Raw genomic sequence first — 144,179 nt, 5'->3', positions numbered from 1 at the left:
AATGGCACACCATCACAAACATGGCTATGTGCAATGTACTTCCTAGGAGGTAGGCCTTGGTTAGGACAGTTGGAAATCTCCAGATGCCTGTTTTCTAGGGCAGAAGGTGGGATTCTGTGTGTATGTGTTACATTAATGAGATAAGAGCGAGTGCCAAACTGAATCAGACAACAGATCCATCTAATCAAGTGTTTCCCAGACTGTGGGTTGGGTTCAACCAGTGAACTAACTTTTGGTGGGTTGCAAAAAGTTTTTGAAACCAACAAAAATCTTTGCAAGTACCCTTGCCCAATTTGCAGAAGAAAATCATTATCTCAAATGCTAACCTGTGGTTTGAGGTAATCTTCATATCCTTAAATTAAAATGAGGTAATTTTCATACCCCCAAATTAAAATGTCATATTTTCTGATTTTTCTTGAACTCCATTTCTAGGCAGTGTCTAGCAAATGACTACACCCAAATTCACTACTATATGCAAGATCTCTAGCAGACTTGCAAGCACAGGACCCTGATTATTAATTAACAATTTATTAATTATTTTTAATAAAATATTTATTTCTAGATTTCTATTTCGGTCTTGTTGGGTTGCAATAGATTGTTGTTTTATAAGTGACTCCTGGTGCTAAAAAGTATGGGAAACACTAATCTAATTCAAAAACTCTATCCAGTTGTTTCCCACTGTGGTTAACTGGACTTCTCCAGGAAGGCAAACTTATACTAGGCAAAAACCTCTCTCCCACTGATTCTTCCCCACAACTGGTATTCAGTGGCAAACTGCTTCTGAACATGGAGGTTCTATCGAACTGTCATGGCTAATAGTCAGTGCAAGTCCTCTTTAGGAAGAGATAATAGATTGGACCACAAATCTACCTTCTTTCTGACAGTGGCCAGCCAATTGACTCTGGAAATTCCACAAGCAAGGTGTGAAGACAACAGCCTTCCCCTGTTGTTTGCTCTCAGTGCTTGGCATTCACTGGTATACTGACTCTGAATAGGGAGGTTCAGTTTTGCCATCATGGTGAGTAGTTATGGATAGGCTTCTCCTCCCAAATGTATACAGTCTCACCCCTTTTCAAAGCCACCATCAACTCACATTGAAAATTTCAGGAATGTCAAAAATGTCAGATTAATTTTGTGTGTGTGCTACAGGGCTAAGGTGTTGGCAGCAGTCAGGGTGGAGACAGAAGCCTGAAACCAGGAGATCTCGTTAACCTTAACCTTAACCCTCGTTAAGGCAGAGTCATTTAAGCGATCAGACCCCCCCTGCAATGACAAAGGTGCTGCAGCTGCAGAGACAGAATACATGGGTAAAACTGTATACATATAGAAGGGTGGAGAAAGAAACAGGTGAGCAAGGTCACATTAGCAATATTGCTACTGGTTTCTAGTATGTGTGGTGGTTTTTAAAAACAGTTATGGCTATATTTCTCATAATGTGCCCTCTCCAAACACAGAGACAGTCATCTTGAGGCTGAACCAGCCACAACCTGAGCTGACCCTTGCTCCCTGACAAAGGCCAAGGTCACAGCTGCTAGGGTAGCAAAGGAGATAAAGTTGCATCTGCACTAAAATGTGTACCTGCTGCATGCCAGAGTGCAGTGGGGTCAGGGACTAACAATGGGGCTGAAAATGGGCTGGGTTCCATAGCAGCCAAACAAGGATCAAAAAGAGCAGAGGTGGAAGGCAAGGTAGTGAGCAGGGGAGGGAACAAGTGTAGTGTTTTTGGTTAAAAAAACAAAAAACTGCTGAAACTAGAGCAGGGGTCTCCAAACTTTTCGGCCAAAGGGCCACATCAAATATTTTGCACAGCCGGAAAAAAATAAATATAAAATTTAAATAAATACATTAGAGATGGAACTTAGATGAATGACTGGAATGAATGAATGAATGGGCTCAAACATCCAGGATTTCTCCAAGCACCAACACAGCCCAAGAAATAAAGCACACACACTTAAATGGACCCCCATTCCCCCACCCCACAAGGACAACTTGTGCACAACCATTTCTTGGAAATACAACTTGGTTGTGTTTGGTCAACAGGGCCAGAAGCTCTCAGGGGATCAGAGACTGGTTGCGGGTCAGATAGAGGCTCTCTGCGGGCCGCATCTGGCCCCCGGGCCGAGATTTGGAGACCCCTGGACTACAGGGTTAAGCCTAGAAGAGTTATCACAAAGTACTGGAAGGGTCCCTTTTGGCTCCCCAGGTGACCTGATTCCCTTGAGGCAATCTGGCTTGCAGTTTCACTTCCCATCACTTTCAGAGGGGAGGCACAGCAGTGTAGAGCAGCAAGGTTCAAGTTCAAGCCACTCCCCCACCCGCAAAAATTGTATGTTAGCTTGGGTTTTGGAGATGGGCCTTTCCTAAACAGTTGTTATATCTAGATATATACCAGGGACTGAAATTGGGATGTTCTGCAAATGCAAACTACGTGCTCTATTGCTGAACTTGGACCCTATTTCCATGCTTTGGTTATTTGCTCCATTTTATCTGCACCTCTTGCTTTGCCTCCTGCTCTGTTGAAAGTTAGATTGCAGACTCCTTGGGGCAAAGATTTCCCTAAAAGTCTTTTTTTCCCCAGTGTGTCAAATACACGACATGCATTATAAAACACCATGTACAGTAATAATAAGGACAAAGTGCAATATCACGGGTTGCTCCACTAGGAAGCAGTATAGGAACACCAAGATGGGCTGTGCTAGTTAACATATCTTGGCAGTTATGTCAGGGTGGTAGACCTTCCCGCTTCTCGCATATGAAAATAAGGGCATACCTATCATGCTTCACATACCAGAATCACTTTACAAGCTGCAGTGAAAGGCAGGAACTTGGCACCTAGCAAGCTGCACCTTGTGTCACTCATGGAATGATTGGGATTTAGACTCACACTGTAGATTGGATGCTGCCACCATCCAAGACTAGGGAAATCCTGGCAGAAGCAGGCCACCTTGAAGCAGAAGCAGGCCACCTGCCAGTTTGACTGAGAGTCCTTAGATCTGGGGGTCCCTTTAAAAGCAGACAGTAAGTGAAGGCAAGCAAGCTGGGAAGATAGGACAACCAGCTCCCTTCTAATTGCAACCAGGCAGGTATATTGAGGAATTTTACTTAAAGGGCTTGAAAATACACAAGAACCAAGGAAGGGGAAGAAAAAGCCTTGGCTTTTTTTACAAAGCAATTGTCAGAATAGACAGCTGCAGCAAGGTAGAAAGGTTTGGGGGGGGGGGAAATGGGCACACTGGTTAAAGGTGGATAAAACAAAAGGTTAATGAGTCTTGCTGAGTATGTTCCCTATCTTAAGTAATCACATTAGCCCAGGATCTTGGTCCTTACACCCACACCTAGCCCTGGTGAGAGATCAAGGTCAATGCAAAATGGAAGAGGTGCATGACCCTTCTTTTCAAAACCTATGGATATTAACCTAATTTCACTGCATGGGTTGGCTACTTGGGGTGACTTGAGCCCTTTGAATTTGCCACTCTTTGGAATTAGGAGAGTTTCATAGGCCAATGAGCTGGCTCAAGGTCAAGGCTTTTGTTACCCAGTGCTTAGGGAAAAAAGGACAAACAATCAACAACAACAGGGGCTACTGCACTGAGTGCCTCTGCAGCCCGTTCAAGATGCTGACCCTTTACAGCAGCTTCCTATGGTTATAGGAAGGTCCAAAACAGGTACAAAATAGGGCAGTGATTTTCATCCTTTTTAATCTCAGGGCACACTGACAAGACACTAAAACTGTCAAGGCGCACCATGTGGTTGGAGGGGACTCACATTCCTCGACAGCCTTACTAATAAATGACCCTCTCCCAGACACACAGCACACCTGCAGACTAATGTGCCATGGCACACCTGTTGAAAATCACTGAAATAGGGGGACATCAGGGATTTTCACCAAACAAGCTGTTCCCATCCCACTAACGCTTGCTATTAGAGGCTCTTCACTGGGAAGTGGCTGCAACTCAGAGGCAGGGCACCAGTTTTGCATGCAGCCCAGAGTTAATCCCAACCCTGGAGGTAAAGCTTGGAAAGGTCTGTGCCTAAAACCCTGGAGCCACTGCCAGCCAGTATAGACTAGAAACTTTCAAGCTTTGCAGTCTCCAGAGCCTTTTACATTCCTAAACAGAGCCTTAGGGAGCCCCACCAGCACATTTGTGGGGTCTCAAGGAGCCCCAGAGCGCTAGCGCATGTGCAGAGTGGCACAGCACCAAGCAGATGGGAGCCACTTTGTATTATTTGTTTATTCAATGCATATCCCACTTTTCTCCCCAAAGGCACTCAAGGCAGCTTACAAAACATAAAATAACTTTTAAAACAATAATTTACATATAAACACTAAAATTAACATCAAAACATTAAAAATCACAATAAAACACAGAACGAAATAACCAGCAGAAGCCGCTTAAGAGCAAAACTTGTAAAATCTAATCAGCATGAAAATAAAAGACCCAGATGTTCTGCATGACCCACAGCGGTACACATTTTGTTCCTGTTGCGTATATGCAACATTGGGCAGAAATGGCTTAAAAAACCATGCTCAGAAGGCTAATCAGAATAAAAACATCCTTAGGGCCCACTGGAAAACCTGTAAGGAGGGAGCAGTTTGTAAACTGAGAGGGAGGGAGTTCCATAAGGTGGTGCCACTACTGAGAAGGCCCTATTTCTTGCGACTACATCTCCCATCTCCACAGCCGGGCAACTGTAAAAGGGCCTTCTTTGATGATGAGAGGGGACAAGCCAGACTATACAATCAAAGGCAGTATCTCAAATACCCTGTCCCTAAGCTGTTAAAACCACACCTTGAATTGGGCCCAGAAATGAATTGACAGCCAGTGCAGCCTTTGGAGCAGTGGCGTAACAGAGTCGATCTATCTAGGGGATTGTTCCCCCAGTAGGGAATTCCATCATTGTGGCGCCACTACAGAGAAGGCTAGCCCCTGTACTGCCATCCTTCTAACTTGGGATAAAGGCAGCACTTGAAGGACAGTCCACTCAGATTACCATACCTAAGAGATCGGGCTGGAATGAATGGAAAATGGTAGTCCCTCAGATAACCTGGACTCAAACTGTGAAGGACTTTAAAGGTCAATACCAGCACCTTGAATTGGACACGGAAATGAATGGGCATCCAGTGCAGTCACTGAAGCACCTGTCCAATTGATTCAAACTGCCTAGCTCCAGTAACCACCCACGCCACTGCATTCTGCACTAACTGCAGTTCATTCTGCACTAATTGTTAGACCTCATCCAGGTTACAGCTGCCTCCAGGCAGTGCTTCAGAGCCCCAGCAGCCAGCCTAGAAACTAGTGGAGATATAGAGCTGAGTGTCATCAGCATACTGATGGTGCCCTATTCCAAATCTCTGGATGATCTCACCCAGCAGCTTCATGTAGATGTTAAATAGCATGGGGGACAGGATTCAGTCCTGCGGCACCCCACAACTCAAGGGCCAGGGTGTTGAACAGGTATCCCCCAGCATCACCATCTGGGACCTATCTGCCAAGTAGGAGAAGAACCACTGCAAAATAGTGCCCCCCACCCCCAACTTGGCCAAACAGCCCAGAAGGACACCATGATCTATGGTGTTGAAAGCCACTGAGAAGTCCAGGAGAACCAGTAGGGATGCACTCCCCCGTCCAGTCTCTTTTGTAGGTCATCCTCCAAGGCAACCAAGGCTGTTTTCATGGTGTGCTTATGGAGCCCCTGAAGGGGTCTCAAGGAGCTCCAGGCCACACTTTGAGAAACACTGGGGTAGACAATAGAGGGCTTGATTGAACAATTGAGGGCTAGAGGGCAGAAGGATATCCTGCTTCTGATATCCTTATCAGATGCAGGATAAGGAAGCTTCATATGTTCACTACCTGTCTTCATTTTATCAGCAGTAATCCTCCATTGTTTTAAAATCCAAGGGGCTTACTTGTTCTTTAGATACAAGATTAACTAACACCCTCACACATACACAAATGTTCCCAAATATGGTACCAACAATTCAAAATAGATCTCCTAACAGAACTATGTGACTCAGCTGGCTGCACACTGTATGGTACCTTACAGCTCATTAATGTGCATCTGCGCTAGAGTCAAGATGCCCCCACTCAGTGCTTTAACTTCTAGAGACTAGCAACTCATGCTAACAAAATTGTAACAGGGCATCTCCCTGTCACAGACAGAGCTAGGGACAGCAAATAAGAACTGGCCCTGGTAAATAGGGATGATGGGAGTGTTTACAGTGGATAAGAGAGGAAGGCAGCAAAGATTTTGGCAATTGGTGTGTTGGTACTTATATTTTAAACAACAGCAGTTCATTCTCACTTTAATGTTAGCCGTACTCCCTTCTGCATTTTTCAGAAGTTGGGTTAAACTACTGTAGTGAAAATCCCTGGAAACCCCCCCCCCCGCTTCATGTGTTTTGGAACTTTCTTGCTCCTCTTCTTTAGATGTTTTTGATGTCTCAGCATCTTGAGGGGATTCCTAAGTTCAGGTGTAAATCACCACAATCCTTTGACGTATTTTCTTTCCCAAGACATATTTCTTTGACATATTTTCTTTGCTTGATTGGTACCCAAAGAAACTTGGCCCTGCATCAGTGGACCGAAATGTCCACCTGATGTCTACGAGTGGGAAATCAAAAGACCCTCAAATTCCTCTAAGAAAGCAAGGTATATACCCACTGGTTATAAAACTTCCCCCTCCCCAGTACTGGAGCACTGGATATTCAGCGCAAATTGGGCCTGTTCCCTTTGCTGCCTTGAACTGGAAACCTGGGGAGCATAAATAGAGGCTGCATATAGCTATTTTATGTCAGGATGCCTTTATTTTCAGCTTGCTTTATAACCTCCTTGACATTAAACCTTCCTCTCTCTCTAAGATCTTTGCATGTTGCTAAGAGATTTGATATCAGGTGTGCTCCCTGGGGCATTTGGTGGGGCCACTGTGAGATACAGGAAGCTGGACTTGATGGGCCTATGGCCTGATCCAGTGGGGCTGTTCTTATGTTCTCATTTGTGTTTTTTTCCTTATCGTGGTTGGCAACCTTCAGTCTTGAAAGACTATGGTATAAGCCTACAGCACCCTTATCACCTGCAATTATCTCTCATCTGCTTCCAAAGTCTTGTAATCACCTTTTAATAAACTCTTTACATTATTGACTGCTTGTTCCTGCCTGGTAGCAGTTCAATCAGGATAGGCAGGTTGCTCTGCTTCGTCAGGCCGTCCCCGTTTTGCTGTTGTCTACTGTGGGGTTTTTAAGGGAAATCCCCAAGATTTTGGGACTCCCTGTCACTGGGGTGAAGAGCTCTTCCAAAGCAATCTTTGTCTCTCTGCCCTGACCCCCTAGTTTTCGATGGTGGCAGTTACTCACTACCTGTTTCCCCAGTTTGCTCAGTGAAGGGACGGAGGTGGAATGCAGGGGGCTGCATGTTTAGCACTGCCCACTAGGCATTATGCCTGACAGCCCTCTGGCTTTCCAATGACTGACTATCATTCTTCTCCATTTTGCCTGACCCTACTCACTTCAATCCAAGCAGACAAGTCGTAGGCCTAAACTCAGTGGGTGGCAAGCCAGTGTATATCTCTCAAAACCAAACAGTTGTGAACATGAGAATCTGAAGACGTGGTCACCCACTCCTTCTTGAGTGAAGTGAAACAAGGCAGCTGAAACCATAAAGAAGCAAAAAGTTTATTTAAAAGGTGGTACATTATCCAGACAAAGGAAGAGAAATTGCAGGAGTATAAGGCTGGGGTGATCTTACAAAAAGAGACAATAAAAAGGATGTGTGGGAAAGGTTGGGAATTATGCTAACAGGAAAGTGGAAAATAAAGAAACCCTGATATACCCACTCTATTTGCACAAGCAGTTCCAGGGTCCTGTTTCTAGTACCACACTTGCAGTGAGAGAATGAGCATCTTGTGACACATTTTGACCTGGGCCAAAGCACATGGGGGATGCATGACCTCACTTCTTATGACTTGTGGTTGTTAACCCAGACTCATTTATGGGATGCCAACTTTATTTGCAAAAACCGAATCCATTTTTGCAAATGAATGAATAAAATATTTCTTGTAAATAAATACATAAAAATATTATTTCTTTCTAGATCATTTTTAAAAGTGGGTCAAGAACCACTAAACATTTGAGAACCACTGCTCTAATATCACTGAGGGGCTTCTAGCTGCCATTAGCTAAACTGCTATATCACTGAAGGGATTATGGCTACCTTTGACTGAACCACCCAAATGCTGCAGAGGGGCTTAGGGGTTGCCATTGGCTGAACTTGCCTGATTTCACAGACAGGATTCTGGTTGAGATTAGTAGAGCTTCTCAGGTTGTAGAAAGGCAGATATGAAAAACTAGGGAAGGAGCGGGCAGGAGATTAAGAAGACAGAAGGCCCTGGGAACCACAGTGGAATCTTGTTTTGTTCTGATGTTTGACAGGACATGACGAAAAAAGTATGCAGTCTGTGAGCAATAATGGCTCTCCCTACATGCACAGCTGGCAAGCAATGATGGCTGTACTGCCCATTAACCCCATGGGGCTACCTTTTTTTTAATCATGCCAAGGCAGCTACTTGTGACTGGTGATCCATTTTTTGGCCTCTGCTGGAGTGTTCTGGAAACAGCCAGCCCACCTACTGGGAAGCACTACCTTTCAGGGGAAGCTGGTTCCCAGAAATGGGAAGGACAAGATCGATTGGGCATGGCCCAGAAAAAACCTGAGCAGCAGGGAGGGAGGGAGGCAAGGCATGGGTGTGAGACGGTTGCCTTGCATTGAAAGCGGCTCAATGGATGACTTGCAGCTAGCGCACGCACACACACACACACACGCACACACACACACACCACTCCTCCTGAGAGCCAGCCTGTCTGTCTCTTGCAAAAGGACATGTGTTCCTGTGAAATCTTGACAGGCAGTTGTCTCTGCAGAACTGAAGCCAGCCTGTAGCAAGTTCAAATGAGACTTTCCCAGGTCAAGGAAAAATACCTTGTGCTAAGGTAGCATTTACCAGGGGATCCCCCCCCCCCACAAGGATCAGGTTGGATGAACGATAACGCTAAAACAAGTGAAGATCTGTGAAGTTCATAGATGTGAGACTATTTTTGTGTGCATAATATCATCTCTGGGTCAATTTCGTCTCTCTCTCTCTGCCTCTGTGAGGGGGTCACCAGCGTTGCTAGGAGGGTGCAGGGGGTGTGGGCCGCACCAGGTAACGCGCTGGGGGGTGACGTGCCCTGGGGGAGGATGTGCTGACATCACGGGGTTAGGAGCTACCGCCTCATGCCATACACCGTTGAATGTGGAATGGCCGGCAGAGTACAGTGCAAAATACAGAATTGAAATCGCCCCTTTTGTTCATAACTTATGGCCAGAAAACCGGAAGGAAAAAATGCATGGATCCCTATGGAAAGTGAAAGTGAGCCGTATCACGCGTTTACTCGCAAGTAGGCGCACTTGCCATAGTCCGTCAGAAAGGGCAGGCTGAGAGGAATCCAACAACACCACAATGGTCCTGATCCAATGAATGCAGCCCCCCCAAAACACCCAAGAAGCTCCCCCCTCCCAGCTGCAAGTCTGAGCAGGAAACGAAGCCATGTGTCCGCATTTACTCGCGAGTAGGCAGACTTGCCTTAGTGAGGCAGGCTGAGAGGCTCCAAGGACATCAGAATGGTCCTCATCCAATGAGTGCAGCCCCAAAAAACACCAGAGAAGGAGGTTCCTCCCTCCCAGCTGCATCCCTCCCAGTCTATGGAGCCCTATGGAAAGCAAAGCAGCCTCACAGTCGCATTTACTTGCAAGTAGGCAGACGTGCCTTGGCTGGTGGTCAGGCCAGGCAAAGGGGAATGTGACGACACCAGAATGGTCCCGATCCGATGGAGCTGGAGTGCAACAGATGCTCCAGAAGGCAGCCTTTTCCCCCCACTGAAAAGGACAAAAAAAGAGGCTTGAACTGCTAAGGGGAATGTTTTCTATTTTGCACTTGTAAAGCCAGGTGGGTCTTTATCTTGATATGCCTGAAATAGAAGAACTTTAAACTGGGCACTGGGAGGGCTGAAGAGCTCACTGATTCTTTTTGGGGGGTTGTTATTACAGGCAGACTACAGGGTAAGCTCCATTGACCACTATGGGACTTACTTCAGAGTAGACATGCATAGGATTGGGCTCACAGGCTTCAAGCCTACCCACACTTTCCTGAGAGTAAGCCCCATTGATCACTATGGGACTTACTTCAGAGTAGACATGCATAGGATTGGGCTCACAGGCTGCAATCCTACCCACACTTTCCTGAGAGTAAGCCCCATTGACCACAATAGGACTTACTTCAGAGTAGATTCACTTGGTGGAACAGGACTGGCTCTCCCTTATTTAATTATTTTATTTTAATTTGGTTGGCAACCTTCAGTCTCGAAAGACTATGGTATAAGCCTACATCACCTGGTATTCCCAGGCGGTCTCCCATTCAAGTACTAACCAGGCCTGTATTTATAATTAAATAAGGCAGGAGGCAGGGCAGGAGGTCTGATCTAGAGGGTTGAGCCTCCATTTGCCTGAAGATAACATCTGAATGTCGCCAGTTCGAGGCCACCGGCACCGTGCGACCTTGAAGCAGCTGACAAGCTGAGCTGAGCTATTCCATCTGCTCTGAGCGTGGGAGGATGGAGGCCAGAATGTGCGACCAGATCAAGAAAGAAACATCTGAATGTTGTTGTTTCTTGAAAGATAGAAACCTTCTTTCAAATTGTAAAAATCCCTACGGGGATTTAAATTGCCTGCCTATGTAAACCGCCTTGAATAAAGTCTAAGGAGAAATCTGAGGACCAAGAAAGGCGGTATAGAAATACCTGTATTATTATGATTATTATGATTATGATTATGATTATTATTTTAATTTGCTTGATAATGTCACTTCTGGCCATGACATCACTTCCAATGGGTCCTGGACAGATTGTCATTCTAAAAAGTGGGTCCCAGTGCTAAAAGTTTGAGAACTGCTGCAATAAGGTGTTAGTAAGTTGACATGGGTGTGTGTGTGTGACTCTACAATTTTTCAAAATCACTAAAATCAGAATTTGGAGGAATAAGACCATCATGTTATATATCAATCAATGCGTACTTTCATGCAGAATGCAATGAAACAAACCACATTGAAATATCTGTGTTATAACAAAAGGTACAGCCAAAAAACCGGTGGGGGCGGGGCGATGGTACATCACCACACCCACCTGGAGCATTGCCCCGCCCACTACATGGGGTGATGCACAGGCCTCCCGCACCGGGTGACGCGAATCCTAGTGACGCCACTGGAGGGGGTTCCAGGCATAAGAGGAAGCTGAAACTCTATGGGGCTCTGGGAGGAAGTTCCAAGTTTAAGGAGGAGCAGGGAACAAAGGGCAGAGTCATTTCAGGGGACAAGTGATATTTAGATGACTGAAAATGGTGGCAGTGGAGGAGCAATGATAACAGGCTGGGATATGTCAGTATATACAGACTTGACTATTGTAATGCACTCTGCGTGGGACTGCCCTCGAGGACTGTCCAGAAACTGCACTTACGGTGCACAGTTTGGGAACTAGTGGATTAGGCTGTAGTTTTTAAGAGGAAAGGCAGCATATTCATCTTTTAAATAAATAAATAAAATATGAGGCCAAACGATGACAGTGGCACAAGGACTTTGGCGCAAGTGGACTTTGAAGGTACGAATGAAGACCTTGAGCTGGATCTGGGGACAGGAAGTCCATTCCTTCCTTTGTGTTTAGCAAAGTTCATTAACCCTTTGATGGGTCAGTTTCTTCATGTTTCAAAAGCTCCACTCTTTGTCTTGAGGCTATTTAGCTAATCATAGGCAAGGAGGCAAGAATGTGAGGGAACAAGTGTTTTGTATGCAGTCAAAGGTGCATCTATCTACCTACCTACCTATTTATTTTTTACTTTTTAAAATCACAGCTTCAGGTGTTTCAAAACTGAAGGGTGGCATTTGGAACTGGTTCCAGGGCTGAGGCTTGGCTCCGATCCAGGCCTTGCCTTTCACTACCCTAAGGAGATGCTTCCTCTCTACTCTTTTAATGTTTGGGAAGCAGCTGGCAAACCTCCTTCCTGAAACTGCCTCCTTGCTACCATTGCACTTAATTCATTGATTGACTGGAGCATATTTTTATCTCTTCTTCCCCAGCTGGCCCATGTCAAAGGTGCCCTTCAGGGTTGCTTCTGAAACTTTCCCTGACACTGTAAAGAATTTTCTTTACTGATGGTGGAAGGAGAGAGGGAAGATAAAGATAAAAACCTGCAGAACAGGTTATTGTAACTCTCAGCTTCAGAGCCCCCCACCCTTGTTCACCAGCCCCACAATTCTCCACAGTGACAGATGTCTGGGTAAGCAACCCATCCCTCTGTGTTAGCTGTGGTTCTTCCCCACTCCACCTGTCTGAAACAAGAATTAAATACGAAGCACCCAACATAAAGAGGAGGGATAGTAACTTGGTCTTAGGGCATGTCTTTTGCAAGGACCCAGGTTCAATTGGGGCAGCATTTCCAGGCAGGACAGAGAAAACGGTAACCCTGGAGAGCTGCTACAAGTCAGTGAAGACAATCCTTAGCTACATGGACGAATGGGCTGATTGAGGATAAGATGGCTTCTTAAGTTCATATGCTAATTGGTGTTTACATTTTTACTGCAAATGTGCTCAGGCTAAAGATAGAAATGTTGCAAACCAGCACTTGAGGCAATGCTGACATTCCGTGCCATCTTATTTCTTTTCTTGGAATGTGCACTAGTCCATATACGTCACATCCTCCCCAACTGTCACCTCCTCCACTGCTGATTTAGAATAAGTGGAGAGAGAGAGGTGACCACCACCAGGGCATGGGGGGGGGGGAGCCAGCCTCCTCCTGTGCCCCTTACTCCTCCAGCTCCACTGCCACAAACTTTGGCAGCAGCACTGAGACAGGAACCCCCCCCCATTCATCCACCCAGTGCCCCTTACCTTGTTCCTCTGTCCTCACTCTGCCCCTCTGTCTTGAGAAACAGAGCAGCAGAATAGGACCAGAACAAGGAAGATGGGAGAAAAACAGCTCCACTTTCAAAAGGAAGTTTTTCCTTTTGGAAACTGGAGCAGTGATTCTCTTGACTTGGCTTCCTTGTTCAGGCCCTGCTCTGTTGCTCTATTTCAAGACAGAGGGGCAGAGCAAGGACAGAGAAGGTACTCAGGGGGAAATGGGGGCCAGGCAAGGTAGCTGCAGAGGTGACCAATGGGTTGCAAGGTATTGCCTGTGTCCGCCTGCCACATGAGGCAACCATTTCACCTTGCCTCATGGATGGGCTGGCTCTGTATGTGTCAACAAGATTCCCTGCTGAGTCTACCAACTTCCCGTCTTCAGGACCAACCCAATGTGCAGAAATGTTTGCAAGAGAAGCTTTCCTTGGCTTGTGGGCAGAGAACACTTTGACAGGATTTTCTTATCTGTTCTATTTCTGTGGGTCAGGCTCCTCTTTAAGGCATAGATTCTGAGACGGTACAATCCTAACCAGGTCCACTCAGATGTAAGCCCTATTTTGTTCAATGGGGCTTACTCTCAGGAAAGTGTGGTTAGAATTGCAGCCACAGTTACAAAAGAGAAAAGTGGCAATCATATCTCATTGTGTTTCTGTCCATTTTCAGGTTGAAGTTTGTTATGTGACGGCGATGGCCGCAACATTTGCTTGACTAATCAGTTTGACCGATTCATTAAAATCTTTTCAGTCAATTAAAAAGCATCCCTGATTAGTGGGGAACCATGCTGTTTAAAACATTAACTGCTGGTAACAGAAATACTTACAGAAACAGCAGAGGTGAGGCACCATCTTAGAAGAGGCATTCCGCTATCGCTCTCAAAAGCAGGAGATGCCTCTTCTAAGATTCTGCTGGCTAGAAGGCGTTATATTTTCACTCTTATGCCGAAAAAATTGAGACCTGGTGTGGCGTAGTGGCTAAGGGTGCAATCCTGAAGCACCCACGGGCCAATGCAAGTCCCTTGCGCTGACCAGGAGGGTCGCAAACATGCCATAAGGCACATCTGCGCCTCCTCGGGAGGAAGCTGGGCCAGCGCTCAGAGGAGCACGGCATGCGGCGGCTTACACAAGCCTCCGCGCCGGGACTCCCAGCTGGGCCAACACAAGGCTTTGGGGTGGGTGAAAGGGAATTCCTGGGCAGGGGGTGGGCAGGGAGCAGGAGGCGGGGCTGGAATTTGGCAGTTATGCCAGATCCCAACCCCTGTTCCCAGGGAGATCAAAGTGGCTTCAAGCTGCTCCACTCTCCTCAGACTTGGGCCACAAGTCTGAGAAGAGCCATAGGGGAAAAAGCACCTTACCCAGGGATAAGGAGAAAAGTTTCCCCTTGCCTCTGGCTGAGCCGCCTTGAGCTCCTATCCTGTGCTGGATACAGTACAAGCTTCTTGGAGACTCGGGACTTTTAAGTTCACCTCTTCTGTGAATTCACTAGGCAAGTTGCTTCTTCTCAACCTCAGCTCTCTAGCTGCAATATGAGTATACTATTTATTTGCCTTACAGGATTGTTTTCAGGACAACATCAAGATAGTACTTGTGAGGTGTTTTGCACAATCTGAAAGCACTATAGGAATGAAGCATTACTCAGGATTAAGGTGCTTCCTGCTGTGATATATGCATCACCACCAAGCCAGTGGCATCAAAGAGGCATTCCCTTTTCTTTTTTGCACAGGTCTCCTGCCAAGGCATATAAATGCAGCATCTAAAAACGAAGGGAGTACACTTTTCGCAAAAAAAAAATCACTGCAGTCATATGTAAATGTGTGCAAATCCAATTGCTTATTTAATTAAAACCTGACCCCTGCTAATTGGGTAAGAGGCACTTTTTCAAGTGGGTGCTCCTTTTTTTTAGCAGGGGGAGAGTAACTGGCCCACCTCACCCCAGCACTGTCTGTTCTAGTGGCTGTCTGCTGGTATTCCTTGGCATCTTTTTAGATTGTGAGCCCTTTTGGGACAGGGAGCCTTTAGTTATTTGATTTTCTCTGTAAACCGCTTTGTGAACTTTTAGTTGAAAAGCGGTATATAAATACTGTTGATTGATTGATTGATTGTTTGTTATTCTTTTATTATTTACAGTATACAGTGCCATCAGTATACATAGTGCTTTACGCTGATTGAAGAGACCCCTAAGAGCTTACAACCTAGAGCAGGGGTGTCAAACATAAGGCCCAGGGGCTGGATACAGCCCTCAGAAGCTTTTTATCAGGCCCTCATGCTCTCAGCTGTTTAGCAGTGCTGAGGTGGCACTGCTGAAAGGGCAGCCCACATGAAAATTAGGCTCTCCCATGTCTTGAAATATGATCAAGATTTGTGTGTTTTCTCTTCTGTCATTTGCAGCTAATGAGTTCCTAAGTGAGAAAAAGTGCTTATTTTTGGTTATGACCTGTTTAATGACATCACTTCCTGCCTAATGGCATCACTTTTGGCCCTCAGCAGGCATCATGAATGCTATTCGGCCACCTCTGACCTAGAGATGTTGAAACAAGGGAGCGGGAGGCAACAGGGCAATTATGATTTCTATAGCCCTTGTTTTTATATGAACATTATTATATGAGCATCTTATATGAACATTAATACATTGCCATCAATCTGCATGTTACTTGAACAAGTACAGGGGAACAGGCCCCTGCCCCAAGGGACTTACAATCAACCCAGGAGGAACAACTGAGGGAGGGGAAGGAAATAACAGCTTGTTAATGTGGACATTACCAAAGAGCACCTGCTCCATCCCTTCTTGGGCTGCCTGTCTCCACCACAGAGAGAGTGATTGCTTCTTCTCTAGAAAGCAGAGTCTGGTAGAGAGGCTAAAAAAACAGGAAATGTACTCTTCTGTATAATGCAAACGAGGACAAATACAGCACACACCCTCCTAAATAGTTCCTATGCCATTGAACTTTGTTCATGCAAAGGAAGAATGCTCACCCTTGTCACTAGAATGGAAGCTAGAAGGTGTTACCAGGCATGCTTTAACTTATTCGTAACTTGTGCACACAGGAGACATCTATTGAATGCACAGGGTGAATGGCACAAAAAGCAGGAGGCGGCAGATTAAAGGTGCAACAAGAGGAAGCTAATTGGGGATAATAATACAACAACTGGGAAGGGGAATAAAAACACAATGCAATGCATACAGCTAGACCCTAAAATGTTAGTGGTTCCTAGGGAGGAAGACAGAGGGAACCTGTCCCAGGAAGAGGAGGCATGTAATGGCACAGAGTTGTGGGGAAACGGAGCTGGGCATAGGCAGATCTGGGGGGATAGGGGTTGAGGCTGCCACGCTCTCCCACCCCAATGCTGGCCTGCCTGGACCAGCACAAACATACTCTCTCCAGGCCTCCTCGCAATGGCCTGGCTGGCTCCAGAGTAGCTGCAAACATGCTTTATGGCATGTTTGCAACACCCTTGGGCCAGTGTAGGGGGTCTATGCTGGCCCAGCATCACTTTGGGATTGCGCTCCAAATGTCAGTTTGAAACACAGAAAACAGAAGTGGCTTGTCGGTCAGTGGCCTGTCAAAAGCGATCTGTCAAAAGCAAGGATTACTTATCCGTATCTGCTGAGGGGAGCTTGTAGTTTTGCAGAGATTATGTGGATGGGGAGGGGGCAAAGTATGATGATTTTCTGGCTCAAAGGTGGTGAGAAAGACAAAAAAGGGAAGCTGCCTGGGAAGGCAGCCCGCAAGGGCTAGGCAGTAGCCTTAGCTGGTTCCAGGCAAGGAAATAAGCCAAGGGAGCCGAGATGCTTTCCTGCAGGAAGGGGTTCTCAGAAGATGGCTCAGCAGGCACTGGAGTGGCAGTTTGTAAAAGGAAGGTGGCTCACTGGGTGCTTGAGCAGTGGCTTGTGGCAGTGCTTCAAGGAAAGGTACAGTAAAAGTTAGGAAGGCAAATACCTGTCCTGAGTGCCACCTTGCACTGCAGTTCTTGGGTAGCAGAGGGAATGGAAGTGCTTGATGCAACACTAGTTGGTCCAGGGATTTTCAACTGGTGTACTGTGACACACTGGTGTACCTCAGGAGTTTGGAGCACAGTGGCGGAAAATAGCTGAAAACTCTTCCAGGTTCTGCAGCTCTGTTTCTAGGGCAGCTGTTTGTAGTCACGGATTGTTTGCCCCCTTCCTCCACTGGCTCTAAAGCAGGGCTGTCCAAACTTTTTGGCAGAAGGGCCACATCATTTCTCTGACATTGTGTCGGGGGCCAGGGAAAAAAAAGAATTAATTTACATTTCAAATTTGAATAAACTTACATAAATGAATACATTAGAGATGGAACTTATATGAATGAACGAAGGTCTTGCAATAGCTCAAGGCCTATAAAAGGCCTTGCACAAAGCTAGGCCAACCTTTCCTTTGCTGCCACTGCTGCATCACAGATGTGAAACAGCAAGCAGTGGAGGAAGCCCTTATGCCATAGCTCATGTGAGAGGTCAAACAGTTGGCTGTCACACTGAGAGCAGTTGCATCAGGCCAGCACGGGCTCCAGCAAATCTCTGGAGGGCCAGAGGCTCATTGGAGACTAAAAGCTCCCTGAGGGCTGGATTGGGAGTCCTCGAGTACCGCATGTGGCCTCAGGGCAGGGGTTTGGGCACCCCTGCTACAAAGAGTCAGAAGAGTCTCCAGGAAACCGGAAGTGACAACAACACAAGAAGTGAAGGCCATAGAGAAGACCATAGAGGTCAGTGTGCCATGAGAAAAATGTTGAAAATCACTAAGTTGGTCACTGAGCAACACATTAGCAGCAACAGCAGGTGCAGCAAACAGCAAACAGTGCACACAAGGGGTCTGTGACCAATCTTTTTATAACCAAAGTTCCCATAAGGAAGCATAGAGGCTGTTGTGGGGTGAGCTCCTCATCGACCTTCCTTCTGTGTCTTGATGGCCCTTGATAGTCCATCCCCAGCTTGAGATGTGGGCGCCTCTGCTATTCTGCTCCCTGCTGAGAGTGCAGCTACTGGTTTCTGATTGCTCAGAAGCTACTGGTTTCTGATTGCTCAGAGGCTTGAGCTTCAATTAGCATGCAGCTCTTGATTGAATTTTGCCATGAAATTAGTGAGGGAAGATAAGACTGAAGGCACTTCTTTTGGGTTGTTAACAACATTGTTTACTCCAAAGCCAGGATATGGCTTCACTTACAGGTTGGGCTGTTGACCCAGTCTGTAAGTGAATCTAGACTATAAGGTAGGTTTGCCTGGTCATGGAATGCTCCCCCAAACAAAGGCAAGATTTTTCTGAAGCCAGCCAGCTCTGGGGGACGGTGGGATGTTCTGCAGAAGCAAAGTTTGGCTTCTCCCCCAAGGTCTGTGGAGTCTGATGACTTCCTTAGCCCAAGCAAATGACCTCAGGACTGGCCTGGGTCATGCTCTCCTGGCATGCAACCAGCATTATGTACATGCAGATATAAAACATATCAGTCAACAAAAGGGCACGGCAACCTGGGGCTGGCAGCTCCTCTGTTGGCCCACAAATCAGGGACTTTCCAGGAGTGAAGCAAAGCGAGGAAGTTGTTTCAAATGTGCTGACCCACCCACTCACCCTCCGCTGCAGGCACAGTTCCAGGACCTTCAGCCTAGTCTAGACAAAGCACATTGTGGGGTAAAACCAATCTGGATCTGCATAGCTTTCAGAGTTGGTTGCAGGAGAATTGACTTTTTCTGGAATGCAGAGGAGGGCAGAGCATACACCCCCAAACACTTCTAGGATGAAAATAGGGACATGCTTATAATGGATCCCTTGGCTCCTGAGGCAGAACACCAAATGCTGCCACTCCTTTGCCTAGTGCCATGCCTGGTGCTCCCCCTCCCCCTCTTTTGCTTTGGATTTGAAGAGGAAGAGGGGAAGAGAGAAGACAAAGAAGTGCAGGGAGTAGGAGGCTGGTGGGCCAGAGTGGAGGGAGGCAGAGAAGTAGGGGAGGTGGATGCTCCTCACCAATCTGCCATCTTGGACAACCATTCAGCCTCACAGATGCCCTGGTCTTGCCTCCCCATCACCATGAACCCATATTGCTGAAGGTTTTTTCATCTGTCTGCAGCTGTCCATTCATTACTGTGCAACAGCCTCTTCCACCAATTTAAAAGGGAGGTGGGTAATAAAGAAAGGCATCACTATCCTCCAATAAGGTATAAAAACAGAGAAAAATTCCTGTTTCCATCAACATGGCCTACAATACATAATCAGCAGTTCAAAAGCTTCATCTGCTGCAGGGTGGAAAAGGACCAGCTGGGCACTGCATGGCATCTTAATGTTCATGTGGATACACTGAGCAGCTGACAACTGACAGATCTCAAACCTCCATCTCTTTCTGTGGCAACATTCAGACTCTGAACCATTTTTTTCCAGACAAATGCTGCTTGGTCCTCCAAACAGAAGGGGTGTATCCAGTAGCTAGGAGCCACTGACTGTAAAAAGCTATCAGTGCTCACCTACTACACCTCTTAAGAACATAAGAACATAAGAACAGCCCCACTGGATCAGGCCATAGGCCCATCTAGTCCAGCTTCCTGTATCTCACAGCGGCCCACCAAATGCCCCAGGGAGCACACCAGATAACAAGAGACCTCATCCTGGTGCTCTCCCCTACATCTGGCATTCTGACTTAACCCATTCCTAAAATCAGGAGGTTGCGCATACACATCATGGCTTGTACCCCATAATGGATTTTTCCTCCAGAAACTCGTCCAATCCCCTTTTAAAGGCGTCTAGGCTAGACGCCAGCACCACATCCTGTGGCAAGGAGTTCCACAGACCGACCACGCGCTGAGTAAAGAAATATTTTCTTTTGTCTGTCCTAACCCGCCCAACACTCAATTTTAGTGGATGTCCCCTGGTTCTGGTATTATGTGAGAGTGTAAAGAGCATCTCCCTATCCACTCTGTCCATCCCCTGCATAATTTTGTATGTCTCAATCATGTCCCCCCTCAAGCGTCTCTTTTCTAGGCTGAAGAGGCCCAAACGCCGTAGCCTTTCCTCATAAGGAAGGTGCCCCAGCCCCGTAATCATCTTAGTCGCTCTCTTTTGCACCTTTTCCATTTCCACTATGTCTTTTTTGAGATGCGGCGACCAGAACTGGACACAATACTCCAGGTGTGGCCTTACCATCGATTTGTACAACGGCATTATAATACTAACCGTTTTGTTCTCAATACCCTTCCTAATGATCCCAAGCATAGAATTGGCCTTCTTCACTGCCACCGCACATTGGGTCGACACTTTCATCGACCTGTCCACCACCACCCCAAGATCTCTCTCCTGATCTGTCACAGACAGCTCAGAACCCATCAGCCTATATGTGAAGTTTTGATTTTTTGCCCCAATGTGCATGACTTTACACTTACTGACATTGAAGCGCATCTGCCATTTTGCTGCCCATTCTGCCAGTCTGGAGAGATCCTTCTGGAGCTCCTCACAATCACTTCTGGTCTTTACCACTCGGAAAAGTTTGGTGTCGTCTGCAAACTTAGCCACTTCACTGCTCAACCCTGTCTCCAGGTCATTTATGAAGAGGTTGAAAAGCACCGGTCCCAGGACAGATCCTTGGGGCACACCGCTTTTCACCTCTCTCCATTGTGAAAATTGCCCATTGACACCCACTCTCTGCTTCCTGGCCTCCAACCAGTTCTCAATCCACGAGAGGACCTGTCCTCTAATTCCCTGACTGTGGAGTTTTTTCAGTAGCCTTTGGTGAGGGACCGTGTCAAACGCCTTCTGAAAGTCCAGATATATAATGTCCACGGGTTCTCCCGCATCCACATGCCTGTTGACCTTTTCAAAGAATTCTATAAGGTTTGTGAGGCAAGACTTACCCTTACAGAAGCCATGCTGACTCTCCCTCAGCAAGGCCTGTTCGTCTATGTGTTTTGAGATCCTATCTTTGATGAGGCATTCCACCATCTTACCCGGTATGGATGTTAGGCTGACCGGCCTATAGTTTCCCGGGTCCCCCCTCTTTCCCTTTTTAAAAATAGGCGTGACATTTGCTATCCTCCAATCTTCTGGCACTGTGGCCGTTTTGAGGGACAAGTTGCATACCTTAGTCAAGAGATCTGCAACTTCATTCTTCAATTCCTTAATAACCCTTGGGTGGATGCCATCAGGGCCCGGTGACTTATTGATCTTTAATTTATCAATGAGGTCTGAAACATCTTCTCTTTTAACCTCTATCTGACTTAACTCCTCGGTTAGGAGGGGCCGTTCGGGTAGCGGTATCTGCCCGAGGTCTTCTGCCGTGAAGACAGATGCAAAGAACTCATTTAATTTCTCTGCCATCTCTAAGTCTCCTTTTATCTCCCCTTTCCCTCCCTCACCATCCAGAGGGCCAACCGTTTCTCTGGCGGGTTTCCTGCTTCTAACATATTTGAAGAAGCTTTTATTATTCCCCTTAATGTTGCTGGCCATGCGTTCCTCATAGTCTCGCTTGGCCTCCCCTATCACCTTCTTACATTTCTTTTGCCACAGTTTATGTTCCTTTTTATTCTCTTCATTAGGGCAAGACTTCCATTTACGGAAGGAAGCTTCCTTGCCCTTCACAGCCTCTCTAACTTGGCTGGTTAGCCATGCGGGCACCCTCCTGGATTTAGTGGAACCCTTCTTTCTTTGGGGTATACACCTCTGCTGGGCCTCTATTACTGTTGTTTTAAGCAGCCTCCATGCATTCTGGAGAGACTGGACTCTTTTTACCCTCCCTTTCAACCTCCTTCTAACCAGCCTCCTCATTTGAGGGAAGTCCGCCCGTCGGAAGTCAAGGGTTTTTGTTAGAGATTTGCCTGGTATTCTTCCCCCAACGTGCACGTCAAAACGTGTTTTATCAACTACCTGATAAAAGAGATTAAACCGCAAGAGAAGAGCCATCTCTTCACATTGGATAGATGTCATATGCCAGAAATTGGATAGCTGTCATATGCCTCTCACATAACACCAGAACCAGGAGACGTCCATGAAAGTTGAGTGTTGGGAGAGTTAGGACAGACAGAAGAAAATATTTCTTTACCCAGCGTGTAATTAGTTAGTGGAACTTTTTGCCACAGGAAGTAGTGATGGCATCTTGCCTGAATGCCTTTAAGAGGGGATTGGACAAATTTCTGGAGGAAAAGTTCATTATGGGTTACAAGTCATAGTAGGTATGTGCAAGCTCTTGGTTTTAGAGACGGGCTGCCTGATTGCCAGATGCAGGGGAGGGCACTGGGACACAGATTGTGTCTATTGTCTTGTGTGCTCCCTGGGACATTTGGTGGGCCACTGTGAGATACAGGAAGCTGGACTTTGGCCTGATCCAGTAGGGCTCTTCTTATGTTCTTATGACCATACAGCCTTTCTGGTGTTATGTGTTGTGTGCATGCCAGTGTCTGCACAAATGTAGAGTTTTGTGGCTTGTGTACACTGTGTGATATGTGCTTTCATTTTAAAAGTGACTCTAGGGACTGAAGCCCTCAATATATTAGGTGTACTACTGTACATACATTGAATAGAATGTGTGAATAACTGTTTGTGTTAGTTACACATACACTTAATTAGTATATAATAAATCAACACTCTTTGTCCACTGTACATGGATTCAGGACTGGCCCAATGCCTATCAGTACCTGAGGCAGCATGCCAAATGCTGACCTCCTCCTTTCTTGTGTTTCTTCCAGAAAAGGAAGAGGGGGGTGGAGCAGAAGAGGAAGTGTAGAGGAAAGTGGTGGGCTAGTGCATTAGAGACCACAGTTCCTCCTCACCTCCACCCCCTCTTCTTTTTCCAATCAAGGGAGTGGGAGAGTGAGAAGGAGCAATGTAGGTTGGTGGGCAGACAGGGTGGGCACCTTCTGCTAATCCACTGCCTGAGGCAACTGTCTCAGTTGGCCTTATGGATGGGCTAGCCTGCATGGACTTTGCACGCATGCACAGCATGAATTGACCTTATGGAGCTGGTGAGAATTTGGCACATGGCAGGCATTGCTGTGCTCAGGTGAGAGAAGAGGTACTGTACCTACTAAAAGCATCACCCTTCAAATATTCCAGTGATCTCTTAGAATAACAAAATCTGTCAGTTTCTGTTGGTATTTGCATGAACCATTGCTGTTGCTTTCAGGCTGAAAGTGAAACTCAGAAAGAAGAGGGGAGTGGTGGTGGTTAAACAAGGTTGAAACTAAGGAGAAAGAGAAAGAAAAAGCATCTGTCTGGGAGTCACTCAGCACTTGTTTACCTCTGGAGATTGAGAGGGGAGCAAGCAAATAAGCATTGGCAGCAGAAAGACAGAAAGGATTCGGGTTTACCAGGTAAAGCCTCAAAGCCTCTTGCCCCTTAAAATATCCTGATTCTGAATGGCCACATTGGGTCATATGTTCCACCCCCTTTATTCCTGTTCTGGGCAGCCTGTGGCTTGGCTTATGCACATGTAAACAATGTGGATTGATTTGCACTTCTTCTTGCCACAGCACTCTCTATCACATCCTTTGGTCTGTGTTAGGCAGGTAGGTGAAGGCAGTTCTGAGAGTAGAGGGCTGGAAAAATAAAACATGCTGGGGCCACTATGCCTAGTTGTTCCCATTAACTAAGCAGCAAGCCCTTTTGTGGGTTTGCCTTTGGTATAGTCAGTGACCTTGGGAGGAGACAGTATTGGAGACTTATGGGGTGGGGAGGGGTTGGGAAGCAAACAGCATGCAATCCTTAACTCTTCCACTGGCTACTTTTTTAGGTAGTACCAGAGCACCAGCGAATTGTGGGGGGTGGGGGTGGGGAGCTGGCAAGTACCCAAAGTATGTTTGCTAGTAAAAACAGCATCACCCCCCCCCCCCCCAAACAGTTTGCCTTGCTAGCTTGACCTTCAAAGCCCTATCCAGTTTGGGCCCTGGACTCCATAAGGTCTGTCTCCTACCACATAAATATTGAAGTCTTGAAGACAGGCCTGCCTCCAGCAAAGGGGTGGTTCTGCAACATGGGCATAAGTGACAGGGCATCTGTGATGGCATCCCATCCATCAAACTCCTTGCTGCATGAGATTCAGCAGACTTCTTTCCTGCGTGTTATGGATGTTATATAAAAACCATACTGATTAATTTTACGAGCTTGCTGTTATACTATTGCCATTTCTGTTGTTTGCCTGCTTCTTTGGGCATTCCTATTGTTTTCTTGGCTATATTGCTCAAATGGTTTTAATTGTGTTCCTCTTTGTAGATAAGCTGTTCTGGTTTGCTTGGCAGAAAAACTCGGTATAACTCTTTAAAATAATTTATAAATCAACAACAAGTATTACTTAGATGCATGTTTCTGTTGGTTAGAATAGTCAGATAGTTATTTGCTGACTAGTTAAAGCCATGGCTACTCATTTGAAAGAGATGTGTAGCAATTCAAAGATTAACAGGTTGATTTCAGCATAGGTTTTTGTGCCCTACAGTCCAGTTCATCAGATGTAAGTAACCCATAAACTTCTGATGAAATAAATTGGTTAGGCTTTAAGGTCCTACAAGACCCTGATGCTTTTACTGTAACTAACAATCATATCTATCTGGCTGGAAGTTGTTAATAGTAGAGCAGTCTCCCTGACAATCCTTTATAAATTTAAGTTTACAAAGTTTAAGTTTATTGAGGCAGTTAGCAATGGTTCTTAAAGCCTGAACTTGTGTAGAAAGGGATGAAATAGCCATGCAGTGTCAGAAAAGCAATGACCGGGTAGGGGAACTTTCTTACATGATGCCAAATGCACAAGATCTGATATCTTGTGCTAGCTAAACATTTTTAATTGCTTGATTGTTTTGTGTGGTTTGACTGTTTTTTATTATGATCACAAGCCATTGTGAAGAAACAGGATTCAGAGGGAACTTTTGTAAGTTGAATCTCAGGTAAAGACTAAAGCTGAGATGGTGGAAGCTGTGAGCAAATCAAAACATTGTATGGGCCTTCCTGCTGACACACAGTAGTGAGGGAGAGAGAAGGCAAGAGTTTTGTCTGTCACAGTGAAGGACATCAACTGTGCAGAGATGGATGAATTATGGAGGTTTTAGCCTTTTAGGACTATTGAAATTGGCCATAAAACATTGCAAATCTGCTGTTCTGACTGGTCAACTGGTGACCATTTCTAACTGGTTATTCCAGTGTTTCTCAAACTGTGAATCAGGTGCCTCGATGTGGGTTGTGAGCCAATTTCACGTGGATCCCCATTCATTTCAATATTTTATTTTTAGTATTTTAGACTTGATGCTACTATGGTATGGACTGCATTTGGAGAAATGTTAGAGAACTGTACTTTGAACAGGCTACTATGTATATGCTTTTAATGATGATAGTCAATTGGGCTTACTTTGGGGTAAGTATGGATAGGATTACAGACTTTGGGATGTTTGGGGAATTTTTTTTAAACAAATCAGAAACTAGTTGGGAGGGATCTTCTTTAAATAATTTTTTAAATTTATTGTAAACTTTTACTTACAGTGCAATCCAAACTTGCACTGGAACAGGCAGGCCATCTGGCCTGTACTGTATCCAGCACAAGTTTGGGGCTGGCTGTGGCTTGGCCTGAGGCAAGGGGAAATAATTCCCGTTATCCCAGGTAGAGCTGCAGCAACCCCAATGGGTCTACTCGGATCTGTGCCAGAGGTGGAGCAGATCTGAGCAGCCTGGAGCTACGCCTCACTGCCTGTGAACCGGACTAGAATTCAGCATAACTGCCAGGTCCTGGCTCCACCACCTTGCCACCTGCCCATTGGTCTGCCCTCTCCCTGCCCCAAAACGCCTCCTCCTCGCCTCCTGCCCACGCCCCTCGCCTCTCCACGCCCCTCCCAGACCCCCAAACCAGCCAAGCTCGGCCAGTGCGGACCTACCTGTTCCTCTTCGTGCAGAGGCTGGGTGCTGCCTCCGTGGGCTGGCGCATGTCCCTGCGCTGGACTAGCAACAGGTTAGGAGGTGTAAACATGCAGCAAGGAACTTGTGCCGGCCTGGATGCAGTTAGGATTGCGCCCTTAATTAATTTTGTTGTATGAGGGTGTTAAAAATTTTCCTACTTGATGATGTCACTTCCGGCCATGACATAACTTCTAGGTTAATGGCATAACTTCCAATGAGTCCCAACAGATTGTCATTCTAAAAAGTGAGTCCTGGTGCTAAAAAGTTTGAGAACCACTGGGTCATTCAAAATTCCCTCCAAGAGTTCCCATTGGCTCCTAACAATGGACCAATAGTCAGCTGTGTTGAAAAAGTGTGTGACATGATTGATCACAGAGGCTGAGCAGGACCAAAACAAAAGAGGCAGCAGGGTCTGTGAGAGACAGTGGTAGTTGTTGCTGAGCAAGGGTGAAGACCAGGGGCCGAATTTGCTGCTGATATACATTGAAAAAGTTAAGGGAGGAGAGCTTAAGAAAGCCATCTCAGAAGCTGCTTCTGAAAGAACTGTCTACTTGATGGTGTATTTGGGTGGTGATTCAGCAGGCACAAAGGCCTTGTGGCCTTTGGAGTAGAATTTCAGTGACATCACCTTGCTTTAGATCCAAATGGCACTGAAAGTCTTGGAAGCAAGCTTGGAGTATACAGAACTCTTTGTCAGGCATAGATACCTATCTAGAGACTGGCTGGTGGCAGGGGGAGGGAAAGTTGATATTCCATAGACAAGCTGTGTTGAAATGTTTGCTTCCTGGAAGGATGAAAGGGTAGTACCTGAAGAAAGAGTTTTGTGGGGCCTTTGAGGAAGACCTGAGGGAAGTCTTCAGGAAGGAGCTTCCAGATTCTTGAGTCTGCATGTGAAAGTGTGAAAACAAGCCTACTTTCTAGGAAATCCTTCAGTGTGACCAGGGCGGAGATAGGAAATCTTCTAAAGCTAGGTGGATCCCGATGGTGTGTAATTTTAAAAAGTGGGTGCCAGTGCTAAAAAGTGCCACTACTTTATTGGAAAGGGTTGTCAGTGGTGGACTTCTCCCTCCCTGCTCCTGGGGCAAAGGTCTGCAAAGCCGGCCCCTCCCCTGTGAGATGCTGCCCCCCCCGCACGAAACTGTCCCCCACCTCTGGAGCATGATGGAGCCTCGCCTGAGAGTAGGATCCACTGCAGAAGCCTTGAGAGGCTTCCTCGTGGTCTTCTGGAAATACAGTTCCCTCACTGAGGCTTCCTGCATGGTCCTAGAGGTGCGTGGACCCAACGCTCGGGGCATTTGCTCTTTTTGCCCAGCACTAGGTCCGCTGCTGCGGGTTGTTTGTCTTTTACGGACTTCTTCCTCCCTCCCCAGTGGAGTCTCATTTTCCTCTCCAAATCCCTCTGGGATCTGAATGGTGTTAAGAGGGAAGCTTTGAATCTCAATCCAGCCCAAACAAAAAACATGTTGTATTAAAGTTGATTTTGTCCCAGATCAAACCGAACTGGCTTAAATATAAGAAATATATAAACTGAACTAGGTACTGGGTAGGGTTGAAAATCTTACAGTTTGGGGGGGGGGAAGGTTGAGGTTTTTGCAGGCAGGCTACAATCGACTTGGTGGAACAGGGCTGGCTTCCCCATCTCATCTTCCCTTATTTAATTATTGTTTTACATTAATTATTTATAAATATTCATTTTAATTTAATTATTTATAGCCTGCTTATCTACAGAAAATGGCACAATTTTTCTGTTTGCCATGGGCAATTTCAGTGCTTGCTGCATTCTCAAGAAAGCACTTTCTACCTGATGATGTCACTTCCAGCCATGACATCACTTGTAGGTTAATGACAACACTTCTGGTGGGTCCCAGACAGATTATCATTCTAAAAAGTGGGCCCTGGTGCCAAAAGTTTGAGAACCACTGAACATGCATCCCTGTTTGGGTGAGGACTGTGTTCTGGAGCACTTGTGTTCAGGAGCACTTGGACATTTGTGTTGAGATATTTTGTTCCATTCAGGATAAAGTCCCAATGAAATGTCCATCCTTCTAGCATAGTGGTTCTCAATCTTTTTAACACTGAGACCCACTTTTTAGAATGACAATCTATCAAGACCCACTGGAAGTGATGTCATTAACCTGGAAGTGATGTCATGGCCAGAAGTGATATCATTAAACAGGAAAATGTTTAACACCCCCATATGACAAAATAAGAACTAAACCTCTCAAGCAACTGCTTATCTGCTTAAAATATCCCCAAACATCCCATAGGCTGCAATCCTATCCACATTTACCCAGAAGTAAGCCCCATTGACTATCATTATTAAAAGCATAGACCAGTGATTTTCAAACTTTTTCGTCCCATAACACACTGACAAGGTACTAAAATTGTCAAGGCACACCATCAGTTTTTGGACAATTGACAAGGCACACCAAGCTGCTGGTGGAGGGCTCATATCCTCCAATGGTCCTATTAATAAATTACCCTCCACCAAACTCCCACAGCACCTGGGGACCATTCACGGGACACCAGTGTGCCACGGCGCAGTGGTTGAAAATGGCTGGCATAGACATAGCAGTTTGATAAAAGATCAGATTCGTAATATTTCCCCAAATGCAGTAACATATCATGGTAGCATCAAGTCTAATACATTAAATAACAATACAATAAAATAACATTGAGATGAATGGGGACCCAGCAGAAATTGGCTTGAGACGCACCAAGTGGGTTCTGGCCCAGAGTCTGAGAAACACTGAGTAGAAACAAGCCACTAGATATCAAAACAGAGGAAGTTTAAGATTTCCCACTGATTTCTCAATGCTGTCACCCCTCCTTGAAATGTTGCCTTCTTCACACTCTCTGGATTTGAAGAGGGGAATGGAGCAGAAGAAGTACAGGTCCAGCCTATTTATACAGGATTTTTTATACATGGATTTGACTCAACAGGAATGGCCACTGCAAATGAGACGGAATGTGCTGATCCCTGGAGAAGGGAAAAAATGCATCCCTTTAAAATCAGTTTCAAAAACTGAACAGTCCTTTAACAATAGCCTCCTTAACGAGAGGGGGGGGGCAGCTGGCTGACAATTCATCAGTCCTTCTCTCTCCAGGCATCCCTCCCTTCCCCCTGAGCATGTGAAAGAAAGATACATGAAGGGAGGGGTCAGAGTGAAGCATTTCTAAGCACCTTGAGAGAGACTGATTGTTCTCTCAATGACTCTATCTTAACATCACAAAGGTCAGCAAGGCTGATGGAAGAGGGTGCCTCTGGCCAATCCACTACCAGAGGTGACTGCCTGGCCCTTCACCAAAAGCCATTAAAGAAACCTTCATTATATTAAGTCCTTAAGACAGTTATCTCTTCCTCACTCCACACCTCACAATAGCATTCCAGTGACATCACCTTTGTTCAGCCTAAAATGGCATTTAAAGTCTAGGAAGCAAGTGTTGGGACAGAACTCTTTCTCAAGCATAGATAAGTTATCTAGAGTGGCTGGAGGCACTGGAGAAAAAGTTGATGAACTGACATTTGTGTTCATCACAATCCTGCTTCCATTCAGGATAAAAGAGAAGGGTGTTAATACCTGAAGGAAGAGCTTTGTGCTACAGCAGCAAATGCTGGTTTGTAGTAAACCATCCTGAACAAAATATTTTGCTTTCTCTCAGCATGAAGGGCTTTTCTTGCTGATGCAGCACAGAATAAAATTGAAACTCACTTGCTACTCATGCACAGTTTCCAGTTTCTCATTCCAGACACCACCAGATGATGATGCTTGTTTTATTCATGGGCTCACTGTGCCATAGCAGGAGAAACTCATTTGACCTGGATAGTTCCAAAACCAAGCAGATAGTGGAGCTTCTGGGCTGTTAAAAGAATAACTTGTGAAATTAACAAAGAACAAAACTGAGAACAAAACGGCTAATATTATAATGCTGTTGTACAACTTGATGGTAAGGCCACACCTGGAGTATTGTGTCCAGTTCTGGTCGCCACATCTCAAAAAGGATATAGTGGGAAAAGGTGCAAAAGAGAGCGACTAAAATGATTACTGGGTGGGGGCACCTTCCTTATGAGGAAAGGCTAGAAAAGAGACGCCTGAGGGGGGCATGATTGAGACATACAAAATTATGCAGGGGAAGGATACAGTGGATAGAGAGATGCTCTTTACACTCTCACATAACACCAGAACCAGGGGATATCCACTAAAATTGAGTGTTGGGAGAGTTAGGACTGACAAAAGAAAATATTTCTTACTCAGCTTGTGGTCAGTCTGTGGAACGCCTTGCTGCAGGATGTGTCCATGCCTCGCTGCAATACAGAAGTGTACTCAAGACACAAGCTTTGTAGACCTGGATCTTGGTATGCTCCCTCAGCTTCTTGTTGGACCAGACCCTCTTTCTGAGTCTGGAAAACGTGGTAGCTGCTTTACCGATGTGTTTGTTTAGCTCGGTATGGAGAGAAAGAGTGTTGAAGATTGTTGAGCCAAGGTACACAAAGTCATGGACAACCTCCAGTTCATGCGCAGACATTGTAATGCAGGGAGGTGAGTCCACATCCTGAACCATGACCTGTGTTTATTATAACAATAAATAAAAATTAGCAATAATTATTATAATCAATAATTAAAATTAAGAACAGTTTATATAATCCATAATTATTAATTAACATAAATTATTATTTACAATTAGCAATTATTATAATCATTAATTAAAATGAGCAACAATTAATTATTATAATCAATAATTATTAATTAGCATTATTATTAAAATTAGCAACTTAATTATTATAATCATTAATTAAAATGAGCAACAGTTATTATAATCCATAATTATTAATTTGCATTAATTATTGCCACTGTGCATCTGTCACTCTGGAGGAGTCTGTCCCTCCCATCCCCCTCTCCAAGCCTCCCATCCCCTCTGTGGCCACGCCTCTTCTCCCTTTTGTTCCTCCCCTTGTCCCTCTCCCCGCTTCGTACGTCACTTCCTCCCCCCTTTGGAGGACGCGAGAAACTTAAGAGTTACAGTACACGCGGGCGGTAGGGTTGCGCTCCCACTTCCGGTTCCCGTTCGACCACGTGCGGGCAGCCGACAGCGTACCGGAAGTCCGCTTGCTGCGCGCCGCTGGAGTCACGTGTTCTCCTAATCATTCGGCTCCACCTCTCCTCCTCCCCTTCCACCCACCGAAAATTCAAGATGGCGGCGGCCAACCCGGAAGTGAGGAAAAGCCAGAGCCGCCACCGCCGCCGCCGCCGGGAGCCTTGAACCGGGCCGAGCCGGTCTTGGGCGCCGCTTCGGGTCTCTCCTGAGGGGCGGGAGAGCTAAGACAAGGTAAGGCCTCAGCTCCCCCAGTCCTGCTCTCCTCCCCCTCGCAGCGCCCCTCTGTGGGGCAGGGATGTGCGGTGGGTGGGGAGGCAGGTGAGGCAGGGCCTCCCCAATGGAGTCCTTTGAAACTTGCCACTGCCTTGTGAGGCAGCCATGTGCTTGCCATGGGTGAGGAGGCAGGTGAGGCAGAGACTCCGCACGGGGGTCCTTTGGAAAGCGTCGCCGCCGCAGAGCGCTTTTCAGAGGGTTGTGGGTGCCTCCCACGGCGGCGGCGGCGCTCTTCGAAGGACTCCGGTGGGGAGGCCCTGCCTCCCCACCCACCGCACATCCCTGTGGTGAGGTTAGTTCCCTTCTGCACTAACTCTCCTGCTCCCCCGCCCCCATTTCTATTGCTGGGAGATGGCAGCCAGTTCTTTTTTGTCCTACTTCCCCCCCATTGGGCACCCACAGTGAGAGGGGACTCCTGTGCTTTGTTTTCTGCCCCTGATCTGACTCAATTATGAAGCAGCTGCTTATGAAATTGAAAGCTGTGTATGTGAGGTTGAGAAATGCCTGCAGCTGATAGATAGCTCAGGAATGCTCTTTTTAGGTGGACAGAAAGAGTTTGTTTGGTCTCTTTGTCCTGCTTGGCACTTCTTGCTCTTGACCACTGAGGAGGAGTTGTGGGGCACAGGCTTGCTTTCTCCCTCTTCACTTTCGACTTCTGGGGTGTATGAAAATGAGAAGACAGAAGGACTTCCTCTTCTTTTTCAACCTCCCTCTTTCCCATTCTCTCTTCCTCTTTCCCCCTACTGGTCCCCATAGCATGTATGTGGCGGAGGTGTCTTCCATCACCCTTCAAGAGAGTATTGGAAGAATAAGTATCTGGTGGCTAGTGGGCAGTGAGAGTGACCATGTCTGCTCTCATTTCATTGTCCTCCCAGAGGTCAGAATAGAATCTTGTTCCAGTGTAAGGTAGTTTTTGCCACCTCTCTTCATCCCTCATTTGGGCAGGGGGGTAAGGTCTGTGGCAGGGGTGCCCAAACCACTTGCGGCCCTCGAGGCCTCTCAATGCGGCCCTCGGGGAGCCCCCAGTCTCTGGCCCTCTGGAGATTTGTTGGAGCCCACATTGGCCCGACGCAACTGCTCTCAGCGTGAGGGCAACTGTTTGACCTCTCGCTTGAGCTATGGGATGAGGGCTTCTTCCACTGCTTGTTGTTTCATGTTTGTGATGCAGTAGTAGCAGCAAAGGAAAGGCCAGCCTTGCTTTGTGCAAGGCCTTTTATAGGCCTTGAGCTATTGCAAGACCTTCATTCATTCATATAAGTTCATCTTTAATATATTCATTTCTGTAAATTTATGTAAGTTTATTCAAATTTTAAATGTAAATTAATTCTTTCCCCCCCCCCCGGCCCCAGACGCAGTGTCAGAGAGATGATGTGGCCCTCCTGCCAAAAACCAAAGTTTTCAACCTCCCTCTTTCCCATTCTCTCTTCCTCTTTCCCCCTTCTGGTCCCATAGCATGTATGTATCAAACACCCCTGGTCTATGGGTACAGGAGGGGGCATCCCCTCCCCTCAAAGACCTTCAATTCCCTTCCCTTTCTCCCTCATTCTTTCTCTAGGTCTCCTAATGTCCATGCCAAGGTGGGGGATGAATCCTATTTTTTTTCCTATTCCTTGTCTCTTAATGGGTTTCTTAAAGTGGGGAGATGTAGTGGTAATGATAGCTCTCATTTCTTTCCCTTTCATAATTCAACTCTTCCCCTTTCAGGTACACCCTTCTTCAAAGTCCTTCCCCCTCCCTTTTCCTTGTTCAGATCTTGATATTGGATGGGGGAGGGAATTCTGAGGATGATGGGAAGTTGTGTTTTCTTCTGGTTATCTGTGCTGAATATGATGATCTCTTTGTGGTGTCTGGTAATAAGTGTCTGATGAGCATGTGGGCAGCGAGAGCCCATGTCTGGGTATATCTGTATGGGTCACCCACTCTTCCCCCAAGAGGGTTTTCCTAGTTGAGTGACTTCTAAGAGAAAAAAAAAAAGCTTTTATGGGGAGCCTATTAGAGGAGGTGGTCAACTCAAAACTTTTTCTCTATTTCAAAGAACAGAGAACTTTCCACTGTTGGGGCAAGTCTTCTCCCCCAATATAACATGGCTCCCTTTCCTGAGGAATTCCTTTACAGACTGGTTCAGCTCATAGTTTGTACACCAAAGAGGGTGAGATGTCTGTGTTTCATCCAATGCAATCTTGAACGCTGTGTTAGAGAGGGAGAAGGATTTTCTTCCTTTCTGAAACCTGAGGGCAGAGGTCTTATTGAGATTTGTGGAGTCAAATAGGTGACATCAGTGCTCCTCTCATCACTGTGTCTTGTGGTAGTGAGTTCTGTAAATTCCGTATGCTCAGGCTGAGAAATACTGACTGGCCCAAGACCAGTCTGTGTGCATTTTCCCTCTGTGGTGATTTGAATCCAGATCTCCAAACACAAATCCCTACATCATCCCAGTTATATGGAAGTCTTCTTTATGCCACTCCCTATGTTTTCTTCTCCCTGGGCAGCTTGGATCATTACCTGAGGCCTCCAAAATCAGTTGGTATGCTTTAGTTGTGTTTTGGTGGTCTCATAGGCAGAGTGTCTCCCTCCTTCTCTCTGTGGCTTGATACAATCAGCTGTCTTCTCGCCCCCACATCTTCTCTCCTCACTAAGAAAATTAAGTATTTTTGTTGCTCTCCTCTAGGTATTAGTTCTTGTCAGTTTTTCTGTATGAAATCAGCTTTTCTTAATCTTCACAGAAGGAAGTTGTCATTTATCTAATCAGGCTCTTGGTCCATCTACTGTGGCGCTACTTATACTGGCTGGCAGCAGCAGCTTTCTAGGGTTTTAGACATAGAAGTGTATTTCCCAGTGTTGATCTGGAGGCACTCTCAGGGGCTGAAGCTGGGACCTTCATCTTCAGCACTCTGCCCCTTCCACCCTAATATAAAGTGAGGTATTTGTGCCAGTATTCTTAACTGGTTTAACATAGGGTGTCTTGTGTTTCAGATGTATCATTTGACTGCTTAAGGTATCGCCTTACCCACCTGCCCCTTTTGTGCTCCTTATCTATTCAGGAAGTCCTTGAAGGTTTAGGAGGATAGGAAAAGTTGCTCTATGCAGACCAAACCAGGTTAATGGAGGTTGGAGACAAACTGCTTTCAATGTACAGGTTCCTGAGCTTTGTCAGGCTTGAGTCAGTCTTGCTATCTAGGAGTCTATGCCCTGTTGGTGGGGGGAAGAAGTTTTCCATGCTCTCAGTTTCTCTGCTATCTTAGGTAGCTATTGTTTCATGTGTCCATGTCTCTCCTTCTCTCTGCTGTGTGCTCCTTTGTTCTTTCTTGGTTTCCCTCCCTTTCAAAGGTGTGTTGATTAATCATTGGAAATCTCTTGGGAATACCCGAACAGTGTAGCACCTTTGATTCACTTCCTGGAGCGCCATCTAAAAGGAGCCTGCATTAGTGCCTGGGGGCCAAGGGTGTGGTTCAGGTTCCTGGGCCAAGAGACTGAGTCTGGTATCGCACCTGCCTTAAAGGCAGTCCTCTCTGGGGTGTGGCGGGCCAGCTGTTTGAGTGAGAAGTGACGGCATTAGAGAGTAAGGCAAGGGGGAAGCGTACTCCAAACTGTTGACCTCTTCCCAGGCTGTTACGACATGCTTTGGCATGCGTTGCTTGGCTTTATATGCGATCAAAAGGAAGCAGCCAGTTTTCTCCAGGTTCTCCATCCACTCTGAAAAGTCTTGCCTCGTCAGCTATCTTTGCTCATATATAGGACTCACTGAAGAGCATCAGAGCTGCCCATGGGTTCACCCATTGGCTAGCCAGATGCTTCCTGAAGGTCCACAGACAGAACCTGAAGACAACAAGCCCTCACATGTATGTCTTTCAACACCTGATCCTCTGTGGTACGCTGCATTAGAACATGGAGGTTCCATTTGCATGTTAGTCACTGTTGTGCCTCTCCTTCATGAATTTGTTGAACCTCTTAAAAATAACAGTGCTAAAAGGGCACTGCTTATCAGGCTAAAGGTCCATCTAAGCCAGCATCCTTCTTTTTTACAGTGGCCAGTTGGATGCCTCTGGGAGCCCACAAGCTAGACATGAAGACAATAGCCCACTCTTGCTCTTTGTTCCAGCATCTTGTATTCAGTCTATACTGCCTTTGAACATGGGAGTTCCATGGAGCTAGCGTGTGTATCTGTCAGTTCAATTGCGGGAATTAAAAATTTGTGCAGTGATTTTTCTTCTCTTTCACAGATGCCTCACAAATGTGATATGAAGGTGATAGACTTCCTCTCTTAACTGTTTTGAAAATGTGTTTGTCAGAAAGTTTGCTTTTATGCCTGGACATTTTATGTAGCTATCTTGGTTAATAGTGGGTATCATCTTCCATGAATATGTCCTGCTTTTTTTGAAAAATATTCCACAGGAAGCATTGTCACTGCATCTTGGGGCAGTGAGTTCCATACTTATGTGTTGTCTGTCTCTGTGAAGTGTGGGCACTTGCCAGGCCTCAGCCATGGAATATTTAGAATATTTGTAATGATGAGAGGGCCTCTGAGTTACTTGAGAAATGCCGTTGCCTAGGCCCTAAGTAACGTCATCCAACCTCTACTGAGTAAGGAATTAAGTAGGGGAGTGCCTTGGTGTCAGTGTGGTTTCTAGGTAGGCTTGTACCGTTGTGCCTCATTTTAGAAATCAACTCCTTACCTTTTCTGCTGTCATACCCTTGCAGCAAGCGAAACCGGCGCATCTTGCTTTGTTTAGCCGTGGGGCAGGGCATGAAACGGTGGATTTCTCAGTAATCTTGGCAAGGATTATTTGCCTGGGGAGTTCTTCTCCACACTGCTTGGAATGACGTTTCTGTGAGATTGTTCTGAGCAATTAATCTGTACCGCACAGGAGAGGAATTTGGAGAGGAGGGAAGCTATGAATGAAGCACCCCTTAGAAGTGCACCTACAATGTTTTGTGGCAAAATTGGTGATGGGGTTGCTGAATGTTGACTCTGGCAGTAGGCACTTGGGGGGAAATTCTTACTTGCTTATAACAAGTGGAATTGATTGGCTGTGGGTTCAGAATGAGCGAAAGGGGAATGATTCTTCTTACTGGCTTGCAGAATTAATGGCTGCAGGATATTTGGATTTCCCAGTTCTGCGAAACTTCAAGCAGGGACACAAGAAAGCTGGTCAGCTGTGTGAGGGGCCATCTGCAAATTGACATGGCTGCTGACACAAATAGAATATCGATACCCTGCCTTCTTGGTCATGATTGGTGCCCTGAGCAGGTTCTAATTAAAATCCACAGAGAGGTACGCTTTATGATGTAGTTAGGGATTTGTTAGCACATGGCACTGGGATGGTGGAGGAGAGTCCCTTCTGTCCCCTAAGTAGTTGAACGATGGGAAGAGAGTCCAGGCTGCTTGGTCATTTCTCCATGACTTTTTGAGAAGAAAGTTGGATTTTTCCAGTTGCAGAACATGATGAGCCGCTGTTCCTGAATTCCAGGAATTTGGAAGCTGTTCCTATGCAATCTCTCAGTTAGAGCCCCATTTCCTTGACCTGTCTTGAGGCAGCAGTAAGAAGTTTGTTGTACATTGCATTTGTTTTAATGAATGCTTTGTAAGCTGCCTTGGGCATTTGTCTTGGCAAGGAAAATGCAGAGCAGACATTTTAAAAATAAATTCCTGAGTTGCAAGACCATTCATTCATTCATTCATTCATTCATTCATTCATTCATTTATCTGATACATTTGTACCCTACTTTTGCTCTCCTGGGGGTGCCCAGGGCAGTTTACATGAAATCACTTCTAAACCAGTTATAATAAACCAGTCTATTTATTTAATTACATTTATAACCTGCTTTTCCTTTTGGAACCTCAGAGCAATGTTTGTGGTTCTTTCCCACCACCATTTATCCTTGCAACAAACCTATGAGGGTGAAGAAATTGGACCAAGGTCTCCTAGAGGGATTTTGAACCCAGGTCTCCCCATTCCGACTTAGATGACTTTAGCCGTTCTGGTTCCAGAGTGCCATGGTAAATGTTGCCATACCTACCTAAGGTGGTTTAAAAAGTTATCTAAATAGCATTGGTCACCGCTCCCGATGAGCTTCCCCTGTAAAACGGACAATAAGAAAATGCCAAAGGAGGGAGAGGTGAAGATTAGGGGGTGGGGGAGAGAATGTGGGCAGATGCCATTACTTGTACTTGGTTATGGTGGCCATAAAGGAGACAGCACACCATCTGCACTCTGATGTAGATGCCTGAGGGTCCAGCTCAAAACACCTTGTGGATGTGGGTTGAGAAACTTTTCTTTGAGAATAGGTTGTGTTCCCTCCTCCTCTTTTGTCCCCTCCTTTAAGATCCCCAGGAGATCTTTATTGTGTCAGATTTTTTCCTTTTCATTTTCTATCTGCACCTTTCTCCTCCTACTGCCCCCTTGCACCTCATCCTCCAGTGTAGGCTGAAATGAATTGATGCATGCACCCCCCTCCCCTTTGCTTGCATTCTTTTTGATGAGCAGCTGTTGAGAGATGAGGCATTCCTTCTTTCTCCGGGCGGAACCCTCCACCCCTGAATCCACGGTCTATCTGTCCAGGTTTTGGAAGGAGGCAATAGTGGTCCCCCCCATCTTCTAGCCTGTGGCCTAGTATGCAGCATAGCAATCAAAAGGGTTCCCTCTGCCGAGCTGAAGGCTCAATTTTGGAAGAGGGGCTTTTCTGCCACTGTTGGGAACAGTTCATGGCTTAGCAGGTAGGGCACAAGTTTCATAGGCAAAAGAAAACCCCACTATCTCCACATTAAGGAATCACAGAGCCCAAATCCTTGGCGAACCATTTGATAGTTGAGATTCTCACAACTGGGCTGTTGATCAGGGTATGGTAGCTGCTGATATCTGCTGAGAGGGCTTTTCCTGTTCTCATGTTGGCATGCTCAGAATGTTCTAATTCAATCAGTGCAGTGTCCATCATTATGTTTGACAGGAAGCATGAGTGGGTGGGTTGTGTGTAGTGCTGTTCCCAGATGAGAGGATTTTACTGGGTGGTAAGCCACAGGTGGGAAGTAGGTTTTAGCAGCTTTCACCCATATGCTGCTTAAGTTCCAAGAATCAGTCCCTGCCCCTCCCCCATTTCAGAAGTTATCATATAAATGTAGAACTAATGGTATTGCATCTTGTTGGGCCCTTCATGCTTGTTGGTTTAACCCTATCTCCCCCATGCCTTTCAACTATTCCAGCTTATCTGACTCAGGGTGGAAAATGGCTGGATTCCTCCCCCCTTCTCTGTTAGCGTATAGGCAACGTGACCATCCTAATCATGTCAGTGAGCATGAGTTTGGAAGCGTGCAGCATAATCCAGCTTGATGTAATGGGGAGTACAAGGCAACAAATGGTGCATATGGGGGACATCACAGATCTGTTGGCTTGCTAAGCCCACTCAGTACTAGCAGAGCCGAGATCCAAGAGGGCTTTGCAAGTTCTGCTTTATTTCTCTTCATTTATATCCTTCTGCCCTTCCATCATGGAGATCAAAATGGTGAATGTCGGCTTCCAAAATGGTCTCCTTTCCTGGCACTGCCCAAATTTATATGTACTTGCCTTCAGCAAAGTGGCTGTATTATGTACCTTCAGACCATGTCCTGAGACCCAAACCTGCCATGACAGAAAAATTTAAAGGTTCCCTGTGACTGGCGTGGGCTCCATCCATAACCCCCACCTCACCCCCAGTATGCAACGATTGACAGCCAAATGTACCTTGACCCTGTCCAAAAGCTGGTCATTTTCGAACCTCATTTCTGAGCTATGCACCCTGAGCTTTGATGTGGGCAAACAATTTTAAATTTTTTTTGTTCAGTTGCAGCAGCTGTGCATACACAGAGGTGGTGACCTCTGTCTTAATTTTACTCTTTTGCTTTGTTATGAATGAGAATATTATTTCAAGGGAGCAGATTCAGTGCGCATGAAACAAACTATCAGGCTTGTCAACGCCCTTGTATAAATCTCTGGTGCACCCACAACTTGAAATACAGTGGTTCTGATTGTCCCCTTTCTAAAAGGATGTCATAGATCTGGAAGAGATGTGAAGAAGTAACCAAAATGTCCAGGAAGTTTGGTACCTTCTTTTTGAGGAAAGGCTAAAGCAGGGCTTTACAAATTTGCTTTGGATGTAGAAGCCAGCCTGAAAGTTTAGGAGCTAGAAAAATGTTTTTACTTTTAAAGGTTTAGGCTGTAATCCTAACCGCATTTTCCTGAGAGTAAGCTCCATTGAACAAAATAGAACTTACTTCTGAGTAGACCTGGTTAGGATTGTCCCCCTAATGTGTTAATCCTGGTCAGAAAAAATTCTCATGTGCCACCACTGAATGGTATACATTTAAATTTATTTGGGGAAAAACCCTGACCCTGCACTGTTTGTTCCTGCCCAATCACAACCTTTCTCCCTATTTTTATTTATTTGAACTAAAATCGCTGACCCTGCCTCCCCTTCAGTGCTCTTTTTCTTCACCCTCCTGCTTTCCTTCCTATCCAGGCATGGATTCCCTCCCCCCGTCCCTCTAATTTTTATTTAGGAAAAAAACCACAATTTTTAGGTCCCACAATGAGAACATCAGTTTTGTTGTAGCATTTGGGTCTTAGTTTAGAAGAGGTAATGGGGGGATGTGATGGTTGTTTAAGGAAATAGTCTTTATGGTGTGGAGAGAAACACTTATTGCCTTGTCATAATATTAGAACTCTGGTCTCAACTATTGAAGCATTGACAGGAGACTTATGAAGGACTAAGCTGGTGTGTCAAACTAGTTTCATACAGCAGGCCAAATAATATTACCTGCTGAGGGCTGGAAGTGACATCATTAAACAAGAAGCAATGCCATTCAGGGTTAATCTTAGGGCAATTTGGCCAAATTGGGCCCCATGCCTGGAGGGGCCCTACACTGGGGTGACAAGCAGAGCACCTGCAATTGCAGCTGGTGCTTCACTCTGTAGCTGACGCTCTGGCATAGATCTTCCATGCTGATGAGTGTGGCAAGGAGAGCATTGCTGCTGGGCAGGCCTGCCTTCCACTTGCCCCTGGGTCCTATTGGTGTGAAATCCCCGCCCCCCCCAAGTGGTTGGCTGTGATTCTGCTGCTGGGTGCCTCACCACTGCTGCTTATCCTGGTGTGTAGGGGGCCCCTGCAGGGGTGGCCCCCCTGCAAAAATGTTTTGCATTGAGCCCCGCAGTTCCTAAGGCAGGCCCTGATGCCATTAATCAGATGATGGCTAGAAATAAGCACTTCGTTCTCATGTAGGAATTCATTAGCTGCAAATGACAGAAGAAAAACTGCAAATTTTGATCATATTTTCAAGAAATGGGAGAACCCAATTATCATGTGGGTTACCTTTTCAGCAGTGCTGCTTCTGATGAGGTGTCACTTTGCAACTTGGCAGATGAGAAGTAGCCTGCAAAGTGACGCCTTGGGAGAAGTGGCGCAGCTGAAAGGATAGCTTGCATGATAACTGGGTTCTCTCTGAAGCTTCTTCCTCTCTCACCCTGTTTGATCTGTCGCTTTCCCCATAGTATTCCTTGCCTCCTTCTGTGTATGTGTGTGTGTGTCTCTCTCTCTCTTCCCCCCCCCCCCGAGTCTCAGCCAAAGGGGCACTGCTGAAAGGGCAATGCTGAACCCAAGTATCATGTGGACTGAATAAAGAGCTTCCACAGGGTGTATCTGGCTCACGGGCCTTATGTTTGACACCCCTGGACTAAAGGAAGGCGTTATTTGTGCACCACAGAATTGACTTAAGCAACCTAATGTCCCAGAGTTTCAAGTGCAGGACTTAAGCTGGGACCATCACACCTACTTTGCATGTAGAAACTTTAGACCCTGTCAGAAAGCCCCCTGGGGGCTGGGGATAAGAATAGTCCCTCAGTTTGGCTGTACTTGTAGTAAGAGTTGACTAACAGCCACCGGGTAGATTGGACTCGTTAGCCTGGGAAGGCAGCTCATCTAAGAGAAGGAAACTCTGACCTCAAACTCACTGCCTTGTGGCTATATCCAGTTATGGAAAAGACTACAGGAGTCAACCTCGAGGCAAAATCTGGAGCTGGAGTCTCTGAGGCAATTCATGACTGTATACAGTCATGCTCAGGCAATTCCTGCGATGCTGCTGGAACCAATCATATTGTCTTCTGCCTTTCCATTGGACCATTCCAGTGATGTGGAGAGGGGGGATTTGCTGCATGGGTAACATCCTATCTTCCATACCTACTTTACCCAGTCTTCACGCACTGGAGAGGACACTCCAACTTTGCCATACGGTGTCGGCACAACACGGGAAGCAGCAGTTTACCGGTTATAAGTCTTCACTTGATTGGCGTAGAGCGTGATGCCAGGGGCTGCTTCCAACGGTGGGAGAGATCATTGCATCTCATTGGGCAGCTACCGCCCGCCTTAAGCTGGGCAGTCCTGAGCCAGTAAGGTACTGCCACGCCACGGTCTGTTAACCTCACGGGGTGCATGGGGTTTAGCGTGAAAACCGACCAGCGGATCGACAACTCTGCTCCAGGCAACAGAAAACAGAAAACTCCTGCCCTAAAGCTGGGCATCTGGAACGTTAGGACAATGACACCTTACTTTTCTGACAACCCGCAAGAAATAGACAACGCACGCAAAACAGCTGTCATCGACATGGAGCTGAGCAGACTGCAGATGGACATTGTTGCCCTCCAAGAGATGAGGTTGCCAGATTCAGGATCTGTCAAGGAGAGAAATTTCTCATTTTTCTGGCAGGGAAAACCACCAAACGAGACCAGGGAACATGGCGTTGGCTTTGCGGTCAGAAATACGCTGCTGGAATCCATCATCCCACCTACTGTGGGAAGTGAAAGGATTTTGTCCCTGCAGCTCCAGTCATCAGCAGGACCTGTCACTCTCATCAGTGCATATGCACTGACTCTGTCATCTCCAGCAGAAGCTAAAGTCAAATGCTATGACGACCTGGCCACGCTATCAAGAAAATCCCTGGAAAAGAACCATTGTTCATCCTTGGCAATTTCAATGCTAGAGTTGGTGCTGATCACAGTTCGTGGCCCACTTGCTTAGGTCAGTTCGACACTGGGAGGATGAACAAAAATGGCCAATGCCTGCTTGAGTTTTGCTGTCATCAGTCTCTGCGTCAGCAACACGTTCTTCAATATGAAGCCCCAACATAGTCTCTTGGAGACACCCAAGATCAAAGCACTGGCACCAACTCGACCTGATTCTCACCAGACACTCCAGCCTTCCCAGCATCAAGATCACACGCAGTTATCAGGGCGCTGACTATGACACTGACGACTCCCTAGTGTGCAGCAGAGTAAAACTGCAAACAAAGCAACTGTATCACATGAAAAAGGAACACCTCACATTGATACCAGCAAGACCCGGGATCAGGGAAAAGTGGAGGAATTTGCATGAGCGCTTGAGGAAATTCTTCCAGGCCCAGCCGACTCAAATTCATCCAACAGATGGGAACATTTCAAGAATGCTGTTTACAACACCGCCTTGTCCATATTCGGCAAGAAGACCAACAAGATGGCAGACTAGTTTGAAGCCTACTCTGAGGAGTTGACACCAGTCATTGAGGAAAAGAGGAGAGCTCTAGGAGCATACAAAGTCTGTCCCAGTGAGTGCAACCTGCAGGTTCTCTGAGCTGCTCGCAGCAAAGTCCAGCAGATTGCCAGATGTGCTAATGACTACTGGCTCCAGCTTTGTTCCCAGATACAGCTAGCAGCTGACATGGCCAACATCAAGGGGATGTATGATGGTATCAAGCAGGCCCTAGGTCCAACACAGAAGAAAATTGCCCCTCTGAAGTCTACTGCAGGCGAGGTCATCCAAGATCGGACGCAGCAGATGGAACACTGGGTGCAGCACTACTCTGAGCTATATTCCAGAGAAAATGTAGTAACCAAAGAAGCGCTGAACAACATTGAGTGCCTGCCTGTGCTGGAGGAGCTTGACAGTGAACCAACCCTAGCAGAACTTAATGTGGCCCTGACAAGGCACCTTGTGCGTCTGGCAAGGCACCTGGGAAAGACAGCATCCCTGCTGAAGTCCTAAAGTGCTGCAAAGAGATCATTGCCACTGAGCTGCATGAAATCCTCTGTCTCTGCTGGAGAGAAGGTGGAGTACCACAGGACATGAGGGATGCAAACATTGTCACGCTGTACAAGAACAAAGGCGACAGGGGTAACTGCAATAACTACTGCAGCATCTCTCTCCTTAGTGTTGTAGGAAAGCTGTTTGCCTGAGTTGCACTAAAGAGGCCCCAGGTACTTGCAGAGAGCGTCTATCCAGAATTGCAGTGCGGATTCTGAGCCAACGGGCCCACCACTGATATGGTATTCTCCCTTAGACAGCTGCAGGAGAAATGCAGGGAACAACAACAGCCACTCTTTATAGCCTTCATAGATCTCATGAAGGCTTTCGACCTGGTCAGCAGGGACGGCCTCTTCAAGATTCTCCCCAAGATTGGATGTCCACCCAGGCTCTTCAGCATCATCAGGTCTTTCCACGAGGACATGAAGGGCACTGTAGCCTTTGATGGCTCCACATCAGACCACTTTGACATCCAAAGCGGAGTGAAGGAGACACCGACTTTGTTTGGGATCTTCCTCACTGTCCTGCTGAAGCATGCCTTTGGAACTGCAACAGAAGGCATCTATCTCCAAACTAGATCAGATGGAAAGCTCTTCAACCTCTCCAGAGCAAAGTCCAGAGTCCAGCTGAAATGTCTGCGTGACTTCCTCTTTGCCGATGATGCAGGTTTCACCGCCTACTCTGCTAAAGATCTCCAGCAGCTCATGAATTGCTTTAGCAAGGCCTGCCAAGACTTTGGACTGATGATCAGCCTGAAGAAAACACAGGTCATGGTTCAGGATGTGGACTCACTTCCCTGCATTGCAATCTCTGCGCATGAACTGGAGGTTGTCCATAACTTTGTGTACCTTGGCTCAATGATCTCCGACACTTTCTCTTGATACCGAGCTAAACAAACGCATCAGTAAAGCAGCTACCACATTTTCCAGGTTAACAAAGTATGGTCCAACAAGAAGCTGACGGAACATACCAAGATCCAGGTCTACCGAGCTTATGTCTTGAGTACACTTCTGTATTGCAGTAAGTCATGGACTCTTCGCTCACGACAGGAGAGGAAGCTGAAAACTTTCCACATGCGCTGCCTCCGACGCATTCTCGGTATCACCTGGCAGGACAAAGTTCCAAACAACGCAGTCCTGGAACGAGCAGGAATCCCTAGCATGTATGCACTGCTGAAACAGACGCCTGCACTGGCTTGGTAATGTCATGAGAATGGGCGATGGCTTTGTCCCAAAGGATCTCCTCTATGGAGAACTTGTGCAGGAAAAGTGCCCTATAGGTAGACCACAGCTGCAATACAAGGACATCTGCAAGAGGGATCTGAAGGCCTTAGGAATGGACCTCAACAGGTGGGAAACCTTTGCCTCTGAGTGTCCCACTTGGAGGCAGGCTGTGCAGCATGGCCTCTCCAAGTTTGAAGAGACACTTGGCCAACAGACTGAGGCAAAGAAGGAAGGCCCACAGCCAGGGAGACAGAGCAGGGATAGACTACACTTGCTCCCAGTGTGGAAGGGATTGTCACTCAAATTGGCCTTTTCAGTCACACTGGATGCTGTTCCAGAACCACCATTCAGAGCGCGATGCCATAGTCTCTCGAGACTGAAGGTTGCCAACAACAAAAAGTCAGAAAGGGCTGGGAAAGGCTTCCGCCAGAAGCCCTCAGGAGCTGCTGCCAACCAGTGTAGACAATATTGTGCTAGGTGTATCAATGGTCTGACTCAGTAGATGGCGTCTTTCTCTGTTCTAATATTCCTGGCTTCTTCTGGCACGAAAACACTATTTACCTTCCAAGGCTGACCCTTGCTGCTGAAAGCGGCCCGCAAACAGCCAAGCATGACTCCACTTGCCCTGCTTTCCACAGTGCCTCTGTTGGAAGAAACGAAACTTGAAACTGCCCAACTTTGTTGGATTGATTCTGCTGATGGAGGACTCAGGGAAGCGTGAAGCCGCTACTGTACGCACGACATGAAAAATGAGCTTGGAGTGAGAAGTTGCTGGCTAGTGATACAACTTGAGTGCCGTTGTCATGAATATGTACAGTTTAGGCCTTGGTTAGCATGTGAAGCCTGAACCAAACTAAGTCAGTAACAGAGAAGTGGCTAGCAATTCCTAGCTGCAAGAATGTGAGTAAACAAACAAAAAGATTGTTGTCTCTCCTTTGCTGGCCAGAAAGGACAGGCAACAAGAATTACAACCCACTGGAATGTTTAACACTTCAGTAGACTGAGGGGTGCCTGATCAAGCCTGATCAAGCAGAATGGAATGCAGCTATGGATCTCCAGTTGGGAGGGGTAAGAACTAGGAGGGCTAGCAACCAGACCCACTCCGAGAAGGTTCTGTCCTCAAATGTTTCTGATTGGACAGTCTAAGTATGAAGTCACCTCAGTACTATTAGCATAAGAAGCATACTAATGAGTGCCCCAAGGAGTGTGTCCGGTTCTTCTTGGGCAGAGTTTTGGGGGGCAAAATCCTGCACGCTGTGAGCTCCATTGTCCACCATGGGCATCTGGCCTCACAGGTAGCCTGGAGCTAAGAGATCTACAAGAGTAACTGACCCAGGTGAGAGGTAGGTATTAACAGAGATAGCTAGCTAGCTTTATTATTTTATTGTGGATGTGTTTTCTAGATGTTTATGCCTCTAGCATTTGCTGCCTTATGTAACCTTATGTACTTAATAAACTAAAATCTCTTTTACCAAGTTGTTTCATTGTCTGTTGGGGACAAAGGTTCAAAATCCTGCCTAGCCGTTCAGCAAGCTACCAAGTGTTCATTGAGGTCTAGTAACTTGAGAACTGAAGCTTTAATTGGAGAAAGAGCTCAGTGCCTGCAAGGGACAGAGTTAAGCCTAGAGGGTCTCGGTGTCCCTGGACTGAGGCACTGGCACATACAGGGTGGTGGCAGTACTACTGAATGGGGGGGCCTTGAGGGCTTTAGGGTTCCAGAACCAAGAACTCTGAGCACCCCAAACCCCCCTAAGTTTGTGACAGCCGTGTCTTCAAATAAAGCTGACCCTCCCTGGCTTTTAATGTCCAGTGTATTGGCATTTGCATTAAAAGGTGGAGAAGACCTTTTGGAGTTCTGTTGCTAACTAAAAGGTGGAATTTTTTGCAAGGCATGTTCACTTTTGTTGGGTGTGTGTGTGTGTGTGTGTGTGTGTCTACGCGCGCATGCGCACGTGCGCGCGCCTGTAACTCAGTAAAAAGCACCTATGGTGAATGTAGAAGAGCCCCGATTTGATCTCCAGATAAGGCTAGGAAAGATGCGCCCCCCCCCCCCAAACTCTGGAGAGCTTCTGCCAGTCAGGGTCTGACAGTATTGAATTAGATAGGCCAAGCAGGAAGGAGCTTCATAGGAGAGGTCATAACTTAGGAGTGAAGTGCATGCTGTGCAGGCAGGGGGTCTTGGACTCAGGTTCCAGAAATAGGATCTTGGGTTTCGCTGGAAATGACCTCCTTCTGCCTGAGACCTTGGAGAACATCTATAGAATAATAGGTAATGCTGGCCTTCAGGGCCCCAAGATCTCACTTGGAAGAAGGCAACTTCATGTGTCTACAATTATGCACCTGCTTTAACCAGAGGGTCTGTAGTATATCAGATGCTTTTCATGAAGGTGGTTTCAGGTTTCATCCCTGGCAGCATCTCCAGGTAAGGCTAGGAAAACCTCCTGTCTGAAGCCCTAGAGATCCACTATGCATCAGTGCAGACCAGGGGCATCAAATATGTTTCATATAATGGGCTGATTAGTTTTTGAGACACCTGCTGAGGGCTGGAAGTGATATCATTAAGCAGGAAGTGAAGTCATTAAGCAGTTGATGGCCAGAAAGAAAAGCTTTGTTCTCACACAAACTCACTAGCTGCAAATGAAAGTAGAGAAAATGTGCAAACTTGCATCGTATTTTCAAGATCTGGGACAGCCCTTTCAGCTGTGCTGCTTCTGCAAAGGATCTGGTGGTCTTCTAAGCGACACCTTGACAGAAGCAGCGCAGTTGAAAGGGTAACTAGCATGATGATTGGGCTCTCTCAGCAGCTCTCCCATCTCCCTCTCACCCCTCTTGGACTGCCCCTCCTGTACTGTTCCTTGCCTTTTGAGGCTACCTTCTGCCTCTCTATGCCAGAGCCTCGGCAGAAGCAGTGCTGTTGAAAAGATGTCTCTTGGACAGCCCAATTATCACAGGGGCCAGATAAAGAGCTTCTGGGAGGTGCATCCGTTCCATGGGCCTTATGCTTGACACCCCTGCCATACACAATACTTTATTTTGTAACTGGAGAAAGAAGTTCTCTTAGTATTGGGGTGAGCAAAAGACAGGTGTTTCCTTCTCTGTGCATGTGTGTGAACCAGCCCTCCCATGGATAGGGGAGAAAGCTAACCCTGAGGAAGACAGCATTGCTAAGGGGAAACAGAGATTGAGGTACGTGTAACTGACGCACTGGAACCCTTTCTTTTCCTCTTTTTCTCAAGCCTAGAATTGATGTTGGCCAAAGATTGGTTGTCTGGCAGGAACTTTCAGACACTAGAAACAGAATTCTATTTTGTGTGATGTTAGTGCATGAAATGCACTGCCACAGGATGTTGTGATGGCTGCTAGTTTCAATAGCAGGAGGAATGGGCAAATTCATGAAGTTCTATCAGTGTCTCTTAGCCAAGATTGTGAAATGGAACCTTCATCTTCAGTAAGGCAAAAGGGAGAAGAGAAATGGCAGGGTCTGGTACAAAGCCCACACCCCATTCTGCAATTTATAACAGTTCTAAAATGGCAGACAGGAGGCATTTGCATATCAGTGCAGACTCTAGGTGTAGACAGGATATCAGTTGACGTACACGGCTTCTGGGAAGATAGAAGCCCTACTTGTAGAATATCAAGTTAAGTATTATTATTATTAATTAACAGTATTTATATACCGCTTTTCAACTAAAAGTTCGCAAAGCGGTTTACAGAGAAAAATCAAACTAATGGCTCCCTGTCCCAAAAGGGCTCACAATCTAAAAAGATGCAAAAAGAACACCAGCAGACAGCCACTAGAAAAGACACTGCTGGGGTGAGGTGGGCCAGTTACTCTCCCCCTGCTAAAAAGAGGAGCACCCACTTGAAAAAGTGCCTCTTGCCCAATTAGCAGGGGTATTTTCTCTGTAGCTTCTCTGTTCCATCCCCAGCACTCCCCTTGTCAGGCAGAGAACAGAATTAAAAAAAGAAACATGGTAATCTTTATATTAACAAAACTGGAATTAATTTATGATGCACTAGATAGAAGGTCAAGAAAAAGCCAGATTGGTACTGATAAGGGGTCTGTGTCCAGCACTTAGTGAGGATACCAGACTAGGTGAACTTTTTGGTCAGATCTCTCAGGACTGTCCTTAAGGAGGTTTAGTCTTGGTTATTATGCTAAGCTGCTTTGTAAATGACTTTTTGTTGAAAAAGGTACATAAGTTTTCATAAATCTGCACAATAACAATAAAACCTCCATGCATAGGAGCAGTTTATTTTTAATGTCCCGGTACTAAATTCTGGGGACAAACTCATGGAGGAGGGCTACTGCCTTCATGCCTTAATTGTGTTCTTCCTGTTGGGGTGCTTAAAGAGGCAGTCACTTTGGTCCTGTTTAGCAGGACAAACCTTATCTTTTCCTGAAAATCACCTGGCTTTTCTCTTTGAATTTGGTAGGGTTCTGGGAGGGCAAGCAGTGGCTTTTGTCTTTTTTTTTCACGAAGTGGCTTTTCTTTGGAAAAACTGCATTCTGGTTTTGATGGCAATCATTAGCTCTGCTAAGAAGCTTTTAAAGAGTGTTTCCTCTTTATTTCTAGCACACCTGTGTCTACAGAAGGTGTGACTTACTGTGGTAGCTCTCTTGTCATGAGGCCAACGTTGAAAGGGAGCGAGGCTTCAGTATCAGGGCTTTTCTGACTCTGGTGGTGGCTGACTTCAAGATGTCAGCATGTCATGGGCAAGGATTTGAGTGTGTCTTGAACCTGGAGCAGAACAGGTGTGGAGACTGTCCAGGTTCTCTCTCAACCCTTGTCAGTATTGGTGCTGGGGTTACCCTTAACCACAGCTCTGGCTGTGTGTGGTGTGTGCCAATTGAACAAAGGCTCTTTGTCTTTGCACTTCCAGGCATTTCTTTGCCATGAGGGCCAGAAACTAACTCTGTTCTTTTTAATTTGAAAAAAGAACTTTTTTTCAAATTAAACCGTCTTTTCCCATGAAGCCTTTGGATAACCCCTTTGTTTGCATATGTACTGAACATAAGTACACATGTGAAATAGTTGTGTTTTCTTCCACAGTCTATCCAGCATCCTTCTCTTCCTTCCACCTTGTGGCAAACCTTTAATTGTATTCTTCTCAAGTCAGAGAACTGTTCTCTTGTATTTTGTAAAGCTCCATACCGATCGATACAAATAAGTAAAAATGGTTGGCACAGTAATAATAACAATATGCAGCCCTGGTCTTGGTTCACTAAAGGAAGGATTTTTCCCCCCCACATCAACCCTTGATTTGCAAACACCCAGGCTAGCTTTGCGCTTGCAGTGGACCGGTAGAAATGCATGAAGCAACTCAAGTAAATGTTGGCAAATAGTGTTTTGCCAGCCCTTGTCACCAGCAGCTAGGGTTTCCTTCTCCCTTCGCTGCTTGGCAAGCAGAAGTTTTAATGAGGAAGTCCAAAGGACACGGATGTGCTTGAAAATCAGTCACACCTCTAACTTTCTTGGACTTCCTTGGGGCCAGGTTCCAATTTCTGGGAGGTGTTTTGCCCTTCTTTCATCTAATTCTGCTGAAGTGCAGGTTGTTGTGTAAACTTGTGTTCCTCTCCTGCTAGTTTTAGAACACTGTCAAGTTGCACAGCCAGGCTGAAAAGGACCTGTACCACAGGTCACAGTGCTCAGGCTTTCAAACAGATTCCAAGTGCCAGCAACGTGCCACTTGCTGTCGCTGCGGTGCTGTCCTGCGACTCTGGAGAGCTGCTGCCATCCAGTATAGATGATACTGAGCTAGATGGACCAAGTGACATGTTTGTATAAGGTTGCAGTAGGAAGTGGGGTCAAAGGCAACCTGCTGCTGCATACTTGTCAAAGGGGAGCAGTGGTGGTAGTGGGGAGGGGTTGTTTTCTTCATGCCCTGCTTGTGGTCTTCCTGGTGCTTGACTAGATGGACCTTTGGTCTGATCCAGGAGGGCTGTTCTTATGTGGAGTATGAGATCTTCCAATAGCTATTGACTGGGAATAGCTAAATAGAGCCTCCTTGTGCAGGGGCATGCTACCTTCAGTCACCAAATGCTGGAGCAAGCAAGTTACCTGATATAGCTGCTCTCTGTGTGCGGGGAGTTACTGACAAATGGAAATACACGGATATGCATCACTCCCTGCACATAAAAAGCTAGCATATTAGGCAATCTGCAGATAGACAAAAAGAAAGCACCCACCCAATCTGTAGATTTCCTAATATACGAGGTTTCTGTATGCAAGGAGTAGGTTACTTTTCAGTACCCTAATGAGCAGAAGGAGGCTCTGCTAGACTATCATCTCCTTTGAACCTGTGAATAGGCTGTTACTGAGTTGGGAGTTGCTAATAGGAAGCATTAAAGCTTCCCCCAACCAAGTGGTGTAGTCATAGGAAGGGGGTGGTACTGCATGCTTTTCCAGCACACCATCTGAGCAGTTTTCCTCGGAGTTCTCGGTAGGAGCCTTGCTATCTCCATCTATCAGAGTCAGCCAGAAGCTTATCAATGCAGATAATTAAACACTGCCTCTTTAGAAGGGGCTCTTGTGCCCACTAAAGTGTGCATTGGGTAATTGGATACCCTCCCAGGGGAAGCATATTTCTGTGTCGGGTGTGGAAACCTTTTTATAAGGAAGTGATGGTTAGTGGTTAGAACGCTGTGCCAGCTGGGTTCTCTTTGTGGGTCAGCCAGCTTCATTCTGTGCTCTTGACTGAATGAGATCCTTCCCAGTCCCAGGCACCTGGGTTTTCAGGGCTTGACTCTTTCATGGAACTATTAAGGATGAGACTCCTAAACTGGAGGCTTGGTCTGCTAGATTCTTGATAATACTTAACATTTGCAGCTGTTCCAAAGTGTAAGTTGGAAGGAAGCTCTTTTCTGTTACTTGGCTGTCCTCATCCTACAGTTCAGAATTTTGTTAGCCAAGTTTAACACCTTGAGAAGTTTGGAGTTTGTGTGGAGTAGAAAAAAACCTATTCCTAGCCTTTGATGCTGGTCAAGAGCATCTGGGTATGAATCATCAGATGCCTTATTGCACGTGGATCCTGCTTGTTGATCTTGGGGCGAGAGTCTCACCTTTGGTGTGAGAGGTCCCGGTTAGGAACCCAGATCACTGGGCCACCCAGCCCAGTTTTATCAGCAGTGACGGGTAGCGAACAGGGTTTCAGGCTTGGGGTAATTCCCAGCCCTACCTGGGATTGAACATGGGACCTTCTGCATGCCAAGCAGGTGCTCTGCCATTGAGTGATGGGCCCTGGGTTCAGTTCCCATACAAGTCAGTGCATTGGGTGAAAGGGGGGGGTACAGTTTTAGGGGAAGTGCTTAGTGGTTGAACAGCTGCTTTGCATGCAGAAAACCTTGGGTCCAATCCCAGACTCACCAGCCTGAAACCTTGAAGAGTTTGCTGCCCATCAGTATAGAAAAACAATATGGATGGATCAAGTGGCTGATTCGGTATAAGGGAGCTTTACTTGTTCAAATATATATGGAGGACAGAGATGGTGTCTAAGCTGCATTAGACTTTTATTACCCCCCCCGTACCTAGTGTTACTATTATTTATTATTAGATTTATATTCCGCCTTTCTCCCTGAAGGGCACCCAAGATGGAAGAATTCAGTGGGAGAATTCCATATTACCATCATGGTTGGTCTCCATGGATAGACTCCTCCTCCACAAGCACATGACTCTATTAACTTCAGTAGACTTAATTAGAATAAATGGCACAAATGCCTACAGTTTGCAGAATCCAGCTTTCTTGAACACAATTTTGGTTGCATTCTTACAGATTTTTTTTAAATTTAGTTTTTAAACTTTCTAATTATTTCTTACTTTACAATCTTATCCTGCCAAGGAGCTCAGGACAGTGTATTTATTTATACAGTGCTGTGTACTTTATAATAGAAAAGACAAGCACCCATAGGTGCTCACAATCTAAAATGGACTCCAAGGAGACAAGAGAAGGTGAGGAGAGGGAGTGGTGCCAAGGTAAATGGGAGAAGAATAAGCAATTTATTTCATGTATGTGTCCTTGGGCTTGATTGCCATAGTCTAAAAGATCTTGGCACAGAGGTGCCAAGCTCACTTCCTACAGTGGGCTGAATAGTGTTCCTGACACCTTCTGAGAGCTGAAGTGATTTCAGTAAGCAGGATGTCATTAAACAGGTGGTGACCAAAAATAAGCATTTTTTTCTCACTTAGGAACTCTTTAGCTGCAAATGACAAAAGAAAAAATATGCAAATCTTGACCATATTTTCAAGATACGGGAGAGCCCAATAATCACATGGGCCAGATAAGGAGCTTCTGTTGACATCCCTGAACTAGGGGATATTGCCAAAGTCTTCAAAGAAAAGGAGGGGTTTGAGAAGAGAGTCAAAGGACATTACAGAGGGGGCATCCTGAACAAAACAAGAAGAAGCGGAGCACATTGTCTACCCCCATTTTATCCTCACTATGAGAATTGGTTTGGTCTGAGAGTCAGTGATTTTGTTCTCCTTGTGCCATTTTGTCCTTCCTGTCACCCTATTAGATTGAGAGAGAGCAAGTGGCCCATAGTGAATTTTAGGGTTGGGAGGGCTGATGTGTACAATGGTTTCCCTACTCCTCATCTGTTAGTTTGACCACTGTACCCACCTGCTACTCAGTATATACAGGACCAATTATTGCTAAACATAAACACCTGCAGTCTCTGCCCACCACTTGCCTCTTTTTCTTCCTCCCTAAGTTGAGCAGAGTTTATTTTTCTTAATCGAAGAAGAGTCTCTTCCATATCTCAAGGCACAAAATCGTAACAATTCCAGGAGCAGAGGCAACGAGATAATGCTGAATGGCAGTGGGGAAGTTCTTCTCTCTTTTGCTCTCTTGCTTTTTTTCTTTTGCTATTGATTTTATACCCTTCATAATAAGTTACCCTTCGTAAAACGTAAGTAAGGGAAGTGGTGCTTCTGCAGCTCTTACGGGAACTGCTGGCTCTAGATTTCCTATCAAAGGCTGTTGCAAAAGTTGGGAAGGGGATGGGCGCAGGGGATTAGTGCCCCTGATTAAAAAGCGGAGGCTGTGGGTTTTTATAAGATGCTAGTGAGGATTGAAGGATAAAAACTCTACAGGATCCCATCTTTTCTTCACCCAGCACTGACTTCTGGAAAATCCACAGGCAGAGTGTGAAGGCAGTAGCTTTCCCCTCCCCCCCTTGCTTGTTCCCACTGTGTTGAACTTAGGGTACACTGTGTTGAGCCCTTGTACACAGTTCACTCAAACTATTGCAGACCTATGCTTTCATCAGTGGACCAGTAATTGGCAATGAGAACATAGAGCCACACTAGATGAGACTAAAAGTTGCTCTAGTCTAGCACCCTGCTTCACCTAGTTGCAAATTGGTTGCCTCTGTGAAGTTCATAAGCAGGGCCTGGAAAACCTTTTCCTCCTATTACTCCCCAGTGACTGCTGGCTCACTGGTATGCTGCCTCTGAGTATGGAGGTTCCTCTGAACCACATAGGTCTTGACAGACCCATCTCTCATTAATTTCTCATATTTTTGTTTTGAGGCCTTTCAAAGCAGTGACTGGTTTTTGTTCTTGTTAGTCCTTGATTTACCTCCAGTTGATCTCACTGGATAACACCCCCTCCCAACATCACCAGCAGGTGGCCAGGGACCATTGTCTTACATAGGTTATGGTGCTTCCATTTGCAGGACAGTGGAATCCAGTACCCATCTGGGAGATGAAATACTGGAAGGGAAGTTCTGGACCAGTTCTATCTTGCTGGGAGTTGTAATGTTGACTTGCTCTAAATTCCCCTTCTAACATGGCCAAAGAACGTTTGTCCCATCCTAAGAATTTTGACCTTCACACAAGTTTCTAGCCCAGTGGTTCTCACACATTTAGCACCAGGACCCACTTTTTAGAATGAGAATCTTTCAGGACCCACTGGAACTGATGTCATCACCAGAAGTGACATCATCAAGCAGGAACATTTTAAAAAATCCTAGGTTTAATCCTACCCACACTTACCCAGGAGTAAGTTCCATTGACTATCATTGTTAAAATAATATACATAGTAGCTTGTTAAAAGTACAGGTCTAACATTTCCCTAAATGCAGTTGCATATCATGATAACATCAAGTCTAACGTATTAAAAATAAAACATTGAAATGAATGGGGACCCACCTGAAATTGACTCCCGACCCACAGTTTGAGAAACACTGTTCTAGCCCTTAAGCTACAAGGATAATGCCAGAAGCCTTAGACTCAAGGCATCACCAGATTCCTTTGCCCCTTCTGCTGCTCAGCTTTTGTTTCTGGCAGTTGCCTTGCTGTGGTTATGTGCTGTCAACAGTTGTCTGGTTCTGGCAGGCTGAGGGAATTCCTGCTTTGTCAAGCTCAGTCTGGAAGGGCTAAAAATGCCCCTCCCCTTGGAGAATATGGATTCAGTGCTGTTCTACCAGGAGGAGGCATTATCCCCAGTGTTAAAAAAAAAACACAGTTCTCTGTGTCTTGAGAATGGGCCTTTACAGTAATTGAGCACCTACTGTGCCTTCTGGACCACTGAGAAATAGATTTCTCTTTCTACTTTTGTAATCCGATTAAATGGTGCAGGCTGTTTGCATATGTATGGTGGCTTTGCATAATTTAGTCAGTGAGAGACTGATCTGTAGGGCACTCTACTGAGGGAACTCTGCTCTCTGGCCATTGGAAAATGCTGCCAAAACAAATAGCCTTAGACTTCTAAAGTATCTGCAGACCTGGCAGTTGAGCCAGTAAATGTTTGGGCTTGGTTCTGGTTCATCAGTAGTTTCCTTTTTTAACTCTCCAGTTTCAGGTGGTAATTTTATGAAGCGGTTTAGTAACCAATGCATATACTTTGAACTTGATTCGATGCACTTCATGTCAGTGGTGTAGCTAGATCATTTGACACTCTGGGGCCCATAAATTTTTGACACCCCCCATACAACAAAATTAATTCAAGTCCCCGTGAGGGCCCAGGTCTAACCATCCAGCAAACCTCAGCCATTAAGGCCGAAGTTTAACCATGAATGTTTAGAATCCACTTTAAAAGTAATCTAAGCCAGTGACCAACAACACCCACTTCCCACTAGTGTCATCACTAGGGTTAGTGTCACCCAGTCTTATAACTCATGGTGTCAACCTTATTTATTTATTTATTTATTTATTTATTTAACCATAGAGCACTATAGGTTACCCAACGAATCAGTAACCAGCCAAAAAACAATGGCCTACTTGATGACACTTATAGGACTGAATAGGAGTTTGAGTATTAGTTCTGATACATGGAAAAGGGAGCTGACTCATGATAACCTCTTATTGGTTCCAAGCTGTGTCATAATAACACCTTGTTAGCTCTCATAACACCCAGGTTCACTGGTCAGTTTTGAGTTAAGGAAATCCACTTTTTGTGACATTAGGGACAATGTAAGTCATGTCAAATAATCTTTTCTGGTTATTTGGCTCTAGCTTTTGATAGAACACAGGTATTTCAATGTGGTTTTTTTTCATTGCATTCTGCTGTAAACTACTTATTGAATGTTATCTAACATGATGGTAGTATTCCTAAAAACCACAGTTTCCACAGTTTTACTCACTAGTGATGCGCCCCTCCAAGGGTGTCACCTTATTAATACATTACTGATTCCATGCTGTATCATAAAAACATCTCATTGGCTCTTCGAATAATCAGTCTCATTGGTCCATTTTGAGTTAATGAAATCTACTTTTTGTTACATAAGACAGTTGTGTTTTTGTTTTCTGGTTTTTCGGCCATAACTTTTGTTAGAACGGAAATATTTCACTCTGGTTTGTTTAATTGAATTCTGCTGTAAATTACTCATAACATGATTGTATTATCAAATCAAATCTTTATTATGGTCTCAGACAAGCGAAGATGGTATTATTCTGAATAATTGTGATTTTAGCTATTTCGATCACTAGTGGTGTCACCCTCCTGCAGCTTGAAACCTGGGTCCCTCAGCCTCTCCATTGGTACGCCACTGCTTCAAGTGGAATAATATCAGATATTTTTCCCTTGCAATGTAACTCTTGAAAGTGAAATGCAGTTTCAGCTATTTTAACTGGAAGAGCCATTTAAAAAAAACAAAAAAACTTTGGCTGCAATCCTAGCCTCACTTTCCTTGGAGTAAGTCCCATTGAACACAGTAGGACTTCTGAGTAGACCTGGTTAGAATTGTGTCCTTTGTGATTTTTGATAAAGGGTTTTGACCCACAAAATATATACCATTCAGGAAAATAAAACATGCATCCTACCATGGAAAGTTGAATGCTGGATTCTGCAACTGCTTATTTGGGTTTGGGTTAAGGTTCAGTTCTGGTCTCATGCCCTTTCCCAGACGTTGCCTACATGTTATGGAACTGAGGCCTAGAAACTTGCACTTTGGTTTTAAAAACTGATATTCTTAAGATGCAGAATTCCTGTGCTTTCATAGTGCGACCACAGGAGACTTCCCCCCCCCCCGATGCTTGCTCCTGCTGAGCGTTGCAGATCGCGCTGGGAGTGTTTGTTCAGAATTGCTTTTCAGTGTGAAAAAGCAAAATAACTCATTGCAGAATGTTCCCAGCCTCTGAGAAGCCTGGCATCTCCAGAAGTGATGGGCTGCCACCTTTTAACACCTGGTATATTACCATTTTTATGGCATCATAAAAAGAGGCAACTCTGCTCGTAAAGATGAGCTGGTGTTGATTTGTTTGGGAAGACAGCCCAGCAGGAGATTTAAGGTTTACATCTCTTAAATGCTCCTGCGTTTAGGTAATATAGAACAAGTGTGTTTCAAGCTGTCTTTTAGGTAACTTTGTCAATGTAAGTCATGCCAATTGAACACAACTTTATACTGAGCCAGACAACTAGTCTGTCTGGCCAAATATTGTCTCCTTTGGCTGGCTGCAGCTTTCCAAGGGCTCAGGCAGAGACAGCAAGATCAAAAAGACTGTCTAGTTCAGCATCCTGGTTCGCACAGTGCAAGCTGGGTGCCTCTGGCGAATCCACCAGCAGGACATGAAGGCAGCAGCCCTCCCCAGCAAAGTGGCAATTCTGATAGTGCTGGTATGATGTAGTGGCTAAAAGATTGCGCTGTAAATCAGGCCTTGCTCAGTTCAGATCTCACCCCTGTCACATACTAACTAGGTGGCTGTAGGCAAGCCTGTCCCTCTCAGGCTCAGTGCTTTATTTGCTGATAACAATTCTTATTTGATGGGGTTTTTGTTGCAACTGCATAGCAGATGGGAAGTGTTTTAAACACCCAGCAAGCACGATACAACTGCTGAGTATTTGGAGTGCCTCTATACATGGAGGTTCCATCATGGTTAATAACCATTGATCAACTTGTCCATGGATCTTTCTGATCCCTTTTTAAAACAATTGATGCTAGAGGTTGCCCCCACTTTGGCCTGTGGCAACTGTACATTATGCTAAGAAGTTCTCCTTTTTCTGTCCTGAACCTCCTGCCCATCACTTCTAGTGGCTAGTCCACATTGACTAACTTCTTTAGTATATGCTCTGTTGATTGTAGTTGGCATATGGGTTCCTCCCAGACTGGAAAACTGGAGACAATTCTGGTAAGGATCACAGCAAACATGTGGGGTGGGGTGACCGAGATCATACCAGAAAAGGAATTTCCCAGCTTCCCAGATTTGTCTGGCTGGGCCCTTTCTTGAAAGCAGGCTGTTACTTTGAAATGTGGCTGTTTAAGAGAGGCTTTTTGACTAATCTTGTTGGTGCCATTCTCTTCTTCCCCTCCTCTGTTTTTATGTGTTTCTCATAGAGAAGAGGGGGGATTCTGAAGTTGGAGGGAAGTCTGGTTCAACAGTTTTCAAATTAGCTTAGTCACATCCCAAGACATGTCAAATATTTAAACTCCATACAAAGAGTGAAGTGGTGAGCTTGAGAATTGGTCCATCTCTGTGTATGGATCTTGGCTAAAGTTGGTAACATTGCTCCCCAGTCTTCTGGAGTTCCTGACATTTATCCGAATGATACCCACCTGTTCTCAGTGAGCTGGGGTAGGCTCAGTCTTGCCATTGCGTCTTTTACTGAAGCACTGCTTTCCTGTGAAAGACAATTATTCCTAGTTTAATAACGTCTGGACTAGATTGCTATAGTGCATGCTTTCTGGAGCTACCCTTGGAAGCTAGTTTAAAGTGCCACTTCCACATTCTTTGGGGCATATTATTCTGGATTTACTTCATCTCCATTAGTTAACTGCAGCTTCTAAATGGTTTGGAACCAAGAAACACCCTTCTCTTTTCTCAGCATGCCCCTTGGACAGATGCAATCTCATGATCTAGAATTGTTCCAAAGGGCATTGGGGAGGGGGATGGAGATCATTAGCTTCTGGCTGCTGGGATGGATCTGACTGCTGCAAAATAATTTGTATTTGTTACATTTAAGTCCCATGTGCCTTCAGGGAGCTCCGGCTAGTGTTCATGGTTCTCTTGTCCCGTTTAATCCTCAGCTAGAGCTGTAACTTAGGTTAGACTGAGAAATGGTTGCTGACTCAGGGCTTCAGGGCTGAGCAGGATTTTGAATCTTGGGCTCTCTGGTTCCTATCCAGTGCTCTCACCATCACACTGTACTGTCAGGACTTTCCCAGTGTGAATTTAGCTTTGAACTTGGGTGTTTTAGGCAAGCCATTCCCTCAGCCTCAGCTTATAATATAATGCCCATATACAAATATATTCTGTATAGTTGAGATAATGTGTACAGTTCTGATCACTGCACCTCAGGAAGGGATATTGCAGAATTCATAAAGGTGCATAGAAGGGCAACCAAAATGATCAGAGGGCTTCTTTATGAAGAAAGGTCAGAGTGTTTGGGGCTTTTACGCTGGGGGTGGGGGGGGGAAGAAAGCAATTAAGAGGAACATGGCTGAGATTTATAAAGTTGCGCACAATGGAAAGAGCTACTTTTCTCCTACCCACAATACCAGCGCCAGGCTTCATCCAATGAAACTGATGGGCAGGAGATTCAATGGGCAAAAAGAAGTAATACTTCACACAGTGCATAATTAGCTTGTGGAATTCATTGCCACAAGATGTGGTGATGGTTGCTAGCTTGGATGCCTTTCCAAGGGCAGTATAAACAGTGTTTTTGAGGGCAGGCAGAAATACCCCTTTGGATTGTCACAACTAACATCCACTCAACTAGGCTGGAGAGTGGCTTTTAGGCAAGCCTCAAACCCTGGCACATTTCAGTGTGCCAAGTTATTGGCTGATAGTAAGGGCTGTGGTGGTCTATCTCTTGTACACGTGGCTATGGGGGAAAAACTTTGGCGTGCATCTGGCACATGTGTTGGGACACTGAAACAGATCCTCAGTTGGTGGCTTGCTTTGCATTTTCTCCCCATGCTGTATCAGATTATAGTTGTCTCTGGTCTGGTTTAAACACACTGTAAGGATGAGAGTTCTGTAGCTCGTTGGTTGAATGCCCGCTTTGCATGCAGAAAGCCCCAGGTTCAATTCCTGGCATTTCTAGTTAAGGCTGGAAGGGACCCTTGTTTGAACCATGGAGAGCTGCTGCCAGCCAGTGTAGGCCATATATTGAGCCAGATGGCCCAAAGTTCTGACTCAGTAGAATGTGACTTCCTACTTTGCCCCCATCCACCTCTGACATCTCCTGAAATTGTCACAGGGGTGTAACCTTCAGATACAACTTACATGAGCATAGTTCAATGTGTGCTTGGCCCAATGAAATTTGGGAACCAGCCATGTGATTTGGATTTCATGTATGTAGGCTGTCATGGGATTCTGTGTCCTTGTGTGGATGTTGGAGATGTAGGGGAGAGAGCAGGGATGATCTTGGTGCCAGACTGGGTGCAGAGATCACCTGGTCCTGAGTTCTCTTGAAGAAGAAAAAGGGGGCAGAATATTAAAGAGTGAGTGAGTGAGAGAGTGAGTGAGAGCGAGCGAGCGAGCGAGTGAGCGCGCACTTACATAAGAACAGCCCGACTGGATCAGGCCATAGGCTCATCTAGTCCAGCTTCCTGTATCTCACAGCGGCCTACCAAATGCCCCAGGGAGCACACCAGATAACAAGAGACCTGCATCCTGGTGCCCTCCCTTGCATCTGACATAGCTCATTTCTAAAATCAGGAGGTTGCAGATACATAGCATGGCTTGTAACCCATAATGGATTTTTCCTCCAGAAACTTGTCCAACACCTTTTAAAGGCATCTAGGCGAGATGCCATCACTGCATCCCGTGGCAAGGAGTTCCACAGACCAACCACATGCTGAGTAAAAAAATATTTTCTTTTGTCTGTTCTAACTCTCCCAACACTCAATTTTAGTGGATACCCCCTGGTTCTGGTGTTATGTGAGAGTGTAAAGAGCATCTCTCTATCCACTTTATCCTTCCCCTGCATAATTTTGTATGTCTCAATCATGTCTCCCCTCAGGCGTCTCTTTTCTAGGCTGAAAAGGCCCAAATGCTGTAGCCTTTCCTCATAAGGAAGGTGCCCCCACCCAGTAATCATTTTAGTAGCTCTCTTTTGCACCTTTTCCATTTCCACTATGTCCTTTTTGAGATGTAGTGACCAGAACTGGACACAATACTCCAGGTGTGGCCTTACCATCGATTTGTACAACGGCATTTACAATATTAGCTGTTTTGTTCTCAATACCTTTTCTAATGATCCTAATGATCATTATTTTATTGATCATTTTATAGCTTATATAAACATAGCTTATTTTATTGTGTGTATTATAAATGTAGCTTATTTTATTGTGTGGTGAATTTTAACTTTGTAAGCAACTTTGAGCAGCATTTTAAGGCAAAAAGTGGGATGTAACATTTCTAAATATGAAAAGCTCAGATCCTGATGTGTCACCCCCCCAATGTGCCTCACCTTTCCATCGCTCTGCAAAGTAGCACCTGCATGAGTCTTTCTTAAGATTTGTTTCTGCTTTCTCTGCACCTGGCAGCACAAAGGAAGATCTGTAGCTCAGTGGTAGAATATCTGCCACTTCTGCATCGCATGCAGAAGGTCTCGGGTTCAGTCACTAGCCTCTCCAGGTACGGCAGCAAAGGACCCCCTCTCCAGATCATAGGAGAGCCATCGCCAGTCAGAGTAAGCCATGCTGGGCTTGATGGACCATGGTGCTGACTCAGTAGATAGTTGCTTATGTTCTGAAAGCAGCAAATTAATAATTGGTTAATAATAATCTTCTCTCCATTGTTCAAGGCATGTTGCAGACCAAAGGGTGCAGGTAAACTCCCCCGGAGGCCCTATCAGCCTCCAGGATCTCCTGCCAACCCCGGCTTCCTCCATGAAGCAACACGAAGCCTGATGCCCTCGTTGAACCACGCCATGGATGGGGGGAAGAGCTACCACCCACCGCGCACACACCAGCATTCAGGCAACATGCTTTATGGAATGCCCACCCTTCAGTCCCAGCTGAGTGGCATGTCCACCATGGAGGTTAGTGCACTTATCTGTCTAGGGTATCAAAAGCTGTTAAAAAGAATTGAAAAATGATGATCGGCGTAAGGTGGCAGCCTCACTGAAGTCCTGTGGTGGGAAGCGTGATAGTGGTGGGCTGGTTGCATGTGTTTGTGTTGTTGAAAGATGGGAATTGTGAGTGTGAATGGAGCCGAGATGGTGTGTCTTCTCATATTGTCCAATACTACTGGCTCAGCTAGGGCTGTTTGCCATTTGACTCCCCTCTCCCCAAACTGCCTCCATCAGGAGCTGTTCCTCCAGGCTGCATCATAGGTAGAGGCAAGACAGCAAGGCCCCCTCCATTGGTCAAGGGAGGTCCACATTTTAGTGGTAGGGCTCCTGCTTTGTTTGCAGTAGTGCCCAGTTGCTCTCTATGGTTGTTCTCAGCCCTGTGAACCAAGGCCTGCTCCACACAGAGTGCAGTGGGGGGTTTAACCTGAGACCTTTCACATGCAAAGGAGGTCCTTTTCCATCTGGTTTTTTAATCTGCAGCCTTTTTTCTTTCAGACTTCTGCACTGGCTTCTAGTTGTTGGAATTTGGACTCTTATTTGCCTCCTCCTTACCCAGCTTCACCTTTCCTGAGTGAAAACCAGTAAGTGCTACTTAGCTTTTGAATATTTCTCTGTTTTGTTTCTAGATCCCCCCCTGCTTCCCAAACCTCAGGGCAATTTGTGGTTCTGAACCTCACCCCTTGCACTTTTTGGCAAAACTGGGGGGGGGGGGGCTCTCAACCCAACTCTCTCTACTCAAAGTCCAGCTTTTTAACTACTACATCACACTGTTTCTCCCGAACTTGGAATTTATTTTTAAAAAACTAGTTCTATAAAAGTCAGACAAAAGACTCGTGGTTCAGGAGCCATAATTCTTCCCTATGAGATGGCCTAGATTTATGGGGGGAATGACATAACAGTAATGGTACCTTTTTTAAAAAAAAATTTTTTTTGGTTCAAGGAGATCAAAAAGAACTTCACATAATGCATGATTGACTTACAGCATCCACTGCCACAATATGTGATGGCAGCTGATAGCTTTTAATTCATGGAGAGTGAAGTCTATCAATGGTTGTTTGCCATAAACAGAGCCTGCTTGTTGAGAGGCAGTCTACTTCTGAATGCCAGTTCTTGGGAACAAAGCAACAGAGAAGGGTTGTTGCCTCTTCATGCCTTGCTTCTCCAAAGGCCTCTGGCCAACAACTCTCAATACAGGCTGCTGATGGACTTTTGCGTCTGATCCAGCTGGATTCATCAGTACATGCTCTTAACTGTATGTTTGCGACTGGCATGTATTTTTAAGATTATACTTGTCAAGTGTCTGAAGTTTTCCCAAATAATTCCAAAGTTGCACCAAAGTACTTGCCAGGCAAGGAACGCACACAGGCAAGTGATAGCTCACCTATTTGACCATTGGTTGTCTCCGGCACAGATTTAGTGGCAAAAGTGAGTCTTGCTTCCATAGTTCAGGTATACTAATTGAGTTCTAAAAAATTTTATCTTACCACTGGCTGTGTCAGCATATATTGTTCTTTTATGTAGCATTCTCCAGGCTGTTGGCCCCCAAGGGAGGCAAGCGGCTAATGGTTCCTGGTAGAGCGCTTTGAGGCTTGTAAGTCACCCTTGTTGAATTTAAGGCGGCGTTTCTAACTGGTGGTATAATGAGATTGAAATGGGTTTGGCCTTTTAAATGCTAGGTTCAAATGTGGGATGCTTTGAACCCTTAGCAAAAATGTCACCTGAATGCAAAGTAATGGTATTTAACAGAGGAGTTATCCTATGCCTCTAACGTATCAAAGAAGCAGACCAGTTTACGCCTAGTGGGAAAGGCAAGGTTTTCGTCAGTCTTACTTTGCCAGCCAATATGATTGGTGAGATTGGGATATCTTCTGAATCTTGGATGTTTTAGGGCCAGATCATGCCAAAAGTTCAACCAGCCAAGAGAAAATGGGCTCATAGGCCCACTCTAACAACCTGTGTTGACATCCTCCTTGTTCTGGTGGTTCCTGAATTATTTGTAAGAATAGCTGTTAGTGTAGCACTAGTCCATATGTGGAATGCTTTGCAACTTATAAGGGAAAAGACACTTGCCCTGAGGGGCTTACAGTTTATAGCTTATCATAGGAGAGATAACAGGGGCAAGGATAAACAGGAGGAGAATGTGTTTATTTCAGTGACACATACTGTACTGAGGTATAGTTATAATAGGATAGAGCAGGGGTGTCCAAAGTTTTTGGCAGGAGGGCCACATCGTCTCTCTGACACTGTGTTGGGGGCCGGGGAAAAAAAGAATTAACTTACATTTAAAATTTGAATAAATTTACATATGTTTACAGAAATGAATATATTAAAGATGAACTTATATGAATGAATGAAGGTCTTGCAATAGCTCAAGGCCTATAAAAGGCCTTGCACAAAGCAAGGCTGGCCTTTCCTTTTCTGCTACTACTGCATCACAGATGTGAAACAGCAAGCAGTGGAGGGAGCCCTCATCTCACAGCTCACGTGAGAGGTCAAACAGTTGCCCTCATGCTGAGAGCAGTTGCATCCGGCCATTGTGGGCTCCAACAAATCACCGGAGGGCCAGAGGCTCATTGGAGACTGGGAGCTCACTGAGGGCCACATTGAGAGACCTCGAGGGCCGCAAGTGGCCCCAGGGCCAGGGTTTGGGCACCCCTGGGATAGAGGATAGTAAGGTGTGTTGTGTTCCAAAGCCTTCACGGAAAAGATGGATTTTGAGGAGGAATTTGAAAGAAATGAGAAGTGTCATCAGGCAGGTGTCATGGCAAGCACTGCTGGGTGTCATCCTAAAGTCAGGCGTAGTTGGTCTGAATATATGACAATAGTGTTGGGAAAGAATTGTGAGAACAGGAGGATTGAGTAGGAGTAGCAAATGAGTCTGGGGAACAAATTAAACAATTGAGGGTGCAAAGAGGTGCTTATACTGAGTTAGACCAATGGCCCAAGCAGGTCAGTTCTGTTGTATCTACCTGCAGAAAGGATAGTTCCTTGCCACTGCTGCACCTGGGTTCCTTTGCTATAGAGTCATCGGGATTGAACCTGGGACCTTACTGCTTGCAAAAGAGAGGCATTTAGCCACTACACATAGCCTTTAAAGCCTAACTCTGACCTGCAAAAGGATTTTCTCTGCCAGTCCTGGAACTTGTCAGAGCTGATCTTGCATGGCTGCCTTGGCTCTCCTGCCTACCCCACTCTCAAGAAAACAATGTATTGAATGTGCAGTCCACTAGCTTAGGTGGCATTAGAAGGGGGCTGGTGCATTCATGGAGGGGAGGGTCCACCAGTGGATATTAGTCAAGATGGTATGGAGAACCTCCATGTTCAGAGAGAGCTAACCACTGAATATCAGTTGCTGGGGAGCAATTATAAGGGTGGTTTATTGCCTTCATATCCTGCATATGGTGTTCCAGGATGCCTCTGCTTAGCCCCTACAGAAGTGAGATGTTGAGCTAGACAGAGCATTGCTCCAGCCCAGTAGGGCTGCTTTTGTGTTGTTGCTAGGCATAGTGGGTATATGGAGCATTCATGATCAGAGGCAGTGTCTCTCTCTTTCTCTCTCTCTCAAGATCAGTTGCTGTGGGGAGTGTAGCAGGAGAGGATATTTGCCTTCAAGTCCATGGTTTCTTGGGAGCATTTGGCTAGCTGTTGTTGGAAAGAGGATGCCGGACCAGCTGGAGACCCCTGGTCTTGATACAGCAGAGCTTTTCTTATGTACGTATGCTGTGTTCTGAACTCAAGGTATGGGAAGCACTGCCAAGCCAGGGAGGCAGGAGAGAGGGGCGCTGTCTCCATGCTTGCAGACAATCTCTCCCAGCACCCCTTTTCAACAGGAGTTGGGAGCTGTCGAGCCAGCTGCCTCCTGTCCTATTGGACAGCTTCTCCTGCCTCTGCCACCGCCCATGCTTGGAAAAGCGTGCATGCTTTCTTTTTTCAAGGGTATTCCTGTAAATTCCACTTTCTGAATCCTCTTGGGAGGTGTTAACAGACGGTTTTTTTTTTCTTTTGCTGCATATTGAATTGCAGCAGATTGTAGATGGGGTTTATTGATCACAATCCTCCCTTCCCTCATGGCCATTCTTCTCACCCAACTTTGCCCGAACTCAGTAGTGGCTGCTAAATGTTATTGGGGTGGATTCACACCCCTGCCCTAAATGATCCAAGAATCCAAAGCTGTGACTTGTTGAGATGGAGCAGATAATGTGCTCATTTCTTAGAGCTTCTTTGCAGATAAGTACAGCAAAAGCAGAAGGTGAAAGAGAAATTGAAGCATAAGTACATAGGAACCCTTGGTGTATCTGGCTCAGTATTGTTGAAGCTGAGTGGCAGTGGCTCTCTAGGGTTTTAAGGAGGGAATCTTGCCCAGTCGTACTTGGAGATACTGCCAGGGATCGAAACTGGGGCCTTTCATGTGCAAAGCAAGTGCTGTTCTACTAAGCCACAGCCTGCCACATCCAGATCAGTGCTTTTATTCCTTCTAGAAATGTTTGCTTGGCTCACAATTCATATTGCTAGCTCCAGCTGCCAGAGAGCATAGTGGAGTGTGTACACAAGCACAGAGTGTGGTTATGGTTTTGCCACATTTCTACTGGCCTGGGTGCACGACCACTCACTGCAGATGTGCTGTTACTGTAGGCAGGAGTGTAAAAGTCTGGGGACCTGGGTTGCCAAAGGAGACTGAAGGCCGTTATTTTTCTCCTGCTTTCGTGTTCTGAACTTGTGAGTGGAACCCGACTGATATGACATCTCCTCCTTCCTTTCTTAGTCCCTATCTTCCAGAAGCAGTCACTCCTTCAGGGAGAGAGGCCCCTCTCTCACACGCTAGTTTTCAGGGTCAGTAGAGTTCCAGCACGTCTCAGTAACTGGTGCCTAGAATTAAGGTAGATGCTGTTGGAAACAGGATACTGAACTAAGTGAATCTTTTGTTTGATCCTGAGTCAGAATCCTTTTGTTTGATCCTGAGTCAGTCTGCCTCTAAATATCAGTTGCTGGGAGAAATGGGAGAGGGCCCTTGCCTGCTTGTAGGCAGTCCTGCAAGCATTTGCTTGACCACTGTAGATAGCAGAATTCTAGGACTGCTGGAACTTCTAGGTTTGCTGATAAAGAAATTGATGTAATCCATTCAAAGGCTGGTGAATCATTAACCCAGATTTCCTTGTCAGTTGGAAAGGTCTAGTTAGATAGCTTCTCCTTTGAGCATGACTCACTGGGCATCTATTTAGAAGATTTAAAACCCACCTTCCAACAGAATGATCCTTGATGCACCTTAGATTAGCTTGCATTTATATGTTTCTAAAAATGCACACACAATCCAGCTTGCCATAGTTGTCAGATGATAGTGGCTAGAGTATGCCAACCTGCAGTTCCTGGGTAGCTGATACTGGAGGCAGAAGTATTTCTGAACATCAGAATTTCTGGCAGGGAAAGGTGAGATTCTTGCAGCTGCTCCTTCCCTTGCCAGTGGAGAGACTAGGGTGGTCTTCCCCTTCCCGTTTCCTACCTTCCACAGTTTTGGTCACCATCCTCCCCAGGGCAAGTGGACGTGCACTCTAGCAAGGGTGGTGAGCAAATTTTGGCCATGAACCCTGGAGGCAGGCACCTTGGAAATCTTTGCTGGGTGTAGCCAAGCCCTATGCTTTCCTCCTCTACCCTAGAGAAGAGGGAAGTGTGCTGAGTAGGGTTGCGTCATTGGTTGTGCTCGGCCAGGGTGCCCAAGAGCATCTTTGCACCTCTGCTCCTTGCTTCCCTCTTTTGCTCTGAAGCAGGGAGAAAGAGGAAGTGGCCACTTGGAAGTGCCCTTATGGAAGTGACCACAGATGTGCCTTGGTGAGTAAACAGCTGTGGAACATGCTGAAGGTTGTTATATGCCATTTTTCAGCATAATCCATAAAATGGTTTTTGTAGGAAAATAAATGGAAAAATGTCCCAAAAGGGATAGCAGTCTGAAAAAGGCACCTGCTGATACCCATGGGAAAAAATACACAGTGCTGGGGTGAACAGGGGCAGTTGCTCTCCCCTGCTGAATAAAGTGAACCATCGATATAAAAGTATTTTTAGCCTAGTTAAAGTTTGTTCTTCCTAGGAGGCAGGTAGTATTGCTCCCTTGAGGCCCTTAGTTCCCTGGTTGATGGTAGATGCTAGAGGAGGATTTTCGATAGGTCTCCAGGCTTGAGAAAATGTCTTAAATGGACAGCTTGGCTTCCCCCAGCAAACTCACATGGACCCCTGTGTGTGTGATCTGGAACTCTCCTGCAGGTGGCCCTGTGAGCCACAGGATTCTTGAGAATGTCAGAGACTGGCTCCCCAGAGAGTCTGGTGGCTGAGTGTGTCACACGTTGATCCACAGACGCTCTTTCCTGGAAGGATGATGAGGCAAACTAGGAGGGAGGTTCCCTCACTGGTTTTGCTAGAAAAACGCAGCAGTAGTCAAACGAAAATCAGATTATGGAGAGCGGCATGTGGAGCTGATACTTCTCCCATGGAGGGGTGGGGGAAGAGGAAGTTGCTGTGTTTCATGATTTTGACCCACAGTTTCCAGAGTGCATATTGTTGGCAACAGCTGGCATTTATTTGTAACCTCCACCCCTGCCATTCGTTCTGGGTGAAAGAATTGCGTTTGTTGATGAGTCTCTTCTTCATTTTATAAACCACCCAACAAGAGACTGGCTCTTGTGGTTGCAGGGAAAAGTTTGCAAGTGTCGGGAGAGGAGGGGAGGACCAGTATTTTCTGAAGCTGGTTTGGGTGAACTTCACAATTGTTGGAACTTTGTGCCTCCCTTTTCCTTGTTATAACTTTGAGGTCTGCTCAGAGCCAGTTACAAAATAGTGACTTAGGGGCAAAAACTCAGTTTGAAAATTGAATTTACATGAATTAGACTCTGAGCACCTTCAGCCCAGGTTTTTTCCCCTTTGAGTTCATCAGAGCTGAGTTCCTGTTCCTTTCATACAAAAACTTATTCCTGGTGGTCTACTTCCGCCTCCAAATTCATTTCAGTGGCTTAATTTAGGAAAAATAATTATATTGTTGCCATCATGTTGAAAATCCTTACTGACTTTCTGCAAATTACTCAGATCTTCCAGTATTCTGCTTACCTTCTGTGCACTCCTGTTCTAAAGGCTGCTTTATACCCTATGCTTAAAGTTTTAAAAAGAAGAGAAAGGCAAACTGGAATGGGCGCACCTTTTGTTTCCTTCAGCAAGGCCATTCTTACAAGAACAAATTAATGATGAATTTGTTTGTTATTGGCTATGGCTAATTGTTAATAATGTCTAATAGAACTTCCATGTTCAAGGGCAGTCTACCTTGGCGCACTGCTTGCTGAGGCAAACAGGGAAGCACTTCATGCCCCATTTGTCAGCTTCTTTTAAGTATCCAGTTGACCATTGTTGAAAAGAAAATCTGGACTGAGTGTGAAGTAATCCTGAGGTTTATCTAGAGGAATTAAATAATATATATAATAATATAAATAATATATACTATATACATAATATATATTTGTTTTTTCATGTTGTATTGTACTTCAGAATAAATAATGTAAATAAAATCTGGTCCATCCATCTCAGGTGAGTGCATGATTGTGGTTTGAATATACTTGACACTTTACAAAGATTGAGAAGACAGGACCATGCCCCATGGAGCATTCATGGATATTGGCATCAGAGGAGGAGGAAAATGGAGGCGGGGGAAAAATATGTGATTATTTCATTTACATGTACTGTGGTGTGGTCTATACTTTTATATCTGAAAAATCAGTGAATGCAAATTCATTGTTCTCGTTTGCCTTTTACTTATAGGCAATATTTTAATACCACTTCTGATTTCTACACGAATTCCATCAGCAGGCCGTCATTCTCTGACAACAACTATGCACCTACAAACCTTCTTGATTTCTTACCCAAAAATGGCGATTTTCCTCAGGTAAGGATACGTTTTTGTAACCAGGGTCTTTGTTGAAATGGATTTGCCTCTGCAGCAGTCTGGTCCCTACCCCCCCCCCCAATGTTTTCTTCTTTTGATGATCCTGGCAAAGGATTGTGGGGAAGGTAGGCTGTATGTGGTGCAAAATACTGACTTGCAGTATGACTTATTAAGTAAGGTAGAGTTTGGTTGATGAAAAGAGAAGCTGTGTTTGCAGCCTGCAAGACACAATGATTAAATTCTTTGGAGATGAGAGTTTTTACTCTCAGTTTTTGAGAGAGAAGTCTGAATTCTTTAGCAAACTAGAAGTCCTGTGATTCGATTATTAGAAACATAGAGAGGGGGGTTTGCGACGGATGTGAGGACTGCATGGTGAGTTGCCTGCCTGGTGCGAAGGTTGCGGACATAACTTCTCGTCTAGATAGGCTAGTAGTGCTGGGGGAGAGGTAGCGGTTGTGGTGCATGTCGGCACCAACGACGTGGGCAAGTGTAGCTGGGAGGTCCTGGAGGCCAAATTTAGGCTTTTAGGCAGGAAGCTGAAAGCCAGGACCTCAAAGGTAGCATTCTCTGAAGTGTTACCTGTTCCACGCGCAGGGCCAGCTAGGCAGGCGGAGATCAGGGGTCTCAATGCGTAGATGAGACAGTGGTGTAGGGAGGAGGGGTTTAGATTCGTTAGGCACTGGGGAACGTTTTGGGACAAGCGGGGCCTGTACAAGAGGGACGGGCTCCACTTGAACCAGAATGGAACCAGACTGCTGGCGCATAACATTAAAAAGGTGGCAGAGCAGCTTTTAAACTGATCCCTGGGGGAAGGCCGACAGGAGCCGAGAGGCATCCGGTTCGGGACTCCTCATCCCTATGGGATGAGGATGGGGAGGTTAGAGAACAACAAGACAAAGGCAGAGTAGGAGAAGAAATTGGGAAAGGTAGCGTGATGGGATGTGATAGACGGTTTGGCACAATGAGAGGATGCGGGGACAAAGGAGCCAATAAGCAGCCCATCCTGGGGCATTCCGTGTACAAATGCTTTTATGCGAATGCCCGAAGTCTACGAGCAAAGGTGGGAGAACTGGAATGTCTGGTGACAAGGGAAAACACTGACATAGTGGGCATAACGGAAACCTGGTGGAATGTGGAGAATCAGTGGGATACCGCAATCCCGGGCTATAAACTCTACAGGAGGGACAGGCAGGGGTGTGTTGGAGGTGGGGTGGCCGTTTATGTTAAGGAAGGGATAGAATCCAGCAAAGTAGAGATTGAAGGTGGGTCCGACTCCACCGTAGAATCTCTGTGGGTTAAATTACCAGGCTTGTGCAGCGATGTAATACTGGGGGCATGCTATCGTCCTCCAGACCAGAAATCGGAAGGGGACCTTGAAATGAGGAAACAGATCAGGGAGGTGACAAGGAGGGACAGGGTTGTAATCATGGGGGACTTCAATTATCCTCATATTGACTGGGTCAGTTTGTGTTCTGGTCACGACAAGGAGACCGGATTTCTTGATGTGCTAAATGACTGTGGCTTAGAGCAGCTAGTCACTGAGCCCACCAGAGGGCAGGTGACTCTGGATTTAATATTGTGCACAGGTACACAGGACCTGGTTAGAGATGTAAATGTTACTGAGCCATTGGGGAACAGTGATCATGCTGTGATCCGTTTTGATATGCATGTTGGGGGAAGAATACCAGGCAAATCTCTAACAAAAACCCTTGACTTCCGACGGGCAGACTTCCCTCAAATGAGGAGGCTGGTTAGAAGGAGGTTGAAAGGGAGGGTAAAAAGAGTCCAATCTCTCCAGAGTGCATGGAGGCTGCTTAAAACAACAGTAATAGAGGCCCAGCAGAGGTGTATACCGCAAAGAAAGAAGGGTTCCACTAAATCCAGGAGGGTGCCCGCATGGCTAACCAGTCAAGTTAGAGAGGCTGTGAAGGGCAAGGAAGCTTCCTTCGGTAAATGGAAGTCTTGCCCTAATGAGGAGAATAAAAAGGAACATAAACTGTGGCAAAAGAAATGTAAGGTGATATGGGAGGCCAAGCGAGACTATGAGGAACGCATGGCCAGCAACATTAAGGGGAATAATAAAAGCTTCTTCAAATATGTTAGAAGCAGGAAACCTGCCAGAGAAGCGGTTGGCCCTCTGGATGGTGAGGGAGGGAAAGGGGAGATAAAAGGAGACTTAGAGATGGCAGAGAAATTAAATGAGTTCTTTGCATCTGTCTTCACGGCAGAAGACCTCGGGCAGATACCGCTGCCCGAACGGCCCCTCCTGACCGAGGAGTTAAGTCAGATAGAGGTTAAAAGAGAAGATGTTTCAGATCTCATTGATAAATTAAAGATCAATAAGTCACCGGGCCCTGATGGCATCCACCCAAGAGTTATTAAGGAATTGAAGAATGAAGTTGCAGACCTCTTGACTAAGGTATGCAACTTGTCCCTCAAAACGGCCACGGTGCCAGAAGATTGGAGGATAGCAAATGTCACGCCGATCTTTAAAAAGGGAAAGAGGGGGGACCCGGGAAACTATAGGCCGGTCAGCCTAACATCCATACCGGGTAAGATGGTGGAATGCCTCTTCAAAGATAGGATCTCAAAACACAGACGAACAGGCCTTGCTGAGGGAGAATCAGCATGGCTTCTGTAAGGGTAAGTCTTGCCTCCCGAACCGTATAGAATTCTTTGAAAAGGTCAACAGGCATGTGGATGTGGGAGAACCCGTGGGCATTATATATCTGGATTTTCAGAAGGCGTTTGACACGGTCCCTCACCAAAGGCTACTGAAAAAACTCTACAGTCAGGGAATTAGAGGACAGGTCATCTCATGGATTGAGAACTGGTTGGAGGCCAGGAAGCAGAGAGTGGATGTCAATGGGCAATTTTCACAATGGAGAGAAGTGAAAAGCGGTGTGCCCCAAGGATCTGTCCTGGGACCAGTGCTTTTCAACCTCTTCATAAATGACTTCGAGACAGGGTTGAGCAGTGAGGTTGCAAAGTTTGCAGACGACACCAAACTTCTCCGAGTGGTGAAGACCAGAAGTGATTGTGAGGAGCTCCAGAAGGATCTCTCCAGACTGGCAGAATGGGCAGCAAAATGGCAGATGCGCTTCAATGTCAGTAAGTGTAAAGTCATGCACATTGGGGCAAAAAATCAAAACTTTAGATATAGGCTGATGGGTTCTGAGCTGTCTGTGACAGATCAGGAGAGAGATCTTGGGGTGGTGGTGGACAGGTCGATGAAAGTGTCGACCCAATGTGCGGCGGCAGTGAAGAAGGCCAATTCTATGCTTGGGATCATTAGGAAGGGTATTGAGAACAAAACGGCTAATATTATAATGCCATTGTACAAATCTATGGTAAGGCCACACCTGGAGTATTGTGTCCAGTTCTGGTCGCCGCATCTCAAAAAAGACATAGTGGAAATGGAAAAGGTGCAAAAGAGAGCGACTAAGATGATTACGGGGCTGGGGCACCTTCCTTATGAGGAAAGGCTACGGCGTTTGGGCCTCTTCAGCCTAGGAAAGAGATACCTGAGGGGGGACATGATTGAGACATACAAAATTATGCAGGGGATGGACAGAGTGGATAGGGAGATGCTCTTTACACTCTCACATAATACCAGAACCAGGGGACATCCACTAAAATTGAGTGTTGGGCGGGTTAGGACAAACAAAAGAAAATATTTCTTTACTCAGTGTGTGGTTGGTCTGTGGAACTCCTTGCCGCAGGATGTGGTGCTGGCATCTAGCCTAGAAGCCTTTAAAAGGGTATTGGACAAGTTTCTGAAGGAAAAATCCATTACGGGGTACAAGCCATGATGTGTATGTGCAACCTCCTGATTTTAGAAATGGGTTATGTCAGAATGCCAGATGCAAGGGAGGGCACCAGGATGAGGTCTCTTGTTATCTGGTGTGCTCCCTGGGGCATTTGGTGGGCCGCTGTGAGATACAGGAAGCTGGACTAGATGGGCCTATGGCCTGATCCAGTGGGGCTATTCTTATGTTCTTATGTCCTGCCAGAGACTTACCGTTGGTGGCACTGAAATACTAAATGGACATTTAATGGACACTGTAGAATTATTGAGAAACTTGGGGAGTGATGATGATTCCCCTAGGTATTTATTGACTGAATTTGAACATATCAAAATGCACTCTCAAACACTTAACCCCAAATATAAAAATCATAGATTTCTGTGTTGCCCCATTAGCAAAAATCCAGAAGCCACGATGTTGTAATACCTTTAGCAGTATGACACACAGTCTTGATATCAGCCAAATATGGTTGGGACAAAATGACTTCCAGGTCTTGAGCAGCAAACTTTAAGTTCTGTAGAATTCTTCAAGCAGCTTACCAGTTAGGCAGAGCAAAACAGGAAGAGCAGAGGGAAACGAGGTATGTTGTAGAATCTCAAACACCTGCAGTTGAATAGTCTTGAGATGGGACACAACAGGAGTTTGGCAGACCAAGGCAATCCTATACACTTTCCTGGGAATAAATCCAATTGAATATACCGGGACTTCTGAATAGCCATACATAGGATTACACTGCTAATTAGACAAGCATTACAGACAGTGGTTTCAGGATTCTCCTTAGGCTTCTGGGGGGAACTAAGATCTTTGTTCACTTTCAGAAAATAGGAAATTTAGCAGTTATTCTACTGTCTTGAGCCCTATTTATTTAAAATATGTATATCCTGTCTTCCCGCATTGGGGTCCCCCAGTCAGAGCAGAAGAGAAAGAGAAACATGGTGATTGCCAAACTGAAGGTTAATTGCACAACCCTTGATGTGACTTCCAGTGAATCTCTTGGAAGAGCAGTAAGTGATATCACCAGATTTCACAATTCCAGGTTCAGATGAATTTGAGTCCCATGATACTTGCTTCAAATATGAGACTTTATGTCTTAGCCCTCCTATCTGCCACTTGACAGATGTGAGTGCATGGGTTGGGGCGGGGGGGGGGGGCTCAGCCCTGTTGTGCTGTCAGTGGGCATGTAACCAAGGTGGTATGAAAATAGGCTGAGTTTCCAAGGTTTGTGACAAGTATAACCACAGTGAGGGGTTTGCCCCATCTTTAAGAGCAATAACTTCTCCCCAAAACTAAAAATTCCTGTAGGGATCCCACTCCCATTACTAAGATTCTGTATGTATGGAAGGGGCTTTTTTCTTTTGTAGCTTGTCTAGGAGATCAACAATTGGGATCCAAGTCTATTTCACACATGAAATCTTTTTGCATCATTGTATTTAAATGAGAGCCTGCGGGCTGTGGAATTTACACTGTAAGATCCAAGTTTCTTTGACACTCAATGATTAGATGGGTGATGAAGGCATTTTTGATGGCCTGTCATCAATTAACTAGCAATATTGCCAATTACCTAGCCAGACTTGATTCACTTAAATTATGGCATGGGCACTGTTCCAAGAAAAATGAGTGCCTTATAGGTAAGGCTTATCCTCAAGCATTACAGATGCATTTGGTTCAGTTGCTAATTGTTGGGGCAGAAAGGGGAAAAAGCAACCCACTTTCTCTCACACCAAGTAGGCTAAAACATGCTCTTTGTGTGTCTTCAGAAGCACCTCATCCCACATCTGCAATCCCCATCCCCTGAGAGACTGAGCTGGCTTTTTCAAGAAGATTAAATCAGCAGGTTTTTCTGACAGGGCCTTTTAAATGGGACAACTCAATGTATTGAAAAAGCTCTGTTTAACTATTGCTGCCAGGAGGACTAATGTCCTGCCACTTTGATATGATTGCATAGATTATGTTGAGCATTCTGTTCTCTGAGATCAGCTCAAGAGCCTCTGCTCCATATAGGAGCATACGAAACTACCTTTCTTCTCCTGAGTCATGACATTGGTCTTACTAGCTCAATATTGTCTACACCAGTGGTTTCCAAACTCTCACAAGGGAGTTGGGAACCACCTAAGTAGGTGCTGCGGCAGGGCTAAGGCAGAGATGCAATCCCCAGGATTGTTCCACTGCTGGGAACAGAAGTGGGATTTACTTACCTCCTACAAGCAGCGCCAGCATCCAGAAAGTGCAGGGAGCCCCATGGATGCCTCCGCAGGGCTCCCCAAGTCTCAGAAACTGGGGGGGGGGGAGCAATTGGAACCCACTTTTGGTTTTTGATCATGACCTGAAAGTGGGTTCCCATCGCTTTTTTTAGTTTCTGAGGCTTGGGAAGCTCTGCAGAGGCATCCGTGGGGCTGGCCTGGATGCCAGCACTGCTTGTAGGAAGTAAGGAATCTCCTTCTGTTCCCTGCAGCAACCCAATCCTGGGGATTGTGTTGCTGCCTCCCCCCTTTTAGAGGGGTATTGGCTAGTACTTCCCAGGTTGATGGGTCTTTACCCACCAGTTTGGAAATTACTTCCCAGGTTGATGGGTCTTTACCCACCAGTTTGGAAATCATTGGTCTACACTCATTGGCAGCAACTCTCCAGGGTTTCATGTACGTTTCCTGCCCCCAGCCGCCAGATATTGAACCTGGGCTGTTCTGCAAGCAGTGTTGGTGCTCTACCCCAAGCATCTGCCTCATGAGTTACCTTCATTTATAGGGATAAAATTTGGAGGTTCTTGTGACAGGGCTTGTCCAGAAGGGGTACCATGGTGATTTAGAAAACACACTCTAGCCAATTATTACCGCCCCCAAGAACAAACCATTTGGGGCTCTGTTCCAATGCCATTGCATTGTCCCTTTCAAGGAACCCAGTGAAAATAGCAATAAACTGTTTATTGATCTGCTAGTGGAAAATTGGTTGCAAGTTATGTTAGCAATTATGGTTGCAATCATGAACTCTCTAAATGAGGTGGTGCTCCAAACAGAAAGTTACCAGCAATCAGTTGATTTTTGCTGACTGTGAGAGTGTGTGTGTGTGTGTGTGTGTGTGTGTGTGTGTGTGTGTGTGTGTGTGTGTGTGTGTGTGTGTGTTGGGGTTGATTTATAATATGTTTTGGTTTTCCTGGGAAGCTATGATTGGAGTTTTGGGGATTGACCAAAGCTTTGACTAATAAAGGGGGTGATACAAGTTTTAGGAAGGGATGTATTGGTAGTTTGTGACCTGAGAGGGAGAGCAGGGAGCAAGATTAAAAGATGGAAAGGATTGGCCTTGTTAGAAGGCAGAGCACTGGGGAGATGTTGACAGTGGCTTCTGTTGAAATTTTACACCTTCCTTGAGTGTCTGGTTTTATATGCAATACACCGGAAGTTGTTATAATCTGCCTTGAGCCTTTGGGATGCTTTAAATTGTAAGATCCTTGAGGATAGGAACCTTTGCTTAGGGAACTCAATGAAACTGCGTAAATACCAATGGAACTGTATAAAGAGGGCATAATAATCTTGTTTGTTGGTTTTTAGAGGGAGCCTACTTTTCTGGAAGCTTTTTTGGCTAGGAAAGCATCGCTTCTCAACCTTTTGGCTAAGATCAAGTGCAACATTCTCTATTAAATCAATCTCCCCAAATAGACAACTGCCAGCACATGTTCAAACAAACAAGATTAAAAACACCCTAGTTGTTTAGTTTACTCTCTGCTGAGCATCCTGTGCTTTTCTTGAACCAGGGCCAGCACCTCCATGTGGTAGCAACTCTGCCAAAATCTGATTTTTGGAAAGTGCCAGCGATGAGGCAGCATGGGCGTAGCGAAGGGGTTCGGGCACAGCATCTACTCTTGGTTGGCATTTTTTCATTGAATGACTGAACGGGGTACCCCACATGGAAGCCCGTCAGACTGGTTGTCCCAGCTATTCTTTCCCTTCACTCCTTTCTTAGCATTACTGAGCTGGTGGGAGCATTTACTAGAAATGCATGTTGTGCTTTTTTAAATTTACTACTGTGCCAGTTGTTGACACTGGGCCTGGTTCAAAGTGACCTGTACTGGGGCTGTTCTCTTCATTCATCAATGCTTTGGGCGTTGGGTCATCAGCTGATTGCTCTGTGTATGTATGTAGCTGATTATGGCAATTAACATAGTTGTATGGGTTGTCAAGTCAAAGCACTTCTGAGCATGTGCAAAGTGCCTTTCTCGCTACTGAGCTGATTCCTGGGGTCTTGTGACATGCTTACACCTCAGCACTCATTTCCTTAGCCGTTTTTGATATTTTTTTTATTTTAAAATATATTTTCTTTCTTATGTCACTTTTCCCCTCAAGCTGAAATGTCCTGAAAGTTTTCAAATTAGTTTGTGTAATGAAAGGAATGAGAGGATGATTCCCTATCCCAGAGGAGATTACATCCTTAAGAAGAAACTCAAGGAAGATGCCTGCAACAGCCCCTGGGAACGAAGCTGTGCTGGGATGAGCAGACAGTTGTTCTCTCCCTGCTATATTGGAAAGACATCACTTAGAAAGTGCGTCTTTGCTCAGTTAGCAGGGGCCTTGGAACAAGAAGGAATTCAGATGTCACCAGAAATCGGCAAGGAAAGGAGTAAATATAACCTCCTGAATTTGAGAGTCCCTCAGGTTGGGTGCTATAACGGAAAAAGCCCCTTTGCATGTTGTGTCTAGGACAGGGGTGTCAAACTTGTTTCATACTGAGGGCCAAACAGCATTCATGATGCCTGCTGAGGGCCAAAAGTGATGTAATTAGGCAGGAAGTGATGTCATTAAAGAGACATAATCAAAAAGAAGCACTTTTTCTCACTTAGAAACTCATTAGCTGCAAATGAGAGAAGAGAAAATACACAAATCTTGATCATATTTCAAGATATGGGTGAGCCCAATTTTCATGTGGGCTACCCTTACAGCAGTAACATCTCAGCACTGCTCAGCAGCTGAGATCCTGAAGGCCGAATAAAAAGCTTCTGCTGGCTGCATCCGGCCCCTGGGCCTTATGTTTTACATCCCTGGTCTAGAACGTGTACCCTGCGCATTGATGTGCTCTCAAAAGGCCACTATCAAAGAGTGTACTCTTTCTGGGCACATTCAGCTGCTTGTGGGTATTTTGTTCTAATCTTACCTGTTTTTAACCAAGGTTTATTTGGATCTAGACCTGACCTATGCCTGCTGCTGTATAAATGGAAGCAGCATGTGGTGCTTAACTTAGTGATTCAAAGAATTTTTTAGTTGGTTTAAAATGACGCCCTGAATAATCGGACAACATAAAGAGCAAAAACCAAAACATAACTAGGAGGCATTCCCCCTTCTCTAGGAGGGAATGCCTAGTCTATGACAGCTCCTTGCTGTAACATGTTGACTGCATGTCTCAGGTCAGGAAAAACCCTTCCTCTTCTCTTTCACGCAAGTGCAAACCTCTTGTTTGAGAATGCGCCTGCTTGCAGCACATACGTGGCGTTTGAAAACAAAGGGAGTATGTCTTTCCCTGCCAAGCTCCTGTTTGTCCTATGCAAATGTGGGCAGATTTAAGAGTGTTAATGGATTAAAACCCATTTACTTAATTGGCTAATATATTTAATTAGCTGTCAACCCCAGTGATAAAATCTGTGTCATCAGTGACTGGCGCATGGAACCAGGGAGTGATATCTGGTCCAAATGGCTCAGTGTGATCATACAAGGGTATGATTTGATGTGACTGGAACAGCCTGTGCGATTGAATCCTAAAACCATCTCTAAAGTTCAAGGACCTGAAACATTTAGTATCTGTTCAGGATCCCAGTGTATTCTGTTAGGTAACTACTAACATTTGATTTGGGTCAATGACGTCCCTGGCCGTGTGCAACTTTGGTCAAGTGGCTCTTACTCTGTTTCTTTTCATTAAATTGGGAAGAGCACTGATCAAACTTCACAAGCCAGCTATAAGCGATAATGCTAAGATCAGGAAAGTGCTTGGGGAAGGATCATAGTTCAGCAGTAGAGCACTTGCTTTGTATCCAGGAGGTCTCGGGTTCAATAACACCTGACAGCACTTCCAGGTAGGGCTGAGCAAAACACCCGCCTGAAATCTTGGAGAGCCAGTGGCAGACAGTGGAGACAATACTGTGCTAGATGGACCAAGGGTCTGACTCAATATAAGGTTTCTCTAAAGATCTCTAAACACTCTCTAAGGGTTTGGTGATCAGTTCCTTTTGTCTCAGGAACGGGCTCAATTCTGATTCACATGGGGGGAAAACACAATTCATGCAACACTGCTTGTTTGCGGAATCAGCAGGTTGAGCTGACACAACGTAGGGACAGCCATAAGTGAAAGAGAAACAACACTACAACATTCAGTATCAAATTAGAACACAGTTTTAATGTGTTGCTTAAGTCTGAAAGATCACATCAGCAACCCCTTAAGAGCAGCGAGCCTCAGTTGCCTGTTTTCTCCCTGCCTGAAGTACAGGAGAGGCAGAGTGGGAGTGGCTCTCCAGCTGTTGCTTTTAGATTATTGGGGAGCATGATTTGACTAGAGTTTTGGGGAGTGGGGCTTATGGATTCCGGTAAGAGTCCCCCATCTTCAAGTGCTGTAAAAGGAAGAGTTTGAACGCCTATACGAATGGGATTCTTGAGTGCTTGTGATTCATTCTGGTTGAGGCCAGGAAATGTGCCCCTTCGTCATTCTGAGTTTTGTTTTAGTCAAATCCTTATTTTGAGCTAGTAAGTTAACACTTTTTTAAAAAAAATTGATTTTAAGGGTTCTAGTAGGTGAGAGGAAGCAAGTTCAGATTTGGCCTCAGGTTTGGCTCATCCTCTTAGAAATATCAGCAACATGGTGGAAAATACGAGAAGTTCATTCTCATTTTGTTGCTTTTTCTCCACTGCTGCTTTTATTGGGATGTGTTGATTTTCATGGATTGTTTACATTTTAGGACGCTGTTTCAAATGCTTGTCATTTTCTGTCTTGTGTAAAGCGTGTGTGTGCATAGAAAGAAAGGTGGGATATACATTTTGAAAAGAAATAAAAAAAAATGCTTTTTGTGCTTGGAGAGCAGAGAAAATAAAGGAATCAACGGTAGTGGCTGTCAAGTGCTGTTTTATGGCAGTCCCTGAGAAGTCTAAATTTAGCTGCTGGGTTTGTTTCACAAGTTCTTAAAAAAAAATAGAAAGCAAAGTTTTTAAAAAAGGTATCCTGTTCTCCTCTTTTTGATTAAAGGCTGGATCTGGAGAAGAGAGAGAAGTTGTCCAGAACATTGGGCTGTCAGTCGGAGTGCAGCTCTCCAGCGCATATATGCTCTTTTTGTTTACAGTGGCTCTGTGGTTAAATTGCACCACATACAGTAATTCTGCTTTCACTGCCAGTAATTTCCCTGACTTACCAAGCAAGCTTCATTTCCTGAAAGTCAGGCGTCCGGACTTAGAGGAAGCAAGTGCCCTCCTCTCTGTGACTAAACCAATCGCTACAGGGCTTTATGGTAGAGGAGAGGGCTGTGTGTGGGACCGGCTTCTCCCAGCCCCCATCATTTGTTGCCCCCTCCCTTCTTTCTCCTCCTCCCCCTCCTCTTCAGTTTTTCACTCTCTCCCCTCTCTAATTTAGTGCCAATTTAAAAAAAAAATCTCCATGCCACTCTTTTGCCGGCTCCCGACACAGCTGCTGTCATGAGGCGCGCCTTTCTGCCGTTGGGTGCTGAAAAAGTCCGTGTTGCCTCTCTGCCACGCACTGGCTTCTCCTGCGACGCCTTGCATGTCAGCTTAATATGTCCCAGGTGCAGTTCTGGCTCAAGTTTGCATCACTTTTTAAGGTAACATTCCTGCTTTTCCATTTCTTTAAAGAAAATCCTTATCAACATTTTCACTACTCTCTTTTGTTTGCACTGCAAAGGGAACTTTAAAGAAAAGAGATCTTGGTTTTTATCTTGTCGTCGGCCAGAGGTCAGAAGATCCGGTGTCTGCTTTGTCATCTTGCATTTCTGGGGGACAAAAGGGTTGTTGAGCACAGGCGACCTGTTGGGTAATTGCAAACTTGTAAACACTTAGAGAAAGGAAGAGAGAGTTTTATTTTTCTGCCCTTTAAACTGTCATGGGACAAAAGGATCTTGCAGATAAACCCACTTGGTGGGTTAGCTAAGCAGGGTTGGGAGGAATGAGTCTCTGACTTGTTTGCCTAAGGATCTCTCAGTTAACACAGTGAGTTTATATGCCTTTCGGATGACTTCTTCTGCTTGTCGGAGTTGGGAAAAGTTTTTCTGATCCCTGAAGCAAAGTCCTTGAGAGAGGAAAACTGGTATTCTGTTTCTCATTCCACTTGGAGTCTACTCAGTTTTCAAAGCAAAACCAGCTGCAGTCAGCCAGACAGGCACCCACCTCTGTACCTGGTTGGTCTCTTTTTGGATGCCGTGATCCACACAGCTCCTCGAGTCCAACTGGTTTCACCAGCAGTGGCAGAGCACCTTTGCTGTGGTTTGTCATCTGTTACAGGGGTGGGGGGCCTAATCCAGAAATTGTGTGTGGTGTTAAGCTGTAAGGAGGGTTGAAAAGTTTTCAGCATAATTCCAAATTCCAAACTCAGTTTTTGTTTTAGCTGCTCGTCAAGGGTTGTCCTGTCCTTGTATCTATACATACACACCCATTTTAAAATCAGTTTCTAAATGTTGCCTGCCTTGTTGTCTATTTTTAGTGATCTGCTCCATTTCTCCCTGCTTTCATTCAAGGAGCTCATGGAGTCCTGTATGGGAGCAATTCCATTTTTATCATCATGTCTTTTCTGAGATCCTAACAGGTACTGGTAGACATCTATTGAACCTCCATGGTTAGAGGCAGTATACCACTGAATAATGGTTGCTGTAGAACAGCAGTGGGGGCTTCACAGAGGCATCTGGTCAGTTACTGTCGGAAACAGAATGCTTACCCAACTAAATCTGGTCTTGACTCATTAGGAGTCTTTAGCAGTTCTTGTGTGCTCTTATAGAGCTGGCCCTATCAATGTGTATTAATCAGGATAGCTCAATGGAACCTCTATGTAAGGGGCAGTCTAGCTTTGATTAAGAATTGCTGGAGATGAGCAACAGGGAAGATTGTTGCCTTCATGCCCATCTTGTGAACTTTCCAGATGTATCTGGTCATTCACTGGTAAAACGGTGCCAGACTAGCTATGGTTGCTCTGCTGGAGAGTGCTTGTCCGAGACTTTTCAGTGTTGATATCATGGCAATAAAATGCTGGTATCCACTGGACCCAATAATTCAAGTGCAGATTGGAGGGTCAGAATTGGACTAGGTTCAGGTTCCTGCTTAGATGCGAACCTTGGCTCCATTACCATCTCTCAGCCTAATTTTCCAAGGTGATCTAAGAAAACAAAGAAGTGGGGTGCAAAGCTGCTGAAGACCTTTGGTGTGCCTCTTTACATAAATTTCAAGCAAGGAATATTGTTTTGCACGTAGACTAGCTTCTCTTGGTGTATAAAGTTTGTAGGCTTTTAGGCTGTCGAGACATATTGAGACAGATGAGAAACAGGGTGCTAAAGAAGTGGTCTGCATATCCTAGAATTTTGCAGTTTTGCCTTAACAGAATAGCAGAATTGCCATGCTTTTTCTATGCATTTAGTAGAATTGAGTCAGGTTTGGGTCACATTTCTGAAATCCTGGAATCACAATGTGGCTGTGCTGTATGCCAACAGCAATGCTGTACACCAGTGGATTTTGAGTATGTGTGCGTGCTCTGTTTTATGCAATCACCTTGGAGTAGCTGTCGTGTCAGGGCTGTACTAACTGAATTACTATTACTGATCCGGAGTTGCTGCAGTCACTTCAACCCTTCAGTGGAAGTCGTTTCTGAACAAGGCTGAGGAATGAACTTCTTTAAAGCCTATTGCTTCCCTAAGCCTAAGTTTGTGGCTGACAATTGCCTTGGATGGAGAGACAGAAGCATTGATGGTTTGACTCAAGTCCGTGAGGTTGGTACGTGTGTCATTTTCCCGGCTGCGGGATTAACTTTTGGCTGGCTGGGCAGTCTCCCATGTATGGCAGGCTCGATTCCTGCCATACATGGGAGGAATGTCTCTTGGTGCAGCTGGTGGAAGCAATAGGATGTTACCCTGCATGGCATGCAGCCTGTGCTTTTCAAGAAAAGTTTACAAACTTTATTTATAAATGAATAAATAAATAAATAATAAATAATATTTTTATCCCACTTTTCTCCCCGAAGGGACTCAAAGCAGACCCAAACCTTTTCTGCTTCTGAATTTAGTTCAGGTTCCCCCCTTTCATGCCAGACCAAATCTAATGTCTTTAGATTGCCTCAGTCTTGGGAAGGGATCTCTCTCTCTTGTCCTTCCTGGCTGGGCTGCACACACAGTGTACCCTACCTTTTATCCTCCCTACAGCCCTGTAAGTAGGTAGATTGGGTTGAGTGAGTGACTGTCCCAAGGCCATCCTGTGAGCTTCATGGTTGATGGAAGATTTGAACCTTGGCCTCTTTGGCTGGCACTCTAACTACTTTACCACATTGTGGAACTGCTGTTGGAGACGTTCCTGACATGGTTGTGCTTGCATTTGGTAAGAATTTGGTATTTAAACTACTGCTGGGAAATGCAGCAGTAACTCGCTGTTCTGCCTGCAATGCAGGTGGTTTGGGGGTGGAGAGTAACAACCTTTTGCCTGCTGGGCAGAGCTGGTTGAGCAAAGAGCCTGAACACAAGATAATGGAGGAGAGGCTCTCCTTTTCTCCTCACCAGGAGCAAAGCAGTGTGGGCCAACTGCTATTGAACACTTGCCAAAGGGGCTGTTCAGACAGTCCACAAGAACACACAGAGAGCCTCTCTGGATTGGAGCTTTAGGTTTCTCTTCCTAACAGTGTTCAGCCAGCTGCTGCTTGGAAGTCCACAAGCATACATACATACATACATAAGACCTTTATTGGCATAGATAATGGAAATACGAAACAACAACCAAACATTAAACATTCAGAACACACACAATAAAATAAAACACTCGTAATCATCCAATACCCCCTCCCCCCATTCACCATAATATAGCAGAAGACCCAGAATTCCGTCCTGCCAGAATCCCAGAAACAAAGTTGGCAACCTTGTCAAGAGAGTCAGTTTCCTCTATGGAAAGAAGAGTTTGTAATTTAAATGAATCCTCCCAGCCCTGCATTTTGTTCAGCAGTGGAGCCAGATAGATCTTACGAAGGGTATCGTGGAGTGGGCAGTAAAAAAATGTATGATGTAATGTCTCCACACAATTCCTGTCACAGGTACATCTTCTTTCTGAGTAGGGAATGCCACAAAACCTGCCCTCTAGCAGAGCTGATGGAAAGGCATTGCATCTCGCAAGGGAGAATGCTCTGCGAGCCTGTGGGCACTGCAGATGATAAAGGAAAGAAGCCGGCTATCCACCAGCATGGCATGAAGGAAAAGCTACCTCCCTAGTTCTTTGACCCCAGCGTTTGACAGTCAGAGGTATACTGTCTGCACAGAGGTTCCATTTAACCACTGTGGCTAATAGCTGTTGATAGACCTTCATAAGAGCCTTGCTGGATCCAAGCAAAGGTTCATCTCATTCAGCATCCACCCCTGCTCCCACCCTTTAGTGGTTAACCCAGCAATTCTCAAACTGTGGGTCTGTGGGCCACAGTTTGACTACCACCAGTGGGCCACGACCCAATTTTTGGTTGGTCACAAAACTGACAAGGAGATCTACGTGCATCATATGTGCATCAAGGGTTAAATAAGCTGCTGTGGTGGGGGGGGGTGAGCACTGCTGCCCAATCACCATTATAGCCATAGAGGCTTGCGTGGCTGGTAAATGGAAACTTTTTTTAGATGGGTCCCGATGCTAAAAAGTTTTAGAACCTTTGGGCTATGCAAATGCTTCCAGGAAACCCACAAGCTGGACAAGAGGGCAGTAGCCATTTTATGTTTCTCATTCCCAGCAACTGTCAATCCTGGGGTAGACTGCCCCAGACATGAAGGTTCCACTGAGGAATCCTGCTTTGTAGCTGTTGATAGACCTCCATCAGACACACACAGATGGAAAAAGAGCCCTGCTGTGTAAAGAAGAGCACTGTAGGATCAGTCTAAAGGTCCATCGATATCCAGTGTTGTGTCTCGAATATTAGCCAATCAGTTGGTTCCAAGAAGCCCATGGAGCCCAGGAAGTCCTCAATGAAAACAGCAATTCCCTGTGGTGTGTTCCTAGCACCTGGTATTTAGACATAAGCTTTCTTTTTCACATGAAAGTTCAATTTATGGTAGTTTGATAGATGTTGCTAGATTACTTGACAAATGCCGTATAAAAGCCATCGAAGCCAGTGGCTATCTCCATGTCTTGTGGCAGGGAATTCTTTATGCTAATGATGCATCCAAATTTGAACATGGATGTCAAGTGCTTTGATAGGCATAAATGCACTCGCTAAGCCAAGCTAAAAATGTATGATAAAGGCACTCTAGTCCAGTAGCAGTCTTGTACACATGCACACTTCAGCTCTGGCAAGCAGGTCCTTTCCTCTCTCCTCCACTCCTTGCCAATCATCTTCTCTTGTGTGGCCCTAGCATTTTGGTCCTGCCATCGCCCTGCAGCATTAAGATTGGTTTTCGAGACTGGAAGCTGACGTCATGGAACAGGGATATACGGCGGGAATACCCTATCAAAGAGGGTGTGTTTGATGTGGGTGGGATGTCCAGGACCTTTCTTCTTCAAGGTTCCTGGATGTTCCTGGGTTAAATAACTCCTGTTGTTCTGATCTCTCTTTACCTGAGCAAAGTCCCATGTTTTTCCTACTTGTTCCTCTTATTTCTGGGCATGTCCCTGTAGCGGTGCCTGCTGTGAAGAACCATTTGAACAGAGTGACTAAACCTGAGCAGGAAGTTCAAGGATCAGGTCCCACCTCTGCTGCACACTCTCTTTTCAGGTCTTAACTGAGTGAGTCTGATTTACTTACAGCCCAGTTCTGTGAAGAGTTATTCAAATGCAAGTCTCACTAAATTCTATATGCTTTACTTCTGACTATGTTGAATGTAGGATTGCAGCTGTAGTTCAATTTGAGTACTTTATTCAGTTGCGGGCGCAAATAGGAACAATTTTAGGAGGGTAGCAAGATGGTCTGGAAAGCAAGTCTTGTGAGAAAAGATTGAAAGATCTGGGCATGTTTAGCCTGGAAAAGAGAAGACTGAGGGGAGAATTTAAAGCACTCTTCAAATCTCTGAAGGGCTGTTCCATCGAAGGGAGCAAAGACTTGCTCTCTGTTGCCCCAGAGAGCAGGACTAGATCTAATGGATTTAAGTTCCAGAAGGTGAGACTTCAGTTAAATGTTCAGAGAAACTTCTTAATGGTAAAAGCAGTTCAACAATTACCGGAACCAATTACCATTTGCGCATGTGTTCCCTTGCTGGGAGTTTTCAAGTGGAGGCTGGATGACCGTCTGCCAGATACTTTAGCTCTGGATTTTCTGTACTGTAGGAGATTGGACTAGATGGTCTGCGACAGACAGACAGACAGACAGACAGACAGACAGACAGACACACACACACACACACACACACACACACACACACACACTAACTCTGTGATTGACAATCTTGTTTTTCTACAAAACATGCATGCAGAGAACTATGTGACCCTGCAGTAGTTCAGAATAAAACAGCAGCAAACTTAAAATAGTAATTTGTCTTCATACCTTTATTGGCGTACTATACATACAATACACACATATATGTAAAACCAGTAAGCAATTAAAATATATATAAAATAAAGTCCTAACCTTACTTAACATTTGTATTTAATTGCTTCCTCCTTTTCTTATTAATTGAATTCAATAGAGATGCCACTTTCTCAGAGAGATTTTCATTATCCCCTGAGAGGATAAGCTGCATTTTTTCAGAGTCAACCTAACGCGTCCTCCTGTCAAGGAGACTCTCGAGAGAGGTTGAACGGAGGTTCTTATAAAGGGGACAATATAGGAACATGTGTTGTAAGGATTCTTCCACACCTAAGGAGCAAACACAAGTTCTTGCCTCCAGAGGAGTTCCTCTGGATGTACCATACAGCACGTCAGAGGATGTAGCATTGCATCTTGCAAGAGAGGAGGCTCTACACCCATTAGGGCATTTTAAAAAGTAAAGGTATTTAGCCATGTGCCCACAATTAACTGGGAGATTTATTTATTTATTTATATTTTATTTTATTTTTCACATTTTTATACCGCCCTACCTCCAAAGAGCTCAGGGCGGTTTACACAGCTGCTCCTCCTCTCATATAAGGGTGAGCAAATCTTATTGGCAGCACCCAACAAATCTTGCTGTTCAGTATCAAGTAATCTGCATTTAATTAGATAGTAAACTTGCTCTAAATTGAAAGCCAAGAACATCAAGCTTCTTCTTCTGGGCTGTAAGTAATCAAGGCCCATAGTTTTAATATTCTTATCAAAAAGGAGCAATTCCCTGGAAAGCACTGATTCTTGTAAGAAATGATCAAGCAGGCTCTTCAGACCACAGTTATAGGCCAGACATACCTCTCCAGGGAGGCAATTCCATAATGTGACATTAGCGTTACAGTGGTTAGAGTTCAGGCATTGTACTGGTTCGAGAGTTGCGGAGACTGAGATTTATGCCCCGGTTTATGCAACCTACAGGGTTATTGGGAAGATAGAGTAGATGGAGAGAGTTCCTTGGAGGAAGGAGAGGATGAAAATGTCATGAAATAAATACTCAAGTCCAATGGTCTTTTGGGCTGGCCTACGGTTTTACATTTTTCCACAGTTGAAAACTTTCTTCCTGTTGAATAAAAAACGCAGAAACCTTTGCTCAGTGGACACTCAGTGGACACAGAATTCCACTGTGCACTTTTCTTACCAAAGGGCTTTGGCCTGGGGTAGAGCATCTGCTTTGTATGCAGAAGCTTCCAGGTTTAATCTGACACAGAGCTGGGAAAGACCTCTGTCTGAAGTACTGGAGAGCCACTCCCAGTCAGTGTAGGTGCTATTGAGCTAGAAGATCCAAGGGTCTGACTCTGTATAAAGCACTTAAATGCCTTGATTAGGAGCATCCATAGCTTAGTAATAGAAGCTGTGCAGAAGGCCCTTGGCATCTCAGGCAATGGGGTTGGGAATGACCCTCCAAAAGATGTTGTCAGTTGAATGGACCTTGCTGGCCTAGATTGGACTTGGTGTAAGGCAGCATCATGTGCTCTGAGTTACAGTGCATGTATTTCTGCATCCCTTAGGGTGATATTGATGGGTTGTGTTGGTACCAATTCTGCTCCCTTGCTACTGTTTGTCCCTATTTTTGGCCTTGAATGTATGTACTGACCGTACACAAAGCTGGCTTGTGGCTTTGTGGTGATTTGCAATTTCTTGTGTCTGATATATACACAAGGGAATAATTTGTTGTGCGCATTCATTTTGGTCTTTTGAAGTGTAGCATTTAAAGTTAATGTTCAGTTTCTTATGTCTGAGATTTGTGTTGTCTGTTTTCCATTTTATATACAATACTATATCAAATATTTTATATATTCTGTATTGGTTGCTTTGAGTACATTGTGTATATGTTTGAAATGTTTAGGGTTAGTTGCTTGATCTCCGTATAAATCATGTTGTTTATGGGCAAGGCTGTTTCCGTAATCTTTTGTTGGTTGGTTTGTATATATACAGGGCTGGCACTTAGAAATGTAAAATTTCCAGAAATTTTGAATCCAGTTTTTTGAATTCATTCAGAAAAAAATGGAAATTTTTAGAAAAAATTAAAGAAAATGCTACATTAGCACTTTTTTTCTTTTCCAGATTGAAAGTCATTCTGTTACTTTAGGAACATAAAATATGACTATGGACAAATTGACTTGGCATAAAATTAACACAATTAGTGTATTAAAAATATAGTGCATCCAAACAATATAGTGCATCCAAACAATATTTACAAGCAGAATTTACTTTTTTATAATAATTTGTAATTGTAACAAATGGAGCAATGATCTCCTGAACTGTTTATGTGGAAGAGACAAAAAAACCTCCACAAAATAATTTTTAAAAATCCAGAAGTAACAACTCATATTTCCACTCCACAGTATTAAATAAAAATAAAGAAACCCATTCCCATAAAAATAATTGAAGAGGGGGGAAGTGTATAGAAGAGAATGGGACTAAGTTTCAATGAATGGGCATGAAATTTAATCAGAATCATTTTCTGAGCTTTAATTATCAGTATCAGTTTCAGTCTCTACTTCTGCAGCTCCTCTGTTGTGTCTGTCATTATCACAGTTATTATGGACTTTAAAAACATAAGCTTTGCCAGGATTGAAACAAGTTTCTCTACCCTTTCACATGTTAGTTTATTTCTTGATTTAGTGTGAGTGTTTCCAAACATAGACCAGATTATTTCACATGCTGCAGAAGATGAAGGAATCTGAAAAAAGTCGAGAAGCAAGAGGCTGTGTTATGCAAAGACCTTGCCACCATGTTTCAGGAGGAATATGTTTGGCAGAATCCCAGATTGCATTCCTGGACCAAATCCCTGAAGATTTCTATATTCTGCAACATTTGAAAGTACCTTCCCAACATCAAGTCCTAAATGTGATGATTGTTTTGTAATTCAGTCAAATGCAGTCTCAGTGCTATCACTTCTATTTCCACCTTTGAATCTTGGATCCAGCAGATTTGCAGCAGCATGAATTGGATGGCAACAAAATTCTTCCCTTTTTAAAAGAAAATCTTTCACTTTACTTTCTTCTATAGTTGTAAGTGGAGATACTCTGAAATTTTCAAAAACAGTTGTTTTTATCTTGGTCATTAAATAAGGAATTTCTGACAAAAGTGCACTATCTGATTCAGATGCAGTGATTGATGAAGCAATTGGCTTTAGAATCTTCAGGGAATTTTACAGCTGAACCCAGAAGACATCCTTATCAAGAACAGTGTTGCTTACGCTCCTGGATACTTTAAGATCCTCAACTATTACTTTTTCTTGAAGAGCTTCTTTTTTTTTTTTAGTAAACTTTCAAAGGAGATCACCACTCCGGCCCACTGAGTTTTACTACAGAGCTTCAGTGTCACTATTTTATCGTTTGCATTTTTTTTCTACTTGCTGCTTCTGGAAAACTTCAGCTACAATCTGGGTACCTTTTACATGTTTTATAACTTCTTTTGCTCATCTATAGATCATTTGAAGGGTGTCCAGTTTCATAATATCATTAAGAAGCATGCTGAGCCCATGCGATGCACATCCTGTTGCAGTAATATGTGGATACTTCTTCATTATGATCTCCCATGCTGCTTTCATATCTCTGGCATTGTCAGTCAGCAAAGCAAATACTTTACCACTCCCAATTTTGTGTAGGACTTCACATATTTTACAGCTGATCTACTCTGCAGTATGTCTGTTCTCTCCTGTTTCAATGCTTTTGTGAAAAACAGGTTGAGGTGTGATAACAAAATTTATAATTCCTTCTCTCTCACATTTGTCCATCCATCTGTAAGTAGTGCAAGACACAGTGCTTCATTAATTTTTCCTTGCACAGATTCCATTACACGTTCATATTCTGACTCCAAAAGAGGCTTGCTCAGAGAATGTGTACTAGGCAAATGGTATGATGGTCTTAGTAATTTCAAAGCTTCCTGCCAGTATGTATTTTCAGTTATTGAAAATGGTGTTCCAGAAGAATATATTGCTCTTGCGAGAGCCTGATCATTTTTTTCCTGATCTTCAGGTATCACCTTGTCTACAAATGAAGTTATTGAATCATTTTTGGATGCAGCTGTCTTCAGTATATTTACTTGAAGATGCTGCTGATGGGACAACACTTTGTGTTGCTGCTGATGTTACAGATGGAGTAGAAATAGGACTTCTTGAACGAGAACGTTAAGAAAAACTGTGAATTTTCATCATTGTGGTCCTCTTCATGTAGATCCATGAAGGATTTTTTAATATCTAATTTTTTTAATATCACTTGCTACATACAAGAATGTGTTTGGTCATCCTGGTAGCATTTGGAAATGCATATTTCTTCTGACGATATTTGCAAATCACATATTTCTTCTCAGAATAACTTGTATTGTGAAAATGGCTTCATATGCTAGATGTTGGTCTCACCATTTTCTTGAGGGGAGTAGGAAAGAAAAATAATTTAGTGTCTTCTTGCAAACTAGCCATTAATCTACATTTGTGGGTGGGGAAAGTAAAGAATCAGATTAGTAGTAATTAAATTATTATTTACACAAAAGTTATAAAGAAACTATAAATGATTCAGTTTTCTGGAATCAGATAAATGTAAACTCTTACCTTTTTAAATTAAGTATATATTTTCAGGTCCTTTTTGTTGCTCTGTATTTTCTTCCAATGCTTTGAGGCCTAGTGAAGAGGACAGAACAGAACCAAACATACCCACCCACATGCAAAAACAAAACTGAAACCTTTTTCTTTTTTTGTGACAATAGCAGCACCTCCTGAAGGAAGAAATGCATCTTGTTCTTGCATTGGAGAGTTCTGTTTGTAACCTAGGACTTCCTTGTCCTCAGTGCACAGAAATTAGAATAATCTGATATCATACATATTTTTTAGAAATGATTTGGAAAATATTTGAACAGCTTGTCTTAAAATATTTTTTCATCATGTTAAAATAAAACATTCCATAATCAATTTTTTTCTTTTTTTTTCTTTTTTCAATTTTTCCAGTTTTTTGGAAAAAAAACAAAAAAGGCTTCAGGGAAAGAAAGAAAAAAGGTTTTTTTCCCCGGGTTTTTTCCAGGCCTTCACATCTCTACTGGCACATCCACAAGGCAGATGGAGACAATTTCCTTAGGTCGCAGATTGGCAGGGAGGCACGCAACTCCATCTGTCCACTTACCTCCACACTCCTCCTCCCGCTGTCTGGATTAGAAGAGGAAGTGTGGAAGGGAGGTGAGTGGTGGTCTAGAACGTAGATCAGCCATTTTCAGCCACTGTACCGTGACACACTGGTGTGCCGTGAATGGTCCCCAGGTATGCCTTGGGAATTTGGGAGAGGGTCATTTATTAGTAGGGCCATTGGGGGATGTGAGCCGCCCATTGACAGCACGGTGTGCCTTGTCAATTGTCAAAAAACGAATGGTGTGCTTTGACCATTTTAGTACCTTGCCAGTATGCCACGAGATGGAAAAGGTTGAAAATCGCTGGCGTAGATGCTTCTGTAGATGCCTCTTTCCAGATTCAAGGTGTGGGTGGAGCAGAGTCTGGGACATTGCCAGGTAAGATGGAGCAGTACTTGGCACACTGCCTGAGGTGCCAAAAGATTTTCACCCTGCCCTGTATATGTATCTCTGCCTGCTAGTTGCAGGATTCTATCCCATTTGAGTATGGTCTGCACATGCACAGATTGAGGTGGTCAACTGAGCCATACCACTTCAGACTGCAGGTACAGAGGTGCATATGTGAATGCTTCTCCGTATTGGGAAAAACCAAACAGACCACACACCAGCAAATTAAAAAAGAAAACTAGCACAGAGAGATTCTAGCCCTGCACACTCCTTGCTGAGTCTGTTTTCTACTTTCTACTGTTGCAAAGTGGGGTGAAAGGCACTGACTTTAGTTGTCTTTAGAAATGGATGAGACATGGAGGAGGATAGATCTGTCACAGGCTATTACACCTGATGGGTACATGGAACCGCCAAGTTCTGAAGCTTATACCTCTGAATGCAGGAGACAAGCAACGGGGAGGTCCTTTGCCATTGTGCAGGCTTGTGGCATTTCTGGAGGCTTTCGTTAGCTACTGGGAAACGGGATGATGAACTCGATGGACCTTAGGTCTGATCCAGCTGGGCTGCCCTTATGTTTTGTTATGGAGAAAAATCAAGCACTGTATTTGCATGGCTTTCCACTCTCACTTCATCTGTGGTAATGCTAGTTTCACTCATTGCTATGAACAGCCTTGGTTTTTTGGGGGGGGGGGTACGATGGCTGGGTGCACATAACCTTCTTTGTGTGGCAGTGAGAAGTAACAGATGTGCAATCGCTCTCTCTTTTGTTCATCCTCCAGGACTCTTCATACCTCAATGAACTCTCCAGCAACTCCCTCTTTTCCTCCCCTGCTGATTCCCTCTCAGACATCGCCGATGCTCAGGAATTCCTGCAGGTTGACGGCCTCAGCCGTGTGCCAACAATATGGGACATCAACACACCGCAGCAGAACCAAATAGAGGTCAGCCCCCAACTTGCAGACACTGAAGGCTTGTGCCAGAGCATTTTTGCAGTTTTATCAGATGGTTTCCTTCAGGACAGAATAGGGTCTCCAGAACTGGTGTCCTCTAATGGCTAGAAGCTGGCCTGCAAATCTGGACTTCCCGTGTTCGAATTTTGCTGCTGCCATGAAGAGGCCTCACTGGGGTGGCTTTTAGCCTTTCAGCCTCAGCTCTCCCCACCTGCAATATGAGAAAAATAATATTTACCCAACAAATGATTGTAAGGGGCTGGATCAAGATCATGCATGTGAAATGTTCTAAATTCTCAGGAAACACTATGCAGATTCAAGCGTTGGTGTTATGTGCTGCTATTGTGAAGATTTCCAAATGTGTACCTTTAAACTTTTTTAAATGCCTTTAACTTGCAGCTGCACCTATTTCAAAATGTAGCCTTGAGAATGATGAAAGGTTCCCACTTTTAGATCCACCACTTAAAGCTTGCAGCTCTTGCGTTCATATACCTTTTATGACCGGTTTTGAGTGATACGTGGTGGTACACTAATTGATTGAACACTGGGATAAAAATAAATACTTTATTACCTGCAGGCTCATGTGGTTGGCTTTGAAAGACACACACATGTGCCTGTGCACAAAAAACTTCCCCTACTCTTCTCTCCAACTTCCTGTTGGTAATTGTGACTCAGACTTCCAGTAATGAAAGATGTGTTTTTTTTTTTAAGGGAAATAATTACAGTGTGTTTGTGCGTTTTGGGTTTCCCATATTACAACTTCTGCTTCAGGAATGCCTCTCCTTTATAGTCCCAGCAAATCCATCCTTGGTGATAAAGTAGAAAGAGAATGACTGCCAAGAACTTAATTGTTCTTGAATCCCCCCCCCCCCATTTACTGCTTTTATTGTCTTTGGGAGGGATATTCTTGGGGCAGACAGATTCCCATTTGACTTGAACCTTCAAATGGTGACATGAAAAAAGTGTGTGTGTGTTTTTGTTGGTCGGGGTGTAACTGGTTATCCCAGATGTGTGTGTGTGTTGTCGTGTTTACAAATGAACCCCAAGGGGATTTCATAATATTTGGTAACAGAATGAGTGCAGGTTAAATGAAGCACAGGAGAATAAAGGTGGTTTATTCATAGCAAGCCAATTGATGACAGCTCTTATCTGCTGTGCTATCTTTGGGATGTTTGCCATCCTTGCAATATGGGCAAGATTTGGTCACGTCCATTTTGTGCTGTTTGGGGAAACGTGGCCATTTCTGATTGAGGACAGAAACGCTGGAAAGGCTGAGAGAGAGAGGCCATCTTACAGTCTTCTCCTAAATTGCCCACCTGTCTGCTCTTGGTCATGAGTGACCAGGAAAGAAGATGCTGCCTTTTGACACTTCTTTGCCCTCTAGAGAGCTTTCCTGCCGAAAGAAATGGAAGTTAGGCTGCAGCCCTGTATACTCCTGGGAGTAAACCCAATCCAGCTCAGTGGAGCTTAGTTCTGAGTAGACACTCATAGGATTGCACTGTTAATGTGTGACAAAGAAAGAATTGTAGGTGGGGTGAAGAAATGAAGATTAATAGAGTAACTTTGTATCCCAGTACTTACCATGGGCTGGGGTGCATTGCTACTTCAGGGGTTAAATCCATTTAGTTTCCAGAGTAATTCTGTGTCCCGTTTACTCCCCCCTTCCCTTTTTGCATTTGTGGGAAGGAAACAATGAATAGTAGTTCATTTTCCCTTGGGGGTATCAGTCAGATTGACCTTTTAGGAGATTGTCACCAGCAAAGTGACAGAACCACTAACTCAAGTTTTTGCAAGAAAGGCACTTCTCGACTAGGCATGTACCCCAGAAAAACAGTGTGTAAGGACTAATTCCACAAAGCCACAGTGGAGAAGCCTTGTCATCTCACTTGTGTACTTTACCCATGTTGGAATGCCAGACACCCAAGATTTTGGGCCGGGCCCTGATTGCTCATACCCTAATTAACTATTTCCACCTAAATTGTTTGTTTTTTTAAACTCATGTCCCACTCTTTTGCAAAATGGCTAACCGGGTCACATTTTCAAAGAAATTTGTTCAAAAAGTTGGTTGTGAACGAAGTACACAACGTCAGTAATTGAATTGGAGATTTGGCCTCAATAAAAAGGGTTAAAACTACATACAAGACAAGTCCAGTTTTATTTCTGATGGATATTTCTTTTTGTGTGTGTATTCTTTTATGGTTTAAACTGTGCTCCTCTGTATTACTTCAAAAGTTTAAAAACTGTATTAAAAAATGTAGCAACAAAAAAGCGATCTTAAAATCAGTCAAAACCAGAGTGATCTAAAGATGATCCATCAATCACCTGTTCAAGTCTTGAAGAACTGAAGTGGCTCTGTGACTTCTCCAAAGTCTTGGGGAACTTGGAGTGACTGCTGTGGGCAATCTGCTCCCCCCTCCAAATAAAATTTATAACCTGCCTAATAGATAGATTATCTATTTAATTAAGTACAGCAATATCTTGACTTTTAACCACTTAACTTTTATTGCTTTGCTCTTCAGCTTTTTTTAATTATAACCCCATTTCAAATTTCATCCAGCCTTCCACAGCATTCATTACTTTGTTTATTTTTCTTTTATTTCTGTTTGTTTAGGTTTCACACATATTCACATGTGTTATAGTTATTTACATTTTTTTTGCCAGCAAAAATAAACTTGCAAGCTAAATAAGGCTAAGCTATGGCATTCATCCATATTTTTATTTTCATCAATGCTCTGGTCTCTAACAAGACAAAAGTGCAAGTATTGCTGTTTATGTGGATATACTATATCACTTGCTCTGATGATTTTTTGTTTCTTTGCATCGTGTAGAGGAACTTGGAGCATGAGAGTAGTTGAAGACTGTGGACAGTTGACCATATTGTTCATCTGTCCTTGTGGTGTGTGAGGTTTTATCATACTTCGTCAGTCACAGCCAGGACTGAAAGCATTTTTTTAAGTGAAAGGTGAAATTCTCAGCCCACTGGAAATAACAAAATTCTTCCACTCTACAAGAATGGAGTGGGGGGGGGGAGAGAGAGAGAGACCCCTTTTGCAGAAATGACTGATACATTAATTAGTTCATGTTAAACTGTGGAATGGTCTGACACCTGGACAGAAATTTTGGTCTTCTGGGGAAAAGTACACATGATCCCTTACTCGGTCATGCTTGGCAAAAATTGTGGCAGTGCTCACAGATACAACTACAAAATGATATGACTATAAGTAATTGAAAATATGAATGATATGAGTAGCTGAGGATGAGATAACACCTTGCTTGTGAAGTTGTTTATCCTTGGCCTGGTGGCTATAGAACAGAGAGGGATGAGCATTTCAGCAGCTCTCTTGGCAGTTTTTTAAAACATTTCTCTCTCTTTTCAGCTCTTGCCTCCTGACTTGCAAGGCTTGGAAGGATTACAGGGATTGGATAACCAGGTCACTGCTGCTCAAGATACCCCTCTCCTTTCAAGCATTCAGGTGAGGAGTATTGTAAAAAAAGGCAGGTCAAAACAGTCACAGCATCTGGAGCACCTTCCCTACAAGGAAAGGCTTAAAGTGCTTTGGTGTCTTGTTAGTTTAGAGAAAAGGCAACTTGTGGTGGGGTTGGGAAGAGAGGTTTATACTGTATAGCAGCCATTTTCAACCACTGTGCCGTGGCACACTGGTATGCAGCAGATGATCCCCAGGTGTGTCGCAGGAGTGTGGGGGAGGGTCATTTATTAGCAGGGCCATTGGGGGTTGTGAGCCCCCCACCAGCAGCATGGAGTGCCTTTGTCAATGGTCCAAAAACGGATGGTGTGCATTGTCAGTGTGCCCTGAGATGGAAAGGGTTGAAAATCACTGCTATATAGTGATGCAAGGTGTACAGGAAGTGAGGGGAGAGAATCCTCTTCAGTCATCTTTCCCCATTTGTTCCTGTATATGTGGGAGGGAGGTACATGTGCACACATGCCACTAAGCCCTGGGGGTAATGTCATAATAAAGTCCTGTCCTCGTGATCGGCATTGTCTGCAGTGACAGATGTAAATGGGAGAGGCAGCTAAGCCTTCCACATACAGGAATGTGTGTGGGGAGGGGGAGAGTCTGAAGACTACTGATTCTCTCTCCTAACATGGATCATCCCATGGTTGATTAACCATAGATTCTGGAGGGGTAAAAGTCCCTGCAGGGCTTATTCAGTGATCCTCATTGCTGAATGCAGGTGAGGGGGAGCTGGCTGTTTTAATGCTCCTTCATCTGAGCAGATCCTTGTACATAAAATCTAGCTCGTCCAGAGGAAAGCAAGATTAGAATCCATCTCGTCTTGTTAGTTTTCTGTAGATCAGGAGGCTTGTTTTTCACTGGGGATTAAACTCTCGTATGAAGCTGCCTCCTTGGTCTTTCTCTCTGTTGTCAGTGATGCTGGTTGAAAGGAGCTCTCTTGGATAGTCATTTTCAACTGGTGTGCCACAGCATATTTGTGTGCTGTGAATGGGCTACAGGTAGGCGCAGGTGCTTGGAGTGGGCATTTATTAGTAGGACCATTGGGGATGCGAGACCTCCCGCCAGCAGTGCGTTGTGCTTTGTTGATTGTCAGAAAACTGACTGTTAAAATTGTAGTGCCTTGTCAGTGTGCTGTGAGATTAAAAAGGTTGAAAATCGCTGTTCTAGGGTCTGAGGCAGGGGCTTTTCCCAGCCCTAACGGGATCTACTAGGAACTGAATGGGGACCTTGTATGTGCAAAGAACATGCTCAACAGGAGCAGATATGCCATCCCTCAATATATTACTTCAATCTGGTTGGGAAGATTGGTCTGATTGGTCAATCTGGTCTGATTCGTCTGATTTATTCTTTCCAGTTTCTCAACAGAAGGTAGGCTTGTTTAGTACAGAACAGGGCCTCTGAGTGATCATCCCTCCTTTAATTAATTACTAGAGGCCTCATATGACTTGTAAAGCTGGAGCTAGTGATTCAAAATGATAGCGAATATATTGCAAGGAAGGGAATTAAAAAAGCTTGCAACTCTCCATTTCTGTGACCCAGGAGGACAGGAAAGGGGATCGCCCACCCTTGATCGGCATTTAATCCCTGTGACTTTTCCAAACTTTTTTGCTATAGTCTCAAACTCAGGTAGAGGAGGAAGAGGAGGGCGATGACGATGAAGCGGAGGAGCTGGGCCACACAGAGACCTACGCAGATTACGTCCCTTCCAAATGTGAGTGGAACATGCAGACCTCAGCTGCAATCTGATACACACTTAACGGAGAGTAAGGCCCATTGAACTGGGCAGGGCTGCCTTCTGAGTAGACGTGCATAGGATTGCACAATTGTTCTCCTTTGTGCCACTTTGGTGGAAGGAGTGACACCCAAAGAGGAACATACAAAGTCTTTGCTTATTAATTGTTCCCAAGACAGGAAAATATTTGAAATTATTAGACTCCAAAATATGTGTTTAATGATCAACTTTGTGCAGAAATTCGGAATTGCTGGTTCAGAATCCTGAAGCGACCAGGCCTTTTCTAACCTTTAATTGTTCTGCCATATCACCCCATGTCTTCGTAGTATGTGAGTTTGTGATTGCAGGCAGCTGAAATATATGTTACATCCACCACCCAGGAGACATTTACATTTAACTTCTTCCTACTTTGCTTCCCTTGCAGCTAAAATTGGGAAGCACCACCCAGACAGAGTGGTTGAAACAAGTACCCTCTCCAGCGTCCCCCCTCCAGACATCACCTACAGCCTTTCTCTCCCCAACGTGATTGCTGACGATGGGTTGCTCTCCGCACTACAGCTGGAAGCCATTACTTATGCCTGCCAGGTATGCCCTGATGTGGTGCTTCAGTAGGTCTGAGAAGGTGTGTGAGTAGGAAGCGGAGAAAGAGAGGAGGGTGGTGGCCAGAGTGAGATCTTCCAAAGCAGAGTCTCAGGGAAGGCTGTACAACAGGTATGGGTGATATCTGGAGACAGTTTCATGTTCAAAGCTTGGGGATGGGAGGGGGAATGTTTCAGAAGGGAGGAAAGGAAAAGGCCGTCTTTTTCCCTTTCTCACTCTCCTGAAACTTTCCCTTGCTGTGCTCTCAAGTGCTGAAGTGTTCAGGTCCAGGTCGGACCTGGCACTATTGCTATAGAGCAGTGTTTCTCAACCAGTGGTATGGGTTGAGAAGTACCACCAGTGGTACTTGAGGTGGTATTCGTGGGATCCCTGAACACCTGCCACCTGGCAGTGAAACCAGGAACTTGACGCAACAGCAGTAGGTGGCTGGACTCAGTGGGCAGAGTTCCAAAGCATGCTTTTCCATGCTTGAAAAAGCCCTCCTGTCTACCCTGAGCCTCTTACTGGTGTTTGTCACACTGTATCTGGCCTCCCAACTGAGAAGTAACTGGTTATGATGTTGTTGCTAGTTACTTCCAGTGGTATTTGGAATAGGTGGACCATGTGAAGTGGTATGGTGAAGGACAAACAAACACTGCTATAAAGCAAGGAGCAGAAAGATTTCTCTCTCCTGAAACGTCTCTGTATAATGTGAGGGGGGAGGGAGTGGAAGTGTTGTGTTTCAGCCTGCCGCACATCCATGAGGGTGCTGGATTAGTTTCTCTTTGAAATAAACAACCTGGTTTTAAAATGAAATCTGTAACATCAATGCACACCACCATTCCTTAAAACTGAACTTACTGCCCCGGGAGGAATGGTTACCCTTCTTTGTAAAGAAAGAACCCCTCTTCATTGGTCATTGTACCACAGCTAGGTACATTGGTGGTACCTATGGCAATGTAGATTGGTACATTGGTCATTGTACCACAGCTCATGTCCTTGTATCATGGCTCAGCAAGTTGCTGTCTTCTGATCTACCTAGGGAGCACTTTACTCTTTTCTGCAATTGACTCAGTCTTCAATTATAAATATGTATGACTCTACCCACCAGTCAACAAAGTAGCATGCACTTTTGTTTAGAAGATATCTAAATAATAAATGAAGAAGAAATGGATTATCTACCTTGATTCTTATTTGGGGTGAGGCCCAGGCCAAGAGGAGTAGCAGCTTTGCTTAGCACCATCTAGTGAGCTGAAAGCAGAGGTAAAACGTAAACCTGGAACTTCCCAACTCCATCTCTAGGCCGTTGGACTGAGCTGGCATTCACATGTGCTGCTCTCAGAACTTGGTAGGGGAAGGTTGGAATCCACATAGCAGATTAAATTTGGCCAAAGAGATGTCTGACTGGTTGGGAAATTGGAGTGCTGAAAATGGAGCTCTGTCTAGTGAAATGGGAATGTTGATGGGGTTAGGATGTAAGCCTGACACTGTCAGGGCAACAGGGGACCCTACTGTTATGCTGCGGTTTGGCTCTCCCCCCTTCCTGCTAACTCCTTTCCTTTGAATTGACAGCAACATGAGGTTTTACTCCCCAATGGGCAAAGAGCCGGCTTCCTCATTGGGGATGGTGCTGGGGTCGGAAAGGGCCGAACCGTTGCAGGGATAATTTTTGAGAATTATCTGAAGGGAAGGAAAAAATCCTTGTGGTATGTGTCTTGGTGTTTCTCTTTCTTCCTTTTTTTAAAGCTTAATCCCTCTGGACTCTCAGTTCTGTCTTCCACCTGGATCTTGCCATAACTGCTGCCTGAGAATATTAAGGAAACAGTGGCAGATATTTACTTTTCAGCAGCTGTTTGGTAGCTTGTTGGGGCTGGTAGTTTTATCATATTGCATCTGATGGGACAATTGCTTCCATGAACCCATCGCCAACTTTTCCCATTATTAGTAGTGGTCAGACACCAGAGTGCTGCACCAAGGCTTGTCAGGTGTAATTCATGGCAGGATCTTGGTCTTAACCATTGATTTAAGATTCATGTTCTCAAATTGCATGGCCTGATTTAGGATAAGGCAAACTGGAAGTGGTTTTGCAAGGGCAGAACTGTGCATTATACCAGATAAACTTCCCCCAACTCAAATCTGTTAACATGAATGCAGAAGTAGGGGGGTGTTTGCAGGGGACAATACGTGATTACAGGGTTCTCAACCTGTCCCGGGCTAACTGATTCTGCCCTGCAACCCACCCCTGGCCCCCCCCCTTTCCCCTTCATCCAGGCTTTGTTTGGTTGTGGAACCTGACTGGGGAAAGATCAACAGCCATGGGGTTATTTGCTGGTGGATATAGGAAGAACCAAATGGCACATAGCCATTCATTTCCCCCTGAAGTTACTTTGTAACATCCTAAGTCCATTTCCCTGACTTCTCCCCCTCTCCCTTTGTCAGGTTCAGCGCCTCTAATGATCTCAAGTACGATGCTGAGAGAGACCTCAAGGATATTGATGCACCCAACATTCCTGTCCATGCTTTAAATAAGGTAGGGAACCTTTATTGCCTGTCTCTTTCTCTCAGACCTGCAAAACAAAGCCTGGGACAGGATCAAATGGGAGATGAGTGTGTGTGTTGCATAGCAGAGGCTTCCTTCATTTGTCTTTAATGTGTCATGATACCCCATTGCATTGGCTATCAGGACTAACTACAGCTACCCCTCTGGAATTCATTAAGAGTGTAATATTCAAATCACCCCCAAATCTGTTCCAAAGGGCATGTGTCTAGAGGTGCTGGTCCTTGCAGCCCTTGTATCCTCTTGCTGCTTTGCAGCTGAAATGCTACTATGTCAGAGCCTTTCCTGCCCCTGCTCTTCTTCCAACCTATCTAATTTTTGTTTTTCTCCCTGTCTCAGATTAAATATGGTGACACAACTACCTCAGAAGGAGTCCTATTTGCCACTTACTCTGCCCTGATTGGTGAAAGCCAGGCAGGCGGCCAGCACAGGACTCGGTTGAAGCAGATTCTGGATTGGTGCAAGGAAGATTTTGATGGTGTTGTATCCTAAAAAGTAAAGAAACAGGATGCTTTTGGTTGCCTGTCTTCTTTTTGTTCTGCGTGAATCCTCCATGACTGTCTTTTAGCTCACAATCTTTATCAATCCAGAGGCAGAAAATGAGTGTGTAAAAATTTTTGTGCTGTTGCAGGATTTGATTTCCTGAGAATCTCAGCTTTGGTGTAAAAAAGTAAATCAAGGTCTCTTTCTAGTGCATGGTCTAGTCAGTCAGATACTGAGAAAGAAGAGAGATCCTCCAGACCAAGAGACCAGAATCCAAAGCTTAGGCAGGTGAGGAGGGATCATCCACAAGGTTTGTTCTGTTGCATTGTAGCTTCAAAGCCGCCTCCTTAATACTAACAAAGTTTTGTTTTTAAGTTCCTGCAGTCTTGAGGGCTAGGAACCTTATGTTTCTCCTCTTTCCTTACGTGCACTCAAAACCATCTTCTGATCCTTCAGTGGGTCTCTGGGTTGTTCAGAATTTCTCAAGGCTTTATTTGATATCAGGGCTTTGTTCATTCACCCCAAAAACTGTCTGAAAAGAATGTGAACAGTTTTACTCTTTTTCTCCTCCCAAGAACCTTGTCTATGTCTCCCCTTTCTCCTTAACTGGCACCTTCTCGCAGATTGTGTTTGATGAATGCCACAAAGCCAAAAATGCCAGCTCCACCAAGATGGGCAAAGCAGTGTTGGACCTACAGAACAAATTGCCTCTTGCAAGGGTTGTCTACGCCAGTGCCACAGGTACGAGGCTTTCTCTAGTCCAGAGGAACCGCTGTTGTCTTGCAGTTGGGGCATTTCCCCCAACATTTCACAGATAAAAATAGGATGTGCTTGTGTCCCCACTTCTCAAACCAAGGAGCATTTTCTGAATCCAGCATCCCCTGCTACCCTTGGAAGTTCTCAGTAGCCTGTTTGCTTGCTGGATGCATTTACTTTTCAAGATCTCTGTACTCCATTGACTGGAAAGTCAAGAGAGTGATTTTCTTTTCCTGTGATGAAAAACATTAGGAAAGCACAAGTCAGCGGACGTTCTCCCCATTGTGCATAGTTAGCATGTGACAGGGAATACAGGAACATGTAAGCTAGTAACACTCCCTAAGACTGGTAACACCCCCTGGGCATCTGGGCATTCTGCAAGGTTCTAGTCAGATGGCAGAGCCTTTTAATTGTCACCACTGTCCTGTGTGAACAGGTGCTGGATGTCTGGGTGTTCATGGGGTGTGGTGTGACTAGATAGTGCACCGAAATTGATCCCCTTATGCTTCGAATGTATGTGGAGGCGATATCTGCAGAGGGCTGAGGTATGATCAACAGTTGGGGCGTAAACTGCAGGTAACGCATGCTCAGAGAAGCTATCAGTAGAGCAAGTAGAAGTTAATTACAAAAAGCATTGCATTGAATACAGACAGGACAGAATAATGAATGAAAAGCAAAGAAGGGAATATACGGGCAGATTAATGGAAAATGGAGCCCAACTTTGTGATTTGAGGGTTGAGGGTAGCAGCAGGAAGAGAGCTGGTGGATCAAGATTCATTTTGGAAAAGTTGGAACTCTTGATCCAAGCAGCTGCATCAGTCCCTTCACATTTTTTCCCCAACAGGTGCCTCCGAGCCAAAGAACATGATCTACATGAGCCGGCTGGGGATATGGGGAGAAGGCACTCCCTTTCGGTCATTTGACGAGTTCCTCCATGCTATTGAAAAGCGGTAGGTGTTTGAGAGAAAGGAGTGTGGTGGTTGGATCCCTGCCAATGGGTCTAATTGGCTTCCCTGTTCTGATAGCCTTCTAATGGTGAGCAAGAACTTTGAAAAATGGGGAGAGCTTTACAGCTCAGCCATTTTTTGTTTTAATCTGTGATATGCTTGCTGTAGTTCATGCAGTGTTTTATTTATAAAGCATAAAAGCAAATGATTTTGTTCATGATTCTTTGCTATGTTTTTAGGATGGCTTTTGCAATTTTTAAAAATTTTGTTGTGAATCATGAATCTCTTTTGAGTAACCCTTCTATAAAGAAGCAGGTTGTAAATTGTTGGGAATAAATGAACACGTTCTTGACTGGTTTTGTCATGCTTCTTGACCTCCTTCTGAGCCTTTCTGTGATCAGTTCAAAGAGAGAGAGAAGCCAGTCCCAAAGTTTGCCCAGTTCTTGTTTTTCTTATCATGCCATCTTTCCGCAGGGGTGTTGGCGCAATGGAGATTGTCGCCATGGACATGAAAGTGAGTGGGATGTACATCGCCCGACAGCTCAGCTTTTCAGGGGTCACCTTCAGGATAGAGGAGATCCCACTAGATCTGGAATACAAGCTTGTCTACAACAAAGCAGCCCAGCTGGTGAGCTCTCAGCACCCTGATGGAGCAAGTCTGTTTCTAAGTACAATTCAGAGTGCTAGAAATCGGGGACTACTTGTGTGCTCTACTGTATTGATGATATTCTGAATGTTAGCTGTCCTGGTGGTACTATGTATTGAAGGTGCAGTATGATCACCCTAAAACAGCCATTTTCAACCACTGTGCTGTGGCACACTGGCGTGCCGTGAGTGGTCCACAGGTGTGCCACAGGAATTTGGGGGAAGGTCATTTATTAATACAGCCAGTGGGAGATGTGAGCCCCCACTGGCAGCATGGTGTGCCTTGTCAATTACCTGGTGGTGTGCCGTGACCATTTTAGTGCCTTGTCAGTGTGCCGTGAGATGAAAAAGGTTGAAAATCACTGCCCTAAAATAAATTATAGATGGTTATGGTGGTGTTTTTTGTTTATGCCACTTTTGCAAGGTGTCACATTGAAAAGTGGGCAAAACCCACCAGAAATACAATTGGAGAAAAATACTGTACGATAAAACGGCATTAAGAGCTGCAAGACTATAAAGCCAGGAGCTCATAGAACAAGATAATTTTTAGGTTTATTGTTTTAAATAGTAACCAGCAAGCAGAAATTGAAGAAATAATAATTTCTTCTCCTCTTCTCCAGTGGGCAGATGCCCTAGTAGTTTTCCAGCAGGCTGCGGACCTAATCGGCTTGGAGTCACGGAAGTCTCTGTGGGGCCAGTTTTGGTCTGCTCACCAGCGCTTCTTCAAGTATCTTTGTATAGCTGCAAAAGTCCGGCGTCTTGTCGAGCTGGCCAAGGAGGAACTCGGCAAGGGCAAGGTGAGAGGACCCGAGCAAGGCTTCTTCCTGCGCTGGACCTCACAGGTTGCCAACTTTCAGTGCTGAAGCTAAGACCCAGAGCTGTGTTGCAAGGACACTGTGCTTTCAGTGGCTTCTTTGTATTAATTTTCTTTCCTTTTACATAAAGGAAAAGAACTCTGAGAAGCAGTGCCAGCCCAACCATGAAGCCATTCGATGCAACTTACGTCAGTGGCGCATAGCGGGGAGCGGGCAAGGGATCTATAATTTGAGGTGCTCTTCACCCAAATTGCCAGTCACCTCACTCAGGGAGCCCAGTACGGTGCTTTTTTGCCCTCAAGAGTGCCACTGCAGAAGTAGTGGCATCAGGTGGCGCTCTAGGTTGCTTCACCCTCACTGAGAAACAACTTCCTATAGCTGTCCAGAGTTGGAATTGGTTTCTGTTTTCAAGTGTGGGCTCCTTCTTGCAGGGGAGAAATCTAAGACTTGGACCAAAAAAATCTCAACTCTAAAAGGATAAGTTTCTAATCCATAGAAATGCCCAATTTACTCTCAGGAGCTAGAGGATAGATCTTTAGTGCTTCAATATATTTTGTGTCTCCCCACGCAGCACTCTCCCTCCCCATACAGCAGGAATATAAAGAAGCAACAAAATGAAAAAATGAAACCTGCAAATGAAAGCCAATCACCCAATTGGGTGAACTGCTTATTTTGAACTGACTCCTACTTGTGTTTGGGGAGTCCAGTGCAGGGTGCATAGAAAAGGAAAATGTGTAATTGTTACTTAATGTGCCCTCACATTGACTATGTAAACGTAGATCGGTTCAGGTTGCAAGAGACCTATAGCCATGCTGAATCATTGCTCCTTAGTATGGTCGGTTTTGGAGATGACTAGAAGGGAAGTGATTGTTGGCTTAATACTGAGTGGTGCCCAGGATCAAGGGAGTGCTGAAGGTGTTAAAGAACTTCGAAACAGTGACCACAACATGGTCAGATGTTGTATATACTTAGGAAAGAAGTTGCCTACAAATCCAGTGTGGTCACATTGTTAATTTCAAAAAATGTGGGGATTAAAAGGAAGAGACTGGAACCTTTTTGAGATTTGTGGAGATGTGTTCATGCCAGAAAAAAAAGATAACACCACAGAGCAAAAATGTGTCCAAAAGATTAGAAAAGGTACAAACACGACCAGGAGGATGCCTGCCCACCTGATAGCTAAAAAAATTGTTATTGAAAAATGTAATTTATGCATGTGATCTTTTTAGGTGCAAGTCTGCCTTTTAGTTTTAATCCAGAAAAAAAATTGTTGAGTATTGGATGCTTAAGAGAAGTGGGCCTTGGAACATTGCAAGCTCAGGAAGCAAAACTTTTGCCTGGAGCCTGGAAATTGAACCTTTGCCATTGTCTGCCTTCTTGCTAATGGTGTGTCCCTTTCCATTTCCCCTGTGCAGTGCATTGTGATTGGGCTGCAGTCAACTGGCGAGGCTCGGACCCGAGAGGTCTTGGATGAGAATGAGGGGCATCTAAACTGCTTTGTTTCTGCTGCTGAGTGAGTCGTCTTGTTCTTTGTGTCCCCACAGGGTGACTGTTTCTTACAATTCATGTTTCTTCAAGAGGGATGGGTGTCACCGAGTCAGTGGTTTTGCGGTACTATGGCCATTTGAAAAGGAGATGCCCAGCAGTTTCAGGTCCAAAGAGACCCACTCCACTGCTTTTTAGTGTACGGTGTACAGTGATGTGTCTCTGGAGGGGCCACTGCTGCTTTCTGTTTAGATGGAGCCATAGTGCTATCCATTAGGGGTGGGCATAAGATATGTTGGCATCTGTGGGTTGATCTCTAGCTGGATTCTGATAGATCAGCAAGGCTTTTCAACTCCTAGTTTAGCAATTGCAGGAGAGGGGCACTTTTCCTCCCTAAGTTATGTGACTGAAGCATGTGGGGGGGGGGCGTTGAGGAGGTGGATTTCTGTGAGAAAGGACCGTGAGCTCAATTCTGGGGCTGAAAACAAATTTCTAGGCTGCCCAGGGACACCCAATTCTTTAATTCTCAACATATGTTCCTCCCCTTCCTGTTTTGCACCGGGCTCCATTTGGCTCTGGGAGTTGTTTAGTGATAGATCAAGTAGATCCTCCAAGTGTGAAGTCTGCTCACCCTGGCTGAGAGCAACAAAGATACAACTCTGCCTCATTGGGAGGGCTGTGGTAGTTCTTGCCCTAATTTCCACCCCTTTCCTCTTTCCTGAGCATCCTGATAGAAAGTCATGCTGGGTGGGTTCTGTGTCCACACCTGTCGATTATTTGTTTGTTGTGTTTTTTCATTTGGGCTTGTGTGCTCTCACTGCCTTCCTCATCAACCAGTTTGTCAATTTGGGGGTGGGGTGGGGTCAGGCACATCCCATAGAAGCTCCTTTTGCCATGTCATTTGCATCCAAGCCCTCAATATGAACTTCCTTTCAATTTCCCCTCCATACTTTAAATCTGCATTCATGTAAGATCCAACACTGCAAGTACTCAGTCATTGCTCCTGCTGACTGTGTGAAGAGCAAAGTGCTCTGCATTTAGTCAGTTAAGTGTTGATTTAGGCCTTTTTATGGTTTTGACCAGTTTCTCTTGAATTGGGATGTGGAATTTGGCTCTCCCCTCTCCTTCCCACTCAATCAGTATTGAAACCTTGTGTGATGTATTCCCCATTCCTTCATTTTTTTTTTGCTTTTAAATTCTGCCTTTCCTCCAAAGAGAGAAGGCAGTATATATGGTCTACCTCTCCGTTTTTGCCCTCACAACAACCCTGTGCTGAAGTGGGTTTGGGCTGAGGGAGAAAACAAGTGTTACTGCTGAGTGGCCCAGTGTTGCCCAGGAAGTTTTGTGGCTGAATAGAGTTTGAACCTGTCCCTTCTTAGTCCAAGTCTCTTAACTGCACTGGCTCTTCCCTGTGCTCATGCTTCCCACACCCATTCTGGTTTCAGCACACTACCCACTGGTCCTGTGTGCAGTTCTCCCTGACCAACTCATTTTTCCATTCTGCTCACTGACGGTGTTTTTCAGCATCCTGGCTGACCCTGTTGGTCGAGCTGATGTGATAGCACAGAATATTTGGAATTCAGCAGTCCTCCCCCAACCCCAAGTGGATGGTTTTGTTTGTTTTTTCTGTGGGTTTTGTGTGTGTTATGTGAGACCTCCCTGTGTCAGTTCCCTTTTTTTGATGCAGTCAGTAGCAGTTTGCTTACCCAGCAGCTAGAATAAAATATTGCATCTTAACTTTCAGAGGCGTCTTTCTCTCACTAATTCAGAAGCACTTTCCTTCAACCAAACGAAAAAGAGAAAGAGGAACTGGCATTAAAAGAAAACGTAAGACCTTCCCCCTCCCCACCCAGTACCTGAGCGCTTCTTGCAGCGCAGTCGTGGCTCCTAGCTTCATCCTCTTCTCTGTCCTGCCGCCTCCTTCCCACTTCCCTTCTCCCACCCACCCCGCTTCTCCACCTTTGCGCTTTCACTACTCCATCCTGTATTAGTTTTATTTTTAGCATTCCCCTTTCCATTTCCTTGTGACAGGGCTTTCTCTTAGGCATGTAGTTACTTAACACTCCTCGTGATCATGCCCTCCTGATCCTTGCCTTTCCTCCTCCTCCTACTAAATGGATGCATTTATTTGGTTTTTAAAGAAGTTGATTCCTGCTATCCCATGTTTCCAAGGATTGTTTTTGTTATTCAGAGACAAGTTAGGTAGTTAGATAAATCCCTGTTTCTAGAAAATTAGCATGTCAGGAAGACTGCTTTTTTACTGTGTGCAAGAAACGTTTGCATGGAGCATTCAATCCTGCAATCCAATGTTCTGAAGGACCTGACATAGTTTTGTCACTGAAAACTAAGTCTTTGGAGGCCTGCCCCTCTAAGCAGCCAGTTCTACACTGTGGGTTCTTGGGGGCTGCCTCCATTCACCCCTTTCCTACTTTACATCCTTCAGGGAAGCAGAAAGTTCGCTGCGCCAAGGCTCCAAAGGCCACCTGCGACCTCATGAGCAACATCATCAAGATCAGCTCTGATAGCAGCTCTGACTCTGAGGGGGTGCTGGAAAGTGACTTCAACTCCTCCCCAGAGTCCCTGTTTGAAAATGACGATGTGATCTTTGTCGAGCGTACCACCAATGGCTTTGCATGCGACGACCGAGGTGAGAGTTACTCAGACTGCCTCCTCTCCACCCCACCCTTGGGCACCCCTCCCACCCTATACTATTGCTGCTTTTTCAGGGCTGTCTTGCACTGTTGATGCTGTTCTGTTCATGTTCCACTCTTAATACAATACTACTGGGGTTACAGGGGGGCTATGCCAGGGTGTCACAGCAGCTTGGTATGCACATGTGGGAGAATGAGGTGGTACATTGCTGCTTATTGGGGGGGGGGGGGAAGTGCTTTCTCCTTGAGGTGATAGATGCTTCCTTGCACAGATTTTGTGTGTGTGTGTGTGTGTTAAACAAGATTGTAAGAAGAACACAGCTCAATCAGACCAAGGGCCCATCTACTCCCGCGTTCTTCCTCCCATAGTGGCCAATTAGATGCTTGCCAGGGAGCAAACAAGCAGGACATGATTGCAGTGGGCCTCTCCTCAGTTGTTTTTTCCACCTGCATTCCTCTAGTATATATCAGAGGCTTCCCCTGGGGGCTGGGGATAAGAATAGGCCCTCAGTTTGGCTGTACTTGTTGTAAGAGGCGACTAAACAGCCACCGGGTCGATGGGACTCGTCAGCCTGGGAAGGCAGCTCATCTGAGAGAAGGAAAACTCCGACCCCAAACCTCCACTGCCTTGTGGCTACATCCAGTTATGGAAAAGGCTTCAGGAGTCAACCTCGAGGCAAAATCCGGAGCCGGAGTCCCTGAGGCAGTTCATGGCTGAATACAGTCATGTTCCGGCAACTCCTGCGACGCCGCTGGAACCAACCGTATTGGCCTCTGCCTTTCCATTGGACCATTTCAGCGACTTGGAGAGGGGGGATTTGCTGCATGGGTAACAGCCTATCCTCCATACCTACTTTACCCAGGCTTCGCGCGCTGGAGAGGACACTCTGTTCCAGAACCACCATTCAGAGCGCGATACCATAGTCTTCCGAGACTGAAGGATGCCAACAACAGATATCAGAGGTAGACTGCCTCTGAACATGGAGGTTCCAGCAGGACACTTCTCACATTCTGAAGAACAAAACTCCAATCTTACCAGCCTCCAAAGCAGGATAGGGAGTTCAGTATACCTTCCTACCATTCCTCCCAGCAGGCAGAGTTGAACATGTAAACAAAGAGCACTGAATTGCCAGCAGAATCATGGTCGTGATTTGTTCACACATGCAAGTCCCACCCCTGAATTCCGTGGTTCTTCGTATATCCTTCCCTCCACCTCCATCCCGTTTCTCCTTTGTGTAGATGTTAGATTGTGAATTCCTCAGGATATTGATCTACCTTCCTTTCTTTGTAAAGTGCACATAGAAGGTGGTTGTCATTATAATAGCCTTCCCTATGATATTCTTGTTTACCGGGGGGGGGGGGGTACAGCTCACCACCAACTGGTGTTATGTCCACACACTCTTGTGCCTCTGCCTTCCTCTGTTTCCCCTTCCCCAAAAAGGTGGGGTCTCAGTTGTTTTCTTGTCCTCCATACAGGCAGTCAGTACTTGCAAGGCTCTCAGAAAGAGATGCACGGTCTGGGGATGCTGGAGCAGGTGGAAAAGATGAAGCAAGCCCTCCTGTTCAGAGTGATGACACTGGGCAAAGAACTACCTCTCAATACATTGGATGAATTGATTGATTATTTTGGTGGCCCGGAGCATGTCGCAGAGGTAAAGAGCAGTAGCTAAGGCTGGGCTTGTACCACTAATGGTGCACTGGAGTGCTTAGCCTCAAAACAGAGGCAGTCTCCCCTACTTGTTGTTCCCCCAACTTTTGATAATGGAGAACCATTCTCACCCATAAAAGTTTCCTCTTTGTGCAAAAATCAGAGCAACTAATTTGCAAGAGAGTCTGTATTATGGCCCTGTCTCAGTCCTGACACCGGGTATGCCTCTTGATGTTGAGAAGCGACCCATGCAGAGGTGCAACAAGAAGTCTCCCCTGAGTCAAGGAGGATCCTACTTCTTAGGATAAAAGTGAGACAGATAGGAAACTGCCTTATATTGAGTTTCAGACCATTGGTCCATCTGGTTTAGTATTGTCAACAGACATGGGCAGTGTCTCTCCAAGGTTTCAGGGAGGAATTTTTCTCTGCCTACCTGGAGATTGCTGCCAGGGATTGAATCCAAGACCTACTGCATGCAAAGAAAGTGCTCTGCCACTGAGCCATGGCCCTTCCCTGCTTCTTTGTGTCTGTGCAGTTGAATGATCCAATCATACCCACTGTGAAGTACTTTGGTAAAAGTGGAAGCTGATTCAGAGGAGAGAAGACCAGAATCAGGACTCATTCAGACAAGCAGAGACTAGCTTCCTCAGTGAACTTGAATTTTGGGTTCACTGGAGCCATTTTTCATGCTGCCTGAGTGATGTCATTGCAGCTTTATGGTTTGTTTTTTTTTAACCTGAAGCTACTGAGTCTTCCTGCTTCTTTTTTAATGTGATCAACCATGGATCCAGAGAGCCAGCTCAGCCTGGACATCTTTGAAGCAACGCCCCAGTTTTTGGCCTGCTATTAGGGTCAAGCCTGAACTGTCTCTTTCCAGGACAAAAGGGGAACAATTGCCACTCTTGGGGGCCAAGAGAATCAGTGTTTGTTCTTTTCCTATTCAGATGACCGGGCGGAAAGGACGGGTTGTGCGCCGCCCTGATGGCTCTGTAACATATGAGTCACGAGCTGAGCAAAGCCTTTCCATTGACCACGTGAATCTGAAGGAGAAAGAGCGCTTCATGAATGGAGAAAAAGTGAGCACTGGGGTGACGTGGGGGAAGTTGGGAGATGGGTTTGTGGGACCAAGGGATAGATTCGCTTCAATGGGAGAAAGTAAAGCATCTGTGTGTGTTCACCCACCTGCTTCTCAAGAGTAAACTTCTGTACTAGGGGACACTCTGGTTTTATTAGAGGCTGGAACAATCTGCCCCCCCCCTTTTGATGGGCAAACTATTATGATACCTAGCAACTAGAACTTAATGTGTACTTAGATGACTTACAGTCATAGTTTGGGACAGGCAGGTAGGAGGGAATGAATGTTCTTCTAAAGATGCAGTCCCAAAGCACACATGCAATAGATGCATTGCATCTGAAATGGCAAAATCAGGGGACCTGACTTTTAAAAAAAATACCTTAACCTCTGGAACTTTCGGGAGTAGTTTATTGCACCTGCATTGCTGCTATTCTCTCTGTGTGTGTCTCTCTTGCAGCTGGTAGCAATAATTTCCGAGGCTTCTAGTTCAGGGATTTCTCTCCAGGCGGATAGACGGGTAAAGAATCAAAAGCGGCGTGTCCACATGACGTTGGAGTTACCCTGGAGTGCTGACCGAGCCATACAGCAATTTGGTGAGCAAAACTGGATGCTGTCTCTGCTGTTCTGCCAGGAGCACAGAGAAGGTGAAGAATGTGTCATTGGGTACCGAGTTCAGCTTTCTGAGAACTTGGTTTACTTTTCTTATTTAAAAACAAAAAAATATTTTAGTAGTTTTTTCTAGTCCTTGGAAAATGGCTGTTGAAATTTGAGAAGCCAGTGCATTGGTTGAATACGATTTCTGGGGCATGGAGGATTCCTTTGTGTCACGGCCCTTCCCAAGATTAGCAAAACCAAAATAAATTATGCAAAAAATACAGAGTACATATACAAAATTAGGGCTGTTCAAATTTGCTTACTGTGCATTATTATGAAGGCTGCAGAATTTGGATTGCTCGTACACAGAATTTAATTTTTTAATGCATGTTTAAAGATTGAAGTTATGCAGCCCTGAATTCCTCTATGTGTAACTAAATTCAGGCCCAAATTAGGCCCACTGGTGGCACCACTGTGGGGACTGTGGTGTGGGGACTGAAGACCAATCGCCACATTTTTTGGTTTTTCCCCTCCAGGTCGAACGCATCGCTCCAATCAAGTATCTGCTCCAGAATACATCTTCCTCATTTCCGAATTGGCTGGGGAACGGAGGTTTGCTTCTATTGTGGCCAAACGCCTGGAAAGCCTTGTAAGTTTTGGTCTCTGTTCTTTGTATGACAGTTCTTCTATTTCTGTACACCTCTCACTACTACCCTGTCCCACCAATGCATGCCCGTTTCTTCCTTAAGAAGCTAACATACAGAGAGTCCTGCTGGATCAAGCTGAAAATCCAACTAGCCCAGCATCCTGTTTCCAACAGTGGCCAACCAGATGCCTCTGGGAAGCCCATGAGCTTGATCCCCATCATTTGGTGATCAATGGTAAACTGCCCCTGTACATACAGGTTCTGTTTTAGCTATCTTGATATCCCCTTCATAAGACTTCACCTGCTAAGGTTGCAGTCCTGTACATACTTACTTAGGAGTAAGTTCCATTGAATTCAGTGTGGTTTGCTTCTGAGTAGACATGCATAGAATTGTGCTGTAAGTAGGCAAAGAGGTAACTTTGTAAAGATGCTTCTCTTTTATTTTGCAAGAGCAGCTGTTCATCCCAGCATGGCATATTTACCAGGGTCTACTGTTGTGCCTTTTTGTTTTAGATTGGGAGTCCCTTTGAGACAGGGAACCTTCTTTAAAAATATATACAGTAGAACCTCCAAAGTTGACCACCTCTCTATATTGACCACCTCCTTAAGTTGACCTAATTTTCACAGTATGGACAGACACTGCATATACACTATGGGAGACCAACCTCTCTATATTGACCACCTCTGTAAGTTGTATCTTGACCGCTTTGACCATTGCACAGAGTATTAATTTACTCTCTGTAAGTTGCCCACTTAACGCAATATTGTGGGCCTGTGTTTTGTCTGGTTTGTCCCATCTTGGAAAAGCAAGAAGCCACACGACAATCCCTCCCCTACGCCTGCTAGCGCATGCGCGAAAGGGTTTTTATAGGTTGGCACACTGCACATAGCCATCAAACCTTCAATGGCTGTCAATTGTACCTGGACATGTACCAAGTTGTGAGGGACATGAGGTTGTTTGTGCATAGTGAAGCCACTGTCCTTTCACTTTGGTTCCCATCAGCAGTGCATTACTTTACACTTATATTGAAACACAACTGCTATTTTACTGCCTATTCACCCGGTTTGGAGAGATCCTTCTGGAGCATTTCGCAATCCCTGCTGGTCTTCACGACTCAGAAACGTTTCGTGTCATCCACAAACTTGTCCACTTCCCTGCTTATTCCTGTTTCCAGGTCATTTATGAAGATGTTGAAAAGCACCAGTCCCAGGACAGATCCTTGAGGCACTCCACTTTCCACCTCTCTCCACTTTTTTTGTCAATTGCCCATTGACACCCACTCTCTGTTTCATGGCCCTCAACCAGTTCCCAATCCATGAGAGGACCTGCCCTCTTATTCCCTGACTGGAGTTTTCTCAACAGCTTTTAGTGAGGGACCATATCAAACACCTTCTGCCATTTAGTGAATCTGAGGAGTCCCAGTGGAGGCCAGGCAACCTAAGTAAAAAAGAGGTGTTTTTATTAGCTGTTGGGGCTATGTAACATGCTATGGCCTGGCAAGGGATAGCATTGGTCTGCCTGTCTGCTATGAAACCAAGTATATTTTTTAATTTACAATTTTTTTTAAGCTTATGAATTTTCAGGGGTTTTTTTAAACACTGTTTGTGGGCTGTTTATTCTCTGTCTCTTGATATAGATATAGATGATGTAAATAGTTCAGTTCAGTAAGACCTTTATTGGCATAAAATACAGAGAAAGAACAAAAACAAAACAGGAATATACAAAGACAACACAACATAAGCATAAACATCAGTCGCTGCCCAGAGTCCCAGGGCTCTGCCTGGCTATTACCCCAGATAAAAAGGAAGCGACATTATCCAGAGTCTCAGAATCAGGTGTGGAAAGGAGAGACTGAAGCATGATTGAATCCTCCCAGCCCTGCATCCTAGCTAACAATGGGCCTAGATATTTCTTGCGTGACGCATCGTGTAGCGGGCAGTAAAAAAAGGTATGCAATAAAGTCTCAACGCCATCCCTACCACACTTGCATTTCCTCTCTGAGTAGGGGATACCACTGAACCTGCCCGTTAACAAGGCTGATGGAAGAGCGTTACACCTTGCAAGCGTGAAAGCTCTCCGGGCCTGTGGGCACACCAGGTGGTAAAAGAAGGAGGCCAGTTTCCCAAAACTGACTGGAATATGAAGATGGAGTGGAGAACATGTGGTACTGGCGGCACTAAACAGCTCTTGTTGTTCGATATCAAGAATTCTTCCTTTGACAATTCTGTAAGCTGCATCACAACCAATCATACCTAACTCTGCAGTGTCCAGCCCTATTGACTTAATTTTAGTTAGAAGATCAGTGATCTCCATAGGCAGGACTGGATCCGATAATAATTTTTATTTTATTTATTCACATTTTTATACCGCCCTTCCTCCAAAGAGCTCAGAGCGGTTTACACAGCTGCTCCTCCCCTCCTTCTTGTCCTCACAACAACCCTGTGAGGTAGGTGAGGCTGAGAGAAAGTGACTGGCCCAAGGTCACCCAGGAAGCTTTGTGGCTGAGGGGAGATTTGAATTGGTGCATTAGATCAGAAGAGGTGGGGTTAAATAAAATCCTAAACCAAAATTTCAGAAGTCTTAACCATGCAGTAGTCCTTAGTCGAATTAACCCCACCTTGAGACACAGAACCGAGTAGGGAACGCACCTGGGTAAGCCCAAAATCTTCCGTAAAAAGGAGGTTTAGATGCGTGATGATGTAAATAGTAAGCAGCACAAGAGGATCAATTCTCATTGATATTTGCAATAAAACTTTTTAAAAATCCAATCTAAATAATAACTTGGCCTTGCATTTGTTGTCCTGGGAGCTAAACATGATAATATTTAAATGCCTTTCTCCCCGCCCCCCGTATGTTGACCACCTCCCTATGTTGACCAATTTCTCCAGTCCCTTGGGTGGTCAACTTAAAGAGGTTCTACTGTATATCTCTTCTGCTACATAAACTGCTTTTGCAAACTTGTGTTGAAAAGTGGTATGTAAATAATAATAGCCAAAACATAAACACAAATGTCCATCTTATCTAGAATCCTATATCCCACAGTGACCAGTCAGGTGCCTCTGGCAAGCCCATGAGCAGAACTTGGAAGACACAGCTTTTAGCTGACATTTCAGAGAGAAACTGCTCCTGAACATGGAGGTTATGATTAGCTATTGCAATGAAAAAAATACCTTCCTCTATGCGTTTGTCTTATCCCCCGTTTTTGTGAACATTTCAGCCAGCGTTAAGAAACGAGCTCACAAACTTTAAATGCTCATGCAAATGTTTTATTTGCCTGCCTGTTTTGCACATTGCTTGCCGTGTGTTGTTGTTTCTGTAAAAAGGGAACAAAATTACAACTACCAAAGTCTATGGTGAAATATGACAGCTGCGGAGGGATCTGCTGGTGTTCTTTTACTCAGTATTTCTCCTTGCTTGTGACCAAAGTACCTGTATTTTCCCCTCTTTCTCAACAGGGTGCCTTAACCCATGGGGACAGAAGAGCAACTGAATCCAGGGACCTCAGCAAATACAACTTTGAAAATAAAGTGAGTAATTCGAATGATAATAATGTGAGTAATTTGAATGCAGGCATGCATAGGATTGGGCTTTTGGTTGCACTCTTTTTTCTCAACTACTCAAGCAGGCATTTGGCACTTCTCTCTCCTCTTCTCCCCCACCCCCTTCCCCAGGCATATTTCCTCCCCCCCCCAAATCTCACAATCACAGTTAGCAACTCTCTTAGTGTCCCTCCCCTCACTTGTCCACACCTTCCAAAGATACAGAATCACTGCCTCACGTTCTCTCTCTCCCTCTCCCCCCCACCCCGTTTAATCCTGCACTTGTTTCAGTCATGTCTCCTCACTGCCCCTCACCCACATTCTCCACTATGTGATCAACCTGCCCTGTCTTTGCCAACACTTTCTGACACTTTTGAGAATTTTTCCTCCTTTTCAGAAACCACATATACTTCCCTCTCCATGCTTCTTGTCATTTTTTTTCTCATGTAATGATTTAATTGTATTAATTTTATTAATTCAAGATTAACTGTAATGTAGTAATTTAACGTAAATAAAAAACTGGTAGTGTGCCTTGACAGTTTTAGTGCCATGAGCTGAAAAAGGTTGAAAATGGCTGGATTAGAGTGTCAAGTGAGGTCTACAGAGGCCCAGGTTCAAACTGCAACTCTGCCATCTGCCATGAAGCTTATTTGAGTGACCCTGGGCCAGTTGCTGTTTTTTTTTTTTCAGCCTAACCTATCTTGTAGGGCTGTTGTGAGGATAATGGGGGGGGGAGCAGGATTGGAGGGGGGTCAAGCATCTGTTTCACTGAGCTCCTCGGCTCGCAAAGCAATACAAAGTAATTGTAATAAAGTGTCCATCTCTGTCTTTGAGGCCTGTTGCAGACATAATACTGCTCAGCCTTCTTGGGTCCTGATTATATCCTCCCTCTCCCCAGTATGGGTCCAGAGCCCTAGACAGAGTCCTTCTCACCATCTTCACTCACGCCGACAGCAAAATCCCAGTGCCCAAGAGTTACCTGGGAGGAGACTCAGCTTTCTTCCACGGTAAGGAAGTTGGAGGTGGGGTTGGGGGCAGGATGGAGACTGGAGGGCTTCTAGCTACAAAGGAAACAAGCTGGCATTGTTCCGCAGTTGAGGACATAAGCATCCCCCAATTACTTTCCTCCCCTTCTTCTGTTGTCTTCCTTGTGCCAATAGCTAAATTGTGAATGCCTCAGTACAGAGACCTGTTGATTCATTCTTTGTCAGTATGGATGGTGCAACTTAATCATGGCGTTGTTTGTTTACAGCATGGATCTTGGGATCAAAAGCAATATAACATACTCCTTTTGTGGTTTCAGAAATGAAGCAGTGTCTCCTCTCGGTTGGGATCTGCTGCAAGGAGATGCGGTACGGCAATGTAGCTGTGGAAAAAGGTGCGTGTTTGTAGCTTTTGGTTTCTTCTTCCAAAAGTGTGTTTCTGTCTGGAAAATCAGGGCCTGTTGGGGAGGCACCTCTGGAACGGACTTGGTTGCCCCAACCTCATTGGCTCAGCCACTAGGTGGACTGTGCTTTGAAGCAGAAGGTTCTTACCTTTGTGGGCCCACCTTGTCTGCATCTTATTTGGTTCTGTCATCTCTCTTTGCACACAAACCCATGCCATGAGCCTCTCTTGAGGCTTCCATTCCTTGCCTCCAGTCTTCTCCAGTGTTCATGGATGCCAGTCTCAACTCTTGGGCTTGTTACATACCAGATCTGCATCTCTGCTCCCTGTGACGCAGTAGGAGAAAAAGTATTTAGGCAGCAAGCATCATTGGCTTTTTAGTTAATGGCTTGACAGAATCTCTATGTTCAGAAGCGACTCACCTCTGAATACTGGTTGCTAGGAGGGCAGCAGAGAAGGGGGAACCTTCATGCTCTGCTGATCTGGTTGGCCACTCTGGGGGAAAGAGGATGCAAGATCCTATGGGCCTTTGAATCTGGTCCAGAAGGGCTGCTTTTGAAAATTGTATCATAGAGAGAAGGAAGTTACAGTAACTGACAAAGCCATGGGCTTATAATGAAGGAAGCTCTCTACACAAACAAATGTGCCTTTGTAGTGTTGCAGAATGTTTTTCCAGAACAGTTTCTTCTCCTATGAAAGAAATTCCTTCTATTGTGAAATCCTATTGATTTTTCTCTTGGCCTTTTTTTCCTGTGTACTGTCACTTGCATGTTGACTGTTCTCTCCCTGCCCATTCCTCCAATCTTTCAGTTCTAAGTGGCCCCTTCTCTGACTTTTTTTGCATCCACAGACTGCTCCATTACCAAGTTTCTGAACCGCATCTTGGGCTTGGAGGTACAGAAGCAGAATTTGCTCTTCCAGTACTTCAGTGATACTTTTGACTACCTGATCGAGAGAGACAAGAAAGATGGCAAATATGACATGGGAATTCTGGGTAAGGGTCAGACTGTGAATTATTATTTATTAGTAGAATTTATATCCCACCTTTCCACTCCAGAAGGAGTACTCAAGGCGGCTAACAAATAAAATATGAAAACCATGAAAAAAGTATAAAAATCAAACATTTGAAAACAATAAACACAAACAAAACAGTTGGTTTCCCCCCCCCCCAAAAAGAAGACAAGGCCATGCCCCCTTGTGTCAGCATTAAAAGGTTTGTGTAAAGAAAAAGGTCTTAAGCCCCTGCTGAAAGGAATTAGAAGTTCTCAAATGCTGAGAATAAGACAGAAAAAGAGAATTCATTTGGTCTACTTGTGAAAGAGGCTGGATCCCCCCCTTGCCAATTTTTTTTCCATGAACTCCTTTCTAATTGGGAACCACCTGCTCCATACATGACAAAACAGTTCTGTGTGGGCACAGGGCAGATTGGAAAATGGAAAAGTGACGGAATTAACATTGCAGTTCGTTGTTGATCTCCTAGGTCAGTTGCTGTTTTAGATTTGGTTTAATTGCATACGGGTAATTGCTTTCATTAAGAGAAAATTCACCTATTGCAAAATGAAAAACTCCTTGGGTGATAAATTGTTGAAAATTTTTTATTAATTATTGGAATAACAGCTTTCAGCAATAAGACAGCTACAGTTTTTTCCACCATATCCTGGATATTTTTCCACTCTTAGAGGCAGCAGCATGGGAGTTTAGTTTGATGGTTTCACGCACTCCTTGAAAGGCCAAACATAGCCTTGACTCTTCCACTTCCTCCCCAGATTTAGCTCCTGGCATTGATGAGATCTATGAAGAGAGCAAAGAGATTTTCCTGACCCCAGGACACCCCCAGGATGGACAGGTGGTCTTTTACAAGGTAAGAGTGGGCTAGCTGAATCTGGGACAATAGTCAAAATTTCACGGCTGCTCAGCCACCCTCTCGGGCAGAGATTTTGTGGAAATGCTTCTGAAACTTGGCTCTGACTGTTCAGGATTTCCAAGGAAAACCTCCTGCAAGTAGTAAACACAAGCTTTGCAAACAAGGAGTTGATGTATGCAATGTGACTGCATTTCTCTCACCTATTGATGGGTTCAGATTTTAGTCTAGGTGTGGAATCTTGTATGGAAGTTTACACAAGAGATTGAACGTTGGATTCCACCTTGTGGTATTCTTTCATTTATGATGACCATGCAAAGCCGCCTTCTGCCAAGTGAACCTAACTGGGCCATCTAGCCCATAGTTGCCACCTCTGATTGGCAGCAAGTCTCTGACAGCAAGATTTTTCCCAACTCCTCTACCCAAGATCCTTTTTTTAACCGGAGATACCTGGAATCTTCTGTATGTGAAGTTTGTGCTTCACCAGGGACAGACTGCACTTGCTCCCAGTGTGGAAGGGATTGTCACTCCCGAATCGGCCTTTTCAGCCACACTAGACTGTTCCAGAACCACCTTTCAGAGCGCGATACCATAGTCTTTCGAGACTGAAGGTTGCCAACTATTGAAGTTTGTGCTGTATTGAACTGTGGATACTCCAGATGAATTGATGAAACTTGCTCCTGCTGAGTCAGACCTTGGGTTGTGCTTGCAACATTTCAGACAAAAGTCTTTCTCAACTGCCAAGTATTGAATGAAGGACCCTTAAAAGTATTTTGGGAAAGCTTTCCTCTGCCTGAGACCTCAGAAAACTGCTGTCAATCGCCAGAGGCAATATTGGGCTAAATGGAGCTATAGAAAATAAACTCCTTGCAGCCAAGTGTAATATTGGTGCATTGCATTGGTGCACATGCAGTTTAGCATATGTGGGATACGACTCCTAAAAACTAAAGCTTTCAATGTTGTGTATATAACAATAACAACAACTACTAGGTATTTGTATAGGTATATACAACTAGGTTATATGGCATGGATGCCTTGTCTTGCAAGAAACACCTCACCTCAAATGCCTGCACAGTGATGAGAATTTAGACCAGGACTGAGGCAGTAATTCCTGACTCGTACACCATTCATGTTTCCTTGCTTCTTCACCCTGTCTTGTTTTTAGATAAGCGTTGACAGAGGCTTGAAGTGGGAGGAGGCCTACGAGAAGTCACTCCAGCTCACTGGCACTTACGATGGCTTCTACCTTTCCAATCAGGTGAGATTGGTGCTTGTGGAGGATCAAAGGAGGGCAAAGAATTGGCAAAGTCATGGCTGGTGCTCTTGTCCAGGCCCACAATCTCGCCTTTAGTATAAAAGGAGAAAAGCATTGGAAGCCCAGCCAAAAGGCCGCAAAGAGTTAATTGTGAGGAGAAGCAAGAGCAAAATTGGTTCAGCCCTGAACCCGGTAGAATATTGGTTCAGGCTTCCAGCCTAGGCTTGAAGCTGGCAGAATTTTGTAGCTCGTTTGGTTCAGGCTCCTGAGCTTGCCCTGAGAGTGGTGGGTTTTTCTAGTTTATTTTAGAAATCTATATCTGTGGTACAGTCAACTAGAAAAATGTCATGGTTCAGATTTTTGCCCAAGCATTGTGATTGGTGATCTTGTGGCACAACAAGCTGCTTGGAGTTCCTGGAAGGGTGGAGAGGTGGAATATAAATCTTCTAAATAGACTGTATATGGAGTCGTAAATTTTCTGTGTAGTACAGAGAGAGTCTGGATCATGAACATGTTTTATATGTTAATGTGTTTGGGTGTCGACTTGCTGCCCTCCTTGGTGATTTCACAGAGGGGGCTGTAGTTGCATCCAGTCTATCTTCAGTGGTATTCTCATAGTTGATGCTTGTCTTGGAGGTGCCACTGTGTCCCGCAGCACAGGGGAGCATCTGCAGATGGCCCTGGTTCCTGCCAGCGCCCTCTTTTCAAGAGATAACTTTGAGCATTGTGCTTCTGCAGATCCGAGGCACCAAGCACATGTGCCTCTTGGCGGAACAGAACCGAGGGAAGAACTTCACTCTCTACAAGCCAAATATTGGCAAGCAAAGCCAGCCTGAGAGCCTAGAAAGCCTTCTCAAAAAATACCAACGGGTAAGTTTGGCCTTAAATTACCGCTCCTCCTCCCCCCTTCTCCCTGAGCAAAAAGAAACACCTTGATTATTTTTCATCGGTATTTTTCTGCAGGTGAAAAGTCCAGAAGATGCCAAAGAACATTGGGAGAGTGCATATGCTTTTTCCCTGAAACACTGCAACCATGCTGTGTGGTAAGTAGCAGTCGGAGCGCAAGACAGAATATCCTTTTAGTGCTCTATGTTAACAGAAATACAAGATCTGCGTCCCAAGTAGAACCTAGGGAATCAGACAATCTTTGCTAGCTCATACCACAGATCATCCGGTCCAGTATCCCATTTCCCACAATGGTTGAGCTTCCAGGGAGCCCAACAGGCAGGCAATGGTGTTCTCCCACTGTTTTTTCCCTAGCAGTTGATATTCAGAGATTGAATTCATTGCCTCTCAGCATGGAGGCCCTTTTTGTCTGTCCTGGCTGATAGCTGTTTCAGGACTTCTCTTCCATGATTTTATCTGACTAACTCAGAGGTGGGCAAACTTACAACTTTAGGGATCCTGGATCTTTAACAATTGTATAGAAGAGGGAATTTCAGCAGGTGCGGTTTGTCATCTCACAGATGACAAGCTGCCTCTGCTGAAATCCTGTCTCCTACACAATTGTTAAAGATCTAGGATCCCTAAAGTTGAAAGTTTCCCACCCTTGGTCTAACCCTCTGTAATAACACCATGGTGGATCAGATCAAAGATGCAACAAGACCAGCATCCTGCTTCCCACGGTGGCCAGCTGCCCTGTGGAAGCTGTCAAGCAAAGAATGAAGGCAGTTGTCTTCCCCTCCCAACCACTGTTGTCTTTCTCTTCCTCCCCACCCCCAGCAATTGCTATTTAGGTTCTGGCTAGTCCTAGTGACTAATAGCTATTGGTAGACCTCTGATCCTTGTCCATGGATTCATTTAATTCCCTTTCAAAGCCCTTTAAGCTAGTGGCCATCATGGCTGTGTCTTCCATAAATGGGATCTGAATGAACCTGGGCAGAATACCAAAAAAAACAAAAAATGTTGAAGTTAAACCTCTTTCACTTCATCCTCTTCCTCCTCACCCCCCCCCCCCCAGGAACAAGAACTGCAAGGTGGTCCAGGAAGGAAAGGAGTGCTACCAGGGCACACGTCTGCGCCATTATTACATGCTGTGTGGAGCGCTGCTGCGAGTCTGGAGCAAAATTGCCAGCATCATGGCAGACATCACCAACACCAGCTACCTGCAGATTGTTCGCCTCAAGACCAAAGAGAAGAAGAAGCAAGTTGGTAAGTGGAGGGGGAAGCAGCAGGGTCTGTATGTGTAAGGGAGGGGTTGTTTTAGCATGAGGTTGTTCAGATAGAAATACATCTTCAGTTCATCAGTGGTGGTGGGGGCAAATATGTGCTATGTTTGATGCAAGGAATACAAAAGTTGAGGGGGGGGGGTGTCCAGGTCCATTTTACTTTTCCTCACTGGCTTGATTTCCATCTGATTGTAAAGACCAGGACCCTGTTTGGACAGGGTAACCTCAACTATGATAGATTATCATTGTGAACAGCCGTGGCAAACCTCACAGTTATATGCATGCGAGAGAAGAGAGAGGGGAGCAAGAGGAGGAGACCATCAGCTTCCGCTTCCACTTGAAGAACCAGTCACAGTTCCCCACTTCAGGATATCCTAGTTCGATTCCAACTTGAGTTCATTAACAAACCTCAGTTCCTTGAGTTTATATGGAAAACAGAATTGCAGCATGTTCTGAGTCATGCCTGAAACTTGCTGTGGCTCATTCATTATTCTCCATGCGAGGCCCAGAGCTATCTGCGTAGTGGCGGTGACACATAATTTCTCTCATCTTTGCATAATTCTGCAGTTTTTAGTGTTTTTGCTAGTAACATCAGGGAGCTCAGTGGTAGAGCCTTGGTTGCTTTACCAAGCCTGCAGTGTGCCTTGGTTGATCCAGCTTGCTTCCTCTTCCTGCAGGGATCAAGATTCCCGAGAGCTGCGTCCAGCGGGTGCTCAAGGAGCTGAAGCAGATGGATGAGAATGTGAAGCATAAACAAAGCCAGGCTCTTCTGGCAGCCCAGGGGCTGCCCTTGTCCTACCCACTGCTACAACAACCGCTGCCACTGGAACTCGGCCAGTCCTCAGTGCCAGGAGGATTCCTGCCCCCCCGGCACTCCTCCCAGCAGCAGGACGAAGTCTTGGACCTGACCTACAGCCCCCCCAGTGACAGCCTTCCAGACCTGGCTGAAGCCAGTGCAGCTCTGAGTTTCTGGACCGAGCCTGGCCCCCAGCCACATCCAAACCCCCTACTACCATTGTCTTTCCCCTTTTCCCCTTCCTTCAATGGCATGGACCTTGCTGGGAGTGGGCCCCTCTGTCCACCCCCCCAGCCACACGAACACTTGCCCCAGCCTCCGGCCCCACCGCCCCCACTGCCGGATCACTTTGCTCAGCCCGACCCAGACATCAACTACAAGGCGCTCTTGGAGGAGATGCTGAGCTCCCTCAATGTGGGCCCCCAGGATTCCTCACAGGACCGCCAGAGTGTCATCCAGTTCAGTGGCCTTTCCAACTTCTAGCAGGCTGGCTGCACGTGGCAGGGAGAGGTGGCCGGCACCATTGCCTCCTCCAGACACAGAGAGATCCTTTGATGTGGAGGCACTGGGTTGGTTTAAAAAAAAAAAACTGGTTTGGAACATTTCTGTCTTTTAAAAAACAAACAGAAAAAAACCAGGGATGGTGAGAACTATAGTTAACAGAAGCAAAGTTTTATTTATATATAAATATACAGTCACGTGTATACTAAATTTTTTATATATATATACTGATATCTATATCTATATATAGATATGTACAAAGTGGAGTCTTAGGGGTGGATAAGTGGGGGGTGGGGCGGCACCTAAAAATGGAGGTGGTGGGAGGCTCAGCCTGTTGAAAGAAGTAACTGGCTTCCGCTCTCAGCCTGCTTCTTCTCCTGCACCCCCCAAGTCGCACCTCCCCACCCCATGCAAACTACTGAGTTTGGAAAGCTAGGAGCTTTATACTTTTTCTATTCTTATCCTTTGGGAGGGGGGAGGGGGAGCACTTCAAATCCATGATAGCCAAGAGCAAGAGCTGAGGGAGGGGGCAGGCAGAGTTCCCCAACTTTGTTGCACAGGTGTGTAATCCAGTGACTCCTGTGCCATCTGGAATCCATAGATTCTCGGCTTCTACTTTCAACAAAGTTTCTAGACCTCATGACTGAGGAGGAAAGTCTGCAAGTTGGGGGAGGAACACAAGGCAAAAAGTGACAGGGATAGAGTGGATGAATTTCTAATGTCGTGCATGGTGTCTTGATGTACTTTATTTTGATAATGTATTTGGGGGGGGGTGTCTGTGCATGTATATTCTCACTGAAGATCTTTTTATCTCAAATTTTACCAGCTGGACAAAACCAATACCTTTTTGGCGGCAGCAGAGGTGGCATGGAGCTTACCCTGGTGGTCGACTTCCACCAGCATCCATAAATTTTTCCCTAGCATATACCCTACACCATGTAAAGATGTATCATTCTGAGGAAGTGTCTGCAGGGGGAAAACTACCAGTGAACTGAGAAATGTAGCTGTTTCTCAGCCTCCCTTCCCTCCCCCCACAAATCACCGTAATTTGGCTGTCCATTTTCACTGTCCATGAATGGGAAAGAGAAAATGGAGCAGGCACTTTGGATTAACATGAAATATATAATTGCATGATGTCCTTCCAAGCCCAGTTCTTAAAACACTTTTGTGCTGAGAATTTTGATGTGGGCCAGGGAGAACACAGTATACTGTGCCCTGCCAGGCCCTCCAAGGAAAGGGTTTGGTGTGTCAGCCAAGAAATCCTTGCAAAGACCAGCTGCGACAATGATGTTGGTCTCCTTCGAGCTCTGCCGTTTTTAGCTCAGAATTGAACACAAACTGTCCTGTCGATTCCAAAAATGGTGCTGTTTCTGTGTTTAGCCTTGTGCTCCACCCAAAAAGGAGACAGCTGAATAGATTGGTCTTTCCTTCCAGCATATTTTGGTGTTATACCTTTTTCAAAGGGCAAATTGTCTTGGTTTTAAGACAGTAGTCAGATTCAGTCTCACACACACACACACACATCCCCCCTGCTCTGTAATATTATCATCAACCCAGTTCCTGCCATCTGTGCAAGAAAAAGCTGTGCTGAGGACAGCCAGGTGTTCTCCCCCATTTCTTGGGGGACTCCTTCTTCTCTTCATGTATCTGGCACCTTTTATGTATGTCTGAAAGCCTGCTACTCTAGGGATCATGTCCCATTTTCTCCTTGCAAACAGCCCTTTGGGATAGGTTAGGCCAGCCATTTTCAGCCACTGTGCTGTTGGACACTGGTGTATTGTGAATGGTCTGCAGGTGTTTGGGGGAGGATCATTTATTAGTAGGGCTATTGCGAGTTGTGAGCCATCCACCAACAGCATGGTGTGCCTTGTCAATTGTCAAAAAACTGATGGTTTGCCTTGACAATTTTAGTACCTTGTCAGTCTGCCATGAGATGAAAAAGGTTGAAAATACTGGGTTAAGCTGAGGGAAAGTGACAGGAAACATGAGTGAACTCGGGCCTTCCCATCACAAAGCTGTGATTTCCACTCAGTCTACTAAGTGTTGAATTTCAGCATTTGCTTTTAATTTAGCAAGTGTCTAACCCGCTAAGATGTGCTGCTGTTGTACAGTTGATGACATCTGCTACCCACAATTTTATATGGTATAAAAAATACCTTTTATATGATGCCCAAGGAATCATCGACATTTAATAAATCAGAGAAGTTCTTAATTGATTTAATTGACTATCAGTTGAAGTATTCCTGTCTACTTAGAAGTAAACTTTACTGAATCCAGTGGGACTCATTACCATGTGATGGGAATAGGATTGCAGCCTAAATGATGCAGCTTTCAAACAATAACCACCCCAAGTTTGCAAACCAGGTTGTAACATTTTAGTCTCTGGGGCACAGGCCACACCATGTCTTGCCTTTCCCATTTTCTTTGACCTTTTCTGGTCTTCTCCCATGTTGTTCATCTGACACAGACAGATGGCAAATACTGTAAGGCTTTCTGTATTTCACAGTCACAACTGTGGTGGCTGTGGCAGGAAGCCCTCAGTTTGCGACAATTTGTTTTGTGACTGTGTACAATAATGACGGTTTTGAAACCAGAAGGCCAAAAATATCAAGGGGGGCTGCTCACATTTGGAAAGTGTGACTCCAGTGTAGCGGCTCTGCTTTACTTTAGGAAGAGAGCAAGTGAGAGATGTAAAGCGCAAGCCCATGAAAGCATTCTCAGCAGCAAGTCCCAATAAATTCAAGATAACTTGCTTTTGAGTTAGGCATAAAATTGCAAGCTTCACTTGCAAGGGGAGACTCCTAATTGTAAGAGATGCATGCTATGTATGTCTACTCAGAAGCAAGTTAGGTTCAATAGGGCTTACTCTAAGTAAGCATATGTAGGGTTTCAGCCTAACTGGGCTTGATGCATGCAGGCATTAAAGATACAGAGAACAATACAATTGGGGGAGGTGCAGAGAAGTAAAATCTCTGCATTACACCACCATCAAAAATGAAAATCACTGACTTACATATATCATTAGGTTCATATTACACTGATTTTTTTGGGTAAGTTCCTTCAGGAACAGAACCTGTCATAAACCAAGGGCTACCTATATTCAGAGGACATTCTGAAGCTCAAGGTGCTCTAAAAAAATAATTGGAAAACTAAGTTTCTAGCCCTCATAAAAGCTTGGCGGCAAGGCAATACAAGTCTCAAAAGACGGGGTGGGTGGCTGAATGAATGTGAGAGGGTGAGTGTGAGTGAAGAGAGGAGTGATTAATTTGCATCATTCTTTCTCCCATCTCCCTGATTGAGAAAGGTATGATGAATTATGCAATTACAAAAGAAACTATGCAAATGTGCTGTTTGCATAATGTCTGTGGTCTAGGATCTGGCTTTCCTTGAAGCGGTATTGAATACTTCATAAGTATTTTAGTGCAGACACTGTCTTGCTTTTTCCATGTTTGCAGTATGCCCCCTGGCACATTTTTTGTGTTGCCCCTTAGTTAAATTGAGTAGCCATATTCCGGGGGTGGGTGGGAAATCCAGGTAGCCTTGCTTGAACTGGTTTGTAGGTTGTAATGAAAAAGAGAAAATGTTTTAAAACTCAGGAATGAACTGAAAGTTCTGGCTGGCACCTCTCCTCTCCTCCCTCCCATAATTTCTGAAATGAATATCTCAGAATTGTATGTGGTTATTTTATGGCTCTTTCTGAATAAGAAATATGCAATTTCCTCTCCTGGTTTCTTGGGGAGTTGGAGGGTGAAGGGCAAGAACGCCCCATTAATGACACACAGCTCCCTCAGTAGACCCCCCTCCGTTTTGTCAGGAAGAATAATATGTAATAGCTACTTTTGAACTAAATTATTATGCTGTTTGTTCTACTGATTGTATGTATTTTTTTAAATGGAATCTCCTTCCCTGCCCTGCCTGCTTCCTGTGTTGGCACTTTCTAACCACCCTCCTTGGTCTGCTTATTTTTTTCTATGTATATTTATAATTAATTGCAAATTGTATATATGTAAAGGGGGTGGGGGAAAGGAGAATTCTTTTTTTCTTTTGTTGTTGGAAAAAAAAAACTGTGCCTTTTAACAAACGATTCCTGAATTTTCTACTTGGATCAGAAGGATTAAAAGTAAGCATTTCAGCTCAACAAAGGGAGACTGTGATTGCATGAGACAGAGTATGCGTGAGTGCACCACCTATGTGTAGGCAGTGCTTTCTAAAGTGTGTTTCAGGCTGGGGGGGGCACCTCTAGACTCCCTCCTACCTGAACACAGGAAGCTACCCTTTGTTGAATCGAGACTCTTAATTTCATCCAGTTGGGTATTGTGTAAGCAACCACAATTGAAGGTTTCAGGCTAGGATCTTTCCCAACCCTCCTTGGAAATTCAGGTGTTGCGAGTCTGTAGTTCGCCCTTGGCTGCTGATGGATGTACTGTTCCTCCTCCTGGCTGCAGCAGCAGCAATAACAATAATGGCATCCTCTGAGCCAGATGCTGCCATATCTCCCTCTCTCCATGCTCCAGCAGTAGCACCTCACCCCAGCAATAAGGTCTGAGGATATGCCGTGCTTTGCAGGGCATTATGGTGGCAGACTATAGCTTGGCTTAGATGCTGCTTGTTGTCCACTCTGGGGATGGATGAACCTAACCTATGGCTGCCTGTTGGTGGCCAATCATCCAAGCAGGAATGTCAGGAGTTAGGTCTCCAGGCTCTATATGTGTGTGCCAGCCATGTTCCATAAGAGGGTGTGTTCTTTGTAAACTTATTGTTGGTTTCTCAATAAGAAGCTCAGCCACAGTGGTCTAATTTGCCCAGCACTTTTGTGCAAACTTTAGCCAGTTCTGAGTGTATGCTGGGCTCTTTCAAAGCCGGTACTAAATCCTAATCAGGCCTGCACACCCTACAATTTTAATTTTTTTTAAAAAGGTAGTACTGCTATTCATGTAATACATTTTTTGGAGTGGTGTACATGTTTTGAAGACAAGATAAAAACAAAAGTTGACCATTCTGCCTCCTGCTGAATTATAGCAAGTGTCAGAAGGGATGAGTCTTTAGGAAACTTTAATGAAAAATTCATCTCCTGTGACAATTGGACCCTTTGTCTTAAGGATCAAGTGCAGGATCTCAATTTGCCAATCCTTAATCCTGATCTGAATCTTATGTTTTCTAGTGTTCTGATTATTCAAATGAAATTCTAAACAACTTGTGGTTCACCTCCTCCTTCAAAGGGTTAAAGAATCCTCTTTATGGACTGGTAGGTGATCAGGCCACAGATCTAACTAATGCAGTGTTTCCCAAGCTGTGGGCTGTGAGCCAACCCATTTTGGGTGGATGTTTTGGAAATTAAAAAAAAACCCTTTAGGAGTATACAAAGACCAGACTTAAATGCATGCCAAAAGCTTGTTTTTTTAATGGCAGAATACTCATATTACACTGCTATACAATCAAGGAATATTTCCTAGAGTTAAGCATACAAAGCTGCCTGGCCAGGGGGTGTTGTGGATCACTGTTGCAATGAACTTTGATTATAACTTATACAATTGGCCCTTATGATCTATTGATTTGGTGCCCATGGATTTCATAATTCATGTGTTCTGAACCCATGGGGAGTTAGGCATAGCCACAACCTGCATCTGTGGGTGCTGGTGTAGAAATGATGGAACAGAACTACTGCAGTTCAGACTCTTTGCTCTGCAAAAAAAAAAAAACAACTCAAGAAGTGCTGCATCATGGTGCTTGGCTTCAGCCCATCAGTTTTTTTGCCTTCCTGGAAAAAAAAGCTTCTAGCACTATGCCTTCAGTCTCATGCTCTCACTCCCCTCCCCCTGCTAAGGAAACCAGCTGGATGTTTTAACTCTCCCAGTCCTGTTTAACTGCTGCATTCCCCTGGTGCCAAAAGGATGATTCAAGCACCCCAGTTAAATCAGCAGTAAGTCACCACCTGTATACCTTTTCTTATTTCTCAGTGGCCATCCCACCACAAGGGCCTTCCACTTTCCTAGAAAAGCATCCTTCTCTGGGAATGCAGAATACCAGGGCTGAAAGAAACTCCATCTCCCTAAAGTCAGCTATGCCACTATTTTCTCAACAGTATTTTGTATCCCATGCCTTTGCTAAGCAGTATTTTGTATTGGGCTGCCTCTTTCCTCACTATCACAGTGAGGTAAGTTGGACATGAGGATTTGAACCCAGGAATCCCACCTATAAAGTGTTATAGTAATCTAGTCTAGATGCCATTAACGGGGCGGGTACAGCAGTACACTTAAGGAAGCAAAGTCCCTCAGTCACTCTTAGAGTATAAGTGGGAGATACCAGCAGCTTATGGCTAGCCTGTCTAGCAGAAAGCCTGCCATATCCTTTTCCCACCTGCTAAAAGAATCTCAGCACACCATGTTAACTGGTATTAAACAGGAGATCCCCATTTCTGATAAATGGGGCAATTGTACTCAGTAAGCCTAACCCCCTGCACTAGAGAGAACTAACAGGACACCACTTGGTGGGGAAACTAGATAAATGGGAAGATTTAATTAAAAAATTTCCCCAGGAGTTACTTGTTTAGCATTCCCCACCTCCTCCTCCAGTGAGACTTAGGGTTACTTCAGCTACATGCTACCTTCTAAGAATTTGGTCCAAATGAACACTTCTATTCTCCCTTTTATTTAAATTTTGAATGGCCTACAACCCCCCCCCCCCAGCCCTAATCAACTAGCCTCACTGATTAGGTGCAACCAGTCTGTCCACTCAGAAGAGCAGGCAAAAGCTTTTGGGGGTTTTTTAGTTCAAGGCAAAGTAAGATGTGGTAGCCCTTGGCTCAGATGGCTTTCTGCCAAGATTCAGACAAAACCATCAGGTATTATGCTTCGAGCTCAATGTTCAGACACAGTATACCACTCAAGTACTAGTTTCTGGAGAAGCAACAGCAGGAAAGGACTATTGTCAGGTCCTGCTTCTGAGCTTCTTCAAAGTAGCTGGCTGGCCACTATGAGACACTGGCCTTTGCTTTGATCCAACCAGTGATTTGGGTGATTGCCAGCCATTTTTACTGCTGAGAACTTGCATGTCGAAAGCTGGAGCCTCCACCCACCTACACTGGCATTCAGTTCACTTCTGCATGAATATGACTAACCCTATGAAAGGCACCCTTGCTGCTGTTCATTCCACAAGTCAATTGTGCAAGGTGCAGAGGCAGTCAATGAGGTGAACACAAGTTCCTGTACAGAGTAAGAAATAACTGATTTTCCATGTATCCATGGAAGTTTCTATCCATGGTGAATCACAATGCACCTGTGTCATGTAGCTGTGAAAGACAAGTCATCTGCTCTCCTCCTCCCCGACCTATGGAGTTGATCCACTGCGTTAAGACTGCAGGCCTCTAGCCATGCAACTCCACTGCAATGGAGTGAAGCTAATGGGAGAGTTAACACAGAATCACAATTTCATAAGGAAGAAAATATTTATTGCTGCCAAGTCCATGGGGTGCTACAGTTGAAGTGTTTACAAGAGCTCTACCCAGCAGCTGCTAACTGCCCAGTGGGACCTTCCTCCTGCAAAGGCATGCCAAGTTTCAGGCCTGCCTCACCAACATGGTTGGCTTGGAGACAGGCCATCATCAGAGCAGAAGGTGTAGGCTCCAGAGACACAGGAAGAGCAGATGCCAAGTAAAGATAATGGTCCAGGGTGATACAAGCCATTCCTACATGTAGATGGACAGGTCCTTCTCAACAACCTGTTGAAAAAAGCAATGCACTGTTAGCAACTGATGTTTTTGCCACCAGCCCACTTCCCATATGTGATGTCAATATGTATGACAATTCACAGAATTTAATACAATCCCCATCTCAATCAAGGAGTTGAGATTATAGAAGCAGGGAGAGCTACAGTTGCACGTTTTGCTTCACTTGGTTCGAAAGACCAAGACATTCCAGGGTGGTATTCAGGCATCTTCTCCATATATGAACTAATAACTTGGGTTGCAATCCTATGCTTACCTAGAAGTAAGCCCCATTAGCTGGACAAGCCTAGGATTGCCATTTGTTCTGAAGTGGTATTTTGCCCCAGTTCTGAAGTGGTATTTCCATTAAAGCAAACCATCCACAATGTTAAAGGCCACAAATACTAATCAGCTAAGAACTGAGATTAGCAACAGCAACTCCCATCAAAGGTTTTGAATTATAAGAGACAGTAAAATCTTAAGTCTGTCTTCACTTGCCAGAACACAAGTATTCCCCCTTGTTATTCCCTCCAAACCAAGAAGGAGCTCCCCTTTGTATTCATTACTCTGTGTACAGCAGGCCCTCAGTGTCCACAGGGAATCTATTCCAGTACCCCTACTGCAGATAATCAAATCCACAGGGGGCCTGGTGCCACAATAACTCACTCAAGGGCCACACCCAGCCCCCTGGAGATCACATGTGGCCTTCCAGCCTGTTTGCAACATCCAGAGGTGTTCCATGGCCTTCCTGCACCTCAGAACTACAGACAGCACTAGTTGCATCTAGAAGACCACAGATGCAGAGCCTACACACGAGGGCCCACTGCATAGGCATTTTGTAGCATAAAGAAATAAAATTAAGTACTACTTAGGATAGAGGAAAGCAAGACAAGGGAGGAATGAAGTAGCCTCTAGCCATCAGGCACTTGATAGCAAGGTGAAGCACTCAACCCACATTCATACAGGCTCGAACATGCCCAAGATGGAAATCCTCAAGCAAACAGTGCAAGTAGTAGGATAGCATACCTCTGTCACAACACTTCTACTTCTTCCCTCCTCCCCAGATGCTATTAATATAATCTCAGGACTTAATGCAAGTACTCGAGTGTACAAACTTACAACTGGATCGTCCATTGGGCTGTACCTCTTGACTACCTGGCCCTCCTTGTTGATGAGGAACTGGAAAAAAGAGGAAGCAAGTGCTGGTAAGCTGCTGCAAGCATCTGCATCCCTGACATAGTGGGAAAATGGTGCTGGATCAGACAGAATATCTATTGAGCTCTGGCCCTGCTCTATACAAGGCATGAGGTGAGAGGGAAGGGACTGCCAGCATGGCAGGCAGCAGGAACACAAAGTATTTGCTACAAGTTCACAGATGACTAGTCCACCACTTTGCAGTTGGGAAGCATTCTGATCTCCAGTGCTGTAGTCCTCACTGCCACCTACCCATAAGGTAGTCCAGGATTACTACCCCATGCTCAGCTGTAGTTTACTACATTGCAGGCCATCTGGAATGGGCACTGCACTTTGAAAGGTCACGTACAAGTTTTAACAAGATACTGCAGAGGAGGCCCAATCTGTTTTCACCCCTAGGAAGCTGAGGCTGTCTGTTGCAGCAGCTCAACAAAACCTATGCAGGACTTTCATTCCAGTCCTACAGGGCTCTCATGTCCCCCCAAGTCTCTGCAGCACCCCCTTTTGAATTGGGCACCTAGTCATTATTTTGATTTTAATTTCAAGACAGTCTATTAACAGGAGAAAGAAGGCTTACCTTGCTAAAGTTCCACTTTATGGCACTAGAAAAGACACAGAAAACATATTCAGATCTGCAATGGGGCTACAAATAAGCTACAATGCAGCCAAGTGTCAGAATCCAACCCTAATAATGCAGGAGAGCTCTTACAGCTAGAGTGGGGGGTGCTTATCTGTCATGTCTCCCATTAGTATTTAGATATTAGCATCTAGCATAGCTGGTATATTAAACAAGGAAAATCCAGCCCCCTATAATTCAAGCAATGCTATTGAATCCTGAGTCATAAGGGTGTCACCAGGAATGACACACCAACCTGGTATTCCTATCTCACCCCCTAAGCTCAACTACTAAACCTGCAGACTGGATCACAACAGGAGGTTCTAATGCCATCACCACCTGCCCCCTCATTAGAAACTTGTCAAAGCCCAGTTTTGCAGAAATCAAAGCATTTTACATGATTTTGAAATTGAGCAAACCCAAGCCATCCAAAAATAGGTGTCATTCCTTTCTCCATTGCCAAATTCAAAATGGGAAAAGAACATCCCCAAATATGCTTGCTATGGTGCTATGTATATGGTTCTCAGAAAACAGATCTATGCCCCAAGGGGCTGGCTGGCATGCTCTCATGCACACACAGTGGAGACACAGTAAACAAGAAAGGAAGTTGTGTACATTTCATTTTGACACCAATTCTCTCCACATTAAGATGCCACTCACTTTCCCAGAGTGCCCTTGCCCTTGGGCTGGTTCTTCATCCACTTCCAGAGTGGGTGGGCGCCCTCTCCGTTCACTTCTATCTTGCTAAACAAATCAAACTTCACCCCATAGGTAGCAGCAGTAGCTTTGATTTCTTCATTAGTACCTGGTTCCTGTCAAAGATGGAAATTGCAGCTATGTGAGAAGGGCCCCTTAGCCAACACACATTTGCCCTGCACCCCACAAATACCCTTCCCCAGAGCACCCTTCCTCCTACCTGATGGCCAAACTGGTTGCAGGGGAAAGCCAGAATGCGTAAACCTCTCCCAGCCAGTCTGTCGTACATGTCGACAAACTGAGTGTAGTTTACTCTGGTCTTTCCTCATTCGGATGCCACATTGGTAATAATGCAGACATGACCCCTGGGGAGGTGCAAGGAGAAGGGAGATGTTACAGCACCGCAGTGATAAGCCTCTTCAAACCTCCTCTGCTACTCCCTGCCACAGTGGGAGGCCATCGCTACTGTTTTCTTTCCCACTCAGCCATTGACTCCACATTTTGGAAAGCACAAGTAGGCGGCTTGGAAAACAGGGAAGTCACTTGTACTGCCAGTCTACAGACATCAATTATTGCACTGAACTTAAAAGCTCTGCCACATATTCAAAATCAGCCCACACATGCCAGAAGGAGGAAGGAAAGCAGCCCACTTCCCTCCCCACTTACCTGTACCGCTCCAGAGAAACATCATTGCCTTCAATATCTGTGGCATGAAATTCATAGATGGATTTCGCCGACTTCCAGTCAGATTCTTGAGCACACTGCGGTTGGGGAGGAGACAAGAATACAATGTGAAGGCAAACAAGGCACTGACAGCCTGGATGACTCACAGACCTCAGCAACCACGCTTAACATTTTAGCACAAGACAGCATGGTGGGCTTGGATCCCAGAGGCCTGGACTCGTATTCTTAGCTAGCCAAGTCTCACACTGGGAGAATTCACTCTCAGCCTCATCTACCTCACAGGGTCATTGCAAAGACAACTGAGATAAGCTTGGAGTGGCATGCTTGGGGCTTCTTAGATTCAAGTTTGCCCTACTCTCTTTACACTCCATTCATCATCACAAAAACCTAGCCAGGTAGGCCACAACCCTCTCCCTTTTCCCTGAACCATCTCCTAGAATCTCCCACTACTTTAAGCTATTCCATTCCATCCCATGACAAAAGCCCCCTTAAGCAGAATTTACACAGAATTGCCCCCTTTCCTTCCAAACTCATGTTTTCCACTTAGCCTTCAACATGCTCCCTTAGGATTAAACCCCCCCCCCAGCACCACCACCACCTGTAACCACATTTTAAGGACATACAATAAGTTTGTCCATATTTCATCCTCTTGTTCCCCCACTGTCTATTTTAGACTGTAGGCTCCTCAGAAGCACAGATCCATCTGTGTTATCTAGGTAACCCTAGAGGTCATCAACCTTTTTTGTGCTACAACCCCAATAAAATAATGGGACCCACTGTTGATCCCACTCCATCCCAGGACCCTATCCACCCAGCAGAACTACTCATACACTGTAACCACATATTCTTATTAGAAACACAGAAAAGGTTACCATGAAGCCTGACACTAGTGAAATCTATTTTAGCACAATTGCTAAGAACCCGAGTAGGACTGAGACACCATCTCCTGGTACTTGAAGGGGTAACACCAAATGCTTCTCCCTTTACCTGGTGGTGCTCTTGTCCAGCTGTCTTCAACCCTTTTTGTGCAAGTTACTGCAACCCCACAACTGAGGCTTTGCAACCCAACTGGGGTCACAACCCCAAGTTTGAAGAACACTGACCTAAATACCATTATGTCATATTACACACACACTTCCTTAACAGGTTAAAAAAGGCCAAACATACAGCCATGCAGAAGTCACCAAGGCAAGTCTTGGATTCTGGTCTCCCATTTCAAGCATCCAGAAGTCAAGCTCTTGACCCATAAAGATACACGTCACAAAATTTACTGAATATCCAGCAAACATCAAGTGGAGGGTGAGCAACCACTAAAAAGGGATGGGAGAAAGAAGGAAGTACTGTTCCTGGATTTTGCTATCACCTTCTATCCACCCTCCCCATCTAGCATTCATCTTCACTTAGGAGCCCAGTGGGGCAAATCATTTTCACAATTAGAACAGTCCTCCATTTTGGCAGCAGAGAGCCTCTCAATTGTCAAAAATTTAGGTAGGCCTACTGCAGGGAGAAGCAGAGGTTACCTAGAGAGGTGTATATGCAAAGTCTCAAGTGGTTCAAAAGGTTGCATGCCTGCTGGAACGAGTGCCCTCACTGGGTTCACGTGCCGGCGGCTTCCCCAACAACCTCAGCTGGGAACAACAGGGTTGGGAAAAGCTGCTGCTTACAGTAGCAGCTGCTGCTTAGTTGTGTCGTTTTATAGTGAGGGCTGGCAATGACCCACTTTAGTCTCCTGACAATTTCATGATCTGGATTAGTGACCTCATCTACAGATACTCCCATGCAGCACAACAGATTACACACTACTATATGTGTAATTGTGCACAAGGATCTCATAGTCACCTGTGCAAGAAATGGGTAGCATTCCATCCCTCTCCCTTTAACACATGCAACAAAGTAGGCGTTGGAGGTGACAGATGGGAGATCATCAGTCCATCAGTCCAGCAAGAACAATGCAGGCAAGCAGCTCTAGAAAATCAAAGGGTAACCTGGAACTCCTTCCTAAACTGTGACACAACCTCTTCCTTTCCCCATGCAGAGCAGCATCCTCCCCAGAATCTCCTGCTTTAAAAACCACCCTCTGAAATGCCACCTCCTTTTGGTCCCTTCCAGGTTGTCACTATGGTCAGCTCCCCCACTCCTCCCCATCCTGCATTTATAACAGGACAGTGAAGGATGGTCAGATTCATATGCAGCTGGAACCCTGAGCCATTCTGAATGCCTGTTAAGGAGGTAAAGCAGGATATAAGTTTATAAATAAACTTTCAGAATGCCAACACTGTTAGACAGGCATGTCACTGTCACGATCCTAGAAAAATCTAAGGTGGGCCAAAGGTAGGTGTTGGAAGTGGTCTAACAGCTAGTTTGTGTCTGTTGAATGAATCCTTGGTGTGGTTCAACAACATGCGTTTTTATGCAACAGACTTGAGATTCTCCCCCCCCCCCCCACACACACACACAGAACAGTAATGCCTTAGATTGCAAGTGTGCACATTTCACACAAGCAAATCACAGAAATTATAGGACAACATAAGCAGAGGTGAACTACCTTCAATCTTGCACATCTATTTCAAGACACCTTCCACTCTTCAGCAGAGGTTCTGCCAAAGATCCCTCTATTGAAGGGTGACTTCTGTGAGTCAGCATATGAACCACCAAGTGCCATCCTTCCACCAAGCTCTCCTATAGCTCCTCTGGAGATGGGGCTATGGCTCAGCGGTCAACACATGCTTTGCCACAAAAGGTCCCAGGTTCAATCCCCCACATCTACTGTTTGGAAGGTATCAGATAAGAGGGCTGGTAAAGGCCTTGAAAACTACGGGTAGCCAGTAAACACAGAGTTGGCTAGCCAAAGGGCCTCGAGGCAAGACAACGCAGCTTCCTATGTTCCTAGAGAAAAGACACTTGTACTATACCCCCCATTAACTACCAGGGATCAGATCACTCTAGATGTAGAGAGTTGCTTCTCCCAATTTCCAGGTACAACAGCTCCTTCTGCTTCCCTCCCTTTGGAAGGAACAGCCTGGTAGCCAATTATGTACCCAACTGTCTGAAGAAGCTGATCCTATTCCCCCTCCCCATCCTATGATATTGCACAGACTGATTGTAAGGCACATTAGGAACCAGTTTTTGCTGAAAATACATTGTGTAACCAAGGATATAGTTCCATGCACATTTACTTGAATAAGCATGCAGAGGAATGCCAAATAAGCCTTACCTAAGTAATCCTTGCATCATCCACCCTAAAATTCAATGCTTGTATCTAGGAATTCAAGCATTTTCCCCCCCCTATCCATGTTCTTTAAGGAACAGAGGCTAAAACTCTGGCCTATAATGTCCAATTCTTATCACAGGAGCCTCACAAACATCCTTGGTTCTCCTCACGTGAGCCTCCTACCCTTATGCGCCCAAAAGCTGTGGTTTATACCCCATCAAAAAGGGTTCCTGAAAGTCACAAAGTTTCTTGTACACAATTCCAGTAGTTTCACAACCCTAAACAAAAGAGGGAAGTTCTGAAAGGATTTCGCCAGGAAAAAAGATAAGTGTGAGTTTATCCTAGAGCTACTCCAATTTCTTTTTATATCTAGGCTTATCTAATCTGAGATAACCAAGAGCCAAGGCAGCTTACAGAGATAGCCACTCTTTGGGTCATACAGAAACTAAGGTGAAGCATCTCCCTCCTGCTCTCTTCTCCCCTGCATTGCAGCCAGCAAGTCAGGAGCACATGACTGCTGTTTTTTCATTTCCACTGCTCAGCCTCTACTTTGGTTTGTGCTCAGAACAGCAGCAAATAAGTTGTATGTTAACTAGGCAAGGAAAGGTGATCCCACCAAACAATGCCAGCCTATTTTGTAATATACAAACCTTCCTTCTGCCCTTTTGAAAAGTTTTACAGAAAAAACTCACCAGGTCACTCATTAGCCAGACATACCCCTTAAAGTTCTTCCAGGTGCTGGTTCTTTCAAAGTAGTTTTATCAAGACAATGGGGGCCTTCCATCAGTTGCATACCCAAGTTATGCATGTTGCTTTGAGTTGAACACGTGAAGCTGCCTTACACCTAGTCAATCATTAGGTCAGCCTAGCCCAGAACTGACAGGGCAAAGCCTCCCCAGGATCTCAGGCAGAAAGCAGCTTTTCCCAGCCTGGCTGTGCTAAATGCAGGTTTGTGCCTCTCAGAGATTGAATATTTCTTCACAGAAGGCAGGCAAGAGGGGAGGGCTAGAGTATCAATAATAAGAGGTAGCAGGTGGTAGATTCTCCTTTCAGAACCAGAATTTAAGATTAGCCAGCCAAATTGATTGGTGGCAAGCTCCAATCCTTACCATAATGTGAGGTTTAAGGAACGTGCTGCAAAATTAACAAACTGCCATTAAGTTTCATAGATGCTTGCCTGTCCAGATATCACTATGGCTAAATAAAAGCTCCTCATTCAGAGAACAACCAATTCCAAGAACGAGCAGCTCAGGACAAACAGGTGAGAGTGACCCACATCTCCCTGCAGACTTCGGAGGCACATGGCCAGCTGCTGTCAGAAAGAATGTAGGAAGGATAGATCCTTGGCTCAATCCAGCAGGGTTCTGCTTGTGTTCTTGTGCATCTAAGTCACACAGTACTCCTCCACCAAGCAGAACATAATAAGAAAATCCAGCACACTGTTTCCTACAGTGGCCTACCAACAGGAGAGGCAGACATACCTCTCTCCCACCACTGTGCCCCCGATTTTCACAGGTATATTGCTGATGAATCTGGAGACAGGGTATCAGCATCAAGATTAGTTGCCATCAATAGATTCCATCCTCCAAGGAATTTGCCTAATATCCCTTCAAAGCCAACCAAGCTGGTAGCTACCTCTGCATCTTGCAGCAATGAATTCCAGATGAACTATGGCATGTACTGCATAAAGTAGTACCTCTTTTTTCTGGTCCCAGAACACCCATCAGTTTCCCTGGATGATCCCTAGTGCTAGTACTGCAAGAGAGATAAAGTCTTCTACCTCCACATCATGCACAGTTGAAGATTTTAGTCATCCCCCTATATCACCTTTAACATACCCTCATATGTTGGGTAACCTTCCTCCTAAGGAAAGTGCTCCAGGCCTCTGATCATTTGGGTCACCCTCTTTTGCACCTTTTCCAGTTCTATAATCCTTCTTGAGGTGTAGCAGACTTTTATACAGCTTTCCAAATTTGATTACAGCTTAGGACATTTATGGGTACTTTAACACAGCTATCTTTTTTAGAGACTACTAACATGACATTTGCTTTCTTCACTACTGCTGCACTGGGTCAACCTTCTCAGTGTCCATCATGACCCCCATGATCTTTACTAGTTCTTCAGTGACAATTCAGACACTATCCACATCTATATAAAGTTGGCATTTTTGCCCAAGTACGCATCATTGGGTACTTGTCAATTCTGAACTGCATTTGTCCACACATGCAATGCCAACTGTATCACCTCCATCTACATGCCTGTGAACAATGTCAGAGGATTCTAGAAGAGTCAGCAGGGCAGACTGAAGAAACCATGCCAATAATGCTTACAATTAGAAAGATGGTTATGCTTTCTGCTAATTTATCCACAACATACACTAAACTGACCAGACTATAGTTTTCCAGATCCCTTTAAATATCCCTGTTACACCAACTGCCTTTTAGTCCTCTCACATGGAGCCTGATGTAAAGGACAAGTTGAGTATTTTGTTAGTTTCATATTTGAAGTTGAACTCTTGGGTGGATACCATCTGAACTTAGTGATTTGCTAGTTTACAGTTTAGCAATATACACTAGAAGCTCATCTCCTGTCAATTCTAACTCAGTTCTTCAGACTCCTCCCTACAAAGATTAGTTCAGGCACAGGTATGTATTTTTTAAGTATATATCTTAGTTAATCAAGATACTTTAAGGTACCTGCCCTACATTTTCTATATTAAGGATAGATGCAAAGAATTGGTACAGTTTCCCTGCTATTTCCAAACCATCTTTGGGCACAATCTTAACCAACATTCCAGCACTGGCATAGCTGTGCCAGCGAGGCATATGCTGCATCCTGCAGTTGGGGGGCAGTCATGGAGCCCTCCTCAAGGTAAGGCAATGTTTGTTCCCTTACCTCAGAGTTGCATTGCCGTTAGCTCGCTGCAGGAAAGTTGGTTAGGATTCCACCCTTAGCCATCATTTCTGTCCCTCATCTAAAATGTTACCTCCCTGACAGGTTTCCTGTTTCTGACAAGTTTAAAGAAATTGTTTGCTATTGACACATTTAGCCATGAGCTCCCAATTCTTCCCCCCCCCCATCCCTCATCACCAGCTTCCATTTCTTTTGCTAGAGTGATTTGTTCTTCTCACTGGTAAGTGCAGCAAGTTGAAAGCCTGCATTCTTCTAACCACACCTATTTCCCAGGGACCAACAAAGCAATAATGCACAGACAAGCAGAGTGTAATTAAAAGGGAAGCCTCAGGTATAGTTTGCCTTCCTTTTGACCAATTACAATGCAACAACAATTGCTGTTAATTGTTTATCATAATTCCTCTGAACCTTAAGACAACTTAAGGCACAGGGAGATGATTAGCAAAGGAAGTTTCAGTTAGATCCATTTTTTTCCTGGAAACTAGTCCAATTCCTTTATTTGAACAAACCAAGAGTGACTGATCTGGTTGGTCCCAATAGGGTTATTAAATTGTGGCTTTTGGAGTTTTGCTAGTGGACCAAAACCCACATTTCCACACACACTCTAGCACCAAAAGTGTCACATCTACACCTATAGCCAGGGGCAATCAGAGGCACTGACTGTCCCACAGAGCATAGGGAAGGTAGAACACAACTACCCTGGAAGGACATGGGAAAAATAGGAATGCTAAAGAATTCTGGAAAGCACCAGCCATTTTACCAAAGACTACAAGGCTATAAAGATTAGAGGGAACAATGGGGAGGCTCCCCATATTAGAGAACAGCTGACTTACATGATGGCTAAATAGCAGCACATTCCTACTGGATCAGGGAAAGAGTTCACCCTCTTAGAAAATAACCAAGAAAGCCTTTGAGAATGGGGGGTACTCATAAGAGAAGAGCTGTGCTAGCCCTAAAGACTCACAGGCCTGGGCCACTAACCAGCAAGAGGACAAAGAGAGGCATGCCCTCCAGAATCCAAGAAAAAGGGTTGCCCACCCCCACAGTGGGGGGAAGCATAGAATACATGACATACCTTGAAGAACAATTGGGGGAAGGGATGGGTTCCCCCACATTAGCAAGCAGGTTAGTTTTGAGAAGCCAAAACAAACAGGTTCTCAAGACACCCATTGAGAAGTGGTTACCCAGCCAAAGGGCAAAGCAATCGGCTCAGCCTAGACAAGAAGCCTGAGGACACACAGGTTGCACCAGTCAAGAAGAGAGACCTTTGCCCCCAAAGCCTCATAATGATCAGACACCCATCAACAGGGACATGCAGTGGGTAGGAAGGCAGAGCCTCCCCACTAGTGACCTTTGAAAAGCACCACCATAGTGCAAGGCACCCAAGCACCTACAACCCACACAGGCTGTGGGTACTTGGGGACCTCAGGGACCTCACACAGCAGAAGTACCTCCACTTTTCAAAGGACACCAGTGGGGAGGCTCTGCCTCACCTACCTCCCAACCCAGCACAAGAGCATGTGTTGTGGGTGCTTGGGCACCTCACATAGCAGTGGAGCTTTTCAAAGGACACCAGTGGGGAGGCTCTGCCTCACCTGCCCCCCCACCACAAGCATGCGGGTGTTTGGGCACCTCACCTAGTGGCAGTGCTTTTCAAAGGACTCTGGCCTCCTCTGCCTCCCCACCCACTGCACGTCCCTGTCCCAAGGGCTGCAGGAA

At 45.0% G+C, this 144,179-nt stretch overlaps 2 protein-coding genes across 2 annotated transcripts in view; one reads left to right on the top strand and one right to left on the bottom strand.

Moving 5' to 3' along the window:
• The first annotated feature begins 31,044 nt into the window (after positions 1–31,044).
• Positions 31,045–129,525, top strand: SBNO2 (strawberry notch homolog 2). Its single transcript, XM_066635519.1, has 32 exons — positions 31,045–31,159; positions 61,693–61,929; positions 62,458–62,543; positions 69,754–69,877; positions 93,678–93,839; positions 97,226–97,321; positions 98,942–99,038; positions 99,484–99,644; positions 101,211–101,344; positions 102,078–102,168; positions 102,535–102,678; positions 103,302–103,419; positions 104,279–104,384; positions 104,856–105,009; positions 105,647–105,823; positions 107,254–107,351; positions 109,068–109,150; positions 109,767–109,970; positions 111,451–111,626; positions 112,567–112,698; positions 113,155–113,290; positions 113,828–113,940; positions 117,394–117,465; positions 118,376–118,484; positions 118,781–118,855; positions 119,714–119,857; positions 120,630–120,724; positions 121,890–121,982; positions 122,718–122,849; positions 122,943–123,022; positions 123,940–124,130; positions 124,825–129,525. The coding sequence occupies exons 2-32, from the start codon at positions 61,798–61,800 to the stop codon at positions 125,424–125,426; spliced, it is 4,317 nt and encodes a 1,438-aa protein (XP_066491616.1). The 5' UTR covers positions 31,045–31,159; positions 61,693–61,797; the 3' UTR covers positions 125,427–129,525.
• A 3,344-nt stretch (positions 129,526–132,869) lies between these two features.
• The window catches only part of GPX4 (glutathione peroxidase 4), an 11,534-nt gene continuing 224 nt past the window's right edge, over positions 132,870–144,179 (bottom strand). The window contains exons 2-7 of the mRNA XM_066635999.1: positions 136,319–136,413; positions 135,873–136,017; positions 135,617–135,768; positions 134,918–134,942; positions 134,266–134,325; positions 132,870–133,161 (exon numbers count right to left, since the gene is read on the bottom strand). Of these exons, the coding sequence (XP_066492096.1) occupies positions 133,129–133,161; positions 134,266–134,325; positions 134,918–134,942; positions 135,617–135,768; positions 135,873–136,017; positions 136,319–136,413 (510 nt within the window). The 3' untranslated portion in view covers positions 132,870–133,128. The remainder of the gene's footprint in view (positions 133,162–134,265; positions 134,326–134,917; positions 134,943–135,616; positions 135,769–135,872; positions 136,018–136,318; positions 136,414–144,179) is intronic.

The sequence above is a fragment of the Tiliqua scincoides genome, chromosome 8 (genome assembly GCF_035046505.1).
Source record: "Tiliqua scincoides isolate rTilSci1 chromosome 8, rTilSci1.hap2, whole genome shotgun sequence".
Classification (NCBI taxonomy): domain Eukaryota; kingdom Metazoa; phylum Chordata; class Lepidosauria; order Squamata; family Scincidae; genus Tiliqua; species Tiliqua scincoides.
This window is presented reverse-complemented; position numbering and strand designations above follow the sequence as displayed.

What these genes read in the sequence shown, in the direction of transcription:
- SBNO2 (XM_066635519.1), top strand. Translation starts at nt 61,798, where the DNA reads ATGCCCTCGTTGAACCACGCCATGGATGGGGGGAAGAGCTACCACCCA. An exon ending in CTCTCCTTTCAAGCATTCAG is followed by an intron (nt 97,322 to 98,941) that starts GTGAGGAGTATT and finishes TTTTTGCTATAG; the next exon opens with TCTCAAACTCAGGTAGAGGA. An exon ending in AGGAACTCGGCAAGGGCAAG is followed by an intron (nt 105,824 to 107,253) that starts GTGAGAGGACCC and finishes TCCCCTGTGCAG; the next exon opens with TGCATTGTGATTGGGCTGCA.